General features: G+C 46.8%; 1 protein-coding gene across 2 annotated transcripts; it reads right to left on the reverse strand.

Moving 5' to 3' along the window:
- Window positions 1–7337: 7337 nt before the first annotated feature.
- On the reverse strand, window positions 7338–99806 carry LOC124233864 (tyrosine-protein kinase SYK). 2 transcript variants are annotated; one of them, XM_046651125.1, is made up of 14 exons: window positions 99751–99806; window positions 60982–61437; window positions 58626–58786; window positions 44664–44802; window positions 41006–41087; window positions 40585–40634; window positions 38871–38939; window positions 32441–32528; window positions 30894–31071; window positions 26982–27191; window positions 25837–26026; window positions 15800–15940; window positions 15047–15159; window positions 7338–9060 (listed from the first exon to the last, which is right to left on the reverse strand). In XM_046651125.1, the coding sequence occupies exons 2-14, from the start codon at window positions 61393–61395 to the stop codon at window positions 8988–8990; spliced, it is 1908 nt and encodes a 635-aa protein (XP_046507081.1). In that variant the 5' UTR covers window positions 61396–61437; window positions 99751–99806; the 3' UTR covers window positions 7338–8987. The 2 variants fall into 2 exon arrangements, with proteins under 2 accessions (XP_046507081.1, XP_046507082.1); XM_046651126.1 differs by lacking the exon at window positions 38871–38939.
- Window positions 99807–144179: the final 44373 nt, after the last annotated feature.

Here is a 144179-nt window from a genome sequence, read left to right on the forward strand (position 1 = left end):
CAGCAGAGGGCAAGGATTTGATGGAGAGGATGGCTGCCCACTCTGGCAAATCACCCTGGGGACGGCCCCAGCGCACGCAGGCAGACAGCCTCAGACCATGCGGTCTACGCTTCCAGATTCCCGCAGGGAGGCCCCGCCCCTGCGGGTTTCAGGAATAAGGCTCACCTGGGGATGGCGCTTCTGCCCGCCCCTAGTTCCTTAGGCGTGACAACAAGGTGCCTAGGGGCTCAGCACTTGGCCTGACCAAGTGCTCAATTGGAGGCTACAGAGGGGCCCACAGCCTGGGCCGGCGGGTGCCTCCCTAAGCGTGGCAATGCAGAGCGCGGCCCCGTGCCCGGACCGCCCAGCGCATGCCTGTGGGCCTTGCTGGGCAGCTTGAGAAGCAGGCTGACACACAGGCTCGTGGGCCCCAGAGTCGGGCGGGCTCTGGGGGCAGGAGCCGAGGGTCCCATGCCTGGTTCCCCGCCTGCTTCGTGCCCTGACCAGTCTTCCAGACAGCGTCTCTTCCCTCCCCCACCAGAGCCCCCACGAGCCCCCCAGAAGCCCCCGGGTGCAATGATGGTTACTGATTTAACAGGAGAGCAGGGCCAGGGAGGGGGCGTTCTTCCGGGGCCCACAGGACAGGCGGTGGGACCTGGTCCACCTCCACAAGCCGCATGCAGGCTGGGGGAAAGTCACCCCAGCTCTGGGCCCCTGCACCACCTCCGCCCTTCCCTAGGGGGCCGGAATTCACCTTCACTGGAAACAAATGCCACCTGGATGCTTCTTCAGCTGTTAGTTCTGGGCCTTCTCTGGGCAGCAGGAAACTCCCTGCTGGCTTTTTCTTCTCTCTTTTCTAGTTCTTTCTCTCTCTCACACACACACACACACACATACACACTTGGCTCAGTCCCAGAATTTGAAGATCCCCATGCATAACCCTGCCCTCCGAGGGCTGCCCTGTCCCACTGAGTGAGGATGAGGATGGCGGGCAGTGTGACCTTTGCCTGTGGCCTCCAAAGCCCTCCGCTGGTTCACTTGGGAGGGGCGGGACTGGAGAGCAGAGGGGGCTCCATCCCCGGGGCCTGCGTCGTGGGATTAGAACTGAGGACCTCGGGATTTCTGGGGCCCTGTGGGGTCAGAGGACAACGAGAACATGCCAGCTGGACCAAGCATAATTCCCCACAGATCTGGCTGGACACATCCACGTGGAGAGACCCTGATGACAACCAGGGAGCCGCAGCTTGTGGGGACACAGTCCTGGTGGAACTGTCCATCCATCCTGCCATTGTTCTGTTTGTCCAGGTGGGCAGGGACCTCGGGAAACACCTGCCAGTGCCTTTATCTGTCCACTCCCCACTTGGACGGCCTGGCTGGTATGGCAGCTAGACATCCATGCTGGGCGCCTTCTCTGGTTGGGCCCGGCCTCCTGCTCATGCTCTCAGTGGCTCCGTGTGGATGATGCCAGGCCTGCAGTGGGTCTTGTCCCTGAAAAGCCCATGGGCCAGACCCCAGGGGAGCAGGGGGAGGACTCCTGGATTCTAGCAGAGACCCCTCCCCGTCCAGGTGACACCAGCACCTGCCTCCACTCCGCCCACCATGCCCAGGGTCCCAGCTGGCCAGAGGGAGGTGTCCACCGGGACCAGAAAAAGGGCCATAGCTGTGAAGGGATAATCTAGGTTGTTAGATACAGACGTTGAGAGCTCAAAGCTGGTGCCTTAGACAGCCCCCAACTCTCTGGCTGATAGGGAGCACCTGGGGCCTGCTTAGACTTGGAAGCAGGGGGCCCGGGGGTGTCCTGGAGGGCAGACTGTTTGAGTTGAAAGTCAGCAACCGCCCACAGTAAAAAGCATTTGTTTACACAAATGTAGTCATGTCTGAGGTTGGCTGAATCACAGATTCTCTGAATTCAAGTACTCCTCAAAGATCAGGATTTCTGAGCCCATGGGCCACCGTGGAGGGTGAAAGACACAGAGGGACAGAACACACTGCCACACGGTGCTGGCCCTTTGACTTCTCCGGAGGATGCCACAGTGATGGTCCATGCACACTGCACTCCTGCATGGCTCACAGTGGCCAGGACCCAGGGCGCACGGTGGTTCCCTTCCACCCGTGACCCTGACCCTGAGCCCTGTGGGCTCGTGGGCTCTGTGGGGACAGAGTGACTTCTTCTCCTTCCTCAGGCCTCGAGAAGCACCAGAGGGCAGGGGGGGGGTGGGGGGGGGGGGGGGGGGACGGGCCAGGTGCCCTCACGGACCAACGGTGGAGTCCTGGGGACTGCTGGGCAGCACCCATCCGTATGCAACTGCACGTGTCCTCGACCCCACCATAGTGGACACTCACCACAACACACGACACACACGAGTGAAGTCTTGTGTGCGCTGGGTCTTTGGAAAGAAGCTCAGGCGGGAGAGGCAGTGTGGGGGCAGGTGTTCATCAGCAAGGCCGAGGGTCCATGTCTGTCGGGCGTGGACAGAAGACGGTGCAAGGTAGCCTCAGGTGGCCCCGGGGGACTCTGGGCTAGCTTGTCTGAGCAGAGCTGTCCCAGGGGCCCAAATGGCCACAACTGCACAGACCAACCCCATCTCGATAGAGCCCCCTCCCAGCGTCCATCAGAAGACCCGCTGTATGCCATAAAGCTGCCAGGCGCTTAAACTCCTCACTGGACGAATTCAGGGTCCTGAAAAGGCTTTGCAAGCTGTAAAATATTCTGCAAATGCAAGTTGTGTTCCAGAGTGCCCATGAACACCACTGCACGCATCTAGTCTACTGAAGTAAACTAAACCGTTTGTGTGCGTGAGCGACGCCCTGTTCATTCACATGCTGTTCTGGGGTTTGTTATAAAGCCCTTTGCTGGCTGGTCTGCCCAGGGGGCAGGGGTGCAGCCAGCGGGCTGCTGGGGGCATCGTTTCTCCCCTGGCTAGTTTCCAAAGGCTGAGAATGGGGACAGAGGAAGACTGTGACACCCGCGGATTCTGAAGTCATTCTTGGTGATGTGGATAAGTGGTCTACCTTTGCTTTCTCTCCTGTGGAGCCTCCAAGAATCACAGGTGGCCTGAGGCATTGGTTGAGACCCCACCCTGTGGAGTCTCAGGGACGATCTGGGCTGTGGCTGGCGCCCCTCCTCCAGGCCACTCACCCCTCAGGGGACCACGCGAAAGAGGTAAAGCCTGCTCCGCTGGTTAGGCTGGCTGCTCAGGGGGCAGGAGGACAGGTCCTCACGGCCAAAGTCCAAGTCCCACTGAGAAAGCACCTGCGGGGCTGCAGAGGCGGCCCTCTGCGCTGGCTCGGGAACCTGCCTCCCCCGTCCCTGTCCCTGTCCCTGTCCTTGTCTGTCCTGGCATCCACCCACCCTGGCCGCTCCCAGGGGGGCCAGCAGGGGTCAGGCTCTGAGCAGCGCAGGCAAAGAGACCTCTCCCTGTGAACTGGATCGCTCGGCTCTTACAAAGACCTGAGTGGAAGCGGGTCAGGGCCGGGGTCCAGACCCACGGGATGGGGGCCCCGGGGGAGGTCGGAGGCTGGAAAGAGGGGGGACGCCGCTTCTGCACACTGTGGACTGACCAGGGAGATTCCGAGATCAACTCGGTTCATAAGGGAAAGTCATGTTTGTGGCAAGAGGAGTATCAGACGTACAAGAAGATCTGAGAGAAAAGGCCAATGACACCTGTTTCACAGAGTCTCGCACACACACACACTCACACGTGGGCACACACAGAGTCCTGGGGCAACGTGACAAAAGAACCCAGGCCCCCCCCCCCAGCCGCTGCCTGTGGACCACGTGCTTGTGGATGATGATGTCCAGAAGCAGGGACTCCAAACAGAAAGCACTCTGGCCACGCAGCCCAGCCCTAGCCAGTGGGAAAGCCTGTGGGAGACATGCCTTCGTGCACAGGAACAAAGCTCTGGAGGGACACTGAGGAAAACCTCACGGCAGGACATTCTGGAATGGGGATCTTACTGACTCGAAGAACAGAGTGTCCTAGCGTGAGCAAGCGGCTGAATGTTTTGATTGCAGAAAAAGTCGATTAAAATGGCTCTTTGAGCCCTGCTCTGCTTTGACCCCACAATGCTTTTCTGTGGAGTAATCTCCTCTGTCCGTCCTGGGAGGTCGGCCTCACCCCTGAGTTGGGCGGGGCCTGCTCAGATCCTTGGATCCTTGTGTGCTTAGCTCTCTTCCTTCTGGCTGGATTTTCCTGCTGTTGACATGATCGCATGAGGATTAAAGAAGCAAGAAGAGGGAGGGGGGAGGTAGTGGGGAGGGGCTTTACTGGGCAGCTCGTGTCCCTAAATTCGGACAGATGCCCAGTGGGACAGCACACTGGCTGCTGTGTCAGTTTGCCCACCTGGGCGCCCTTGATGGGCAGAAATCTCACTGGCATCCCAGGGATGTGTCCAGAAGTCATGCTGCACCAGGTGCCATCAGGACGAGAGGAGACGCAGCTCTTGAGGGTCCCCAAGAATCTCTAGGTGCACGAAATGTGACCACCGCTCCCTGCGCCGTGGGTGCAGGTGATACGCCTCGTCCCATGGAAGTCACTTTCCTGCGGGCACAACCCACCGGGCCAGGACTCAAACTCAGCAGACGCTTTCTCGGTATCTGCTGGCTCCTGTGTTTTCCTTCCTGTTCACTCCCTGCGAGCCTGAGGCCTCTGCTCTGCCCGAGTCGGGGAGGCAGGGACGCAGCCGGGCTACTCACAAGCACTGAGCGCTCACAGCACTGGATTCCAAAGGGCTGTGTCACCCTCAAGGTTTAGAGAAATTCATGATGTCATTTGATTTGAGCGGTGCAGAAAAAAATACTGCCAAACACTGGCTCTTTATTTTTATGAATGAGGAAGAGTTGTTTATGCACAAGATACATTTTTCACTCATTGTTCCACTGTTTAATGACAGTCATGGAAAACTGAGTCATTCAGGGACCTGAAAGGCTGCACGGGCGTCAAGTCTTGTGACTCATGGCTTTGGTAAAGAACGCTTAGCTAAAAAAATAGCTCCTGGAAACGTCCCCAGCTGGGTGGCACGTGGGCTGAGAGCAGCACTTGGTCAGCCAGTGCCCCCCGGGGGGCAGTGGCCGCGGCCCCCAGCCGTGGGACGGTGAATTCAGACATGTGCAGGACGTGCTGAGCCTGAGCTCGGGATGCGCGGGGCCTCCAGCTGGATGCCGCCCGGGGTCTGTGGCCACAGCCCTGGAAAAGCGTTCTTTCTTCTTCTGGGTTAATTTTGTAAAACTACAAAATAATAAGCAAGTGGCCTTCAAAAGAGCGCTTTGTAATGAAACATCAAGTATGAGTCCTGGGCCCTCCTGCTGTATCCAAATGCCATCATTTTTTTTTTTTCTTTGAAGGGAAGATTGATTATATGCATCCTGGGGTGTGTGGGCAGATGAGAGGGAGAGAGCACATCATGTGTAAACAGCCAACAATTGAGAACACGGCAGGGCTGACTTCAGCTAATGAGAGCACGGAGAGCTGCTTCCTTGGCAGAGTTCCCTTCCCACCAGTGCCCAGTTTCCCCATGTGCGTGAGGAACACCAACACCAGTTCCATCTTGCTAAAGGCGTCCAGCACAAGAGTGCTTCTGTGGTCAAAGAAGTTGGAAAAATGTTGAGTTAGAAAAAAATGGGTTCAAAGGTCTTTGTTGCAATACCCCTCGAACTCCGAGTGGGCCGATGCACGCTGGGATCCTTCAGTGGGACACGCTCAGCCGTGTTTTCCAGAGTTGTTTCATCAGGGAAGCTGCTGGCTGCCCGGCGTAGCTCTGTCTCCCAGGCCTGCGTCGCTGGAAGACGCTGTCTCGGGCTTCTCTCTAGTGGACGGCAGGGTCTGGAGAAGGACTTGGCTGGGCTCACGACACCTGAGGAAACGCAGTGGTTCACGGGCACCTGCTTTCTCTGGAGCAGGGACGATGTCCATCCCGAGGCCGCAAGCCAGTTTCCAGGAGAAGGAAACTGCTCCTAACTGGGAAAGGGAAACACCAGCATTGCTTATCCCAAACGAACAGAGAATTTGGAAAAGCAGAATCTCACTCTGGCTCTCTTAAAATGCTTCCTTCCTTCCCAGAAAGGAGAACGTCATATCGACCGGTTTGAAGTCCCCTCCTGACCTTGGAAAGACGAGCGCGGGTCTGAGAATCTCGCTCTGCCCCCGCCTGCTTCAGCGATAACGCCATTGTACATCACTGCGTCCAAGGACCACCACATACCCATCACCCTGGTTTCTGCCCCCTCCTCCGGGTGGAAGGTTTGGGCCAAAGGTTGGCTCTCCTCCAAGCCATCACACAGTGCCATCTGCTGGCCCACAGTATCCCCACCACAAGGTAACCCCCAGCCGTCGTGGCACAGACCGTGGTTCCCACTGACGTTTTTAGAATGCGGCCCCAGGCCTCTGCGCGTGTCTGCATAGGCGGAGGGTAACCCTCATCCACAATTGTGCAAGTGGGGAGGTTCTATGACTCGCTCACCCAAGGTCAGAGCTGGAGACCCAGCTGTCTGGAGTGTTCTCCATTTCGACTTCATGCTCTCTCACTGCTTCCAGAACAAAACGCCAAGGGGCTCTTTGCCATCCTGTGTCGTTCCCATCTCGGAATGCCCCATCTCAGGGCTCACCAACGGAGTGTGGGGCTTCCTGACCCAGGAGCCCTCCAAGCCTCTGCATGCCATGAGAGGACCTCCAGGGAGCCGGGAGGGAGCTGGTGGCCAGCTGGACCCCAGGCCTGAGCGGGCAGAAGAAAAATGCATACAGGTACCAGCAGGCGTCCCTGGGCAGGACGACTGGCCCACACTGGCATGCAAGTGGTCATTTGGAACGGGGCCCAGTGTGTGGTATGTATATGTGTTCATGTGTGTGGTGTGTTTGGTGGATGTACGTATGTGACATATGTGTGTGATGTGTACATAGGTATGTGGTGTGCGTGTGTAACCCCCTTTAAAACAGGAGGAATGAGGGGCTCTGGAATTCTTTCCTCGGCCCCCAATGCTGTGTAAGCTGTCTTCACAGAGAAAGGCAGAGCTCACAACCCACGACCCTGCTGTGGCCCCTTTCGGGATTTCTGGGTCTGGTCAGCTCGCCTGCCATTAGGGGAGGCCGTGGGCTGCCAGGCTCTCGGTGGGCACACCCCTGCCCGTGAACAGAGGCCCGGGGCCAGCCGGGCCCTCACTGACAGCCTTTCCCTTCCGCCTACAGCAGGAGCTCACGGCCCTGCGCCAAGGGCCTGCACACATCAGCCTTTTTAGGGCATAGCTAGGGACTCAACATTTCTTTTAAAAACACATTGTGCATTTGACAGTGCTGTTGAACACCATTTATTTGACAGTGCAACTTATCAAATTCTAATAAAACCCATGAAAATCATCACAAAGCTAATTTTAAAATTTTATTAAAAATCACAGTTCTAAAAAAAAAGTACAGTGACCAAAGGTAGCTCCTCAGAGATGGATGGAGAACACTGCTTCACTGGTCCAGAGTGCTCTTTGTGGGGCTGGGGTCCTGAAAAACTGGCGTCACCCCTGCCTCTGAAGATCCAGGTGGGGTGCAGTCATTGGGCTGCTGTGAAGAAGAATTCACCGTCCAACAAATGAAAACAAGGCTGGTGACAGCAAGTGCGGCGGAAGGACATGCTCAAAGGAAAACACACCTAATTATTTTACGACTAAGGGGTTACGACTCTGCTACAGAAACCTTCGGGATCGCTGGGGGACACAGTGTTTGCGGCATCGGCCATCAGTTGGTGTTGGCCAGGGCTGTCTGTCTGTCCATGATGCCCTTTTGTTCCCGCTAAACAAGGAAAGAGGTGATGCCCATGGGGTGAGCCCAGGCCCAGGTGAAGACATGGGTAGAGCCATCAGAAGGGCTCATTATACTGACTTCCAAGGGCCACAGCAAAACTGGTATCCATGGGCCGATGGCTGCACAAGGTCAAACTTTACTCAGGGATTAACTCACGCTAGGGGTCTAGAAGAGAACCCTTGGGGCTTATGTCTTCAACCCAATGTCACACTCAGGGAGGCCCACTGGTGGCGAGAGTCAGGGTCTGTGGCTTTATTATGAATTCATACTTTCTTTAGAAACTCATCTTTAGATGGCCTTGGCCACCAGGCTGACCCCCTACTACGAATACAGAAAAAGTCGGGGAATTCTGGTCGCACTCTCCCTCTGGGGGAGACGCCACAGAGACGACAGCCCACAGCACCCTGCCTCTGTCCTCCTCAGCCCTGAGAGGACGGACGTCCTCCCCCGCTGGGTCTCCATTCAGGTGGAGTCTTCAGCGAGCCTGGGACAGAAGCTCCCAGTGGGAAAGTAAGCCCAACAACTCATCCCAGCAGGGCCCACTTTTCACGGGACGTGAGTCTTCAGTCTCAGAACACAGAGCAAAAGCAGAATCCAGCCCTTTTCCCCTTTACTGGCTACTACTTAGAAACCGCACTGGTCCAGCTTGATCTTTTCAAGCCTCGAGGCACTTGTACGGTCAGGAAAGCTTCTCAGCGGCAGGGCGCCGTGTACGTACGGCCTGTTGGAGCCTCTTCTGGGGCCGCCAAGCGCCTCCTCCTCTCCCAGCCTTCCCTCCACTGCAGGCTCCCATGCCAACTGTGCCCGCTGGCCGCTGAAGACCCCTGGAGGGACGAGAGCCCTGACACCACAGGGCACCGCCGCCAGGCTGCTGTGTATTCGAATGTAGCCCAAGAGCCAGAGGACCGGGAAGAAAGGGAACTTGGACACATCCTGAAAATAACCTGCCATGAAAACCACACAGACGAAAACACAAGGGAATGCACAGGTCCTTTGACCCTGCCGGCCGTCTGTCTGTCTTCCCAGGCTCTCCTGGGACCGTGTGCTCCGGGTGGAGCGCGTGTTCCCGGATGGGCTTTGGGGAACAACAGTCAGGGCACGTCCCACAGGAGGCTGGCCCTCCCGGCAGGCAGAGGGTGAGGGAGCCTCAGAGTCAACGCACTGGAGTGCGCTTCCCTGTGGCTGCTCCTCCGCTCCGAGGCAGCCTCCGACGGCGCGGGAGCCTCAGTTCACCACGTCGTAGTAGTAATTGCGCAGCCGCAGCTCCACCGCCACGAATCCCGGCCTGTTCTCCACCCTGAAAAGGGAAGATATGCATGACTGTTTGTCATGGGCCTCTGAAAAAGCGCGGCTCACACCGCGGCCTTTGCAGGTCGAGCGTGCAGGCTGCGCCCCCTGGTGGCCCCCTCCAGAGTTGGGGCTCACAGCGCGTCCCCAAGCCCTGCACCGGGTGACCAGAGGCCTGGGTGAGAACAGTGGCCGGCCTGCCCCAGACCTCCAGAACCCAGTCTACTCTCAACAGGCTCGCCAGGTGACTCAAGTCCCCCCTAAAGATGGAGACATCGTGCGCTCCACATCGGGATGCATCATCCCCAGGTTCAGAGACCGTCTCCTCGTGATTCAGCAAAACAGAACGTGTCCGAAAACACTTAGTTGGGCAACGTGCTGCAGACATATACTTAACGTTTGACTCATAACCTCAAGAAAAACAATACGGGCACAATTTAAACTTTCCCCTCCCACCCCCCCATCGGATGGCTCTGGATTTCCTGAACTCGTGCCATTGATATGGGTTCCTATGAAAACCCAGAACTTGCCAGGGCAGAAACAAGGATGCAGGTGCTGTCTCCTACAAATCTTAACACGGCCTCACTCCTGTGTCACTGTTGGCGGGTGAGGCAATGATGTAAGGAAATGATGGGTGCAGGTTTTCAACAATTTGCAATCTCTACACAAACTTTTACAGACATCTCTGCCTTCTCTAACACGGCATCCTGAATAGGATCAGATGGAAACAAGTATTTCTTAAAAACCCGAGAATCTGTCCTCACTTAGAAGTTATTTTTCCTATTTTGCAAGATTTGGGGCTCTAGTGCAAGTGGATAAAATTGCCCAATAAGTGAAATAGAACCTGAGGTTAAACTGGATGAACTGCCCACATTCGGCTTGGACCGACAGCAGCTGCAGTTTCTCGGATGGAGCAGCCAGGGAGCATGCTCGAGGACCGATCGCTCACCATTATAAGGGCAGAGAGGTTTCTACGGAACCAAAATGGATTGTTTTGTCAAGTGGCATCAGCATAATGGGGTACCTACAGCTTTCAAGAGCAAGCAAAACCATGATAAAACTGCTTGAAAATATGAGCCATCTGAGGTCACAGCTGGGGGTCCAGGCCTCCTTGGGCCTCACTGTAGAGGCCGTGTCTCTGGCCACCAGAGGGGCAGCCTCGTGCTGCTCCTAAACTTCTACAGCCAAAGAGAACACAACCTCATCATATTTGCCAAACAGGGCGTTCTGCTCCAAGGGTGGCATCCAAATGCACCAAGAGCCCCTTTGAGTCTTGCTGTGAGGGCTTCATCCAACCCACAGCCAAGCACCAAACAAACTAACAGAAAGAAACAGGAACATGGACGGGCCTCGGCAAAGTCCCCTGGTCAGGCTTCCCAGGGAACCCTCCACACTATGGGTGAGGTTGCCTCCAGGAAGCCAGGACGATGCTGAGCGTCGGCGGAGGAGCGTGCCCAAGCATCTAGGGCACACACTGGCTTCCGGTCCACCCCTGGCCTTCCTGTGCTGCCTCTCCAGCCCGGGGTGCTTTTCCGGCTCTTGCCCTCATGCCCAGAGGCCCCCTTCCTCTCCTCTCGTTTCCCGCACCCAGGCTCCTCATCGTGCAGTTCTCAGGTAGAACACTGCTTCCTAAAGAGGCTGGGATGAATCCTCTAACGGAAGTATGACCCCCCCAAAATCTCTACTCTTGTTCAAAACTCCCCACAGTTTGCTTTGTAGCACCCATCACAATAGGTACTCAGCTGTTTACATGGGGGTTAATTTGTCTCATGTCTTTGAGCAACACTCAGCCCCCAGCCCAGACCAGAACTGGAACCTCCATGAGGAAAGTGTCAACTAGTGCTATCACCATGCTCCATACGTGGAGGGCAGTCAACAGAGTGTCAGTGATAAATCTAAGTGTGTATGGTATGTCTGTCTGTCTAAATATCTATCCATCCATCAATCCATCCATCACGTATTGATTGTTCAATCTATGACCTATCAATCCAGCATCTATCTAGCCATTTATATATCCCTATCTATCTATCACCTTGCGGAAGGCGGCTGACTGTTGACAATGGAGAAAACGATGGGAAAAAAACTAGCCTCAAAACGGACGGAAAATATACAGGGATCATTTATAATCACTTCATTGAATCCGCCAGATTCTGGAGGCTCCATCTGCTCCCACGCCCCAGGCAAATGCTTCATTTCCTTCTGCGGAGAAACTACCCCAGCACGAGAGGCCTTCATGCACACGTGCGCCCGCCCCGCCTGGGCCCTCCTCGGCTCTCAGTGGCTGCTGGACTCGTCACTTCTGAGGACACGCTATGGAACACACTTATTTTCTTAGCTTGTTGTTTACTGCCTGCCCGCCCTCCCCTGGCCTGCAGGCTCTCACAGGGCAGGGCTGGGCCTTCCGTGAGCTTTCTGAACCCCCACCCCAGGCACTGGGGACAGTGGCCTGACACAGCAGGCTTGGGTGGTGAGTGCAGCCACGTGAAGGTCCTTAGAGGGTGGGGAAAGGACCAGGTGCTGGGGCCGGTGGGGAGCCTGGACCTCGCAATACCCTGCTGGGCCTTGGGCTTACTGATCTTCAAATAGCATTTGAGCTCCGTCCAGATCATTCCTGACCCAGAGAATCCCGAATGGCCCAGATTTTCCTCGGTTAGGCAGAAGCCTCGTTTTTCAGGAGGAAGAGTCCCAACTTTTCCCAATTTGCATGGGGTTTTCCCAGAGGCTTCTCTAATTATTGGGACAGGATGTGAATTGACTCTGGAACACACTTATGAATGAAGTCCCCTCCCGCCCCCGCTGCTGGTACCTGTTTTTCTCGGGGCCAGTGTTTCCTTCCTGTCTTTGGCGATGCACCCCCACCCCATTCAACCTCTACAGGTACTGCTCTGGGTGTCTTGTGTCCTCTTCAAAAAACGAGAGGGCCAGGGGTGACATCTGCCTCCTCAGGGTTCCGTCATGGGCACCAAAAGTCCCCCCAGGACATGTCTGGAGCCGATGAAAGGCGAGGTACGCGGAGACCCCGGCTGCCCTGGATGGGCGTCTTCCCTACAGTCTCGGGCAGGTGGCTCGTGCCGACCAGCTCCTGGCGCCCGTGAGTCCTCCTGGTTGGCACGCCCGGGGAAATGCTGCTGAGGCTGTTTTCACTCAGCGGCACATCATCTGACTACTGATGTTCAGACAAAGTCTCTGCACACCTCCCACCCCAATCCCCACTGCAGGTCACTACTAGGAAAACTTGAACCTTCAGAAATACAGCTGTGTTGGAAAAATATCAAAGTTTAATAAAGGGTCACCATTTCTAATTTTAGGCATGGGCTGCCGTCACTATTTCTACTCGACTGACACTTGACGCCTGTGGCTGATTCCTACATATTGACTTGGAACTCACCAGAAAGCATTCCTGGGGTTGGAAGCGATGGGAAAGACATCCCAGCCCGTACTCCTCACTCAGATCGTGACTTAAATCTCCAGGTGGGAGAATACCTTGGAAATAACGTTCCCTTACGGAAGAGTGCTCTCCTTAGCTACGACTCCAGTGAGTACCAAAAACTGTCTTCCCTTCACATCCTCCTCCCCTCGGGCACCATGCCGGCAACAACAGCACAGAGAGCTGTGCGTGTCCTCAAGGATGGAGGCGGCAGCAGACCCGGTCCTGGTTTCCTAAGGCACGAGGGCATTCAGCATGCCCACTGCGCCCCCCCGCCCAGCAGGGGTGTGCCCTGGCTGCATCACCCCGTCCACCACCGTTACCCCGCCAGGCACATCCCTTGAGCACCCATCCCCACCCAAAGCCCCTCCCCTGCCCACCCTCCCAGTCCTCACTGGTAAACACCCCCACAAAGAACAACCGACAGAAATAAATATGTCAGTATCAATGTTAAATGCAAACACACTAACTTTACCTCCCTGAGAGTTCACTGGAATTCCAGTTGTTTTCATTTGTTTCAGAATGATTTAAAGTTCTTTTTTCCCTGAGAAAGTGAAATCTTCCAAAGGAAGCCGCAGGCAGGATGGGAGGACATGTCTAGCAAATGCTCACAGACCCACCCCCCAGGGCTGCCCTGCTGTGGCTTCGCACTGCCACTAGGGTCACCTGACCCAGCGTCCCTCTAAAGAAGGAGAGGTCAGTTAGATGGGAGGCTGGCAATGAAGGGCACTGAGGAAGATGCCGTGAGCTCAGGCCTGGGGGCCTGTTCTGCCCCCCGTGACTCCCCACAGCCCACCAGTCTCCAAAACTGGCAGGGTGCAGGTGCACGGTGCCTATGAAAAGCCAGGAGAAGCCTGTGATGTTCCCAGCGGCTTTCTAGGTCCCTTGTGCTGCTTGGAAAAGCCCGCTGGGCTGCGCGCATTCACAGGATTCTTGGAAAGTGTCAGCAGGAGCTCCCTGCATCCCTCTCCATCCTCTGGGTGCCACGAAGTGAGGCAGCTGGGACTACACTCAGCACAGGTGCCCGGAGACCCAATAGTGAGGTCTATAACATCGCCCTGGGGGGATTCGTCTTCTGTTTCCTGTATATTCCGTGTCCCCCTTAATTTCTAGCCTAGACTTTCAATTCCAATTTCAAAAATGGCTGGGTACCTGTCAAAGGTTCTAACGATTCTAGTTTGGGCATGGGGAGAATTCAGTCAAGACTTCAAAGAATGGACAAAGATTGGCCCCCCAATCTATTCCTAGCATTCCTCTGTTGCGGACACTCTGACGTCCCTTTAGCACTAACGACTAGGGTTACAGAAGCTCCCCCATAGGGCTTTTCCCTGCTCAGTGTCAGCAGCAGCAGACAGGGAACCACCTGCCCTCTCCCTTTGGGGCTGACCGCTGGGTCACTTCTAGATAACGATGAGATTCTTTACTTCCACTCGCATTGTGGAGGTGGGGAACACTCCCGGGACGCTGGAGAATCCCAGGTGGCATCTGAAAGCACTTGGAACATCCCCCATCCTTCAGATGCTCCTGCAACCTCAGCCATCATATCTGAGAGTAAACTGGGTCCTCAAAGTAGAAAATCTGTGGCAAGTATAGGAGCTCCTCCCGGTCCCAGGCCCGCCTGGTCGCCGAGCTGCCAGGGCTCCATGAGCACGCTTCCATGCCAGAGGTACAGGCACTGGGGCTCAGGGTTTCCCCTTGAAGCCCTTACAGGCTGCTGAGCCCGGGCAAGGTCAGAGGCCACTTCATGAAATCTCAGGTGCGATGCCTCCTTGAGTCTCAGGTGTGACGCGTTTCCCTTGCCAGCTGAGCTGCCCTGAACATCCCCCGACTACAACGTCACGTGCGTTCCGCCAGGCAGGACACGCGACGGCACTCAGGGCCGACTCCGAGGGCCACTGTTCCAAGGTCCGAGTCGCCTCTCGGGAAGTGCTACCTTAGCCAATCCATCTGTGAGCTGGCCAACTTGGTGGCCACACTCACTATGAAAGGGGATCCAGAATTCGAAAAGCATAACATTCCTGTGCTGAGTACCATGGTCATCCTCTATCACCAAAAATGGCACACAGCACCAGACCAGACTCTTACCAACATCTTTTCACTGTGACCACCCCTCCACCCCCAAGCTGGTATTATCCACACTTAAATTTTGATATACTGGATTAGAGTAACTGTCTAAATTTCTTCTTCTTTTTTTTGGTGAGGAAGACTGGCCCTGAGCTAACATGCATGCCCATTTTCCTCTATTTTGCATGTGGGATGCCACCACAGCATGGCTTGACAAGCGTTGTGTAGGTCCACATCCAGGATCTGAACCTGTGAACCCCAGGCGACCAAAGTGGAGCGAGCAGACTTAACCACCACGCCATTGGGCCAGCCCCTAAACTTATTCTTTAGACTAAAGAATACAGGCACATGGTCCAGGAGGCACGATATCTCCCCCATTGTTTGCTTAGAAGGGAACACATCCCTGATTCATGAAAAGACAGAATTTATGCTTCTTCTTAGTGCCCAGCCACTCCATCTGCCTCCAGAGCGTTTGGATAAACCGCAGGAAGTGTTGGGTACTCACTCATAGGTCCAGCACAGCTTCATCAGCTCATACATCTCTCTGGGACACCCCGCGGGGCAGCCCATCCTCTCTCCTTTCTCCAGCATAGCAGAAACTTCACTCCCTTTCATTCCCTAAAACATGCAAAATACGCCCGAACCTTTAAACAGAGCGTTCAGCAAAACAAAACAACAAATAAATCTCCCCCCCAAAAAAACAAGAGTGCACACTGTATGATTTCAGTTATATAAAGTACAAAAAAAGGGCCACCTAATAGGATGCTAGAAGTCAGACGGGGTCACCCCTGGGGGAAGGTTGGTGCGTGCAGGGAGATGGGGGCTTCTGGGCTCCTGAAATTTCTTCCTGTGGGGGCTGGCTCCGTGGGCCTGTCCAGTTTGTGAAAAATCCATCAAGCTGTACCCTAGGGTTTGTGCACTTTTTCATATGTATATTTTGATTAAAAAAAATGTAACTGAGCTGCAAATTTGATACTGGAAACAGTCATTATTTCTATTTCAACTCTAATTAATATGATTGATTTGGGTATATATTTTATGCATATTTATATGTGTAACACACAATGAAAAAATACACATTGTTCAATTAGCATCAAACATTTCTTTTCCAGTTTAGAATAAACTGAGGTCACGTTAACTGCCTCAGAAAGACTCGGTGAGGGTGTCCGGATTTTATGATTTTCAGGGTCCTGTAAAGATCATCTGATGCTTATCTGTTCTGATGACCACGTTAGGAAAAGAAACAGTAGCCACTCACCCGGTACGGCTTCTGCCCATAGGAAAAGGCTTCCCACATCAACACGCCGAAGCTCCAGACGTCACTCTTGCTGGAGAACTTGTAGTAGTTGATGCATTCTGGAGCGTACCACTTCACGGGCCACTTCCCGTGGGTCTGGGCCTGAAAGCAAAGAGAATGGAGATGTTCCATTAAGAGTAAGACTGTGCACACCCATGCTCATAGCAGCACTATTCACAACAGCAGAAGGTGGAAGCAGCCCAAGTGCCCACGGGTGGATGAACGGAGACACAAAATGAGGTCTACACACACAGTGGAATGCAACCTGAAGGAGGAAAGGAATCCTGGCACTTGCTATCACACAGATGAACCAGGAGGTGACCTTTCATTATGCTGAATGAAACAAGCCAGCCAAGTCACTAAAGGACCAACAGTGTATGATTCCACGCATCTGAGACCCAATTCACAGAGGCAGAAAGGAGATGGCGGTTGCCAGGGGCCGCAGGAGGAACGCAGAATGGGGAGTAGTTGCTTAATGCTGATAGAGTTTTAGTTTGGGAGAGTCAAAGAATTCTGGAGATCAACTGGAAACAAGGTGAAGGTACTTAAGATTACTGAACTGCGCACTCACAAATGGTTAAGATGGTAAAACTGACGTGACGTGTGTTTTACCACAATTTTAAAAAAAAGAATAAAATCATGACTCACAAAATGCCGTGTGTGTGTGCATGTATGTATTCGGTCTGAATCTTTAAAATATGTATTTAAATCTTAACATTTTAAGATTTAATTGTATTTTAAAGATTCAGACCCAATTTCTTGTGTTTTTCAGTCTGTCTCTCTCACCTCTTCCTTTGGTTGCTCGAAACTGCACGGAGCTTGTCGCGACGAAGCAAGAGTCAAGCCTGGCTATTACTTCATGGTTACGCTCCAAGAAACATTGAGCTGTCCTAAGTATATTTAACCATTTCTGTGTATTTGTCTACACTTTCAAGCCAATGCTAATTGTTTTGACATACACTGTTTGCTAGTATCATTTGAAAAAGTGTTAAAACTTTGTAATTTAAAATAGCAGTGGTAGTATATTGACCAAATGGTGCCTAGCAAAACCCCTTCCTTTGGGCTTGGGGTTCGGCGCGGTGTGGGTATGTCTTGCCGCCTCCTGTGACTGTCACTCTAACCTAGGCGCAGGGAGCTGAGCGGTCCTATGCTGGGCAAGTGGGGGACAGCAATCTGAGACCAGAGATGCATGACACGTCCCTAAATGACACACTGATTATACTTAATTATCCTTCTGTCTCAGTCATGTGACACATTGTTTTTAGATTTTTATTTCAAAAGTTGTGAACAACACAATCATGTGTGCTATTTCAAATTTAATCTGAACTTTGAACTGATGAGAGAGAAACCTTTGACAAATCCTAAATACAATAAAAGGGTAGTCTTTCTCCAAACCCTCATCCACAGAGACAACCACATTTGATATTTTTTCTTGACTCTCTCCAGAAAAATCTATATATCAGTATAAATAAGTAATGTATAATTTTGGGGAGGGATAATAAAGCTAGGGACATATGTTTTTTGCACTTTATGTTTTATTTGTCCTACTTACCCATGTGTTGTAGATATATTTCTGAGTCAGCACACAAAAACAAAGTCACTTTTGGAAGAGTTAATAGCACGCTCTTCTCCTATGACTCACTTAACCAGCTGCCTGCTGAGAGGACACAGAGTAGCGCCCTGGGTTTTGCTATTACACAACACGGTAGAATGAACCTTCCTGCCAGTGCGTGTTTGCCCCATGTCCAGGGGACTCATAAGGAGGTGCTGGGTCAAAGGGCATTTGCGTGTACAGTCCTGGTGCTGCACAGATCCAGCTGCCGTGCACGGCTCTCCGAGAGCCCAGCACATTTGCTTTCATCGCGATCATTTCTCTATAATCTTATTTAACATTTTATTCTTTTCCATTTCACTTTATTTTCTTAAAGAAATTCTCCATGTCCCCATCTTGTCGGTAGTGTTCAGTCTCTTTTTGCTGCTCCTAACATGGCTTTTATTTTTTGTACAATATGATGATTTGATACACATATATATTGCAAAGTGTCTATAATGATAACGTTCATCAACACATCCTTCACCTGCCATAATTACCACTTTGTTGTTGTTGTTGTTATGGTGAGAACATTTAATATCTATTCTTTCAGCAACTTCCAAGTACACAATACAGTATCGTTAGCTAGACTCACCACGCTGTACATTAGGGCCCCAGAGCTGCTTCATCTTATAACTGGAAGTTTGTACCCTGTGAGCACCTTCACCCATCTCTCCCACCAGTCTCTCCCACTCTCTGTTGTGATGAATTCAGTTTTTCTGGACTGCACATATAAGTGAGATCATAGAGTGTCATTTTCTGTCTGACTGATTTCACTTAGCACAATGCCCTTAAGCTTCACATAGCTTATGCCCTCACAGCTTCATCCACGTTGTTGCAAATGGCAGGATTTCCTTCTTTTTTAATGGCTAAATTATATATATCATATTATATGCATATACCACATTTTCTCTATCCGTTCATCCATCAGTGGACACTTAGGTTGTTTCACACATCTATTATTCAGATTATTTCACACATCTATTATTCAGATTATTCACACATCTTGGTGTGAATAATGCTGCAATGAACATGGGGGTGCAGACATCTCTACTAGATAGTGATTTCCTTTCCTTCAGACAAATACCCAGAAGTGGATTGCTGGAGCATATTTTTCACTTTTTGAAGAATCTCCATACTGTTTTTCATAGTAGTTGCTCCGAATTACATTCCCACCAGAGGGCATGACCGTTCCCTTTTCTCCACACCCTCTCAAAAACTTGTTATCTTTTGTCTTTTTGTCGGCAGCCATTCTAGTGTGAGGTGATATCTCATTGTGGCTGTCATTTGCATTTCCCTGATAATCAGTGATGTCGAGTACTTTTACATGTACCTCTTGGCCATTTATGTGTCTTCTTTGGAAAAATGTCTATTCAGGTCCCTTAGCCATTTTTTAATCAGATTATTATTTTTTTAATATTGAGTTGTATGAGTTCCCTATATATTTTGGATATTTACTCCTTATCAGGTATGTGACATGTAAATATCTTCTCCCATTCCACAGGCTGCTTTTTCATTGTGTTGATTGTTGCTTTTACCGTGCAGATACTTATTAGTTGGATGTCATCCCACTTGTTGGTTTCTGCTTCAGTGCTTGTGTTTTTGGTGTTATACAAAAACTCATTGCCAAGACCCATGTCAAGGAGCTTTCTCCATATGTTTTGTTCTAAGAGTTTCATGGTTTCAGGTCTTACATTTAGTCTTTAAACCATTTTTAGTTAATTTTTGTGTGTTGTAAGAAAGGTGTCCAATTTCATTCTTTTGCATGTGGATATCCAGTTTTTCCAACACCATTTATTGAAGACTATCCTTTCCACACTGAGTATTGTTGGCTCCCTTTTCAAATATTAGTTGACCGTATTTGCACAAGTTTACTTCTGGACCCTTGATTCCATTTCATTGGTCTATGTGTCTCTTTTTTATGCCAGTACCATACTGTTTTGATTACTATAGTTTTATAATATAGCTTGAAACAGAAAGGATGATGCCTCCAGCTTTGTTCTTTCTCAAGATTGCTTTGGCTATTCTGGGTCTTTTGTGGTTCCATATGAATTTTAGGATTGCTTTTTCTATTTTGTAAAAAATGCCCTTGGAATTCTGATGCAGATTTGCATTAAATCTATAGATGGCTTTGCGTACTACGGACATTTTAACAATATTAACTCTTCCGATCCATGAACACAGGTTATCTTTCCATTTATTTGTGTCTTCCTCAATTTCTTTCATCAATGGCTTATAGTTTTCCAGTGTATAGATCTTTCACTTCCTTGGTTAGAGTTATTACTAAATATTTTACTGTTTTGACGCTATTGTAAATGGGATTGTTTTCTTTATTTCTTTTCAGATAATTCATTGTTACTGTATAGAAATACAACCGATATTTGTATGTTGATTTTGTACCTTGCTACTTTACTGAATTCGCTGATTAATTCTAACAGTTTTTTGATGGAGTCTTTAGGGTTTTCTATGTAGATCATGCCATCTGCAAATAGAGACAATTTTGCGTCTACATTTTAGGTACGGATGCCTTTTATTTCTTTTTCTTGCCTAACTGCTCTGGCTAGGACTTCCAGTACTTACGTCGAATAGGAGTAGTATCAGTCAGTCACCCTTTTCTTATTCCTGATCTTAGAGGAAAAGCTTTCAACCTTTCTCCACTGAGTTTAATGTTAGCTGTGGTCTTGTCATTATGGCCTTTATTGTGTTGAGGCATAGTCCTTCTATGCTTATTTTGTTAAGACTATCATGGAAGGACGTTGAATTTTGTCAAGTGCTTTTTCTGCATCTATTGAGATGATCATATGATTTTTATCTTTCATTCTATTAACGTGGTGTATCACATTTATTGATTTGTGTATGTTCAACCATCCTTGCACTTGATCATGGAGCATGATCCTTTTAACGTGTTGTTGAATTTGGTTTGCTAGTATTTTATTGAGGATTTTTGCATCAATGTTCATCAGGGATATTGGCCTGTAGTTTTTTTTTTTCCTGTATTATCCTTATCTTGCTTTGGTATCAGGGTAATACTTGCATTGTGAAATGAGTTTGAGAGTGTTCCCTCCTCTTCAATTTTTTGGAAGAGTTTGAAGAGGGCTGGTGTTGATTCTCTCTGTGTTTGGTAGAATTCCCCTGTGAATTCTGTTGTGTCTGTCCAGTCTAAAGTATACTTCAAGACCAATGTTTCCGTATTGATTTTCTGTCTGGATGCCCTATCCATTGTTAAAAGTGGGGTATGAAGAGCCCTGCTATTATGGTCTAATTTCTCCCTTCAGATCTGTTAGTATTTGCTTAATACATTTAGGCTCTCCAATGTTGAGTGCATATAAATTTATAATTGTTCTAGCCTCTTCATGAATTGACCTCTTTGTCATTATATGATGACCTTCTTTGTCTTTTGTTACAGTTTTTGACTGAAAGTCTGTTTTGTTTGATATAAATACACCTACTTCTGCTACCTTTTGGTTTCCATAATCATGGAATATCTTCTTCCATCCCTTCTTTGAGTTTATGTGTGTCCTTAAAGCTGAAGTGAGCCTCTTGTAGACAGCATATATAGTTGGGTCTTGTTTTTAAAACCCATTCAGCCACTCTATGCTTTCTGATGGACAACTTAATATATTTACAATCATAGCAATCACTGACGGCAAGGACTTACTAATGCCATCTTATTGTTTCCTGTCTGTTTTGTAGTTGCTTTGTTCCTCCTTCCTCTCTTGCTGTCTTCCTTTGTGATTTGATGATTTTCCATAGTGGGATACTTTCATTCTCTTCTCTTTGTCTTGTGTGTATCTGCTGGAGGCTTTTGCTCTGTGGTTACTCTGAGACTCACATACAACATTTTACAAATATAAGGCTCTATATTAAGGTGATAACAACTTAACTTCAATTGTATACAAACACTCTACCCTCTTACTCCTCTCCTAACATTTTATGTTTTTGACATCACAATTTACATCTTTTTATATTGTGTGTCCATTAACAAATTATTGTAGCTATAGGTATTTTTAGTACTTCTGTCCTTTAACCTTTAAGTGATTCACATACCACCATATGACAGTATTGGGGTGTTCCGAATTTGACTATAAACTTATCTTTGCCAATGTGTGGTATATTTTCATATCTTTTTATGTTACTCATTAGTGTCCTTTCATTTCAGCTTGAAGAACTCCTTCCAGAATTTCTTGTAAGGAAGGTCTAGTGGTGATGAATTCCACCAGCTTTTGTTTATCTGGGAAAGTCGTTATGTCATCTCACTTCTGAAGGACAGCCCTGCCACATAAAGTATTCTTGGTTGGCAATTTTTTCCTTTCAGCACTTTGAATATTTCATCCTACTATCTCCTGATCTGTGAGGTTTCTGCTGAGAAATCTGCCGATGGCCTTATGGGCCTTCCCTTGTAAGTGACAAGCTTCTTTTCTGTTGCTGCTTTTAAGATTGTCTCTTGGTCTGATTTTTGACAGTTTTATTATAACGTGTCTTGGAGAAGATCCACGGGAATTGAGTTTATTTGGGGACCTACGAGCTTCATGAACTTGGATGTCTGAATCTCTCCCCAGATTTGAAAAGCCTCAGCCATTATTTCTTTAAAGAACCTTCTGCCAATTTCTCCATCTCTTCTTCTGGGACTCAAATAATTTGTAGATGGTTTCTCTTATTGGTGTCCCAAAAGCCCTGTAAGTTTTCTTCATTCTTTTTCTTTTGGCTCCTCTGACTGGATAAATTTCAAATGATCTGTCTTCAAGTCCACTAATGCTTCCTTACGCTTGGTCCACTCTGCTGTTGAAGCTCTCTCGAATTCTTCCGTGCAATCATTGTATTCTCCAGCTCCAAAATTTCTGTTTGCTCCGTTCTTATGTTATCTATCCCTTCACTGAACTTCTCATTTTGTTCTGGTATTACTTTCCTGATTTTGTTAAATTGTTTACCTGTATTCATTGGTAACTCTGAGCATTTTTGGAACAATTATTTTGAATTTTTTGTGAGACAATTTGTGTACCTCCATTTCTTTGTGCGCAGTTACTGGAAGTTTACTGCATTCCTTTGATGGTGTCATGCTTCCATGATTTTTTGTGATTCCTTGTAGCCTTACATGGTCACCTGCACATTTGAAGAAGCAGTCACCTCTTCCAAGCTTGATGGACTGACTTTGGTAAAGAAAGACTTTCGCTGGTAGGTATGGACATGCTGGAGCATGCTCTGACCCTGGGTCTAGTGGTGCAGGGTGCCAAGTGTGGGGCTACGTGATGGCTCCAGGTCCAGGGGGGTGCATGATGTCTCATTGGCTTAGGTCTCTGGGGTCCAGAACAACGACAATTGCATGATCCTTGGTGATAGCTGTGGGGGGTCTGCAGTGGCTTCAATGGTTGTTGGAATCCTCAGCAGTGCCACCAGGGCCAGTAGTTAGGGACCAGGCAGGTGGTAGTTGTGGCCAGAGCCAGTGGTAGCTGTAGGGCCTGACTGCAGGTGTGCATGTAGTGACAGGGCCCAGCTGCAGACACACATGTAGTGGCAAGCGCCATGCCCAGCAGTAGGGGCCGGGGCCATCTGTGGTCACCCTAGCAGCTGCAGGGTCCCTGGCTGTTGACATCCACTCCCATTGCAGTGGAGGCTGGTGATGAGAGTCAGGTCAGCAGAATGTAGGTGCACAGCTGCTAGTGAGCCCAGTGGTGCAGACCAGTGACAAGGGACAAGGTCAGATACAAGCCCATATGAGCCATAGGGGACTTGGCTGTCAGCATGAACTCCTGCGGCTGTAGGGGCTCCTCCCAGGTACATGCACAGCAGTGGGGGCCAGAGGTGGGAGTTGGGCTGGAGGTATACAGGTGCACAGCTGCAGGAGACAGCCACAGGTGTGTGCACATAGTGGTGGGGGTCATCCATGGGGGTATGGACTGTCGTCTTGCATGCATGCATGCAGCCACAGTGGCAGAGGCTGGCTGCTGGTGTAGATCCTGCACTCTGGCGGGTGAGGGGGTGGAAGGGAGCAAAGAAGGACTTAGGCAGCTGGCATCTGTCAATGTGAAAACCTGAGGAGAGAAAACCTCAGCAGTGAAATCTGTGGGATTCTGCAGAGGCCGTGCTGGCATTGGTTTCTTCAGCAGGTCAAGCTGCTGGGGGCCTCTGCAGAGCAGTCTGCTGGGGTTCACAATGAAATCCTCAGTGATGAGAGCTGGGGGCTCTGCGGCACCTGCAAGGGCTGTTGAAGTCCTTAGCAGTGAAGGCTGCTGGGGTGGTCTGCAGAGCAGCTCACCAGAGACCACGGTCGTTCCTGCTATGTGGCTGATGGTGGCAGCCCCGTGCCCTTCTTCCTTGTTCCTAGCTGTCTCCAGACATCTCAGCTTTGCTGGTCTCTGGATAGGGTAAAACTGAAGTGGGTCCTTCATGCAGTGCCCTGAAAGGCTGGGGCAGCTGGTTGCTCACCACTCTCCCTTTCCTGGCACGGGGAGCTTTTTCTAGCTGGGTGGTTCTCGCCTGGTGCTGAGTAATGCTGGCCTGGGGATGGGATGATGCAGGCAAAATGAAGCCGTTTTCCTACCCTTTTTGTGCAGTTATTCTCCGTTTTTTTGTCCCACTGTGTTGCTGAAGCTTCTTAAGTGGACTCCAGAGCTCTCCCAGAGCTGTTTCCCTCATGGCTAGCTGTCTAATTGTTGATTTTTGTTGGGGGATGGAGGCTTGGGTCTCCTACCCGGACACCTTGGTCCAGATTCTATGGCTTTTATTTCTATAGTGTCTTCTATATTTTCTTCCTCTTCTTCACTGATTTTTAGAAATTCACTGGTTTACTTTTCAATGGCATGTTGTTTAACATCTGCGGCAGTTTTAAAAACTGGCCCTCGCATTCTTTGACACTTCTCTTCGCAAGGGTGGGGTCTGTCCTCCTCCTCTCTTGAATCTGGGTGGGCTGTGGCTGCTCTGACCAATAGACTGAGGTCGACGGGACTCTGAGCCAGTTTCTGGGCCCAGGTCTTAGAAGCCTGGCAGCCTCCACTTCCTGCCTCTTGGGTAACTTGCTGTCAGGACCCAGCTGCCAAGCTGTGAGGAAGCCCAGCGGCACATGCAGAGGCCACAAGCAGGTGTGTTATTGTTTAATGGGTCAGCCCAGTGGAGGTTCCAGATGAAGCCCATGTCAAATCAGTCACTAGTTCTGTGAGTGAGCAGAGTGGAAATGGATCCTCCCACCTCCTTGGACCACCCCCAAGACATTGTGTGGAGCAGCGATGCACCATCCCCCTGAGCCCCACCCACAGTGCAGAACTGTGCGTAAATAAACGTGTTGTGTTGTTTTAACCCCCTAAGTTTTGGGACAATTTGTTATTTCAAGCTCTCCATCTTCTCTCTGAGTGCTTGTTTTAGATAGTCTATATTTTCTGCTCTCTTCAGTTATCATGATAAAGTGCATCTTCCAAAGCATCTCTAACTTTAAAACCTACTTCTTTTTCTGGTGTCTACCTGTGGTTCATTCTAGGCTATTGTCTCCTTTGCTCCATTTCCCAGCGTCTCTGTAAAGGGCTCACCTGATGCTCTTCTAATGATGGCTCATCTCTGAAGGGGCTCTACTCCCAGGCCAGCTTCTCCATGAGGAATGGAGTGAAAAGGAGCTATGATGGAAGCTCTGCTCCTGTCATTTGTCCTTCATGCTGACCCTTAACTGACCAAGATCCACTGTCCCCTACCACCTGCCATATCCATGCCTGCCTCTCAGAGAAAGGGTGAGTGGGTGGGTGTGGTCACTTAGGTGTGCGTCTCCAGCCACTCCAGGGGGTGGAACTCAGGGCAATCCCACAGCCCCCACCTGCCATTCACAGGAGATCTGCAACGTATGTCATCTATTTCTGAGAACGCTGGATGTTCCCAGAGAACTGAAGAGTTCTTGGCACCCTGTTCTTGGCACCCTCTTCCGCTATCTGGGTCCCATTCTCATTACATTTTCCAACTGACCAACATAGACCCTACATACACACTGTGACTGAGTTCCCCTGAGGATGGGGCTTTCTTATTGTTTTGCCTTTTTTAGTTGCTGTGAATTCATTTGAGGGTTCAGAGAAGGGTTCTGAGACATCCTGCAAGAGTCAAGCTGTTGAATCCATATTTTCCAAAGTAGTTTAACGAAGGAACTCCTTTCTTTTATTGAAATAAATCATCAACGAAAGCCTTGATTCCTTATTGTTCCAAGGAACATAGCTTGAAAGGTACTATTCTGAGTAAATCCCAAGTTGAGATATATTAGAGTATTTCCATTTTTTTTAACAACAGAATCAAAGTTTAACAAGAACATTTTTACATAGTTATTTTTAAATAGGGAAATTCCTTCTTGAAACTCTACCATAATAAAATAAAGCAAACACACATTTGCATTTCAGGTTTTTACTACCTGCTGCTCTGGTATTGGTTAAAGTGTTCCTACCTTGTAGTAGCTTTCATCAGCACGAAGTGCTTTGGAAAGTCCAAAATCACTGATCTTGGCATAATGTTGAGTAACCAGCAATACATTTCTTGCAGCCAGATCTCTGTGCACAAAATTGGACTCCTCCAAATATTTCATTCCCATAGAAACCTGATGAACCAGCTCGATGATGTTCTTATCCTTGACATGCCTGAAAGTCGCAAATGTGTCATTAGTGACAGCGGACAACAGTCCATTTCAGAACAACCAAATGTTCTCCTCACACAGTCAGAAGATGATCCCTCTCATTTCCTATTCTTCTTAAGAAAGAGTCATGAGTGGTGACAAATAACCTCATTAACCAAAGTTGTTCAAAACTGAACACCATTCTCCTGGTGTTCAGCTGGTTTGATTTTCAAGGTGTGCTTTGAATTGCATAAAAGGCATTCTAACGGGGTGGTCAGACCCAGCTCATGGAGAGCCAGGCTTCAGCTGGAATCCTTGTTCCAATATGGACAGGCAAGAAAGCCACCCCCAAGTCTCAGTTTCTCACCTGTGAAGTGGGTCTACCAACAGCTCCCTTCTATGAAGGCTAAAGACACAACCTAAGTAAAGCACAAATGTAATGTAGAAAATGGGATGAGCCATCAGTGGCTACCGTGATGGCTTAGTCTACATGACTGCCCCCAGCTCGGCAATGGCTGTCAACGAGCACAGCATGATTACTCCATCGGTGGTTGTAATCAGTCAATAGCAATGGACATTTTCAGAATTAATCATGGGAATGTAGATATCAGCCAGACGTGGAAGACAGCACTGCTACCCCTTATAAAATGTTTATTTAAATATTTCTTTAAAAAGAGTGTGTGCTGCCTAGTGAGGGGAGATTACTTGCCAAGACATTCTAAGACTGATTCTCTCATCAAGCCAACACAGAGTGAGCGAAGGAGAACAAAGACCAAATTGTTAGATTACAGTTTTTCTTTGCACAATAAGAGCTAAACGAACACTTGATCTGAAGACTAACTACAGCTCCCTTCCCGCGTCTCTCAAGGTCCCTGAGTGTGAACAAACACTGCGAAGGCGTGGGAGGAGAGAAGGCTTCCCGGAGAAACCAAGTGGGCCCTGCCTCTCACAGCATAAGCTTCTGGGGCACCTAAAGATACCTGTTCTGCTGTAAATATTTATTGAGTGGACCCAGTTCCGCCATCTCCATGACCAGCATCCAGGACTCGGCTTCGCAGATCCCGATCATACGCACGATGTAAGGATTGTCGAGTTGCTGCATGACATTGGCTTCTGCTAATAACTCATCTTTAAGAGCAGGGTCATTGGCCTCATTTTTCAGGATTTTCACAGCCACTGTTTTCACGACTCTGCAAAAGAAATCATAACACATAAGAAACTTTTCAAAGTGGCTCATTCTAGATAATCACCTTCTTTGAAGCAGAAGTTCTATGCTAGAAGCGGTGTTATGGAAATACCAGCAACAGAATGGAAACACATCTGAAGAAGCCATGTTATAAATGACTAGTTTTCCAACCACATTCTTTCATTTTATAGGCAAAGAGAGTAACACCTTACTCGTTAAAAATAGTGGGGGAGTGCTAAATAATGTCCCCTCTAAACCAAAAGCCCACATATTGTAGAATATTTAAATAATTTCCAAATAAACCCTTAAAAACTATGACATACATGGATTCCTGTAACATCTTGAGATTTACCATCTTAGATTATGTGTAGTGTATATGAATATAAAAATTGCTTTAATATATGTTAAAAATGAATTTCTGGATGCAGAATTAAAAAGCAGACACTGTTAAAGCTCATAGTTTATAAAATACTTTTTAAAATTGAGCTTTGTTAATTTTAAGCAAGCCTCACAAGTTTACAAAAAATTAATTATTTTTCACTTTCTAATAAAAACATCCCACAGGTCATGCTTGAACTCTTGAAAATCTTCTAATATAGTGGGGCTTAAATAAATGAATGGAACTCAGCTCTACATGATTTGAAAAGCTGCATCTCTCTGTGATACAGGTCCCATGAATGCAGGAAGTCTGCCTCTTTTGTTGAACTCCAAAACAGGAGAATAAAAACAGAACTATCCAATAAAATAGGTAAGATAAGAGAATAACAGAGTAAGTCTACCATACATTCAGAAAAGCACAGACAACTTCAGTGTTGAACTCAACGAGTATTTACACGTTGGACGCACGTTGCAGTTCCTACACAGATGGAGGCACGGAACATCACCAGCACCCAAGGAGCCCCCTCATCCTCCTCCCAAGATCATGGAAAGTATCCTCCTGTGCTATCCATAGACAGTTCACTGTTTTCACATTTCAGTCTACCATCCATCTGAAACTGGTTTTGTGTATGGTAGGAGGTAGGGGTCAAAATTAACAAGCAAAAACCTCTTGATTCTTCCCAGTGTTCAAGGAAGAAATAATACCCACAAACTCTTCCAGAAAGGAAACTAGGAAGGAAAGTTCCCAACTGATTTTATGAGGCCAGCATTACCCTGATGCCACAACCAGACAAAGAAATCACAAGAAAATAATTTACTGATATCCCTCGGGAACACAGATGCAAACATTCTAAGAGAAGTATAAGCAAGTTAAATTCAGTGATTTATGAAAAAGATATAAAGATTATACAATTCATGAATGAGATGGATTTATTCCGGGAATTCAAGATGGGTTTAACCTTTGGAAATCAATCAGTGTCATTCACCACATAAACAGAACAAAGGAGAAAAACCACACAGTCATCTGAGCAAAGACAAAACGTATTCAATAAAATGTGATACACTTTCATGATTAAACACAAATCTCTCAGAAAAATAAGAATAGAAGGAAACTTCCTTAATCTGATAACGAGAAGCCAAAAACCCGATGGAGAAGTATTGCAAGTTTCCCCTGAAATCAAGAATGAGGGGCGAGGCTGCTGGCACTTTTATTCAACATCGAATGAGTTTCCAGCTAACACAGTAAGGTCCAGAAGAAGCATTAAAAGTATAAGGATTAGACAGGATGAAATAAAACATTATGTAAATGTGTTACTCACAATTGACACAGTTCCAGGTCAAGGAACACATAGATAAACTACTGGAAACAATCAGTGAGAAATAACAGGTGCATTCAGCAAGCTTGCTCGGATCAGATCAACAGACAAAGCCAGTTATATTTCTGCATTCAAGCCACACCAGGGATTAGCAAATAAAATTTAAAAATTATACCATATACATCAACATCAAAAGTACCAAATACCTACGAATGAATCTAACAAAAAGCGTTGTGCAAGACCTCTCACCGAAAACTAAACAACTCTGCTGGGAGAAAATAAAGGCGACCCAAGTAAATGGAGGATGGGTCGTGCTTACTGATTGGAAGACTCAGTATTGCAAAGACATCATTCTGCCCCAAATTGACCTATAGGACCTCTCCTCTCCCCAAATCCTCTAGATGAAATTATGCATCTAGAGTCATGCCTATATTACTTTACATATTTAATTAAGCAAGGAATTTAAGTATCAAACTAGTTGAGAAAATTTATGCCTTAATACAGGATAATTTATATAGATTTTACAAAATGACTATGATATACATGCATATATTTTAAAATAAGCATATCAGTCAATTATATACATATACATATATACACACACCCACCCACATATACACACCCACACATATGGAAGAGGCAGGATTGGAAGCAAGAGTTTCTGTGCATTTTTGTCTAAACTCTTGACCTTTGAATCAGGTAAACTGGCAATTCAAGGAAAAAAAATGTACAGAAATTCCTCAAATTTAAAATAACATCAAACAACTAAACCTAACTAACTACATTCACATCAGCAACATACTAATTCAAACATATATTCAAAGAAAGGGTTTGTTTCAAAGGACTTTCAAAACCAGCATTTTTACTAAACATTCTCTGTGGGATGCCTTCTAAAGACCAAATGAAGTACAAAGAGATTTTAGTAACTTAGCTATTCTAATTGTTGTATAATATGTATTGTTAGTCGAAATTATAGGATAAAGCAAATAAATAATTACACTTATTATATACAATGATATTTGTAATCAGGAATTTTCTGGGTAAGAGAAATAAGACACAAAAAAATCAAACAAAGTAAGTGAAAACATTGTGTTGTTATCATTGAATACTTGCATTTTAATTAAATAATTCATACGTGTATGTGTGTGCATATAAAGACCCAAAAATATATACACTCAGGTTAGTAACCGTAGACCGTAGTGGTATTTCAGTGGTACAAATATGAGGTTTTTATTTTCTTACATTTTGCTTGTTTCTATTTTTTAATTCTCTATAAGGCACACATACTACATGTAAACTTATATAATTATTATATACATAGTTAATATATATAATGGATGCTTTCATTGGAATTGTACCAGAAATGAAAAAAACTATACTGTTAATAAAAAAAGATTGAGTCACGCAAAGTTACATTTTATGTTTGAGATTAAATGAACACAGCATATGTACCACAGATCCCCCACGACTTACGATGGGGCGCGTCCCGATAAACTCATCATAAGTTGAAAATATCCTAAGTTGAAAATGCATGTAATACACCTCACCTACCCAACATCCTAGCTTAGCCTCACCTACCTTAAACATACTCAGAACACTTACATGAGCCTAGAGTTTGGCAAAATCATCTCGCACAAAGCCTGTTTTATAATAAAGTGTTGGATGTCTCATGCAATGTATTGAACACCGTGCGGAAAGTGAACAACAGGACGGTGCCCAGTGTATGGGTTGTTCTCCCTACTGATCGCGTGGCTGATGGACAGCGGCACCCACTGCCCTGCCCAGCATCACGAGAGAGGATCACACTGCATATCAGCAGCCCCGGAAAAGACAAAAATTCAAAATTCGAAGGATGGTATCTACTGAATGTGTATAACTTTTGCACCATCATAAAGTCAATAAATTGTAAGTTGAACCATCATGAGTTGGGGACCATCTCTACACACAGTAGTTTCTAGAATGTGAGCTCACATGAGAGCAGTGTGGTGTGACGGTGCAAAGCCTTGACTTACTTTTTCATCTGGTAGTAACCCTTCTTCACGGTCCCAAAGTTACCAGAGCCCAGCTCGTTGTCCTCCAGGGTCAGCAGGTTTCGATCCAGGTAGACCTCCTTGGGCCTGATCTCCTCCGGGTCTGCATAGGGGCTTTCGTACACTTCGGTGTCCATGGGCATGGCTTCTCTCTGGGCATCTGCAGTGCAGTCAAGGAACACACAACCCTGGGTTGGATCTCTTGTGAACATCCCATCATCTCCAGCTCCGACCTCCCGTGGTCACACCTCCCCTTTCAAGGCCGTGGCAGTTATGGTGCCAGCGAGTTCTCTGGGCACGGTCTGTCCCAGCTCGCAGGGGACAGCAAAAAGCCTCTCATCCCCGTTGTACTGGACCTGTTCTTGTGCTGATCTGCATTGAGGAAGGGTCTTTCACGCCAGAGGCGAAGGCGGATGGGGCCCTCCTAAGGGCTGTGACGGCTTTAAACTATGAAAATTCTGACACTCCTTCCATTGAGAGACAGTCTGTGTCACCTCCTCTCCGTGGCCTTTGTAACCACGTCAACTAATAGATATATCAGAAGCGACTTTGGGACATCCTCAGGCGAGGTTATAAAAGGCCAGGCACCTCCTGCCTCGTTGGCAGGAACCCCGGCTCTTGAAGCTCCAGACACCATGCAAGGTGTCCGACCGCCCTGACACCTGCCATGCTGTGAGAAAGCCCCAGCCAGCCTCCACAGACGTGAAGAGGCCAGAGGACCCGCAGACTAAGTGGAGACAGGAGCAGCTGGCCAGCCCCCGGTGCCCAGCCTCACCACGGCCTCCACCCCAGCTGGCCCAGCTCCAGCCCCAATCTGTTTACGAGAAGCCCCCAGCCACAACCACCCAGCAGAGCCTGGCTCAAACTCCTGACTTGCCAAGATAATTAAACGAGACAATTAAAGGATTGTTACTGGTGAAAGCCAATAAGTTTTGAAGTGGTTTTTGTAGCAACAAACAGACCAAGTTCACCAATGAAAAAATAACCTGGGGCCACAGAGAGAACCCGAGGTCATCCTGAGGCCCCATTTCTGAGAACCTTGAGGGGGCATCTTCCCATAGGAAATCCTCTCATGGCCTCGCAGAATCAGTACAATTCCCTAGACACGTCTAGATTCCAGCAACTCAGGCCTTCCTTCAGTTTTTACCAGCCATCCATGACTGCGCCTTCTGCTAAACTTATTAGTGGACACATTTTTCCAAGAACACGATCTTCCTAGAAATGGAAACCTTGAGTGGCATCAGCATGGTAAGAGCTGAGAAATCCTGCAGCAGCACTGGAGAGCATTCTCAGTGCAGCCAAACTACGCTGAGAGGGGCTGCACAGATCGCTTCACCCAACAGAACATCACTGTTCATGAACCTGTGACCCTGCCGCCCGCCACCAGACAATAGTGTCACGTATCGCCAGCATCGCTATGCCACAGCAGCCGACGTGGGTGACCTGGCAAGCCAACTCTACAGTTCCTGAGCACTGCGGGAAGCGTTTCCGCGCCACAAACTTCCAGTGACGAGAAGAGCATCTCTCACCTCTTTCGGTGGCCGAGGTCCCTCGGTCTAGCTCATAAGGGTTGGACGTTGCAGAACTCTCGGGGTGGTTCCCTTGGGAAGAGGAGCTCTGAAGCATACAAATGATAACAGGTCACTTTTCCTATTGTGGAATTGATCTGTGCAATTATTTTTATTCTCAAGTAATCACATTTAAACTTATGCACGGAAGACGAAGGAAAGAATTAGGAAGAGAGACAGAAAAAAACACATGGCTTATCTCATTCTTCGGGCAACTGCTTGGTTCCTGTGAGGGCTAAAGAAGGCTCAAGCTCTGGCAACTGGAGGGGCCTGCCAGGGTCTCAGAGGGGCTGCGAGAGAACGCACAGCATGTGTTCAGGTAGAACTACCTCCCTATCTACAGGCCCTTGCAAAGCATACCTCCACCCACCAAAGGATGCTCAGGATTTTCATTATCCCCTTAGGTTCAAGTTCCTCCCTTAACTCTTTCTCTTCCATTTTATCTTATATAAAAGCTATTTTAAAAGAAACATTAACTATCCACCAGCTGCCTCCACCTATTCCCCAATGCCAAAGCGTCTATGCTTTCCTGGTCTCTGCCTGTGTCTTTCTCTTCGCTGGACGTCCAGCAACATGTGAGCAGATGCCAGAGGGCAGCACTGGCCAGGGAGTGAGAGGTCCCTGGAGGAAGGCAGCTGCCACCAGCCCAGGCCCAGTGCTGCTGCCGCTGCTAATAACGACAATAATTGTCGTCATCGTCATGGGCCCCATGAGTTGGGGAGGATCTGTTTGCTAACTTTAAGGAAGGTTATTCTGCCTTGTATCCAGAGCAGGTAAGTGAAGTATGTCGAAACAAAGCTTCACCGGCCATCATTAACGGCTACCTTCCCTGTTAACTATTGGATATACATCAATTTGCATCATAAAATAATGGGGAGAATTCTACTCCTTATATTCTTAAAACCTTTCCTTTTTGAAAGTCGCTATCTTGAATATTCCTGACCCACCCTCACTCCCAACTTAAAACAGTCATTGCTACTAAATTTGGATCCTGGGAAAACCACAATTCAAACCATTCTTTCAGTGTGAGTTGAGTAGAAACGTTATATATCCATTTGCCTTCTCAGTGCCCAAACACTGGCCACGAAGAAATGAGATGCTGTCAGATTTTGGAGAAATATAGAGGAACAGAGACATTAAGCTTAATTTTACACAGCCGCTCATCTTCCAGCCCACACTGAATCCTCGGTGCCTTCCTGACCTCACAAGCCCGGGGACCACAAGCACAATCATGTAGTCACAGTGCGCCGCTTGACCACTCGTCTCCAAAACCTCAACTTCCTGCTTCAGGCTGTCTCCTGAGGCTGGAGAGCCACTGCGCACACTGGCAAAGGCCCATCGGACCAGGCCAAAGGACATCCTGCTTATGTGTCAATGGGATGTCGTCGGACCCATCCTCTCATGACAATCTCAGCATCCTTAGCGAACTGTTTAACAGAAGGAGCTATGGCACATCAAGCATGGAAACAGAATATACGTTCCAGGGCACAGTCCTTAATTCACCGCATTAGAGCTTTGCCAGGCCCACTGTTGGCACTCAATGAAAATGTGTCGAACAAACACATGATGAATGAAGGAAGGAAGGAAGGAAGGAATGGAGAACCTTCTTAAAACTGGGAGATGTGAAGTGTAAACTAGTGTGATTTAAAAATGAGTTCTCTCTCAAGTCTTTATACTAACAGAAGGAAACAGGTGTGGGCGATTCCCAGTGACACTGTACCTGTCTGAGCACCTTACGTCTGATGACAGGACTCCTGCCTGTGTGGTGAGTTCACTTCTCATTTGTCATGTAAGTACCCTGTCTCGACAGAAGTGTCCGAGGGGAAACTAGGCAACTCCCAGGGCTTTCCACCCTCCCCCTCTGCTCAGCACCCTTCTGCAATCGAACTCCAAGATGGAAAGAGTTTTTAAATTTAAAAAAAAGTCTCTCTTTTAGGTTCACATTTACTATCATTTCAACTTCTCTGACTTTTCCTGCAGGCAGGAAAGTCCCGCAATCCAAGGACAAAACTTGAAGACACGAGGACCAGCCATCCCAGACAAGGAGAGGGCACCAGCATGCCTCCTCTTGACCTCAAGACCTCCAGCCCTCTGCCCACTTCGGACCGTACCCCGGGGGCTGCAGCCTCTCCACGCTCTTGACTGTTCTCCAGAGCAGAGAGCTTCATAAAGGCTGTTATGGTGAAGCCTGAATGCAAGGCTCACATACGAATCCTGTGGGGAGGAATTTTAAAACAGGGGTGGGGTAAAAATTCTGGAAAGGACATTCGGGCATCAGGAGCAAGAATTAGTGGTGATGGACAGAGCGAAACTAAAGCCCCAGACAGATTAATGCCCACTCTGATTGGCAGGCGCTGTGCACCCCTAGTCAGTCTTGTGGATAAAGAAAGGGGTCAGGGGTCTTCTTTGAAAGGTTCGGGCCCCAAGTTTTTGGCCGTGTCAGCTCAGGGCTTCATTTCAATGCAGCCCATGCAGCCCACCATGCAGTGACGGCCAAGCCCCATGTTTCAATAACCACGTCAGCTCCCCACCCAGACACCTTGGCCTTCCGCCCTCACTGGGATGGAGGATGTCACTACATTCGGGAGAATGTTCTTTGGAAGAAATCAGAGGTTTTCTGTTGTGTCACTTAAAGCACAGTGCAAATTTATGATGAGGATGAAGACACAAAACACAACTTTCATCCTTCCCAAAGCACTTGGTGGATATGCTGTTTAGTAGAACAACAAAGGCAACAGAACCTTCTAGAATCAAGTGCTCAGTTGAAAAGAAGAATGTTAGCGCTTGTAAAGAATATGCTCTGAAGCATAACGATAAATTATGAAATAGTGATTAGCATTTAACATGTCATGAAATTTCAATTTAATGAAAAACATGCTGCTGGTCCACCACATCGTTTGTCAATATTTCTTCTGCTTTGCAGGTAAGGATGAATTCTGCCCTAACCCTCAGGATCGCCTTTTCTGCACAGAGAACAGGTGTAGTGAAAGGTGTGAATGAAAATGTGGACAGTTCTTTTTTCCCATTTTTGCTGACATTCAAAACAGAAGTCGTCAGACTGGCAGGCCACCACTAGATGGCACTAGCGACCTTAGCGTCCTACCTTCCGAGGAGCAATTTGTGATTTTTCAATTCAGGTAAAAACAGACCACTCCATAATAATGAAAAACAAACTACGTTGGGTTATAAATTATGATCCCTGATCTCTTATTGGCCAGGCTTAACTGCAAGTAGACAATGTATTTGACAAAGATTGTTTGAGTGCCTCTGTTTAAGAAGTGTAAAAGAATATGTATTGTCCTTGTGGGGCTGACGGGAAAGTTCCAGAGTTTCCTGACTTGAGAGTATTGCTGTGTGTCCTCGTGTCCATTTCTAGACCTTAAGTTTGAGACTTCTTGAAAGACATTTTCAAATCACGTAACAGCAGTATTAAAGATGACAACATACTTGTCACAATTGCAGTAACAAAAAGAGCCAGGAGGCTCCAGAATTATGGGCCGCCATAAACAGACAGCGTTCTGGTCTCTGGTGGAGTGACGGTGGTCTGATGGGGAACAAGGCTCCACGGCTGAGTGCAGACCCTCCTTGGCCAGGACGTGGGGTAATATCAGGTTTGCTTCAGATCCATGAAAATAGACACTCGACCTTCCCAATTGATCTTCCCTCACCTTAGAAGCAGAGATCTAAACTCTGGCCCTTTATAATGGTGTGGAAACACTTTCACAAGGGTCTGGCCCACTGCTTTGTCATTACCAAGTAAATGGGTAGGACTTGAGAACTTTTTCTTAGTTCTCTCTCCCAGCTGAACCCTAGTGAATTGTGTAGCTAAATATAAGTCTTGTAATATCCCAATCACCACGGTATGTGTTGGAATAAAACATGGAAAATGGGTTTTGATTTGAAATTTTGGAACACATTTCCACAACTAAGCTAAACTTACGATGTGATGCTGTGTCTCATCTCAGACAATGTGCCTTTATTGATTTATTTACTTGTTTATTCATTTTTTGAGGAAGATTGGCCCTGAGCTAATATCCACTGCCAATCCTCCTCTTTTTTTCCTGAGGAATACTGGCCCTGAGCTAAAGTCTGTGCCCATCTTCCGCTACTTGATACATGGGACGCCTACCTGCAGCACAGCTTGCTAAGTGGTGTCATGTCTGCACCTGGGATCCCAACTGGTGAACCCTGGGGCAAAGCGGAACATGAGAACTTAATCGCTGTGCCACCAGGTAGGCCCAGACAACGTGCCTTTAAAATGTGAAAAGGAAATGCTGCCTTTAAGGACGCTGTTGTTCAAACTCTGCCAATTTTCCTTAACAGAAGGACAGGTTTATGTACTTAAAGCAGCACAGAAAACTATTCTAGTACTGTTAATAGGAGGGATTTTAGTCATTTAAGGAACAACCAGTCCTTAAGGTAAGTATACGGCAGGGGGCAGGGAGAGACTGAACGACATCTGTATTCTTTAGTTAAATTCATTTATATTTTTAATTATTAAATGTTTCCAATCCCTAAAGAAAAGTTTAAAATACACCAGCCCTTAAGTTATCATGAAATTTCAAATTATCTGATTAATAATCTCCAAATCAAAACATACTTTTTATTAACTACCTACACGTTAGAGTTAATTCAAGTTCTAACGTGTACTTTTTGTGCCCCAATTATTAAAAACAACTATTTACATTGATCAAATTAACAAATTCAAGAAAGTTATTTACACCTTAGCTAAACAGATGGAATATGTGACCTAATTCCCACAAGCCTTTTCTCATGACAGGTTAAATAATGGAAGATTCCACTTCAATTTGTGAAAACATGAAGATGAGTTCTCCTAGAATATTTCTGATGAGCAATTAAAATATATTTGATCCATAACTTAAATTACCCTATCCTTCTCTTTTATCAATTTACTATTGATATTTTGGCATCTATGAAAATTCAATGCACGCTTCACAGTTGTTATAAATTTAAACTGACAGTAGCTTTTTTTTTGCCAGCAAAGTACTTTCACAGTATTAATCAGATTAATTACTTTCTAATACATAATTCTCTTTTAAAAATTGATTAAATAATTTTAATGGGTGTAAATAGAAAAAGGCACAACAGGGTTTACAATGAAAAGTGGGTCTTCCTTGAACCCCTGTTTCTGACCAAGGCAGCTAGTGTTATGGTACTTTCTGTATTCTTCAAGAATATTCTATACCATATGAGCACATATATATGTGCGTGACTGCTGTTTGCAATTAACATTGTATTTTGGAAACAATTCTGGACCTCAGCTGCCTGCCATGGTATGAATTTTATTGTACCTGATTTCATTTATTTTCCATTGATGAACTTTTAAATTATTTCCAGACTTTGTCAATTACACAATGTTGGAATAAACACTTTCATGTATACATGATTACACATAAATGCAAAAATATCTGTATGATAAATATCTAGAAATAAAACTGCAGTTAAGAAGTCATATGCACTTTTAATTTTGCTGGATGTTGTGAAATTGCCCTTCTTAGGGATGGTGTCATGTCACACTTCTCCAACAAGGTGTGAAAGTGTTTATTCCCTGCACCCCTGCTGCACCCTGTGTCACTGAGATTTTTTATTTGGATCAATTTCACAGGTGCATGGAACAGAGCACCATAGTTTTAACTTGCATTCCTCTTATTATAAAATGGAAAGAATTAATAACAAAAGAATCAATTTTATACCACCAATAATAAAAGTAGCAAGGAAAAAAGCAATCCATACACATGTTATATATATATTTTGCTATATATATATGCGTATAGTAAAATGTACAAGCGTGTCATATGTCAACGACTGCCTCAGAAAGAAAAAAGGCGTTTCTAAGCCTCAAAGTCCACCTCATCTTTAGACAAGTTCTATTTCAGGTTCTGTGTTGGAAATCTACAGCCACAAGGCAGTGACTGTGGCACTTGACAGCTATAAACTAAGCAGCCTTAAGCACTCACTGTGCGGTGCCACAAACCCTGGCGTTCCTTTCATCCACACATAAATTAAATAGTCAGTGACCATGACACTGCCACCTGTGATCCCGGCAACTCAAAAGTACCTTGGCTCCCCTAGAAAAGATTTTCTGATATGACCATTGGCTCCCACCTGTCACGCTGACCGAAATGACTTTGAAGCGCACATTTTAGCAGAGCGAGCCGGCTCACGGTGATGGACTTTGCAGCAAAGTGACTGGGACCCACATGGAAAGCACAGTGAGTACCGGCGTGGGCTGCCCGTGAGGGCCACCCCGCAGCCAGGAGGCACGAGACCAGAGCAGGGCACACGCAGGGCAGCCGGGCGGAGCGCGGTGCTGAGCGCGCGTCAGTCCTACCACTCAGTCAGGGACAGCAAGCAGGGGACGCGTTAGCACCTTTCTGTGGCCAGGCTTTGGGAAGGAGTATGATTTGATTCTTGAGATTATTCCACCCGCTGACCAAGTCTAGAAACCACAATGGCAAAGAGGAACAGTAAATGTTTCAGAAAACAAACACGGGCTCGCTTATGCAACACGCGATTGTGACTTGCCTTACAATCACATTGCCACCCTCCAGATGCTGCCCAGGCCCTTCACTACGGGCAGCACGCGATCATTAGGGATGCTTCAGAAAAGCCCGCCACCTGAGCAGAAGGATCTGGAGAAATATTTTACAATATTTTCCACAGAAGGCTATACAATTAGTGCTGTTATGTTAAATAGCCCACGTTTCATAGAGAATGACTAGATCACAGACTCAAGACAATAACTGGTCTAAAGAAACTGAAAGGAAATCTGATGTTCGATTTTCTTACTTCTTTGGCTGTTTGTGGGAATTCACTGAATTGGACACTTAGGGTATATGCATTTTTTTCTGCGTGTTATCTCACCAGTTGATAAGTTTTTCCAAAATATTTAAGTTCTTGAAGCCACTGGGCGATGCATGGCTAAATACAGGGCCTGATGTCCTTCTGAGCAGTCTTGGCCTTATACCCTCTCCGTCTCTTGGGAAAATGGACCTGTCTCCCAGAGTGCAAGACCTTCAAGGAGACTGGTCAGGCCCGTGAGCCACGTAAAAGGTAAAGTAAAATGATGGCTTCAAAAAGGTTCTATATTTTAAACGTTGATCCCAAAGTCCACTGGTATTTTAGCAAATTCCAGTTCCCCCAATCCAGTGACAAGTGCTGCCTGGGAGAGCATCGCTGTTTCAACGTAGGCGTGACTTCTGAGCATCAACAGTCCCTGCTAGGGGCAGCATGGACATTCCGCTTTCTGTGGATTTTGTTTTTAAGGGTTAACAGGCAAAAAGTGAGGCGCAGAGCGCACCACTCCTGATGGGGGAATTTCTACGCCGCACAGAGGGCGCTGAAGGGCGTCAGAGGTCCATAGCAAGGTCCCCAAAAGGGAGCCGGAAACCCGCTCCTGCTTTGAGTTTGAATGCGTGCATCAGCTCCTAACAGTCTGGAGTGGAAGGGAGGTGGATTTTCTGTCTTCAGGGCCATCAGGTATGTCGGGCAAACCCACATGGAGAGGTGTGGACAGGCCACGTTCTCATCTCGTGTTGACGTGAAGGGGGAGGTGGCACTTGGCCAAACCCGCGACTCCAAACTTCTCCAGAGGCTTCTCCGCTCAGCTGTTGTCAAACCAGCTCTCCCAGAGAGGTCGAGTCTTCTGAGAACAAGGTCTTGGTTGACTGAACCAAAAGAGTCGGGTGGACCACCTCAGGGAGATATCTGATAGACCAGGCTGGTGACACCGGGTCATGGTCACATGGATCGTGGGCAGAGGTCCACACAGGTGGTTCCAGACAGAGCCTGAACAACACATCACCATCTCCCAAATCTGCCAGGAGGCATACTTCTGATTTAACTCTGTGTTTCATGGTCACTTTGGATACTTTTAGAAAATGGAGTGAAGTTAAACTACCAAAGAAATTAGCTTGGCTGGCTTGGAACTGAAAGTAGGCTGATTCTGGCTGACACTCACCAGCAATCCCAGTTTATCAAGAGTGATAAAGACAGTCACCACTACTCCTCTTAGCTAAAGCCTGCTCCTCACTGTGCTAACACACGACCGCTTCCCCTTTAGTGCTGTGTCTAACGACACTTACCGCAGGATGGGAACTGGGGAGTTGTGGACGACCTCCAAAATTAATATTTCCTGGTTGGAAAGGGCATGGACAGTTACTGCTGAATCAGCAAAAACCACCTATTTACCCCTCCCCCACGCAGATCCATCATTGTGATTACAAAACATTATGACTTAAGAAACAGATAACGCATACATTGCTTTTTATCCTCTTTCACTCAACTGTCTCACATATGCAATTATAACTAGTTTTTTAAAGTTAAAATTGTCAGCCCTTTCTTGAGTAACGATATAAACAAAATTGGAGCGATCTGACATCATTTTTAATCAGTCAGTAAAAACAAGGCCTCACCCCACTTGAATTTGCAACAAACCAAATCTAAACTGAGGCTGATTATTATCAATATCTGAAAGACCAAGACGCGTAGGTCTTAGTGACTCACCTGTCTGTCCGCCAATTTTTTGACATGGAACTGTAAGAACTCTTAACAAACCATCTGCTTTATAGGAATAATGCTCCACGAGCTGGAAGAGAAGAATGTAAGAAAGTGTGATAAATAACGGAGGCAGGAAATGGAGAAATCTACCTGGAGCAGCTGACTCCTCTCTCAGCTCAAAAGTGATCCCAGAATAACTCTTAACAACAAACGCTCCCTCCCTGGCTGGTCCTCCTGATCCTCCCCACAGCTCTCTCCTTCTGCCTCAGGCTCTGGACAGAAGTCCATATGCCCCTTCCAGATCCTACTCCACTCTCGGCCCATCCCCTCCCTTCCTCCTTTCTTTTCCTCTCTCTCTCTGTTTCTTTCTTTTCTTCTTTTTGTAGCAAGTTGCATTTATTTGTTTATATTTTCCTACATCCACATGATGTTATAAAAGCAAATTCAGCATGCTAACATTCATTCATTCAGTCATTTAAGAACCATTCTGGGGGCCGGCCCTGCGGCCGAGGGATTAAGTTCGCGCTCCGCTTCGCCAGCCCAGGGTTTCGTCAGTTTGGATCCTGGGCGCGGACATGGCACCGCTCGTCAGGCCATGTTTAGGCGGCATCCCACATGCCACAACTCAAAGGACCCACAACTAAAATATACAACTATGTACTGGGGGGATTTGGGGAGAAAAAGCAGAAAGAAAAAAAGAAAAGATTGGCAACAGTTATTAGCTCAGGTGCCAATCTTTACAAAAAAAAAAAAAAGAACCATTCTGCTGTGTGCTAGGCCCTGAGACAGGACAAAGGAGAGCTAAAGTGAATGAGACACACTCCTACGCTTGAGATGTTTACGTTCTTGGTGGAGAGACAGACAAATGAATCACGATGTAGAGAGATCAAGGCTGTCATAGTGCTGTGGACAGAGCCTTTGGAGGGACCCAGTAATTCAGCCCAAAAGTTTCAGAGAGAAGATTCCACAGCACAGGTGACATAGGAGCTGGGAAGTGGGGAAAGGTGATCTTTTGGAGAATAGCCTCATGTTGACAGAACATGGGCATCCTTGGCTAATGGCTCCAAGAAAACTGAATCATGACATCCAGTTTCCACATTAAAAAAATAAGTTAATGGCTAGTAGATTTATTTATATCTAATCAAAATTATGCAATAGGAAGGTGGTCTTGGTATTTCTCATTTTCTTTTCTCACTTCCTCTTCAGACAACCTAAAATCTTCCTATCTGTATCTCTTCCTTATCTGTTTCTCAGTACTTTTTCCCAGTCAAGGACTCTTTGCTCCTGAGTCTTTCCTCTCAAAACTTACCTGCTTGGGTGAATGTCTGTTGAATGAATATATTTAACCCTTCCAGGTAGCACTCTTTTTTGGTTTTAATTTTATTTTACTGTGGTAAGAAGACTGAACCTGGGATCTACCCTCCTAACAAAGGTCTCAATCTGATCAGCCCTGACCCGCTACTGAAACGGACACTAAGTGCTCCCTGTTCCGTTAAACTCAACAGTGTGTTCTCAGGCCGACAGTAGTGATGTCCTACAGCAGTTGACACATCCTGTCCCCTTCTCCAACTGTCATTCAAATATCTCCTTAAATGCTTCCGCTTTCATACAATCTACCCCATGAGGGTGGCTGGGGAGGCGGGCAGACACACCCGGAAGGATTTCCCCTTTGGCAGGAGTCTGCAAACTTTCTGTAAAGGGCCAGATGGTGACATTTTAGGCTTTTTCAGGCCACATACCATTTCTGTCACATAATATTTTATTTTTTTAAACAACCTTGTATAGTGTAAAAACCGTTTTCTTCAAGGACTACACAAAAACAGGCCGGGGGCCAGATTTTGCCCATGGGTTTGCCGACCCCAGCTCTTCAGTAAGGAATCCGGAGTAGTCTAGTAATCACCAACTCTCAGAAAAAGAGCACCAGACTCCTGGTGGGGGTGGGCACAGAGCTACCCTACATCGCTGTCAAGAAAGACCAGTGAAAATGAAAGGCACTACTGGTATTTTTGATACTCTTTTTAAAGACAGTAGATAGAAAATAGACAATGGGAAAGATGTAAGGAGGGCTGAATGCTGTGAGACGCGGGAGGCATTGATGGCCACGGGAAAGAGCCGTGGGAAGGAACTTCCAACAGTTGGAGATGCTCGGCACTACAGAGAACGCACAGACTGACACTGCGATGGACTCACAGGAGGAAAGCGGTCACTGGGAGAAGCCCAGTGCCTGTGTACCAGTGATGGAGCTGGGCCTTCCAGCGTGGGACCACCACATGGATCTGGTGTCCTTAATCGTGCACTGTCAACGAGTCTTGTAGGAGATGAGAGACTTTGACGGGAAATGAATACAGGAAGGCAGCATTCCCGACTCATCTTTCTGATTTGCATTGGGCTCTAGTCCCCAATAGGCTAAATACTCTTTCAAAGCGATACTATTAAAATAAAGCAAAGCCTGTGGCTGATAATGAGTCATATGCTAATGAGCCACAAACCAAAAGGCGATGTTAGTGTTATGACTGACAAATAGAAATGACAAGCAATAGGATATATTTGAGTATATGAGGAAGATATTTGGTGTAAACCTAATTCGGCCTGACTTTGTTTTTTCCAAAAGGGGCTGACATGGCCATTGAGCATGCATTGTATATCTGCTGTAAACATTTCCTATGGCAAGAACAAATGCCCTTAAGATAAAGGTGCAACTTCCCCCCACATTGGCATTTCCTAAAGGATAAGCATCTTTCCTTAGGCTAGGAACTGATTGCTGTGCTCACCTTTGACCACCCAGCACACCTGTGACCACCCAGCTAGAGACAACAGACCTGCCACCCTGCTGTGTCCACCGAGACAGCAGACCTATCTGCTGTGTCCATCAATCGCTGTGCCGACAGAGCAGTCTCGCGACTATTGTAAAAGGGACATTTCAATCCTATGTGAAACATCTTCTTTGGGGGTATATAACCACTCTGTGCGCCCTATTTCTTCAGTGCCCTTTCTTCCTTTGGGAAGAAAGGCCCCGGGCCACAGTCCTCACATTTTAGCTCAGAATAAAGTCACCCAAATTTCCATTTATAGATTGGTTATGGATTATTTTCGTTGACATGACTAATCTAGATAAATGCTATAATACCCTGCGTTCAGACAAAAGTACTATTTTTTTCAACTACAGCACTAGGAACCAACATACATTAGGGGGTGGCTACCCTAAGTGCTTGAAAGGTAACAAGGATCCCTGGTCTCAACTTTTAAAGAGACAGGATTTTGAGGTGGTCCTTTCCCTCGATTTCCACATGTGGGGTTGCTGGCTGGCCGGATGCGGACACTGGAACACATCCCTGCTCTGGGTTCCAGGTAGAAGGTCTTAGAAAGAAAAGTTTTCTAGTCCCCCAGGCAGGGCCTCCCACTAAACTCTGGGCACAGCCCTGAGTGGCCACTGCCTCGTGGTACCCAGAGCCAAGTGGCCCTGGACAAGCTACAGAAGCTTCCGGAGCCCCGTTCACCTAACTTGATGACCCCTGGCCTGGCGATTCTCACACTTGGACACATGTAGAGCGCCCAGAGGCTGAAAAGCAGGCTGAGATTGGGTGGGTCCGAGGCAGGGACCCGGGTGGGCATTTCTAACAAGCCCCAGGGCCCAGTTCCTCTGGTTTCTGAGGACTACGTGTACCTGCCAGAGCGTGTCGAACTTCTTTCCGTCCGGGATAGACAGCTTCCCCGTTTTGTCCTTATCGATTCGGTAGTGCAGCACTTTCCCCTCGTGCAGCAGGCACAGGGCGTAAGACCCGTTGTTGTCTCTGGCCCTGATCCTGGAAGACAGGAAACGGTGCATCACCCCAGGCCCACTGTTCCCATGGGAAGACACGCCCTGGGCGGGCACCTGCAGCAGTATCCACACCTCGGGGTCAAGGACTCTGCCCCCCATGCCCAGGGAGGCCCGGCTCACGGCTCAGTGACGATGGCACATGTGCCACAGGAAACGCTGCAGGCTGGGCATGGGCTGCGGTCAAGGGCGAACAGGCCCGGGAGTCCTGAGTGGGCAGCAGGAGAGGCCTGGGCTCCACGGGTGAGTCTCGGTTCACCTGGAGCAGCAACACCATTCAGGGCACCAGCACATGGGACCCACAGGCCCCCGCAGCTGGGGGGCATCTGTGGAGCCTCTGTACTCACCTCCTCTCTTCACCGAGCTCTGCTTTGGGTCAGATTCCAACCAGTGTAGCTCCCCGGCCTGGCCCAGGGTACTGTTTTGGGGGTGTTTGGTGGGCATTTTAATTAGGACCTTCTGGACCACAGATGGAGCAGGGTGAAAGTTCCCACTCCCCAGGGTCCTCTTTGCCCCCTCACACTCTCCCCTTTGCAGAGAGGGGAGGACAGAACCAGGATTTAAATTGTGGTCCCATCAGGTACCATCAGATGATGTCACCGGGAGAAGAGAATGTCATCCACAGTGGGGTGAGTAACAGCAAGCAGAATTAGGGCTGTGCTGACGCCAAGGCTCTGCCTGCATGGTCCTTGGGGGTTCTCTGGGGTGTGGCCCCCTTTCCTTCATCCTGGGGAATGAGACTTGCCAGTCCCATAACAAGCAGAGAACACATCTTGTAGCTTCTGCCTAGGAGGAGAGAGGCTGCTGGGGAGGCCACCGTCCAGGCCGGGGCTGCAAAGGCATGAAGTGGACGCGAACCCCATCTCTCAGTTGAGCTTCTTAGTCACCCCATGCTCCGCCCATTTTCCCCTCTCAGACACTCAAGCCCTTTGGATCACAAGATCTGAGAGAGCGTGAGTCACGGCACTCCCAGAGACCTCACCAGGCCGGGCATTTTCTAAAATGAGGAAATGGAGGCCCTAAACTGTTAAGCAATGTGCCCAAATGCACCATACTTCGGGAAGAGTTCAACTGTGCCAAGTGGCTGGGGGACTTTGGTGTTTGGGAGAAATTTCTGATGTCTCCTCCCGGTTGCAGGAGGTCACCTCCAGGAGACCGGCTTTGGAAACGGATGTGGTCACACGTTCCTTGGCCTTGCAAATTGGTCTCAAACAGCTAACCCAAGACCTGAGTGCTGAGCTGCGTTGTGTAGGGTGAGAAGCTTGTTTTAAAAATACATTTCTTTTCAAGTCGTGCTTGGCTGTGCACGATGGACGGGTTCCCTCCACGCCCCACAGCTCAGGGCAGCTGGTGTGGTGGCGTGACACACCCAGACCCTCCTGGCCTCAGCAGGGGCGGCTTCTGAAACCCGCACCCTGAAAATAGCTCCTCCCTCCCAACTCAACCGAGTTGTCCACACCGAAGTGAGCACACGGCTCATTAAGGCCAGTTCGTTGCTGTCAAACTAAAAAATAACCACACAGAAAAGGTGAAATATATTTTCATATGGGGCAGAACTGAGTCTATTTTAGAGGAAGCTGTTCTATCACGCGGAATGCGGAACTAGTTATATTTTATTTATTTTATAAGCATTAGTGACAAGCAAATAAGATAGTATGGAGGAATAAAGAACTATACAAATTCTTAACTCCAAGCGTTAAGAATCTACACGTATGCATATAAAAAGTGGCCTGGGAGAACGACTCCGTAGGCCATCCAAAAATACCATTCTCTTTGACTTAGAGTCCTTACATCTCTGACCCCTGGGTCTTGGAAACAATAAACGGAGTCTGAACTCTGGTTTTCTGAACTCACATCCAGTCCCCAGCACTCCATCTTGCCTTATGACTTGATTGACTTTTTCTTGTTAAAGCCGAGACAGTGGATCGCGACTGCCCTGGGAGGTGGTGCAATCACCTCACTAGAAATCTGGGAGACGCAAATTAAGACCACAGTGGAAATACCATGACACACCCTTCAGACTGGCAAAAATGAAAATGTCTGGTAATGATAAGTGTTGCTGAGAATGGGGGCAGCAGGCACCCTCATATCCTGCTGGTGGGAGTGTGCATCCAAACATTTTGGAAAACAATATGGAATTCTCTTCTGAAATTGAACCTGTCCATCCTTTGTAAGTCAGCAATCGACTCCCCTTCCAGGTGTACAAAATTTGTGATCTCAGCGCTCAGAAAGTATGCCGGGACGTTTATAGCAGCGTTATCTGTTTACCAGAAACTGTGAACAACCTAAATGTCCACTGACGGCCGAGTGAGTAAATAAATCGTGGGGTATTCACACCATGGAATATCCTGGAACAATGAAATGAACGAATGGCAGTGATAGAAAGCAGACGACTATCATGAGCATAAAACACACAACGTGTGCACAAAGTTCTGAAACAGGCAAAGCAAACAGTTTTGTTTAGAGATGTGCACTTAGGTCCGAGGTAGTCAAACTGAAAAAAAAAAAAAAAAGACGAAGAAGAAAGCAAGGACATGGTGGACACAGAGTCCAGGAAATGGTGTCCTCAGTGGGGGGGGCGGGCTGCTGAGTGGGGGACCTTCTGCCATGCTAGTGTTGTATTTCTTGACTCTGGTGGCATTTGCTCTACAATTATTCACTGAGCTGGACATATAGAGTGATGTGCTTTTTTGTATATTTTATTGTTCATGATAAAAATAGTATAAAAAGAGCTGGTGCAAGGAGGAAATGGCATGTCTCTTGCTTTTGGACAAGCGATTTCTGCAAAGGCACACACTTCCTCGAGGCTTCCCCAGGCCCTGGAGGAGAGTCCCTCCCTCCCGGAGCTCCAGCCAGGCAGCCTGTGCCACCTCCAGCAGCAAGAGCTACCTGGTGAACACACACGAGGACCAGCAAGCCCAGGGACGGGCTGTGGACATGCAGCCTGAGCAGTCCCCCAGGCAGCTGGCAGGAAACAAGGGCAGAGAAGGGAAACCCACAGGCCCAGCATCTGTAGGTAGCAAAGACCAGAGGCTTGGTGACATTAACGGCCAGAAACTGAGAGGTGTCTGCTGACAGCAGGCAGGTCCTGGGCTGTGCTATTTTTATCTAATGTACTGGAAATCCAGGCTTGGAAGCTGCAAAAGCTCCTCCTCTTGCCCCCTCCTGTTCCTCAGAGAGCCCCCCTCTGTCAGGGAACACCCACCAGCTTTGTGGCACAGACGCCCAAGAGGGGAAGAGCAAAGGCTGGTCTCCGGCTCCTCTTGGGTCGCTGCCTTCCGCCCTGGGGTCAGCTGGCCTCAGGCACGTTCATGGAAGCCCTAGAATATTTCTTCCCAATGAGTCTCTTGGAGAATTCAGCTCACAACAGATTTGTGTTTTGCTACGAAAGAGCATAGGATATCAGCGCTTTGAACCGCCACTCAAGTGCGAAGTTGCTCTAACTGGCCTTAGACTGTCTTGATGTCCAACAGCAGGCGACTTTCCTTGGCGAGAGGGCAGGAGAGCCACCATCCTCGGAGGGCGAACAGGCTTAGGCTCTGTGACCCAGGCCTCGCACCTTGTGGACACCAAAGCACTTGGCAGAGGGGAAGTGGGGAGTGTTGGTTCTGCTAGGCACAGCCTGGAGGGTTCAACCCCTCTGCCCTCTTGGATCAGAGAGAATGTGAGGGGGTGATGCCCAGACACTGGAGGGGAAGTGAGGACCTGGGAGGTTGGGGGACCCTAAGGAGCTCCCCCATAAGGTCCCGGGATGTTGCATTATGTCTACCACAGACAGAATGGAGCAGCCAGGGCACAGCCTAGCCCACCAGGCACTCTCACTCTCCTGCGTGCTTTTGTCCAGGGCAGATGAGAGCATGGCTGGCTGGAGGGGAAGGAGGGCAACCTGGGGTGGGCTGTGTGCATATGATGGTCCCTCCCCGTGGCCGGGGTGGGCCATACAGATAGACAGGGAGGGGCTCCCAGAGCCAGCATGCACCCTCCTGTCCAGGGCTGATGCTGTATGGGCTGGTCAGATAAGTGCCATACGGGGCCTCAGTCTAGGCCTTACTCAGAAAGTCTACCCGACAGTGGCTTCTCAAGAGGGAGAGCTGGGGAACCGGGAAGGAGAAGTTATGGGAGTGACATGCTGAAGAGTGTGCAGGCCGACATAAGGCCCAGAGTTCCCCTACTGAGGAGAGGTGCCAGCCCTAACAATCCACAAAAGACAAAAGAAAATGCGACTCTACGTGCTTTGTCTCGTCTCACGGCAAAACTGAGGCACACGTGCGTTCCATACAAACAATGAAAGCAGGACCAGTACAGAGCACAGGCTCAAATCTGGGGCCACAGCAAGCTGCTCTTCCACACATCTGCCTTTCAGAAATTTTTATCACCAGTTCCCCCTCTCTCCCTCTGCTCTAGTTCATGAGATGGGACCAAGTCACGCTTCTTCTCTTCTAGCTTCACGGGGACCTTGATCGGAACAACGAACTGATACAGACATCAGTCTACAACCCCCTTTGAACTTTTACTTCAGACAAGCAGTGACCCTTTGTTGACCTGAGGTCACAGAACCACGCAAGTCAAATAAAAGAGCGCACTTTGATCAATGATGGCAGCACACGAGAGCTGGCAGGGCTTAGCTTTTATTGTGGCATCTGAAGCTCGTGACGGCCAAATGCAGTCTCCCTCATTAGTGAACATGGGTAAGGTTTTTTCTAAACCCACAATTTGCTTTTGATATTTAAGTATACAGCAAAAAGTGAGTTGAAATCTGAGCAGGGAAAAGTGAGCGGCAAATAAGAGCACAACAATATGAGTTTGTCCTCAGGGAAAATAGTAACATGAGTACTGTAGTGGATGGGGGGACACCCAGGGTCACCAGCAAGATGGGTGCAGGAACCTGAGACTCCCACATGAAAGCCCAGGCCATGGAGAAGAAATGCTGGAGGACGGCGTAGTGTCCCAACAGAGGACACTCAGGATTCCCACAGATGAATATCAATCAAATACAAGCTCAAGAAGATCACCCAAACATAAGAAAACAAGAGTTATGAGAAAGAGGGCAGGAAGGGAAAGAGAGCAGACAGACAGAGGTTACACCCCAAGTACTTTCTGTACTGGAATCATCAGACACAGACTATAGACTAAATGTGGATGAACTGTTCAAAGAAACAAAAGATGGAATCACAAAAATTAGCAAGCAAGAAGGCACTCTCAAAAATGCTCAGGAATATTTGAAAAATAATAACAAATAGAACTGCTAGAAATAATGAAAAATGCAGTTGGTGAGGAAAAAAATCAGTGAATGAGTTTAACAGCAGATTAGACACAGATGAAGTGAAAATTAGTGAACTGAAAGACAAATATAAAGATATTCCCACAATGCAACACACAGAGAAAGGTAATAGAAAATAAGAAAGAATATAGAGGATGAGTTGAGAAGGTCTAACATATGTTTAACAGGAGCCTCCAAAGGAAGAAATAGTAAGAAAGAAGGAGAGTGATATACGAAGAAAAATAGCTGAGTATCTTCCAGAACTGAAGAAAAAAAAGAACCCATGGTTGTATGAAGAACAGATACAGGATAACTACTCTTAGCTTTATACACATTACCTTGTTCATCTCCACAGCAACTCAGGTAAAACGTTAGTTTCCCCATTTTATCATTGAGTAAACTGAGGCTCAGAGAGATGATGAATTATGTTGTCTGATAACAGAGCTATTAAATAGCTGGGTGTGTCTGACTTGCTGGCCTGAGTTTCTGTACTATCTCACTTAAGTTCCTATACATAGAAGCCGTTTTAAGGTTAACTCTATCTCAACCAGTCAAATTACACACTACTTGAGATGTACTTCACAAACACTCCCTACTGTGTGGTTACAGACCCTCCAAAGAATTCAAGAGATCACTGTTCTTAATGCAGCCTAGGTGGGTATCTGGCATCTGGAACACGTTCAGATGTGGTCCCCAGACCAGCAGCCTCAGTATCACTTGGGAACTTCTTAGAAATGCAAATTCTTGAGCCATAACCCAGACCTAGTGAGTTTAAAAACTCAAAGGAGGGTACCCAGCAATCTGTGCCTTAACCAGCGTCCAGGTGGTGAGCACATGCCCAGAAGTTTGAGAACCACTGCTTACATCCTCTCCTCTGGACTTTGTATTGTCCTGTGGAACCCAACTGAAGGTACATTCATTCTTTATCCTTTCTCCTCATTTCATTCTTTATCCTTTCTCCTCATTTACATTTGTTCCTGGCTCATAGGGAATGCAAGTGTGTACTCTTACAAGCCGTTTCAAAGTCTCTGAGAAGTCTACCATATTGTGAACACTGTATTTTAAGCCACCTTACACTGAGTTGCATTTGCACTGAAAACCATTACTAATACCTATTTCCAAAGCAAGGCATCTGCCATCCAGTCCACCTGGAGAGGGAGAGTGTAGGGCGCTGGCAGAAGGTACTGTTATAATATTCAAGGGTGACAGGTATGCCATCTGGCGTCCCCAAACCAGGTCCACCTAGGCCTACTCCTGGACAGGGACCACACGGCTCCGATTTGCATACCCTGATTCTGAGCGGACACAACTCTTTTCCCTAGAGAGCCAGAGTCATTAACTCTTCCAGCCCCCAGTTGTGTACAGGATGGTGTGCACCCTCCAGGGACCACCTCTGCATGTTGCTCATTGCTTCACCTGCAATAAGAGGCATGAATGAGTGAGTGAAAGTCTGTGTGTGTGTGTGTGTGTGTGTGGGAGGAAAAGGGAGGGAGGGGTGTAGGGATATGATACGAAAGGATATAGTGTGAGAGAGGGGAAGGAGGAAATAATGAGAGCGTCATGCTCCACCTGGAAATGGCTAAGAAAGAAGGGTGACTCAAAGATTAAAGTGTTTGTTTCTCCTTGCAAGGGCCAGGGGAAGGAAGGGGTGGGGGGGACGACTTGAATTTCAGGTGTAGAGCTCGTACGAGCCTGCCACACAGGGAAATCGATGCTTCCACGGAGGCTGGGAAGGGGCTTGATTGCTGAGGGCCTGCCAGGCAAGCCACGCTCCTCCCTGGGACCTGCTCGGGGGCCTCTGCAGTCTTGTCTCTGCATGTGGGGAGCAGGGGGTCCCTGGGGATGACTTTAACCGACATATTAAAGAGTTGTCATGGGAAAGGAGTGTGTCGAGGGGTCCCAATCATCATGTGTGACAACCACAGGCCAGTGCAATGTGCTACAAGGGATAGAACGCTCTTGTGACCTCAGGACCAGCGAGGCCCACAGGCCACAACTCCCTCCCATCCTCCTCCCTCGCTCCCCAACACGTGTGCCTTTCAGATCATTGAACTTCAGACCTCCTGGGCTTCCCCTCTGCCTCGGTTTCTCACCTTCCCTGCCCTGCCCACATGACTCAGCTCTTGCATGGGCAACACTGTCTCTAGACTTCTGCAAACTGCTATGCCTGACCTAAGGCCTGCCCCAGCCGCCTCTCCCCCTGCAGAACCTTCAGCGTGGCCGCTCTTCCCCACATTCTCCACACTCTGGGGGGCCAGCCAAGAGGTCAGGGTCTTCCTCAGGACCTAACATATCTCACAGATGTGACTGCCCACTGGTTTGGCCCAAGATGCTGGGCGTGGAAGCACCTCCTCCCCATCCCGACAGTCTGCCACCACCCAGGAATCCCTGCTCTCCCGTGATCTCCTCCTTCAACTCCGTCACCTCCTATCCCTATGGCAACACTGGCCTGGCACTCACCAGGCATTCCCAAAATAATACATAACACCTGCTGTCAGCACCATGTGACCACCACCTCTTCCACCACTCTCACCTCAGGGCTCCAGCACACCTGCCCCCCGCATGCATCCCGCTCTGGCGTTCCCTCCCTCCTGAGGAGTCCAGGCCTGCCCTTCACCACCTCTTGCCACCTCCTCCATTCCCCTGCTCCACTCTTCTGTCCCAGCTGCCTGGAAAGACCTCAACTTCAGCTAAATCTAATTGGCCAGTTTACTCTAAGGAACCTTTGGCAAATCCTACAACGGGCGCATAAATAGGATGACCATCCGGCCTGAGACAGTCCTGTTGCCCCTTGCTGTTCCTCCTGCCATCCCACCAGCGGCCCCCTTTCACTCTCACAGTGTCCCTGCTGGACAATCCATGACATGGTCCACCGCTTAGGATTAGGAGGGACTTCCTGTCTGATCTGACTGCCTCCCCATCGAACAGCTTGTCACTCCAGCCCCCACTCCTGACCAGGCCATGCTCAGTTCATGGGGTTGGTCCCTAAGACTCTGCACCAACTTCCTGCTGCCCGGGAGACTTTCTGTCCCTTCTCTGCTCTCTTCCTCTCACTTCTCAGAGCACAGCTTAAATGTCCCTTTCCCAGAACGATCTCTCCCACTGAGACACTGTTCTGAGCACTGGGGTCCCACCAGTCAAGATGGCGGCTGATCCCTGCGCACACGGCACTCAGAACAAATGGGGACTGACGGATCATAAACAAAGGAACAGAAATAAAATAAAGATAACACTGGATAGTCAACAGGGTCATTAAGTTAGACGGCTGCCCATGATGGATGGAATGAGACCCATCATCGTATGGTACACACTGTGCAGTATGTCTTTCTGACCTGGACATCTTCCTCCCAGACTGTAACCACTGTGCGGGCAGGGACTAAGGCCTATGTGGTCACGGTCTCCATGGCTCCTCTCGCAATGCCCGGCATATATCTGGTGGAAGGCACTAATATTTTGTGGGATGAATGACTACTTTTGGAGCTTCTTTTTTTAAACAGCATACTTCTGAAGTCAGAAAGCAGAAACTGGGGTGAACACAGCATTGGTGACTTATTGGTTTGCTGACTCCGACAACTCTGAAATACCACCTTTTCTTTGCAACGTTAATTCAACTCTTTGGAGAGCCACCATCTGTGTATCTGAAAGGTCACCTTGAACTCGCTCTTGGCTCTGTAAGATTTGCAAGGACTTGTTAGCTAAAAACGATAAAATATTTACCTGGGTACTAACACAAAGCAAGCAACAATTCCACTTCCACTTCTTTTCTTTAACAGGACATACAACTCTTGGGCTATTTTCATTCTAAGATGCTTTATACGATGAAATGAAGGGCCCAGGCCCTTGCACCTCAGCCGACCTGACGTGCACTTGGGGAGGCATCGTGCACATGGCTTGAAGCCGCCCGCATGAACCACGGTGGGAGGTGTTCCAGCACGGGAGGCCTACAGCCTGTTGACCACAGCCTGTCCCCATGGCCTTGTCTGGCCCAAGCAGGGCCCAGCAACATGGCCACACGGGCTTAGAACGTTTTGTATGACTGGTAAGAGATATTTAATTACAATCAGAGAAGACTGCTCTTTCTTCCACTCTCACCCCCTTTCCCAAAGTTGACAATGCTCCTAAGACCGCAGGCATTACCAAGAACGAGTTGTGAACCTAGAGGAAGGACTGAGTTTTCATTTTTTTATATATAGAAAATAATATTACCAAATTACTGTCAAGTGAAGAGGTGATCAAACACCGTGCAGTCCAAAAATATAGCAAATAAGAGCTGCAATCGTCACGTGTCAGGCAGTTAAGTAAAAACTTATGTTATTCTAAAAAAATTGCCACATTTTTGGTATTTACCAGCTTTAAAAAATTGTAATTTATTGTGATTTTTCTTCTTATTCTAAAAAAAATATATTTTGTTCCTAATTTTGTATTTTTTTTAAAAGAGATTCTCCAAATTGTATCTGTCTTGGATCCCTCCAATCTTGGATCCTTCCTTTGGGGGAGGGGGTACATCATTTTTGGAAAATCAGCTTTGTTTCTCTTTTCTAACAGATTCATTTTCAGTCACACCTGAGCTATGACATTTCTCAGGATGGCAAATGGTGCTGTCACATGAGGCCTCAAATTGCTGATGGGATGTGCCCCCCGCCGAAGCCCATGCACTCTGCCTTGGTCCCTGGTGTTGCTCATGAGGCAGACCTCTGAGCCCTACTCCCAGGACCCGGGTGGGCGGCTCCCTGTCCACCCAGTGTTCCCATCTGGCTGGCCAGACCCCAGACACAGACAGGGGGGCCTCAACAACAGGCATTTCTTTCTGGCAGCCCTGGAGGCTGGGAGCCTGAGATCCAGATGCTGGCAGATTCAGTGTCTGGTGAGAGCCCGCTTCCATCTGGCTGTGTGCTCACACGCCTGGCCTCGGTCTGAGCACTCAGAGAGCTCTGGGCTCCTCCTCTTCTTATAAGGCCATAATCCCACCATGGGCCCCACCCTCATCAGCTCATCTAACCCTAGTCACCTACCAAAGACCCCACCTCCAAATACCGTTACACTGGGGGCTGGGGCTTCAACATATGAATCTGGTCGGCGGGGGGACGACACACAAACATCCAGCCAATAACACCAGGTGATGAACAGCCATCTCTAGAAACACCACAGATGACTGTGAGAGGGCAGACCCACACTGTCCGTGTCCTCCGTAAAGAGCCTTGGCGCCCACACGCTTTATTCTCCAAGCACAGTCCAGTCCCTGACGGCTGCCTCCACACAGCCACGCCCTGAACCGTCCTGGCTGAGCCATGCGGACCGGAGACAGGAGGGGGGAGCTGACGTCTCGCACGGAGGCACCTGGCATCACACTTTGCATGGGGAGTGCGGTGGGGCTGGTGGTGGTGGAGTCCCTGGGTCCCTGGATGTGGCCTAAGCCACCGCCTCCCCTCAGCCCAGACACGGCAGGGACCCTGGGCTGCATCCCTCATCTCCCACTTGCCTGACAGCCTTGGCCAAGCTCCCCTGTGGCTAAGTCCTTGTCTGAAAACAAAGGGATTTAGACCCACTAGCAGAAAGGCCCCTTCTGGTTCAGATGTTCTGGATTTCACACCATGCTTCATGAGGAGAGAAAACTGGAATCTGAGCTGGCCAGCGTCCCACAGACACAACCCGTCCTGGTGGCTAGGAGTCTCTGGGGTGTATCTTCTGCACTTTAAACTGCATTAGTAAGGATGCATCACCTCGTCTGGGTCTCAAACTTGTTGAAATACGCTGCCTTTTCATCAGTGTGTTCTGTGGGCAGCAAGAGAGTGTTTTCCCAAGACAGCGGCCTTCTACCCTGAACCAGAATGTAGACCAGACGTTCCAGAAGGAGCTCTGGTGTTTCCACACTTGACCTGCCCGCTGTTCCCTAGATGGGAGCCGCAGGCAGTCAACATCCCCTGTGGGCACCCTTGGCCTTCACTCCTGAGTTCGCTAACGACTCAAAATGCGCTTATATTTACTAAGCTTCTGCAAAGTGCTTGGCGTTGCGCACGGCAGGTGCACAGCCATTAACTGATTTTACATCAAGTTAATGAAGCCTGCTCGGCAGTGGGAATCACGGAGATTCCGTTCTGCTTCTGCCTCGGCCAGCATCTCAGCCTTTCCCGCCCCGGGGAGCTCCCGGCTCAGGCGGGAGACGCAGGCTCAGGGGAGCACCGGGCGCGGGGCATGCGGTGGGCGCCACACGCAGCCCAACCCCATCCAGGAAGGCTGAGAATGGCCTAGTCGGAAGCCGTGAGCAGCCAAGAGTGGGGCTGTCAGCACTGATGGGCGGAGTCAAGCAGTAAGATGAGGAATGGGAAACACAGGGACAAAAGGGGGTCAGGGAGGCTGTTCCCCGAGTACATGCCATGTGCCTGAATTCTGCTTTCCTCCTCGCTGCAGCGCGGGCTGGGGACAGCAAAGGACGCAGGTGGACCACCGCCACCAACGATAGGGGATGTCTGCGAAAGAGAGACACCGAGCCAGCCTCCAGGTCAGGGGCGGAGGCTGCAGGGAGCAGGGCCGCAAGCCAGCACCCCCACCCTCCCTCCAGCAAGCAGACCTGCAGTCCAGTGTCCGGCAGAGACAGGACCCCGAGGTCACCATAGCAGAATGGACACCACACGTCAGCTTACATACACGGAAGCGCACAGTGTGGCCTCCGCACTGGCGCACTGTTGAACCCCTGTCTCTTTCCTACACCCAGCCACCTGAACGTCACCCGACGGTGGATGGACCCACTCACCCAAAGCGAAGTGCCCCCAGTGCCAGACCCTCCGAGCACGGCACCCACACGTGCAGTTCCCTCGCCTGGATGGCTTCCTACTGCCTCGGGGCTCTGCTGCATCCATTCCTTCCTCATCCCCCCCACAAAACAGAAACCCGGCCCCAGCCACGCAGGCTTGTTCCTGCCTTACTTGCACCGACCTGCCGTGAGCTCTGCTCACTCGGGGGGTCTGCTGTCCACCCAGAGGTGGGCTTGGAGGGAGGTGCTGGGTGGCTCGGGCCTCCATCTCCAACGCCCAGAACGGTGTCAGCATTTGGTGCCTCACACAACCTTGGACATCAGGAAATGCTGGTCCGTGGATGGACAAGCCATTTCAATGACAGGGAAGCAGGCAGGGGACACACTCTTCGGGGAAACCTGCACGAAGCCTGAGAAGAGCAGTGGGGAAGGAACCCCAGCTCGCGGGCTCAGCTGCCCAGGCTGGGGTTCCCTGCCATAGCCCGGTCTGTCTCCACAGGGAGCGGGCGGCTGTGCTCGGAGCAGGAGGCCAAACCAGGGGACGGTGGGGCCTCGCTGCTGGGATCATCAATTTGGGGCTGACAACACAAGACGCCACATGCACCATCCCACAACCTCTGTGTTGGAAACTATTCCTAAGAAGATGGTAAAAGTCCAAACCTCAGGGGAAAATGAGCTGACAGGTGCCACACGGAGGAAAAAACGCACCCCCCTCCAACCCCCAAGGATTTCTATGGGCAGCTGCGACTGCCTGCTACACTGTTGCTCCAGTCACTGCTGTGCCAGCCCGGGCGGCTCTGTACTTGATTTCAGGACCACTTTTTAAAAAAGAGTATTGTGTTTAAGATTATTTCTTAAGTAACAAGTATTATGGTAAAGTCAGAGGAAAATTCTTTAAACACATGGATACTCAGAGAGCACTCTTCTATTTCCAGGAAGTTTGCAAAGTGAGCTGCATGTGACTCTGCATCCCTGAGGATGGGGCTGCATCGCTGTTCGTAGGCGTCCAAGGCAAGAATGGAGCGGTTGTCCTCTGAGGTACCCTGTCAGCATCTCTGGAGGGTCACTGAGCAGTGATGACAGGTGAGTGTGCCCCTCCTGAGCACCACTGCGGCCCCTTGGCCGCGGCACCTCAGGGGAGTAAGGTTGACACCTGCCCACAACGGTGCCCTACCTTCTCCTGACCGCTGACCCCGCCTGAGGTGGCCTGCATCTCTGGGACCTCTAGTCCTGGGGCCCAGTGACCACTAAGGATAACGATGAACAGTGCTCGGGACACAGACCTCATTTCTGAGACAGTGGGGCTGAAGTCTGCAAACCTGCTCATGCTCAAACGCCTGCCTGACCTTCCCGGTGAGCTCGCCTCAGCAAGTTTTCTCTAACATCCACTCCAATGGCACTTAGTTCCAAATGAAGACAGAAGTCAGGTCTGACACCTCAGGGCAACCGGGAGCGAGCATGCAGCGATGTCCTCAGTCCAGATGGATAGACACAGACACTGCCACACTTCCTGTATTTGCCATTAAAAGCAGAATATGTGGCTGAACAACATTTCCTTTAAATTACGTCCCTCAGTGCCCAAGAGGAGTGTTCACCTTGGGGTCAGACTGGGTAAAACAAATGCTGAATTACAGGTAACAGCTTCAATTAGAAATGTCTTTACGGCAGGCGAACACGCGCGTCAGATGACAGCGTGTGACCCCTTCCCGGGGTCTTGGGAGTCCAGTAATGGAAAGGCCCCATTACTCCAAATGGTCCAGCAGGAAGTAGGAGGTGAAGGGAAAGACACAATACTTACAGAAATTTCCCATTTATCTTGGATCCTATCAGGACGACTTGCTCAGATTCATCCCGAGAGATTTTTCCATGGAACCAGGGCATCTTTTCGTGGGCCGTGGTGGCGATCAGCTTCTCCAGCTGAGGTTTCTGGCTGATAATGGCCTGCTCCAGAGCTTCACCCTGCCAGCAGGAGAGCAGAGTGATACTCAGTAAAAATGAAAAAAAAGACACAGAAATCATTTCCAATCTGTGCTAAGTCCTGACATGGTAAAATACAATCTAATTTATTTGTTGGTTGGTTGGTTGGTTCATTCATTCATTCATCTTTCATTCAATAAATAAAGCCAATAAGATCTTATACATTATTTAAATACCTTCAAGTGTATAAATAACAAAATCTAATTTAGAATACAGAGAGTGGCCTTAAAGCCAGACAGGGCTTTAGAAACCATCTGGCATAATCCATGAGGTCTAGAGAGTCGGCCTCCTGCTCTTCAGATCAGCTGTCTGCTAGTACTGATTGGCCTGTATTTGAGCCCAATCATTTAACAACAATTAAGAAGCCTTAAGATGTGTGCAATCCAGGAGACACACATTTTCCGTCTGCCCCTACAAGGCTTCACACCAAGCGCTTGCACACGCTGCTGCCTGGAACTGCAGATGTGACCACAGAAGGTGGAGGAGGTGAACCCTGACAATGCAGAAATGACAATGCAGAAAACAAAATGGCGAGAGGGCTGGACAGCTGGGTGAATTCACACGCTCCTTGTTCTCAGTGGGAGAGAAATTGGTGTTTTCAACAGTAGTAAATGAAGACCCAGTGTCTGGTTATTTGAAGCTATAAAAAGAATCAGAAGAAGTAAAACTAAAGCTATAAGCAACCTAAAGCAGGCGGTGGGAGGGAGGGGGGCAGACGGCGGGGAAGGTGAGTATGGGAATGCTGTCATCTTCACAGATGGCGTGAAAACAAACGCAGACAGGCCACACACCAGAGAGGCATCCGAAATGAACTGAGCAGAGGTCAAAAGTGAACCAGTGTAGAATACTACTTGGTCATAACAAAGAATGGACCAGGGACAGTGCGGTGACACAGCTGAGTCAGAAACGCACAATGCCGAGTAAAGAAGCCAGTCCAGAAAGGCTACTGCTGTGTGAGTCTATTTGTCCACAACATTCTGGAAAATGCAAAGCTTCAGGGACAGCAGTCAGATGAGGGGCTGGCAGCGGCTGGGGGGTGGGTGTGCGGGTGCTTAAAGGGTGATGGGACACTGCATGTCTTGATTGGGGTGGGGGCCATATGATGCCACGTGCTCGTCAAAAATCACAGCACTGTACACCCAAGAAGGATGAATTTTATGGTGTGTAAATTCTGCCTCCATAAATCTGATTTATCTGACTTAGAGTAAAAGAATAGTCTAAGACATATCCAATAAAATGCTAATGAAAAACGCTCAACACCAAGTATTAATATCTGTCTGCAAGGTTGAATTTAGTGCAGAACGTGTTAAAGGAGTAAAAGAAGTCGCCGTATGCAATCCTCAGAAAGCCTGTACTGCCTTACACCTGTACGTGTCAGAGAAGGCAGAAAAACGCATGAAGCAAACATCCAGGAGACGCAGGAGAAATGGCTGAACACATAACTCCAAGCAGGAGACTGTCCACCAGCCTGTTGGCTCCTGACATCAAAAGCTGTTGAGAGTGTGGCAGGAATGTAAGTTGTCACAACCTCTGGGACCTTTCTGGATGACAACTTCTCGATGCATCCAAATTAAACACACACTTCCTTCACTGGGGCACACCCAACCTTTGAGGGTTATCCTACAGATATTGCATAAAAGCTTAGAAGGATCGGTAGAGAAGTATGTACTAGCAGCGTTATTTGTAAACAATGGAAGTGCCCCTCACTAGGTGCTTGTTGAATAAATTATGGTGCGTAGGAGGGAGTATCAGGTAACCAATAACAGGCTGGTGACGCTATGTGTGTGCTGACACGGAGAGTTCTGCAAGAGACGTTACGAAGCTATGAAACCCAGTGCCACTCAGTATACATTGCCTGACTCCCTAGGTAAATATAAAACAGGGGATGGCTGGATGCCTCTCTGAAAGGGCCCAGCAAGACTGGGGACAGTGGTTTCCTGGGGTGGAGAAACCCACATCACTGGCACAAAGCACCCCACCCTCTCAAGTGTGGCCACAGAGGAGGCAAGGCTGACTTCTTGGAGTGAGGCAGGTTTTAGGTAAGTTAGTGACTAGGGAGATGGCTGCTTATCCGAGGCACCACCTCGTGGCTGTGCATGGAACTGGGGTGCCTGTGGAATTCCAGGGCCCCAGAGCACACAAGACCGTGCATGGCAGTGGGACCAGCTGCAGCCCACCTGCAGGTTCCATGTCTGTTTCACGTATTCCCTAATGAGGTTCTCCTTCAGGTCCTCAAAGGGTCCCGTCTTGGGCTGCACCCCGGGCGGCCGGTTGAAGGGCTTCGTGAGGAGGCAGACGAGGCCATCCGACTCCTGGGAGTGGTAGTGGCAGAGCTCGGCGGGGCTGCTGTGCGTCCTGCCGCCCGCGATGGCGTACGTCCCATTCAGCTCCCGCTCGATGGTGTAGTGGTGCGCCTTCCTCCCGTGCGCCACCGACAGGGCGAAGCCGCCCAGGTAATTGCGGCTCTGGCGCAGCAGGTAGAGCCCATCGCTCATGCCCCCCTGGACCAGGTAGTCTTCTGCCTCCTCCCGGGTGATGTTGCCAAAGAAGAAGGGCAGGTTGTTGGCGCCGTCGGCCGTGCCTCCAGCCATGCCTGCGCCTTCCCCTCACGGGCGAGGGCACACGGTGTCCGCCTGGGCAAGACAAAGACGGGACATGGGTCAGGATCTGAGCAGCAAGAACAGGTGTCCAACCACCAACCCCCCAGAAGTGGAGACAAGTCCTCCCATCAGGGGGACGCTCTTCCCTCTTGGGACCTGGGTATAGATCCCTAACTTGCTGTCTTCCTTTCTAATCACACAATCATTAGATTTCCAAACACATCCTCTCAATATTGCACCCAAAAATGGAGTATTGGGTCAACATGACCAAATGAACCAATTTTTTTTTTGGTGGGGACAGAGAATTCCAAGAGACACACTAAAAAGAGAATCCCACTGCACACAGGGCTGAGGAGCCGGCCCCGATGGTCAGCAGGCACCCAGGGCGGGACCCAGACAAGCTGACGCGCAGCGTGCTCTTCCGGTGGAGACAGTTGTGAAGGATGCCTGCTGTAGTCAGAAGTACTTGCAGTGAAGACATTATTGAACGCTCTTCTGCCTGACGTTGGGGGTCTGCTGTGCCTAGTCCTACGCTGCAGTTAGAGCCAGAGAACCAATGGGGTAGCCACGCGTACACACCACGTAAAACCGTGATGATGGTCCCCATGGCCTCTCCACCCCTGGTTGGCAGACAGGACTGACAAGCCACTGCCCTGAGGCATGAAGAGTGACATCCTCCCAGAGCCCCTGGTCGGCCCACTGTCCCCTCCCTGCTTCCTCCAGACCACTTCCTGACACCCGCCAGGCACCATCCACGTGGCTGATGTTAAAGAAATACTGCAGGTTCCACATTTGGTGAGGATACTTCTAGCACTAAACACACACACACACTCAGAAGGGGAGAGTGAAGGCAGTGGACGCACTTTTAATAGGGAGAATGTTTTCCCTCTGTCGTGGCTGTAGATGAGAAGGATGTATACTACCAGTCCAAAAGTATCTAAAGAGGTGTGCATTTTGACCAAAAGGGGCTTGTCATCGATGGAAAATTATCTACATGACTCCATCAGTGCACCTCAGGAGAAAAGTGCATGTCCCGTTGTGTTACACACACACAGTCACACACGGAAACACACAGAGATACACACCACACACACAGAGACACAGATGTACATAGAAACACACAGAGACAGAGACAAAGACACACAGAGACACAGACACACAGAAACAAACACAGAGACACGGACACACACATAAACGCATAAACACAGACACACTTATAGTCACACGCAGACACACACACACAACCGTGTGAAACAGCCTCTTCTCAATATGAATTATCCTACAAGTGGCTGTAAAACATATGAATACATGTCTGACAGAGGCAACAGACTTTTCTCTCGGCAATACTGCCTAATAAGTTCTCCCAAGTGAGCCCCTAATAAGACGAGTTCTTTTATAATTTGATGGTACAAACAATTTTCTTGTTTACCCTACTTACCATCGACTACCAATGACTAATTTACCTTTGCTCAAATTTCTATAAATTCATATGTCAGCAAGGTGTTTTTTTCCTTTTTTAAGTGCAGTCTCCACATTTGCTCTTAAGTCTAAGAATGCTACTGACAAAAAGACACCTCTGGAAAGACAGTGGGCTGATGTGTCTTTGGGAAAGGATATTTCTCCTCTTTTTTCCTCTCGGGCTGACCCTTCCATGATGCTTGTGTTGCAGCTTCGGCCCCAGCCCAGCCCCCCACCCCCATACAGCCAGGGCGCTAACGCCCCTTCTCACACTCTGCTCTGTTCCTGCAACGGGCCTTCGAGGGCCTCAGTCATCAGCTGTGAGCCCCACCTGCGTCTCCAGCTTGTCTCCCCTGCAGCCTAGTGCTTGTCAAACCGCCCTGTGCATGCACATCACCCCGGGCGTGGTTAAAACGCAGGGACCTGCAGCCTGCAGAGCCGACAATCTCGGTGATGCTGATGGTACACCCCCGCATCGCACCAGAGGCGAAGATGTCCACGTGCTGCCTGATTGCCTTCCCCAGCCAGGAACCCGGGAGTCCTTCTGGGGCCCCTTCTCTCAGGCTTGTTTTCCTTTCTGTCCGTATCCATTACCAGTCTGCTGTAACGCATCGCCCCCAGCTGCAGGGCTGTAAGCACCGCTGGCCTGCTGCCTGCATCGCCTCCCTCCTAGTCATCCTCTGCCCACCCTGTCCTGTGGCCCCACAGTTCCCTGCAGCACGGCCCTGTCCCTCCCTGCCTGTCAGCCTCATTCATGGCAGGCCCGCTGGACCACACCCAGGGGTGCCCCAGCTCTCCCTCTCCAGTGTTCTTGCTCACACGCTCTCTGCTTTGGGGTGCACTGTCTTGCAGGCCTGCCTCAGACACACTTCACTGTCAGCTGTTCCTACACTCAGGACCCCTTACCTGGCTGCTGCCCACCTTTGGCCTCAATTAAAACCATAAGTCTTCAAGGACAATATTTTAAACGTTGAATATTTTTTAATATATAAATCTTAACAACACAACTATCATTTTTAAAAGTCATCAGTTTGCCACTAATATCTACATCGGTGCTGGCCCTCTGCTGTGAATCCCATATCGAAGGGGACGTGACACCAGACAGGGCGTGAGGAGGCAGCCTGTGAGGCCTGGTCCCCAGACACAGGCCAGGATGCTCCCGTACGGCTCTGACGGTCCATTCTGGCTCATCCACAAGCAGGTGGCACCTTTCGGCTTCCCCGGGAGGGCAAGGGCCTGGCTGTGCTCCATGTCAGCAGCGCCACGGCCATGGCCCTTTTCTGAGGGTGTGATTTCCTGCACTGAGGTGACACTGGGTGTGGGCCAGGGGAAGATGCTTTTGGCTGGTGGTGGCGGCGGTGATTCTAACAGTAGAAATGGTTTATTGCAAGGACAGCTTAGGGCACATTCTCAGGCTATTTAACTTGGGGATCAACTACGTCTGGGATGCCCTGTTGGTGCCTTCTCAGGACTGGCTCCCACTGGCACCCACCTAGGGCCTTCTCCAACTTACTAGACACAACACAGGCCATGGTGACAGACGGTCACCTCCGTTCCAGCTGCCGTCCACAGAGCCTTGTCACCACAGCGCTGCTCTCAGCCTTGTTTTTCAGATGCGAGCTGTCACTCACTAGGGCAAATCCTGAGTTCCGCCCTTGCACTCGGCCTTAGTCTGGGCCACAGCTGCCATCCCAAAACTCCTATCACCGTTGAGACAGGTGCAGACAGCGGCTCCCTGACTGTGCACTTTCCTCCACACCCATCAACTCGCCACCTACCCCCAGCCCCCGGCCCTCGCTTACAGGTGCTGCTTACATCTGCCTTTCCCTCGGAACCCAGGGGAAGTCTGCAGCTCAGACTCTTGTTTAACACCCACCGGGATAATTTTCTCCTCCACGGTGCCTAGAACTCGCTACCTTTTTTTTTCCATTTCAACATTCCCGGTTATTTTTCTCCATGTGTGAAACCTCCTTATTCAAAAGCTCAAAACTGAGAAACAAAAGAGGGCTTTGGTCACCAGAGACCAGGCCCCCCAGCTCCGCCCAAGCTCCACCAGCCCCTCAGCCTTGCACATCTGCACAGGTAGCTTTCCAGTAAGGTGAGGCCAGATGAGTTCCTCAAAACCCTGCACATCACTTGCTCTTGGGGGCCTTTGTACGACATAGATTAAATGTGCACCTCGTAATACGGGAGCGTTTTATGACATGAAGTAATGTCGTGTGATGCCGGGGGCAGGAGACCCCTGTTTCCGGTTAATTTTTCTGCACAGCTTATCTCCGTAGACAACGATCCCTTAACACACCGTAACTTACTGCTGAATTTGATTCTCATCCCGGTCCTCCTACCAGAGAGCCAGCTCTGGGAGGCGAGAATCGGTGCCTTTGTTCACTGCCCTATCTCGGCGCCCGGGACAGTTCCTGGCGCACGGCAGAAGGTCAAAAATATTTGTTGATTAATAGGTATTATTAAGTGAAAGCAGACTTCCAAATAATGCATACAGAGCAATCCAGTTTTGTTCACAAAGGTTATATGAATGTACATACGTAATAATATACACACGAGAGCGACAAAGAAGGAGGGAAAGTCTGAAGGAATGGCGGGTAGAACAGAAGGGCCTGGGGCGGTTTTACTGACTTCTTTTGTTTTTACTGTTGAAGCCTCTGCACTGCTCCTCTGCTCGTCCACCTACCGTCGTCCGCTCAGTCTTCACTCCTGCACTCCACATACCTGCTCTTGCCAATGTCACCAACCTCTGGCCCTCTTTTGCTTGACCTCCTGGCAGCCCCAGACGCAGCCCACGTCGGTTGGTCCATCTCCGCTCCTTGTTGTCCCCCTCTCCCCTCCCTGGCTCCTGCCTTCACTTAATCTCCAACCCAGCGCTGGGTCTTTCGCTGCATCTTCTCCCTCCACATGGACCCCCGCTACCAACGACCTGCCTGCCCACGGACCCCGGGTTCTCCTCTTTCCACTGAGCTCCTGATCCTATCGCTGCTTTCCTGACGTTTCCACCTGAGAGTCTAACAGGGAGCTCAACCTTCACATGCCCAAAACTGGGCTTCCGGAAGATTGTTCATGCTCACGCCTCCCGCAGCCCCTCCTAACCGAGCAAATGACATCGGCTCCAACCAGTGGCTCCAGACAAGACCTTAGAAACTTTCAGGATTCCTCCCTGTGACTCATCTGGCACATCTAATCCACTGGGTCAGAAAAGAAGGTGTTTCCTATCAGATGCGTCCATCCCACGATGGAACAAGTTCCCTTAGGAAGTGAGCTCCATGCAGGGACCGGCTCCACTGGGGGCTGCGGAATCTAGAAGGAGGTTGGGCCAGCTGGTCTCCAGGGATCTCGCATCAGTTTTCCTCTAAACATATGCCAAAGCCATGACTTCTCACAGTCTCCCCTGATGGTACCCTGGTGGAAGGCCCACCAACTCTCAGATGGGAGTCTTCTTCCTGTCCACCTGGCCCTACTTGTGGTCCACTGCCTACACAGCAGGCAGGCAGACATTGGTAAGCCATCTCCCCTTCCCTGTCACATCCCAAACTCTGTACCCCAGCCTCCGAGGTCTGCTTGGTTTGGCTGGAGCCCTCTGACCTCACCTTGCCCACTGACGCCAGCGCTCACCATCCCCAGCCACTCAGCCCTTCTTCCTGTCCTGATGTGTGAGGACTTTTCCTGTCCTGGCCATGGCACTTTCCCCTGGCTGGTTTCCTCCTTCTCAGGCCTGTGGTCTCAGCTCATGTCACCTCCTCAGACGGGTGTAGGCTGATGGCCGAGTCCAGGGTGACTTCAGGTCCCCCTTTATCTCACAAAAGGGGCTCATTTCCTTTACCGTGTTCACCACAAGCTGCCTCTCTGGCCCTAAATTGGAAGCTCTAAGGTCTGGAAGTGTTGACCTGCATCCCCGACACTTAGGGGCCTCCCAGGGGCTCGCAGAATCTCTGTTAAATAGCAACATGCTGATCGGTCCCTTTTGGAGTTTCCATAGTGAACACACACGGCTTTCGTAACAAACTCTCAATGCACAGCTGCTGTTCCGCCCGGGTGGAGAGCACAGTGCCGGAGGCAAAGAACCCAGGAGACCCCAACCTCCTTCTGGATTCCCCAGCCCCCCATAGAGCACAGCATCTGCATGGAGCTCACGGCTGCCTAAGAAGACCTGTTCCAGAGTGAGACGGACGCACCTGGGAGCAAAGGCTTTCTCGGTTGACTCCCTGCCTCTCCTCCCTCTGCCCACAGACACAGAATACTTGCAGTTCTGCTGCCCCAGAACAGCGAGCAAACACACACAGCTCTGCTCCAAGTTCGTGCATCCCCCCTCACTGGACATTATTTCTAGAGCGTACATTATCCTGGTCACTGGGCCCCACACAATTCTATTCTGCCCAGGACCCTCCTAAAGTGCAGCTGGCTTTGAGGCCGCCACTCCCGGGATCCAAACACCCTCATACACGGGCCCCTGCTGGGTGTGTGCTTGGTTGTTCATAAATGCCGCCATGGGTGGCCTCAGCTCTCCAGCATCCACGCTGGCTGGGCTTCTGGCTAATGAAAAACTTCCCTTTTCACCTGCAGTCAAATCCCCCACCCTTGATTTACATACCAAGACGGCTGCACTACCCCTCACACTGTTGCTGTTGGCTTCACCCATTTCCATCTGTCACCTCTCATTATGTTAGCTCCGGGTTTCTCAACCTCAGCACCCCTGACATTTGGGCTTGATCCTTCTCTGTGGCGGGGGCTGTCTTGTCCATTATAGGCTGGTTAACAGCATCCCTGGCCTCCACATTAATGCCAGTAGCACCTCCCATCCCCAGTTGTGACAAGCCCAAACCATCTCCAGATACTGCCAAATGTTCCCTGGGAGCAGTGTCCCCAGATGTGCCCTGATTGGAAACCAGTGTGTTAGCTGTCTTGGCCTGCCCATAAATCTGATGCATTCCTGCCCTTGCTCTAGCATCTTTGCCAACAAATTAGACATTCCAATATCTCTTATCTAATTTATTACAGTCATCACTCTGAGCAACAGACAGGAAGGGTGGAAGGGCGTGGAGCCCAGCGGAGGCAAGCAGGCACCAGCCCTGGAGGCAAGAGCTGGGGGTGCAGAGCAGAGACCGAGAGTCAGGAGGGCTGGCATCCTATCCCAGCTCGCGTGACCCACACATGAGTGCCGCAGTTCTACACCTGTGAAAGGCAGGACAGCACTACCAAAGTTGCTGTAACTTGTCACGGCCATAATGGAGAGTGTGGAGGGATGCCCATGGCAACTGGTACCTCGAGTGTGGGGGCTCTGAATCGAAAAGAGAAGGACTGGGTCATGGTGGGATGCTGAAGAGAGGCACTGGCAGCCTGCACTTGGAAGGAGAGAGCAAGCGCACGCATGCATGTGTGTGCACACCCCCCCCCCCAGCCCCAGATAGGTACACTCCCACGAGGATAATGGAGAACCAGAGACATGTTTTCTTACCTCAAAATCCTGCCTTGTGCCAGTCTGGCTTCATCCTGCATTCAGCGCACTCTGAGGGGTCACCTCTAGAAAAGAGCCTATTTCTTCTCTGGGTCTGATTCTCCCTGGTCCTCCCCCAGGAGCCCCTCCAGCGGCCCTCCCGGAGCCTGCAGAAATGATTCTTGTGACTGACGACGGGCCCCATCCTAGCCAACTAGCATCCTCATGCCTCCCGCAGCTTTTTCTTAAGCTGTACTGGGTCCTTTTGCACTTCCTAACGTGGTGCCATCCCCCCTTCCAACTAGACTCTCATGGTCCACATCCGTCATCCCAGACCTAAGGTTGCCTGCACAACCTTTGCCCTTTAAAATGCATTCAGCCTGGAAAATATCACTTATGTGGTTCTATCTTATCAAGTGGCAATTTCAAAGATTAAGAGGGATAGCTCATGCTTGCCATCATAAACACAAGGTTTTAAGATAACATTTGGCTAATTGAAAAAACAGTCGTGTTTCTGGGGGCAGGCTGAGTGGAAAATTAGGTACAGATGCTCACAGCAGACTAGTGGCTGAGAAAGCTGTCAGGACCCCACGCTCTGGGAGGAGGAAATTCGGTCCCCTGCAGAGGAACAGCCGGAGTGAAGTCAGCATGACGAAGGGAGCTGAGCTCTGCATGCCCACCTGGCGCCTGCCCACCCCACTCTTTGACCCGCCTCAGCTTTATAACCTTCTAGTTTTTCCTTTGCTCTGTCCCCAAAGCCATTAGTATAGACACCGCATTAGGGTAAGAATATTTGCCATTTTGTTCCCTGCTGTCTAGAGCACAGGCCACCCTAAGAACAGGTCTCACCCAGCAAAGTTTGGTGGAGGGTTAGCATGTTCATGTGACACGGCCCTTCTGATCTCACTTCCTGGTACCCACACCCTGTGCAGCCCCTCCCACCCTGATGGAGGGCCGGCTGCCCGCGACAGCGTGGGATGCCCGAGCCCAGCCCACAGAGGCCCTTACAGCTTCCCCAACCTCTGGTTTCTGGATAGCTCTCTCTGTAGGGAGCCAGATGCCATGTCACGAGGATGCTCAAGCATCTCTTTGGGAAGATGAGGCCTCTAGCCAACAGCCAGCATCAACTCGCCAGCCCAGAGGGAGCCACCGTGGAAGAGGGTCCTCCAGCCCTCATGGAGCCTTCCAATGATGCAGCCCATCTGACCGAAGCCTCGTGGGAGACCCTGAGCCAAGCTGAGCCACTTCAAATTCCTGACCCACAGACATGATGGGAGATAAGACATGATCATCGTTGTTTAAAGCCACTAAGTTCAGGTTAATCTGTTACATAGGAACAGATAACTACACAGCCTGCGGAACAGGGTCAAGGGAGAGACGCAGAGGTGATGAAAAAACATTTAAGTGACTAGCTGACAAACAAGGCCCCAAAATCTGGGGAGAGAGAAGGTAAGCAGAGGCTGTACTCTGGCAGCATCAGAATCAAACTTTCTGGTACGAGGAAGGAGGAGGAGGTCAACCTCGAGGGTCAGGAAGGAGGGAGCTGGGTTACACGTGCCCAGGGTGCACCTGGACACTGCTGCCTCACCGTCTTCCTTTATCTCCTCTTCCACCTGGGGAGATGCCCAGAGGCATGGCCCCCACGCCCAGCAAGGCTCACAACACCCGAGCCCAGGAAGCAGGATCAGGGACAGATCCCCAAGTTCAGACTAATTTACTGTCACTGACAACACTGCAGCTCAGCAGCCTTCACAGTCATTTCTTTCTCCTCCCTCCATTTCAGCAATACTACCACTCTTGGCTCTGTCCTCTTCACCTTATGCATGAGAAAAGGAGAATCAATTCTCATTATTCGCGGTAGTTATGTTCCATCAGGTTGCCATGAACCATGACTTTTCCAGTACTGAACCGTGGCTCCTGGGGAAAGACAGTTAGCTTCCGGTGAGCCTCTGGTCATGACATTTTTGTCAACTGATCAATATATAACCTTGTTGTATGTGTGTTTCTATTCACAGACACCTTATTTAACATGTATTGTTGATTCACGCACACTGAGCTCATGGCCAACAGCGCTATAACTCATCCTGGACGAAGCTCATCTAACACACATACTCTCTCCATGAGCCCAGCACAGCCTTCTCGCCCTTGGGAACAGTAGGCAGTGCTGGGCACTATGCTTGGAGCCATTCAGACAGCAAAATCACCCACAAAACCCACAAAAAATGCAAAGAACATGGCACTGAATAGACAACGGGATGGACCCTTCTTTGCAGTATGAGCTGAGACATGGGCAGAGCATGGTCTGTTTGACGTGGGCTGAGAACGGAGATGTTGGGTGACTCACAATTCTCACCACTTTGCCCACGTCCACAAACGAGTGCACAAGTGCACTGAGTATGGACGTGGGGGGCTGCAAAAACATTTTATCCAGAAGGGAGATTCACAAATGCGGAATCCGTGAACAATGAGGATCGACTGTATGTGATTTTCATCTACTCTCCACCGACCTCATTGATAAAGATACACAATTTTGCTCAGCATAAGACTACTCTTAAATGTATTATCCTTGTTCTCTAAATCTGTGTGCATTTCAGTGTTTTTAAAAGCTTTCTGTTTTTTAAAGATTGGCACCTGAGCTAACAACTGTTGCCAATCTTCCGTTTTTTCTCTCTCTCTGCTTTTTCTCTCCAAATCCCCCCAGTACATAGTTGTATATTTTCTTTTAGCTGTGGGTCCTTCTAGTTGTGGCGTGTGGGACGACCTAATGAGCGGTGCCATGTCTGCGCCCAGAACTCGAACCAGTGAAACCCCAGGGTGCCAAAGTGGAGTGCATGAACTTAACCACTCGGCCATGGGGCCGGCCCCCATTTCAGTGTTTTTAAACTTGGCGTGGAACCAGAAGAGGTAGCTTACGCCTTTGTACCTCTTTTTTTAAACTCTATCTGTCTTGGTTACTGGAGGCCCAGACATGTGATTCAAGGCTTCTGCTTTTCTTCAGACCCATCGACCCATGGCTCCTGCAGGTGCAGCCCGTTCAACCTTCTGTAGCGACCGTGCTTCCAACAGTGCGCGGCACGTTACGGTGGCTGATTTCGCATCACTGGGCCCCGGAGACCCCCATATAACATGGACTGAGGTGGCGGTGGCAGAAGTAAAGAGCACTCTGGGGAAACAACATGTGGGGACAACTTCTGCCATAGCCCTACCATGTAGGGGAACAAAATCAGGAAGATGCACAAAGGTATCCCGGCGTATCACGCTCAAAGCCGCACGGCCGCGCAAGCACCTCAATGCAAAGCAGCCCTGTTAAAACTGCCTGGGTATTTCCTCTGCAGCTTGAAGCTGAGAAAATTAAGTGTCAGAACTTGAGTAAAAGGAAAAAGTTCATCTGTGGGTTCGGTTAATTTTCATAAGAAAGCGGAAAGAGCCTGGCTTCGAGGGAGAATGGATCTTCATGGGCCGATCAGGGACTGGCTGAGTAGTTACAGAGAAGTGACCAGGCAGAGGGACACACAATGAGACCACCCCTAACAGCACCAGCCCGCCCTTGACGGGTCTGCAAAGGGCCATGGGGGCTGCCTTCTGTGGCAGGATGCCCTCGAGCCAAAGAAGACTCATGAACACAGACCTGTGGCCGAAACATGGAGAAACAGAGCGCATGGCGCCCGGCCGGGGTTGGCATTAGTGGGAAAGCACAGGGAGTCTCTTAGGATATAGAGACACACATTCCAGAACAAAAAGTAAATCTGAGGCTGGAGAACATGACTTTACTGACTCTGAGGCATAGAGGGGATGTTCGAATACTTGGAAACATCATTCAAACCTTCCCAACTGAGTTCTCGTGCTGCAGCTTCAGAACTCGAGTCTTGAAGATACATCCAGTAAAGACTGACGTGTCTCAGCCAATGCCAGGGCATTTTCAGGCTCCACAAGAAAGATTCAAGAATCTCTTTTCTATGTCCATCAAATAATTCTCCTTCAACAGAATTAGCACAATTCACGGACATTATGCCTTGATGTCAACATAAATGGTGACTCAATATATTTGGTTATGAATAATCAACCAACCCAACAAACGAATTTAACTTTGAAATACAAATTGTTTATTCATTCAGTACGTGTACTGAGCATCTACTATGAGCAAGTCGTTTTGTCGGGTGCCGTGTGGGACAGAAGGTGAACCCTGCCTCCCGACAGCACGCAGGCAGGAGTGGCTCGTGGGAGGAGGGGTCTGCCTCAGGGGCGCCCCTCTCATCCCCAGCACTGTCAGAATCCTGGGTCCCTCTGTCTACACCTCTCCTTGCCGCTCAGTGTGAATGGCCAAAGCCACTTGTAGTTCAGCTTGTTGGTGGGAGCTCTTGCTCACCAATGCCCGTTGCTTCCTGAGTGTGGCCCTCAGAGCCCCACCCCAGACTCAGCTCTGGAAATGGGGGTCCCATCCCAGCTCAGGGTTACAGCACAGAGATTCGAAATCTAGATTTTAAACAGCTTCCCTGGCGATTTTCAAGCACACTAACATTTGAGAACCTCTGCCCCAATCCAATATTTCACTCCCCAAGTGACACTGGCAGAGAGTAAAGCAAGTTGACCACATCCACTTCTAGGATCTAGGGGGGAAAGGAGTCAGGGGGTGGGTCGAAACCGGGCCCACAGGGGAGATGGCTACTCCTGTACCATTTCTCCACCCAGGCCCTGCATCCCTCACAAAGTGTGCTCACGATGAGCAAGAGGGATGCATGCACGAGGGCACACGAGGGACTGGCTATTAAAAAGAGAACTAGCTGCAGTGAAGAACCAGTGAACAGGGGGTCACACCCACGGTGTCACTGCATGATGTCCCTCTCGCTCTCTTGAGCAGAAGAGGAAGGGTGGGGTTGCAGCCAGTGGGCTGAGGCCTGGGATGACCCTGAGTGGGTCCCAGGACGTGGCTCCAGTGAATCTCACCCACTGTGTCCCAAAAGCCACCTCATCACTCACTCTCCTCTGGACAAGGTAACAGGCAGGAGAGCTCAGACTGAAAGCGGCTGATAGCTCTCACTGGCCTTCTCTTCACAGGGGCAGACCACACAGGGAGACGGACAGGCGGCAAAGTCACCGAGCTCCCCTGGTCCTGCTCCAGATGACCCTCCAAGGCCCTTTGCTCTCAGAGAACAGAGGCTCCAGGAAGGCCCGGGTCACCTCACAGAGACTTGCTTCTCCTTCTGCTCCGTGGGTGCCTTATTAGGGTCTGCAGCTTCCAGGCACTGCTGTATGGCCCCATCCCTCCACCGCAGCCACACAGCCTTTCCAGGGACCCTGCAGCTGCTGGAGGAACCAAAACACCTGATCTAAACAAAAAGGGAGTACTGAAGGGGGATTAAGAAATCTACAGAAAGTTATACTGAATACATATAAGGAAATCACCATCATTTTTTTCAAGTCAGTTAAAGAATAATCATGGGTGACTCATGACTGCAAAATACTACAGAAGCTTATGATAGTGTCCTTATATTTCACAGACCTGTGACACAAATATACCCAATGCGTGAAGTAGATGGCAGAAGGGGAAAGTTGGTTTGGCCACATGGTAATTACGGCAAGAACCAGGATGGCAAAAGCCTGACTCCCCAGCTCTTAGCCTGTGTTCAGCGGGATAGTGCCAGCTGCAGAGGAGAGAAGACACACAAACAGACACGAACTCATCCAAACTGAGTAGAGTGTCCTTTCTCTGGACACCCACAGCGGGTAGAGAGTTCTGAGGTCACGGTTTCTGAATGTACTTGATTCCTACACATTCACCTACCCTCCTTTCCTGGATTCAAACACTGGTCTGGGATCAGAAGCCCAGGACAACATGGAGTGTGGGACGGAAAAAAGCCCACAAAAATGGAGAGAAGTATTTTGAAAAGAGAATAGCGGAAATGGAGAGAAAGCAGCAGGCAAGCCCCTGCAAGCCGGAGCACTTCCTCTGCCGCATCTGTAATTAGGCAAGTGGCCTCTCCTCCAGTGCGAACGTGCAAAACCAGCAGAAAGCAGAAGCGCAGCTCCCCGAGGAAGCGGCGTCTTCTAACTGCACATTCAAATGAAGCAAAACCCCAAGGACACGGGTCCCACCAAAACAGGCTCGCGTCTAAGAGCGCCAGCCAGGAAACACACTTTCCCAGGAGATCTCCCTAAACAAACTGGGTCTTGAATCGCCAGGTAGGGCATACGAGAATTTTCTTCGTTATTTTACATTAAGGAAAAATCAACCTTAGGACACTATAAGCATCCAATTTTACCAGAAGATGGACTGAATAGGAAAGGAATCCTAGAAAAGGCTCCACCAGAGACCTCAAGATGCAAACTCAGGGCCAGGGGCTGGCGAGGCTGAGCAGCCATGGCCTTGACGGCACAAAGGCTGAGGTGCAGGGTCAGAGCAGGTGTGCCCCCTCTCCCTGACCCTGATCCCACATCTCCTGGCAAACAGCCACTTGTGGTCCCAGCAGGAGACACAACTTAGAGACGGGCTCTGGTGAGGTCCCTCCAGTTGAGACTGGAGATGCCCCTTCATCATCTCCCATTACTCATCTAGCATCTACCACTACTCTATGAAGTAAGCAGACTTTTGAATTCCTCATTCCAGGCTGACATCTCCCACATTTGGAAAAGGAGCAGGGGGAACCCCAGCCGGGCTTCACTCAGAGACACCACTGGAGATTCAAGATGGAGAGGCATGATCTCCAGTACCTGAAGGTGGAATGAGCCTGGTGGATAGGTTTACTGGGGTGAGGCTAGGAGACGCACAAGGATGTGTTCAGAAAGGTAACAACAGCCAATCTGCACCAAAAACCTGCAAAAATGACAGCTCTATGCAAAAAGCATGACCATTTTACAGATGATAAACTTGAGTCACAAACAGTTTAGGTACACATCGTTATTGCAGGCCAGGATGTCCCTGAGAACGATGATGACAAAGATGACAAGGATGGAAGCAAGCAGCAGCTACTCCATGAGCACTCATTCACAGGGCATCGGCTGACCTGCACAGCATCCCCACAGGTAGTGGCTGCCGTTACCCACAGTTCACAGAGCTGGACATCGGGCTCAGGAAGGTCAGTTACTTCCAGAAGAACACACAAGGAGTAGGTGGTGGAGCCATCTACTTAATTTTAATTCACCTTTGTTTAGATGTGTGTGATAATTTGATGCATGGCTGGTTCCCCAACGAGGGGAGAGATTGTGTCTACTTCTCTCTTTTACTTTTTACTTTTTAAATAACTTTTAATTTAGAATGTGTTTAGATTTACAGAAAAATTGCAAAGCTAGTGGAGAGTTTCCATATACCCCACACCCAGTTTCCCCTGTTGTTAACATCTTACATGACTATGGTATATTTCTCACCATTAGTGAGCTGAGAGTGACCCATTATTATTAACTAAAGCCCATACTTTATTACTTTCTTTGGATTTCCTTAGTTTTTACCTAATGTCTTTGTTTCTCTTCCAGGACCCCCATCCCCCAAGATACCACATTGTATTTGGCACCTGTTGGTTCTCACAGGTTCTCAGACTTTCCTTGTTTTCGATGACCTTGACGGCTTTGAGGAATACTGGTCAGAAATGTTATAGAATGTTCCTCAACTGGGGTTTGTCTGATGTTTTTCTCACAGTTATTAGACTGGGGTTATGTGTTTTTTAGGGAGGAAGCGCACGGGGTGAAGTGCCATTCTCTTCACATTTGACCAAGGGTGCATGCTAGCGACACGACCTGTTGCTGTTGATGTGAATTTTGACACCCGCCCAAGGTGGTGTTTCTGAGGTCAGGTTTCTCCACTGCCAAGTTGCTCCCCTGCCCCATCTGCTTTCCACCCCATCCTCATCGGAAGGCAGAAACCCCGCGTGGCCCGCACTTCAAGAGAGGGGGTATGTTCCACCTCCGGGAGGGTGGGGTCGCTACAGCAACTGTTTGGAATTCTTCTGCAGAGTAGACTTGTCTCCCCTCCCCGTTATTTATATGTTCAACCATTTATTTATGTAAGAAGGATTCGAGGACATTTGTTTTATACATTGGGTTATAAATCCAATACGACTTAATTTTGTTGCTCAAATTGTCCCAGCTTGGCCATTGTGACCACTTTCAGCTGGCTTCTGTGTCCTTTTGACACACCTCTATCATTGTGTTTGTTTTTGTTTTTTGTGCACTTCTTTACTTCTGGCACCACGAGATACTCCAGACTTATCCTATATATTTCTTGCTCCGGTCCTGGAATCCATCACATCTCTATTCTTTTTATTGGAAAATGGTCATAGAAACCAAGATCTGAGACGAGGTGTGTTCATTGCTACTATGGTGTCATTGTTTCCAGTCCTTTTCCAATGACAGAGCAAGGAGATACATGTGTGTACACTTAACCTGTGTATGTGCACACAGCTAAGGTATTTCTATACGTATCCATCTGTAGCTATATTAATGTAAACATGAGCTCACACTGATGTCTCCATGCCTCTGCTTCTATTTTCCGGAAGAGAAAATTGTTGAAAATTGGTATAATTTCTTCCTTAACTGTAGGGCATAATTCACCAATGAAACCATCTGAGCATGGTGCTATTTAGGGGGAAGGCTATTAATTATCAAATTAAGTTGAAAAGACATAGAGCTATTCAGGTATTTTTCCTTCTGTGAGTTTCTGTAGTTTGTGTCTTTCAAGTATTTGTCTATCTCACCTAAGTTATCACATTTCTGAGTATAGAGTTGTTCACAGGGTTCCATTATCGTCCTTTGATGTCCACAGCCTCAGTAGTGATGACCTCTCTTCTATTTCTATCATTGGTAATTTGTGTTTTCTCTTTTTTTCCTATTTACCTTGGCTAAACGTTTATTGATTTTATCGATCTTTTCAAAGCACAAGCTTTGGGTTTTGTTGATCTTCTCTATGGTTTCCTGTTTTCAGTTTCAAGGATTTCTGCTCTAATCTTAATTATTTATTTTCTTCTTCCTGCTTTAGGCTTAATTTGCTCTTCGTTCTGCAGTTTTCTAAGATGGAAGCCCAGGCTATTGATTTTATATCTTCCTGTATCTAAGATACGCACTTAATGCTGTAAATATCCTTTTAAGCACTGCTTTTGCTGCATCCCACAAATTGGTAAGTTGTATTTTCATTTTTATTCAGTTCAAAATATTTTAAAATTTCAGACTTTTTTGATCAGAGGTTATTTAGAAGTCTGTTTAATTTCCAAATATTTGGGGATGTTACAGCTTTCTTTCTGTTACTGATTTCTAGTTCAGTTCCACTGTGCTCAGAGAACATAATTTGTACGATCTTTTATTGTTTTAAGTTTGTTAACATATATTTTCCAAGAATGCACTCCGTCTTGGTGAATGTTCCATCTGGGCTTGAGAAGAACGTGTGTTTTTCTGTTGTTGGATTGAATACTTTATGAAGGTCAACAGATCAAGTTATTGACAGTGCTGCTCAGGTTATTTATAACCTTATTGATCTTCTATCTCCTTACTCTAACAAATACTGACAGAGGGTGATGGCAATCTCCAATTTTAATAGTAGACGTCTATTTTTCCTTTTGATTCTATCATGTTTGCCTTGTGTGTTTCGATGCTCTTTGCTATGCGCATACATGTTTAAGATGGTTATATCTCCTTGGAGAGTTGATCTCTTTATCATTGTGTAACATCCCTCTATATCCCTGGTAATCTTCTATTCTCTTAGTCTGCTTTGTCTAAAATTAATATAGCTACTCTAGCTTTCTTTTAATTAATGTTAGCATCTTTCTCCATCCCGTTACTTTTAATCTACGTGTCTTTATATTTCAAGTAAGTTTCTTGTAGACAACATATAGTTGGGCCTTATTTTTTTATCTATTTTGACAAACTCTGTGTTTTAATTGATGTATTTTGACCATTTACATTTAAAGTGATTATTTGGTTAGATTAATACCTACCATGTTTTTAACTGTTTTTTTAATTCATTTCATTTGTTCTTTAGGTTTTTTCCTCCTCTTTTTTGGCTTTCTCTGGTTTTAATCAAGCATTTTATATGATTCCATTTTATATCCCCCCAGCATATTTTTAAAAACGTTTTAGAGATTGCCCTGGAGTTTAGAATATACATTTTAAAATCTAAATTCCATTTTCAAATAACACCATCATGATTCACATATAACACAGGCACCTGCTAACAGAGTATTCCCAGTTCCTCCCTCTCACCCTTTATGACAACGCTGCCATTCATTTCACTTATTGATGCACTCTAATCATCCAATATACTGCTATTCCTATTGTTTTAAACAAATAGCTACCTTTTAGATCAACTAAGAATAAGAAACACTTTAGCTTGTCCTTTTCCTTCTCCAATGCTCTCCCTTTCTTCAGAAAATCCAAGTTTCAGATGTATATCATTTCTTTCAGCCTGAAGAACTTCATTTAGTGTTTTTGTAGGGTCAGTCAGCTAGTGGTGAATTTTCTGTTTTTGTTTATCTAAGAAAGTTATCTTTCTTTCACTTTTATTTTTTCTGGTGAAGAAGATTGGCCCTGAGCTAACATCTGTGCCAATCTTCCTCTATTTTGTATGTGGGACGCTGCCACAGTGTGGCTTGATGAGCAATGCAGAGGTGTGCATGCAGGACCCAAACCCCTGAACCCTGGGCCACCAAAGCTGAGTGGGTGAACTTAACCACAACGCCACCAGGTGGCCCCCTCCGTCACTTTTGAGGGATGATTTTGCTGGATATAAGATTCTAAGTTGGTGCTTTTTTTCCCCCTTCCTTCAACACTTTCAACATTTCACTGCTGCAATTCTGGTTTGCACTGTTTGTGGTGAGAAGGCTGCTATAATCCGTCTCCTTCTTCCTCTGTACATAAGGGGTTTTTATTTTTGCATCTGGCTCTTCTCAAGATTTTCTCTTTGTCTCTGGTTTTCTTTCTGTGAGCTTCTTGGATCTATGTTGTGTGACTGTAATTTTTCTTCCCTTCTGGACCGATCCTGCACTTTTTTGGTTGACAGTTGGACAGGTTGCATCAGGTAACACGCACTGGGGTAAGCAGGCCTCCAGTGGGAGGATTTACCTCAATCTGTGTAGGGGTTCGCAGCTTCTGCAGCTGCAGGTGCCAGACTTCACATTCCTGTGACTTGTTTTGTCTCCTCTGTTGACTTTGGTCTTCCCCCAAATACTCTTTCTCAGAAAGTGTGTACGTCCTGCAGCTCTTTCAACCATAATTCCCTGTTAGTGGTGGGAAGGTATGTGGGAAGGGGAGCCTTCCATAACATTCTGGGTAATTCTCCATCTTTTCAGGAGCCTGGCCTATGGGGCTGTGACCTTCACAAGTGCATCTGCAGTGGTATAGCTTTGTTTTCTCCAAGCCCCATCACCCCTTCCCCACCTGCCACGTTCCAATCAATTTACTTGAAGCCGAACCCCTGCTGATGATGGGTCTGTTGTGGGGGTTTTGTCCTTTAAGTGACACAGGATGTCAGGAGGGTACTGGAGCAGAGGACTTCCCTTGCTCCAGCTGGGATATCATTGGGATACGGCTCCTTCCCTGGAGAGGAGCCTGTTGTTACAGAGAAGCCTCTGGGTGTGTTTCACAATAATTACTCTTCCCCTCGCCCTGCCAGTCACGGGGGCTCTTTCTCAGATTTTTACCATGAGAACCTGCTGAGGTTTCTATGATTCATGCCTTTTAATTTTCTGTATTTCTGACATTTTGACATCTGGGCCTTGCTGACCCTGGAAAGACTGCCCCTCCCAGGGCCAGCCAATTTCTGCAGAGAGTAAAGGACTCTCCTACCAGCGTGTCTTTCATATCCAAACCAACCCATCCCCCACCCACCCCTTCTATTGCTCTCACACTCCAGGCCACTATCTCCCTGCCCAAGACCCCCAGAGCCAGGTACCAGACAACCAAGGACAGTGCCTGTGCTCCAGAGCTGGCTGAAATCATTCCAACTAGCCAATCCCAAGCCTGTTCCCCCTGTCTTGCCTGTTCCTTCCTTTTTATTGTGGCAGAAGCTACAATAAAGGCTCTTGTCCACATTTCCTCCTCTCCGTCTGCCCCCTGACCGGCCCTGGTGCTGCCCCCTGTGGCCCTGCGTGGCCCGCCTCCTGCTTCTAGGGAGCTGTGAGTATAAAACTTCTTCCTTCATGGCAGTCATTTCTGTCTGCATGTCTTACCACACCTGATAGAACAGATCCTAGGTACCCTCAAAAGAAGGTTTCCAGAGTAAAGCCCAAGAAAGTGGAGACCCTCCTGGGACTGATCCATTGAAGCTTCTCTTTAAAACACTCAGCCTCAGGGCCGGCTCCGTGGCCAAGTGGTTAAGTTCATGCACTCCACTGTGGTGGCCCACGGTTCGGATCCTGGGCGCGGACATGGCACCACTCGTCAGGCCACGTTGAGGCAGCATCCCACATCCCACAACTAGAATGACCTGCAACTAAGATATACAACTGTGTACAGGGGGAGTTTGGGGAGATAAAGCAGAAAAAAAAAAAAAAAGATTGGCCACAGTTGTTAGCCCAGGTGCCAATCTTAAAAAAAATAAAAAATAAAAAAAAAAAAACCACTCAGCCTCCAGAACTTCACCAACCTGACCCTTGAAGAGTGCCCGTCGGTTTCTGGAGCCAGCAGCTTCTGCTCACCTAAGCAGGTTTTGGTGTCTCTGGATGTGCCGATCTCTCCAGATTTCCAGGTGGCAATCTGCCTTGAGCCCTCGGTTCTCTGATGGTCTAGGAAAGTCACTGAGTCTCCATTAGCCCAGCTTTTTCTTTTTCATTCTTATAAGAATGGAATTGACAACTTCTAAGCTCTTCACCTGTTGGAGCTGAAACTGGAAGGCTGTGTCTCTCTTCACTCACCCTCACCTGGTGCTTATTCTATAACAGATGGTCCATAAACATTTGTCAGATGAATGAACAAGTAATTAGACGTGTTTACTCTATAATAGATGGTCCATAACCATGTCAAATGAATGAAGGAAGGAAGGAAGGAATGATTCAGATGTCATTATCTGGTCCATAAACACTTGTCAAATGAATAATAAATGAGTGAGTCAGTGGCTGAGATGTGACAGCAGTTTTATCCAGACAGGAGCCCCAGTTGCTCGACTCAACCCCACAGTAAAGACCCCCCCGAAGGAAGATGCCTGCTTCACCCTGCTGGGCAGGAGGGCCTTCTGGCTGACAGCCTGCTCAGTCAGCCTGCGCTCGACGCGGCCCGTGATGACCTGGGGTCTGAACACCGTGAGCCATGGCGACCTCTTGGGGGGTGGGCGTTACACCACATCATCGCCAGTCTCCAGCTTGTGCAGCTAGAAGGAAACCTGCCATAAAATCAGTCTCTGGTTATGAGAGAGACATTTATTTAGAAGTATTAGCTATAAAAAATTATTCTTTCATAAGAAAAACCCTTGTGTGAGCAGTAGAAAATTTGTGTTTTGAGAACTCACGGGACTTGCTGCCAAGTTTAAACAGAAATATCAAGTTGACGATGCTGGTGTTAATCCTGACGGTTGTGGTCTGCCCTCTGGACCTGCTCACTGAGGTCCTCCCGGGACCCAAACAGTGCCAGGCCCACAGGAAGAGCCCGAGACAAATCGGCCGATTTAACTAACACGAAATGCAAAGCTGAGAGGTGTCTACCGTATTATAAAATAGTGCATCTGTTTCAAAATCATGTCTCTTATAAAAACAATCAACTTTAACTGGGTTTTAAAAATTATTTCTCTGCTTTGTACAAGAAAGAAACAAAATACAGTCAATTCTTGTTATTTGTGGTAATCATGTTCTATAAAGTTGCCCTGAACACTGAACTAGTGAATTTTGAGCCATCACTCCTGGGGAAGGACAGCTTAGATTCCCGAGAGGCTGTGGTCACAGCATTTTCATCAGACGATCCGCGCATGACCTTGTTTCACGTGTTTCTGTTCACAGACACCTTATTTAACGTGCATTGTTGATTCACACACATTGAGCTCACAGCCAACAGCGCTGTGACTCACCCTGGATGAAGCTCATCTAACACACGTGTTCTCTCCATCAGGCACCTCGCAGCCTTCGTGCCCTCAGGAACACCAGACAGCCCTTCGGACTATACTCGATGGCCATTTTAAACAGCAAAATCACCAACAAAAAGCACAAAAATTCAAAAAACGTGGCACTCAGGTGACCCACAAAGGACGCTTTGGCAGAGTACACCTGTCCACCCTCCGCTGGGAACACCTCGCCGGGTCACTCAGATGCTTGGCTGCTGTGTGTGTGTCCACAAAGGACCACGAAGCACCACGAGCGTTGATTTTGTGGTCTCTACTAAGTTCTAGGGAGTAGGTGAATTCATAAACACAGAACCTGCGAGTAAGGAGGGTCAACAGGACAGTATCTTACACGAGAATGCTAAGTGTAAGTCTCAGATTCACTCTTTATCCATTTTGAGTGACTTCTGGAATATTCACAAGGGGCCTTGATGGTCACCAACGAGATGGGAAAGTACAGGTTATTGGAAACAATCAATACAAGGGTGAATAGATACTAATATTGGGAAAACTCATATCTCAGTTAGCCTCAGTCCCTGATCACCGCATCTCCCTGTTTGTCTTTCTAACAAACGCGTCCTGGCACCCTCAAAAAGGTACATGTTATTTACATACACCAAAAGTCAGCCCATGGTATGAGAAGATCTGTCTGGTTTCCTGATACAAGTCTTGCATTTGCTGTAGACAAGCCACGCAGCTACCGCACATAATCACTGAGTGCACACAGAGCAACACAGCAAAGGGCATGAGAGAAGAAACAGCCTTCGCACCCAGAGGAGCCTGAGCTCGAACCTCAGCCCTGCCGCTCACCAGCTCTGTGGCCCCGGGCAAATCACTCTGCACCAAAAGGGTACAGCTTCCACCTTATTTGGAATGTTCCTCCTTTAGGAGTAAAAAAAGCAAAAACAGTAAAATTGCAATCTTTGTTAATTATAAGTGCTGTTGCACTTTTCTGTATTTTTAAATGTCCCCCCTAAAAAAGTGGTTGCTGTGAAGAATAAATGAGGTTACATCTGATCAAGGCCTGGTGCTGGGCTCCACTCTTTCTTTCAATCTGATCACAAATAACTCGAGTGCTACTGCAATGGCCCCAGCAGCCAGCAGTGTTACTAGCTGTTAGGAGGTGGCCAATAAATCAACATAACAAACAGATCAAAGAACCAGCTAACACAACAGCCCTGGTTGGCCACGTAGATCAGAGAGGCTGGCAGAAGTGCAGAGTGCCACATGAACTTTCCTGGTCATTCTGAAGTTGTTTTCTGTTTATTTGTTTGTTCTTAACTGTTCCTGCAGAAACTGAGTTGTTCAATGAAAATGCCAAATGCTAACTTGTTCTGTAAGATAAATATCAAAATATCAGATAGCTTGGGTGTTGACAGAGTGAAGATGTCACGACCCCATTCTCTCTGAAATCACCCCAACAACAAGAACGAGAAACGCCACAGAGCTAGTAGACACTGTCACCCTGAACAAGCTGAGGGCAGCAGAGCCAGATGCAGCGAAGGCTCACTCTGGGAGCAGGAAGCCCCTTAGGGAAGTGGTCAAGGACGAGGGGCAGCGGCAGACCTCAGACGGCCTGCAGAGCTCAGGGTTCTGCCATTGCTTGGTAGAACCAAGTGGGGAAGCCAACCACTTCTTGAGGGTGGAGCGGAGACTCTGAATGGCTAGCAGCCTCCCCAGGAAGAAAAAATTTTAAACCAACTCTTTCTCTCTACCCCTCATAAACACATACACATGCACACAGCATTGCTGAAGACGTGACAAATGCTCTGTTAGGCTGGAACACGTCCTGGGCCACTCCCGAAAATGATTCATTTCCAAGAGGAGGAACCCACTCCAGGTCCACACAACTACACTAAAATAATAAGACAGAAGCAATAGAAGAAACAAATGGCACATAAAGAGCAGTCACCAGAAAGCTGTCCCAAGGAGCAGATGAAATCAGGGCCACGCATACAGCCATGGAAGCAAAGAACTTACAGACTAGTCACTTCATTCAACAGTAGCTCACACCAGAGATAGGCAAGTTAGCCCAGGAGATGGGGAGGCAAGAAGAGTCATCAGAAAAAAGCAGGAGATCAGGGGAAAAGCAGGAGAGAAATCATGGCTGCTGTTTCAAACAGCAAAAAGAGAACAGGCATTAACATTGTAGGGAACATGATGGATGGGCTGGGGAAGCTTGAGAAGAATGAAATGGAAATTAACAAAGAGTGAAAAAATTCAACAGAAATGTACTAGAAGGGCAAAAGAGATCCAAAACATGCAAGACCGGTGTCCTAAAGTAAAGAATTTAAATAAAGGAGTAGAAAAGATATTTAGAGTTATAATTAAACTAATTTCCAGAAATAAACGAGGACTTTCTCTTGGATCCTTTCATCCAGGGGCCTATAAAGGAAAGGAAATTACTGGACCTCAGACTTATCCTCGGCCTCACTCCAAGCCAGCAGACAGGAAGCACCGTCCCCAGAGGGGGCAAGCGTGTGCAACCCGGAGACAAATGGTCCAGCTGGGCTACGGGCTGGTGGCGAGCAGTGCAATTTCAGCACGTGGACTGAAATGACTGTGTGGGGAGGCTCAGATGCCTCGACCAGGAATCAGAAGGCCAGACCAGGGCCAGCTCACCTTCTAGATACCTGCTTCCAAATCACTCAGGATGCCTCTTAAACATGCAGACGCCTGCCCACCCCAGCCTGCGAGTCAGAGCCTCGGGGCCTGCACGGTGCCCCAGGTGTTTCTCACGCACGTTAAACCCAAGAGGACTGCTCTCATTAGCAAGCTCAGTGAACAGCAAAACAACGGAAAGTTCTAGACCAGAGCAGTGGTTCTCCACCACCGCTGCAGGTGAGAGTGACCTGGGGACGTTTTGTTTTTAAAGTACAGTCCGGTGCTGGCGTCCTACCCCAAACTCACTCAGCGCCCTGGGGTGGGCCCGGACATCAGCACTTTCACCACCTCTCCCAGGGATTCTCCCGCGTAGCCAGGACAGAGCTCACGGCTCTAGAATCACTGCCTCCATGGAAGGTTCCGGGGCTCTAACCCAAACAGAGCTGACGACTGAAGTGACGGCCACCAGGCTGTGGAACTGAGGGCAAAATGCAGAGTGGAGTGAAGAATTCGAAGTTTTACCTAGGATTCCAGAGAAGTATTACTGAAGGCATCACTCAGGACACACTCGTAGTTAAATAAATCCCCCCACACAGACTCTATTTTCAGGCCTATGGATTGTGCCAACTCAGTAATTCAGGTGACAGAATCTTTCCCGTGTCCCTTCTTGTCAATCGCGAGGCCATGCTGCTGGGGTGCGAGAGCGCCTTTAGGAAGAGTGCGTGTTGCTACACTTCCTGATGTCGGGCTGAATCATGAAAGGAAGTTCTATAATTCGCAAACCCTTCCAAACGGCTTCTCCTGTGGTATTTTATCTCTAGTCAAATTAGGCAGCACAGGAATTCCAGAGACAGCACGCTGCACAGCCCTCACCCACCGCCCAGAACAGGGATGAGGCAGAGCTGGGGCCTAGGGGACAGTGCAGGCGCCCGGCTGGGGCGGGCCCACGCGCGTGCCCTCCACCCGTCACAGGCCCCGGGGGCTGCCTCCACAGGATGCACCTGCCTCTCAGCCAGGCCCGGGGTTCTTCCACTGCCCTCAGAGTCCCCAGATGAGCCCAGGGTGCACATTCCCAGAAATAAAAGTCTTGCTTTCTTGTATTTGAAAAGACAGAGCAAGGGCATGCGATCAGCATTACACTGCCTTCATTTTGCCTTAATAAGGACCATATTCCCTCTTCAAATGGACAGAACCTTGGGTTCCAAATATTCTGAGAAAACAATACTGTTTTTTTTAACTGCAGAGAAACGGACAAGTACTAATGTTTTCTGCTTTACCTCAAAGTCCTCTTGAACAAAAAAACTAGTTTATTCTTACAGAAACTATACTGCAGCAAGTGTGCTTAATCCAAGGACACATCAATCAGTAACTTTCTCCAAGGCTGGGTTCCCATTAGACAGCTCCAAGGCCACAAATGGGAACCATTCCAGTCCCTATGTGACTCATGACTAACCTGTCACTAAGCTAGACGGTCGTGGAGCGTGTGCAAGTGTGTGTGTTCTGTGTGTGCATGCTTCGTGCATGTGGATGGTATGTGTGCATGCATGCATGTGTGCTTGTGCGTGTGTGGTATGCGCACATGTGGGTGCATGCCTGTGTGTATGCACATATGTGTGGTGTGTACATCTGTGTGTGTGTGTGTCTATGTGTTGGGGGAGGCTGCTGTGTTGAGTAGGAGACTGTCAGTGTGTTGGGGATGAAAGGGCCAGGTCAGATCTGTGAACAAGACTCGAGGTCTCATCTGAAGGGCGAGGGGGTCCTAGTGCCACCATCATTTGCCGAGGTCAGAGCCCCTTAAAGAACCAGGAGGCACCTGGGGTCCACATATGGACAAGTGGCGAATGTTACCATGCACTCTCCTCACACAGCAGCGTCAGAGGTAGGAGAGGTGGGAGGGGGCGGAAGCTGGTGCCACCTCTGCCTCCTAGGAAGGATGGCTTGGGGCTCAGGAATAACACAACATTCTAGACCTGCCCCACAGATGGTGCTGTGATGATAGAGATGCTTGTTTTGCTCTGCCCCACACAGAACCATGAGCCATGTGTGGCTACTCCCCTTGAAATGTGGCTACTGAGATGTGAATTTTAAATTTTACTTAATTTTAGGTATTTGAAATGTAACTGGCCACATGCAGCTGGTGACGACCTATGCAACAGCTCAGTTCTAGATCCTTGGTGGGAAGCTGGGGAGAGGCCTTGTGTCCTCACTTGGGCCAGGTGTCAGAGGTGGAGCAGCACGCAGCAACCCCCTGGGACCGACATAATGGGGCTGCAGGTCGACAAAGGGAATCTTATAAATTCACCCCAAGGAGCAGGCTGTGTGGTCCAGATACGTCTCCCTTCCAGATGTCTCCCTTACCTGGCCCAAACATAGGGCTCTAGTTTTCTTTTTAGTTAGGGGAGACACATTTTCCTCCCAATATCCAGTTGACTGTACCCAAGTCATATCTGATAGGCTGAAATGTAAGGAAGGAACTTTAAGAGTGCCTACAGACGCAGAAAGGGTGCCACGCTGGGAGCACAGAGCACGCGGCATGGTCTCCAGCCAGACACTTTATTTTTATTTTATTATTTTTTGAGGAAGATCAGCCCTGAGCTAATTACTGCCAATCCTCCTTTTTTTGCTGAGGAAGACTGGCCCTGAGCTCACATCCGTGCCCATCCTCCTCTACTTTATATGTGGGGTGACTGCCACAGCACGGCTTGCCAAGCGGTGCCATATCCTCACCCAGGATCCGAACCAGGGAACCCCGGGCCGCAGAAGCGGAACGTGCGCACTTAACCACTGAGCCACCGGGCTGGCCCCTAGCACAGCCTAGACACTTTAAAAGAGTATGACAAGGACCAAAATAACATCACAAAGTGTTTTAGCACTTCAGGGTAAGAGTGATGCCGTGATCCCCTGAGAGGGTGTCCTTGTCCAGTGACAGGGGACAGCAGACGGCTGAGGAAAACACTCTCCCTAAGTGTTGCTTGTTAAAACCCAGCAGGGCTCCCAAACGCATCATCAGGAAACAGACAGTTTGCTTCCATCAAGCGACACTGTTGTTTCTGTCACTCTCCCATAAAGTCTTCTAAAACCGTCTTGCCCCTAAAAGACCCCTTTTTCAATGCCCAGGTGCACCCACCCACCTTCACTTTGCAGGGGCCTCATCTGTGCAAGCCAGTCTGCCTGGAGCTCTGCATGGAGAATTTCGGAGCCCCACAACCACCCTGGGGCGGGGATGGTCGGCCTCCTGTTGTGGATGAGGTAGCGAGAACCTAAGCAGTTTCAAGGAGTGACAGCAGCCAGACCTGATGCCTGGTCTGCTTCCGCCAACCATGCCGCCCCTCTGCCGCCCCAGACAGGGGCTCTGGAGCCACTTCTTGGAACTGGACCATTAGAGATCAATGCCATGTCCTAGAAGTTTGATGATAAATATACACACGGATGCACAGAATGAGCCCTTGGGGCTCCCCTGTGAGTGTGGCACAGCGCTCCCACGTGTGTGCATGGACGGACAGTCAGGCAGGGGCAGGCACAGCTGCAGACCATCCCCAAATGGCCCACAGAGAGCGCAGCCCCCACGTTCCCATCTGCTGTGGCCTGTGAGGCCCAGAAGCCAAGCCACAGACACCAAGAAACTGTGGGCCCAGTGGTCAAGCCAGAGCGAAACTATTCACATCCTTCTCACAAGAAAAACCATCTCACTGAAACAGGCAGATGGCAAGTTGTCCGACAGAAAATAAGTCAGTGGAACAATGTTGGACATGGATCTGAAAGATGGAAACCATCCCAACTTCCGCATCTGCGTAGGAAACGTTACGGTGGGTTTTCTATCACACCAGCGCACACGTTCTTTCTCTGAGGACCATTTCACGTGCATTCTTCTCCCCCGAGTCTCACAGGGTGTGCACACCTTGAGCTTTCTCACTCGACGCCTCCTCCTAAACTCCCACAGACCTCAGACCTTAGGAACCAGGCTCCCGAGGATCGGGGTGTTTGCAACTCAAAGGCAGGCACGTGAGTTCTCCCTCTCTCTCTCTCTCTCTCTCTCACACACACACACACACACACAAGTGGGGATGCACCATTCTAACATCTAACATGCTCAGAGTCTCTACAATCAAAGGCACACAGCTGCCACCACACCCAGCAAACCAATAAATTCAAATTTGGTGGAAGCTTTGTCAGGCTGCAAAGATGTGCTCGTGTGCTATAAACTCCTACAAACTTGTTCTAACCCAGTGGTTCTCAGCCTGGCCGCTGCCCGCGGTGGGGGAAGGGTGGGAGGCCTGAATAACCAATGTCCAAAGGCAGGCCACATGCCAGACACATCAGAATCTTTCCAGGCGGTCCGAGCATCAGTGGGTGAGCCAAGCCTCAGGGGACGGCCGTGTGCAGGCCCATTTGAGAACCTCGGCTGCACAGCTTCTGGCAAGCCACGCGACTTCTCAAGGCCCAGCTCCTCGTAGGAGACAGAATGGGCCCAACAGCCATGATGGATGCTTTGTTTCTGAATTAGTTCTCTTCCTGGTCTCATCCTACTTACTCCCCTGCTCAAGCAAAGCTTTTTATTGTGTTAGGATCACTGCAAGCTTCTGTATGCAGAGTGAAAATGCACATTTCACTTTTTTCTCCAAATGGATTCTACTGCCCTCCCCAGATAAATGTTGTTCAGTCTGCAACTTTGCTTCCAGACTGCTCTGCATATTTACACATATGCGTGCACACACAAACATTTGTACAGGCCGACCTGCTTCTATACGTAGTGAATAACGCAAGTAGCCCAGATCGTTATGTGTACGTACCTGTTTCTAAAAAATATAGAGTAACGTATCTTGCCTTTTCACTGAATATAACTTGGACATCTTTATATCTTGGTCCACAAAGATTCCACATGTTTAAAAAGACCACACGGGATTCCACTGCCCAGATACACCGTAGTTTATTTGACCAGTCCCTTTCCTGATATGCATTTCTCTTTTCCTTTCTTCTTTTTGCTATTACAAAATAAAATGTTGCAACGAATTACTGTATGCATATATATTTCCCCATGTTTGTCAATTTATGTGTGTAATAAGTTCCCATAAGTGAAATTGTTGAGTCAAAGCACATACGTGTTTAAATGTCAGCAGCTCTTGCCCTACAGCCCTGCCAGGGCCCTCCTGGGGGAGTGTCCCGCTTCCCCACCCTCGGCCCACAGCAAACCCTTAAATCAACGCTCAATTACAGAGAGGCAGAGCCTATTCCTGCCCTTTGGGTTCACTGGCATTTTTAGCTGCCTGTTTGTGTCTTTGACTGATTTCTCTATTGGACTGTGTTTATTTTTCTCATTGATTTCAAAGAACTCACTGCATATTAAGGCTATTGGTCCTTTTCCACAGGCATTGAAAATAATATATCTTATGGGTTTTTTCCTCACTTATTTACATATATTTTTTATTTGCATAGGGATTTAAAATTTTAGGAAATCATACTCATCGGGCTTTTTCTATTACGGTTTCATATTTTCTATCATATTTAGCAAGGTCTTCTTCACCCCTCAATTATTTAAAAACTCGCCTGAGTTCTCTTTCAGTACTTGTAGAATTTCACTGTTATATTTTTATTCTTTGTTCAACCTGGAACTTGTTTTTGTATAAAGAGAAAAGTTTTATTTTTTCCAAATTATCAGCCAGTTTTACCAAGACCATTAATTAAGAACCCACGTTCCCTCCCCTGACTGTGGGGAGATGCCATCCTTGCCTTGCACTAATTTTCCACGTGTAATTTGGGAAAGACTTGCTCTGCTATCCATTGTAGCTTTGCCTAAAGATCCTGTGGAATTTGCCTTTGCTTATCACCTTTATTTTTCATTTGTTCTCTGGCCCTTCTCATAAGTTTCCTTTAAAATTTTTTTACCATCTAAGGTAGACGAAAAATTGCATCTTAAGCATTTTAATTGCTGAGTTTGGTTTGGTGCTTATACACACAATGTTCCATAAGCATCTGTGCACAGTGCTCCCTTCAGCTTAGACATCTCTCCATCATGATGCCCAGAGAGCTCCCTCATGCTCCTGCTGGCAGCACAGCACAGCCACTGTGAGGAGAGGTCAGACTTCACTTAACCACCTGTTATGGGCTGAGTTTTCACATTCCCCAAATTCATACATTGGAGTCCTGACCCCCAGGACTACAGAATGGGACTTTGTTTGGAAATGGAGTCTTTACAGAGGTGACTAAGTTAAAATGAGGTCATTAGGGTGGGTCCTAATCCCATATAACTGATGTCCTTATAAAAAGGGGAAATTAGGACACAGAAACACACAGAAGGAAGACGATATGGGAACACAGGGAGAAGATGCCAGCACAAGCCAAAGAGAGAGTCCTCAGAAAAAAAAGAACCCTGCCAAATCTTGATCTTGAATTTCCAGCCTCCAGAACTGTGAGATGATATAAATGTCTGCTGTTTAAGCCCCTCAGTCTGTGGTACTTTGTTCCAGAGACCCTTACAAACTACTATAGCATTCCTCTATTAATGGATACTGACACAGTTTCCAGAGTTTTCTTAGAGGAGATAAGCTAGAAGAAATATCTCGCAGACACTGGTAGCTCCTTTGGGGAAATCATACATGACTTTTCTGTTTTCTTTCTAGAATGCCTCCTTTCTCCACACTTGTCAAGCTGCCTTTCTTCGACTGAACCACTGAAATCCCACCTGCGTCACAACTGGTTCCTCAAAGGAATGGAACTGAGTTTGAAATTCTCCTTCTCCGCCTGCTCTATTCCAACCCTTCAGGACACCCTGCACCTTCCCTCCCAGCCCTCGGACAGTAACGCATGCAGAGAGCAGCAATTCTGCCCCGCGTGGGGACAGTCTCTGAGATGAAGGCCTGATGTGTGAACGACGGCCTGGAGCATCCTTCCATCCAAACGGGACTCTAGTTCACTTTGGGTGGTGAATTTGGACGTAAGCTCCATCTGGGTTGAAAGGAGACATACACAACAGCATCCGATGTTCTCTTATTAACCTCCCAGTGATGAAGGATTTTTCATCCAATTCCTATGGAATCAGCTTAATTTCTCAACACAAAGCTATTAAAGATAGTAAGTTTTCTCTAACAACTGATAAAAGAGGGAAACTGACAAGTCAAATTCAGATCATGCCTCCGCCTTCTCTGGCGTCCTGGTGCCCACTGATAGGACTCGAAACCCTCTCGTCAGTAGGATGACAGCAGAGCCTTTTCACACTCCTCATCAGAGTCGCGGGTGAGAATTCTGTTCCGGACTAGAAACACCTATGTCTGAGGCTTTGAATCCCAGCACCACCCCTTCGTGGCTGGACAAGTCACTTCAGCTTTGTGGGTGTCACTGCCTCTCAGCAGGCTGAATCAGGTGGTCCTAAGACCCCTTCCGCCTCTCACACCCTACGCGTCCTTAAAATGCTTCCAAGAATTTCATGCTTTTGGACTGGCCATTTCCTAACAATCAGTATGAACTTGACACTGCAGCCCTCTCCTTAGACACACTTCCTTCCTGAGCTACAGGATGGCCAGCCCAGCACCCAGGGCCCCAGCAAAGACCAAAGAAGCCCCAAGCCTGTGACCCAGCCCAGCTCTAGCGAGCTCCCCTCCCTCCTTCTCACTGTCACTTGCTTCACAGCTATGACCATCAGCTGATTGGTGTTGCTCAAAAAAAAAAAAGAAAGGAAGTGGTGGACTTCCGCTCCAAGCATATGCGGCTGCTATAAATGCAGAGAAAGGAAAGAAAGAGCATTAAAAACAATAACACACAATATACATCCATGAGCACGCTGGAAGCAAAGGAAGCATACCGCCAGCGGACTGGGGACCATCGCTCTCCCTGAAAGCCGCAAAGCAGGATGGGCTCAAACTGAAGAGGGAAACCGCAGCCCGAGTGCAGGCGGCAGGGGCCGGCTGGGAAGGGGGGAGAAGTCCCAAGGGTGTGATGCCTTGGAAGCGACAGAGCCTGGGTGGCGTGGTGGAGGAGCAGCCAGGCAGCCAAGCCTCTCCAACTCCGCAGCTGCCTGAACCACTAAGAGAACAGAAAGCCTCTGCAGAGAAGACACACATTCAGAGAGGCAGGGCAGGCCGCATGTGCACCCCACATGCTGGGCCCCGGCTCATCCTGCCCCATGCCTCTCACCTTCCTCCTGGCTCCTGGGGGACAGGACCACACAACAAATGCAGCCCTGAAAGACTAACTCCCAGGGCACTTAAAAAAAAAAAGACCAGCACTCCTCCTGGAAATATCAGCACATCAGGAAAGCCACCCCATGAAGGAAGGTACCAGATGAGCAACAGATGAGCCAATGCAAGGGAGACAGAGGTCACAGAGCAAGAAGAGAATGTCTGCAGGGGGACCAGCAACCAAAATGCAGGGGCCTAATGTAGAATTAAAAAACAAACAATTAACCACATTCCTTGGAAATCAACCATGCGCTTGCTAAAATATCAAAGACTCAAGAGATGGACTGACTGACAGGACAGAGAGGATCAAAGATCTTTCCTGAGATAAAGATTAACCTGATGGCTGCATGAAACACAATGCAAAGGGCAAAAGAGGGAAAAGAAGGACAGGAAAGGTGCATTCACCGCAGCTGTGTTTATAATATCAAAGATGGGGGAAATCCCAAATGTCTATCAATAAACGATCATATTTTCTACTCTGTGGAGTAAAATGCAATGATCACTGACAAGAAGAGCTCCCCCATCACCGGCATGCTGTCAATTAAACAAAGAAAGTTGCAGAATGTTATTAGTATTAAGAAGACACCCATCCCCCAACATTGTACCTACTGAAACACACACATACACATGTGTGAATGCAGAGGATGAAAAATACACCAAACTGCCCTCCCATGGCGGGGAGTGAGGGGGGTGGTTAAGGAGGGTTTCAGTGTTGCCTGTCCCATCTGAATTCTTCACTAATGGATCTGTACTTGTGCATCAGTTATGCACTTGAACACTTTCTTTTTGGTTTTTTTTTTTTTGAGGAAGATTAGCCCTGAGCTAATTACTGCCAATCCTCCTCTTTTTGCTGAGGAAGACTGGCCCTGAGCTAACATCCATGCCCATCTTCCTCTACTTTATATGTGGGATGCCTACCACAGCATGGCTTTTGCCAAGTGGTGCCATGTCTACACCCAGGATCTGAACCGGTGAACCCCAGGCCGCCAAGAATCAAAATGTGTGAACTTAACTGCTGCGCCACCGGGCCCGCCCCTACACTTGAACACTTTCAAAAAGAAAATGAGAGGAGGTGAGAGAAACTCACTTTAGAAATGGTATTTACTTATCCCTGACCCCTTTGGGAATGCTGTCATGAGCCCCCACTCAAGACTGCGGTGGCAGATTCCCAGGGCCACCCACCTGGGAGAGGCCGTGGCAGTGACGTCAGTTTTTCCCACAGGCCAGGTATGGCACTGCACGCATGGTCTCCAGTGTGCGTCACAGTGAACCCCCCTGCGATCGCTCCAGTGACAAAGACTCAAAGAGTAGCTTAAAAACACAGAGTGGGATTTGAGCCCGAGGGCACCTCAGCCCCTGCTCTCAACCACTGTCAATAAAAATATTCAGTAAATGCGGCTTTGAGGCATTATAGCAATCAAATGCTTCAAACATTCTTAGCATTTAAGATGAAAACAACTGGGGCCTGCGCCCTGGCCGAGAGGCTGGGTTCGTGCGCTCCGTCCGATTCAGCAGCCCAGGGTTTCGCTAGTTCACGGGTTTAGATCCTGAGTGTGGACCTAGCGCTGCGCAGCAAGCCATGCTGAGGCGGCGTCCCACACAGCACAACTAGAAGGACATACAACCAGAATGCACAACTGTGCACTGGGGGGTTTTGGGGAGAAGAGGAAAATAAAAAAAGGTTGGCGACAGATGTTAGCTCAGGGCCATTATTAAATAAATTAATAAATAAATAAAAATAATAAAATATATGTTAAAAAGAAAAAGACGAAAATAACCACAGCATTCTGCCTCCACCCAAGCAAAGCCTGAAGGTCTTGTAAGGGGGCAGCAGGAGGTCACCCAGCAGACTTCAAAAGCTCTGGTCCCCAAGGTGCTCCAAGAACAAACTCATCCTGTGGCATCACGGAGGTGTGAGAGGGCGCTGACACGCCCTCCCTGTGAACATCACCTGCACAGCGGCCCTGGAGAGGCCCGCAACAGCCATCCCGCTTACTCACTTTATCCCGTCTGTCCAGCATTTCTCAAGTCCTTGAGCAAGGAAGGCTTCCCTGGGAATACCATTAAAAATCGCACAGTGCCTGCTTCAGGAATCAAGGGCATCCAGGCCAGCTGTCCAATGAAAGGCCTGTGGACTCCTCATCCCCGGGAAAATACACATTCCCATCAATCAGATAACAAAACCTGAGTGTCCAGCACATACAGAGGTGACACTGAGGCTGATTTGAAATGTAGATGCCCACTGCTAAATGGGAGTTAAAAATAGTCTCTCACTAAGCATGATATAGAATGGGTCCCGATGGAAGAAATTATAAAAGTCCTATGCTACGAAAATGATAAATGTATAAATAAATAAATAATGTAGAAATATAGAGCTTGGGGGGGAATATTTCAACAATCATGATGACGGATTCACAATGGATTTAAAAGGTATCTGAGTGCTGAGAAGAGGTACGTTAAGACCCCAGAAGATGCATTTAGTCAACTAATTCCCCAAAGCACACTTCAGCTGTTAACACGTGTGTAGCGAGACTGAAGAGAAACTGCCAGACCGCAGCAAGAAGATGGAGGGTTCCAGGAAAAAAAGAGAGAAGAATGAAACTGATAGATGGCTTGGTATCTTGACTCAGTGGGGTTTGAGTCAAGGGGGGTTTCAGCTTAATATCAGACGGTCAGTAGACAATCATAGTAATAGGTACAAGGCCAAGTGAGCAAACACAGCATCAAGAGTTTACTCTGGGAAAAAACAACGGGGTACGAGGAAGAAGGTGGAGCTGGAGTACGCGCCTTGCTTCCACAGCAAACATGATCACAGTAGACACCAAATGGCGTCTTAACCCCCATTATAGAAGGATCATCCCGGGTGTGGGAGTGCTCCTCTCTCGGAGTAGGAAGTCAGCAGACACTGTTTAAAACTGATACATAAAAAAAAAAAAAGCAAAGGAGCATATTTTCAGAAAATAAGGAGGAGAATTCTAGAAGAAATAGCTAAAAAAAATTTTAAACATTACTTTTGGGGAGCAGTACTAGAGGATGGGAAGGTATTGTTATAAATTCAAAGTAAATAAAAAGAAAAATTAACTTTGGTTGCACCAAAACATTTCCGTGACAACTTAACCACAATGGATAGATTTAATAAATTGTCAGAATGACCTGGACAGAATGCAGATTTATCGACGAAGACAAACAGATGGAGAGAAAAAGGACAAGGTCACATGTTGGACATTCCAATGCTCTTTGTAGCCATGTGGAATATAACTAACCAACCAATATTTAAATGCGGCTTTTCCTACAATGCCGCGCTAGGTCCTCCTCCACCCTGCTACACTCCCCCATTGATGCATCAGCCTCCGCTCAGATCAAGGCATCTTGCACTCAGCGTGCCAATCTGGAAGTCCAGCACCCTCCCACGTCCGTGCTCCCCTCCAGTGCTCCAGCACAGCGCTGAGGGGTGTTGCCACCAGCTTCAGGAGCCAGGACCCCAGTGTCAGAGCTAGGTACCTCCAGGACAGAGGATGCTGCCTACCAAGTACTAGCCATCATAAGAGCTTTCAGTACACCCTCCTCAGCAATCAAGGTATCACCAATATTCTAAGTCATCCTCACCCCCCCTCCTGCCACCATCAGCCTTTGGAAGGTTCCGAGAATAAACACTTGGTTTCCCAGAAATAAAAGAACCAAGAGATAGTCATTTTTGAGTCATTAAACCAACTGTCACGTAAACTAAATATTCTTCTTTCTGCTGGCATCTTTGGCCTTGGCCAAATTCAACTGCACTCAAGATTCCAATTCAACCACCTTTCAAGACTCATCGGGCAAGCCTTCCATAATTCTTAAAGGCAAAAAGAAATTTCAAATTGATGCAAGCTAACGTTTTGTCAGACCCAATTATAAGCTAATAGAAAACTTCCCTTCTAACATAATATCAAAATGAAGGAATGAACTTTTCCTTTAAAATCCAATCAGCCTAGTTTTTTCTTATCTTCCCACAATTCCTCGGTTAAAACAGAAAACAACAACAAAAAACCACCTCTTTTTCCAAGTGAAAAAGAACCAACTTGTTTAAATCGAAGGCAGAAGAGGAAGACGACAAGACGTAAATAAGTCAGGCCATTCAACTCCAATCTCTCTTTAAGACTCTACCTTTTGGTTTCAATTGCTTTAAAAGAAAAAAAAAGTTCAGTAGGTGGACATTTTTAAAAAATTCTCCCCCAAAGGCCTAAATTCATAATTTTTTCTCCATTCATTTACAGCTAATCTAATCTAGAAGTGGAAGAAAATGTTAAAACTTACAAACCGGCAGAGAAGAGGTGAGTTCAGAGATAACTGAAAAAAATCTCTACAGTGAAAGCAGAGAACGTCAAATGAGCTCAGACTGTGAAGGAGCCCGCCACGCCGTGGGCACAGATGACGGACAGGACAGAGCCACACAACGGGAACAGGAACTATTTCTCCCAGGACACACTGCAGCTGCGGGCGGGGACAAGACCCCTTCTGTGAGGAACTTTGCGGTTTGAAAGAATCTCAGGAAGGACGGGACGAAACATCCTATTCCCGCTCGGAGGATCTGCATTTGGGTCATTATCACTGAAAAGTCAGTGAGGTCCTGCCATTTCAGGGCCCCTGAGAAGGGGCAACTGCCCATCTAGTCTGCGACAGTGTGAGTTACTGGCAAGAGAAACGCAATTTGGTTTCAAAAGCAAATGGTAGCTCAACGGGATCTAACACAGGCTGAGTCCCTAAGTCCCAACTCTGAAAGGCTCTGAAAAACAAGCCTTTTTGCTAAGTTTTAGGGAACTTCATTTAGTGACAACATCTGCCCGAAGCTGACACACAGCTATTTATAGTCTCTCTCTACTCCACTTAGCGAGACTATTCACACTGTCAGTGCAGAAGCAGAACAGGATGCTGCTGAGATCGTCCTGAAGGGCTATGGCACAAGCCGCGTCAGCATGCATGCACACCCCTCCACACGCAATGCTGAAATTCAGATTCTAAATTTGAATTCCAAATCTGAAAAATCCTGAATTCCAAAACATATCTTGGCACAGGGTTTTGGATAATGATCATGGACATGCTATGTGCTCCATACGTGATATCCTACTAAGAGGTCTTTGGTTTAAAAACAGAGAAATCAGACCTGAGCTTAGATTATTAAACATGAGCCTGAAAAAGGCTATGGCGAATTACTCCTGAAATGGAAATCTAGCAAAATGATCTTTCTGCCAATTTCACCCCTCAGGAATGGTAGAGACCTAAAGTATCCACCTTATTTTTATCCTAGCTTAAAACATTAAAAATATTCCAGTTATTAAGACTATTTACAAAATCCTACATATGGAAGCACTCCAAATACAGAGAATAATACAAATCAATTTCTATTTTACTGCCAAATTTCTCTAAATACATCAAATGTATGATGTAGATAGAATAAAGTGATTTGATAAGATAATTCAGCAGACAAGATTTCTCACTTAAAACATCTAATACTTTACAAGTATTAAAACCTTGTTTTGGGCGGGGGGAGGTGTAGGGGACCAGAGGGACACACATCAATGAATTTAATTACATTTAATGAAAACGCCGCCTTCGTAAGAACAATGAATTTGTTGTTTCTAAAACAAAGAAGTCAGATACTAGAATAAATTTCATTTCTTCCAGAAATTCTCAGGCACCACGTGATTTTTTTTTTTTAACATGAAGAGTCAGATGTGAGGCATCTCCAACTGTTTAAATACAGGCTGAAATTCTTCAGGGTTTAAGAAAAAGAGCAACTCCCCCAGTCAACAGTTTTACTTGGGTACAATGCAATCTAGGGGAGTCAAGCAAACATTAAAAGAACCTGCGACACTGTTTCCAGCATAAAAAGATTCAAACTCTAACTTCTCCAACGCTTATCTTTCTCGTTCTTGAACATTCAAACAAACAGAAAAATGAAAAGCATTTGTACAGTTATGTAAGTGGGTCTGAGGTTTTGGAGCACATTCCTAAAAAAATATTTAACTCAAATTTACATTTTACTACACGAAACTTCCCTGCTCTCCAAGTCACTCACCGGCTAATCGAGTTACTTTACTGTAAAAATGTGTCAAACAAAGAGGAATCATGCTAAATTTTAGCAGTGGTTCAGAGAGTTTCGTGTTTTTACGTAACTGCTTGCTTTCTGTAGGAAAAGAAATGTATACAAAAACCTTTGCAGGCATGCAACACTTCTCCATCGAGTCACTTCGCTGAACACAGTGGAATTTTCCAATGGATTTATGTAAGACTCAGCCAAACGAAAACGCCTTCTTTCCGAGATCTAGCTTCCTGTGCCCGCGGACGCCCCTCGCGTTTCCCGGGACCCGCCGCTTCCGCACTTGGCGCGCTCGGGGGCCCCTGGAGTGCCCGGCGGGCCCGGCCCTCGCGCCCCGTCCGGGAGCCGAACCCTGGGGGCACTAGGCTTAGGAGGAAAGCTGGCACAACCCATCTTTTTATCCGAATGAGCTCATCACATTTTCCCTCTGACTTCAGAGGACCAAGGCCCTGGGGTCCCTGCTCCGGGGTGCTGGGCGCACACAAACGGGCCCAGCAGGAGTACGGCCGCCTCCTCCCCTGGCCGCCAGCCCACAGGTCCTCCGTCCCCGCGGCCCGCCGGCCAGGCGGAGGCAGCGCGCGGCCACTCCTACCTGTGCCAGGTGAGGCGAGGGCGGGGCGCTGGGCTCCGGGGCCGCCGGGCGGCCGGGCTGGCGTCCGCGGGCAGCTCCGGGCGCAGCTCGGGGCCGCGGGCTCCTCCTCGCTCTTCCCGCCGCCGGAGTCGCCTCAGCCGCCCAGCGCGCGGCGCTTCCTCATTTTGGGCAACTTCCTTAACGCGCCCGGGCAGGCCCCGCACTTCCTCCCGGCCGCCGCGCCCCGCCGCCCCGGGCCCGCCCCGCCGCCGTGCGCCCCAGTGCCCCAGCGCCCCGTGCGCCCCCAGCGTCCCGATGGCCCCAGCGGCCCCAGCCCCGTGCACCCCCAGCACCCCGATGGCCCCAGCGGCCCCAGCGCCGCGTGCGCCCTGGGCGGAGCAGCGGTGGCCGGAGCGCGCGGGGACCAGGCCGGTGTGGGTTGCCTGGGAAGCGGGAGGCGTGAGGGCAGAGGGGAGTGCAGTTGGGGTCGCTCTGATCTCCTCGCAGGCGCAGAAGGGCGGCCATATGCAAGGAGGGGGCACTGCCAACAGCAGGAACCTCTCGCCGCCTCGCCTGCAGCCGGATCCTTCTAAGGCCCGACAGGCGCCCAGGGGGGCGCGCCCGTTTCGTTGTGCATTTGCTCAGGAAGAGGTTCGTGTTCACTGTGCAGTGTATTCCCAGCCGCCACCCCAAGACGCCCCTGTTGACCGGTGACCAGGAGGCCCTAGGAATCCGCCAGGTGGCCTCTGCCTTAGGTGGATGGCAGACTTCTTGGCGCACCTCTGGGTGGGCCCAGCCTGTCCCAGGCGGCCGTGTTCTGAGGGCTTTCATCATTACGAGGCTCTTGACAGCGAGTTTAACTCGCTTCCTTGTACCTGCAACCAGTTCTGACGTCTGGATCTGAATAGAAGAAGTTTACTCCTTATCTGTAGTCCTTAAAATGGTTTAAAAATACCTACCTGGTTCCCCTCCCGCCTTTTTTTCTTGAAAGGTTCTCTTTAAAAATGTTCCTGTAGGGGCCGGCAGGGTGGCCCAGTGGTCAAGTTCCCACGTCTGCTTCAGCCCTGGGTGCCCGGTTCGGATCCCGGTGCGGACCTGTGCACGGCTTATCGGGCCATGCTGTGGCAGGCGTCCTACATATAATGTAGAGGAAGATGGGCACGGATGTTAGCTCAGGGCCAGTCTTCCTCAGCAAAAAGAGGGGGATTGGCGGCAGATGTTAGCTCAGGGCTGATCTTCCTCAAAAAAAAAAAAATGTTCCTGTAAAACAGCTTCTGGACCCTCACATTCTCAGAACACTGGCTGGCGGTGCCTGTTTTAAAAACCTGTACTGCGAGCCAAAATACAAGAACCAAAATAAAATATAAGTGTGTTAGACTATAATTGTCACAGAGACAAATACAGTCATCGGGATTGTGGACCCTCTGCCAGGCCCCTCCGTGTTTCCCACTTGGACATTCTCTTCCATTCATTTTTGCCTTCAAATTTTTAAGCCTAGTGAAGGATTTTTATTATGGTTATATTTGTTAACCACTGGACTTAACTTTGCTTCAAACAGCCAGCGAAATCGCCATTGTTCTCTGTAGGAGGCCGCAGGTGTCTGTACACACAGGGCTTTCTGAGCTGGCTGGGTTGAGGGCAGCGGGCACCTGTGGACCTGTCCTGTGTTTGCTAGGGTGACACGTTTCCTCAGCTGAGGCTAATGGAGAGGAGGAGAAGTTCTAGATCCCTCTCCAAGCCCCCCCTAGCACTGCTGTGGTCTTTCCCACCTTAGAGTCATCAATAGTGAATTAGGATGCTTGCAATGATTTTTCTTTAATGTTAAAAAATCATAACACAAACACAAATACCTAGAAACAAATCTTCCTAAAAGTCGACCCGTTTCTCCCAGTCTTTCTTCGTGGGCCCGTGTGCCGCTTCCCTTTGCCGTGGGGTTTTTTGTTTCTCATTGTGATGAATCTCAGCCGTAACCCTGCCGAGTCCTGGAAGGCCTCCCAGCACGCTGCACCCGGAGCGTCTCGGGGACGCTCGACGGTCCCTGAGAGTCTCCTGTTCTCCATAGATTTGCTATTTTTTTATTTCTTAAAAAATAGTAAATAGATTTATATTCTGGGTTCGCTGTCTTAATCGCACCCTGCGAAGTCTCCGGTGTCTGCTTATGTTGTCGAGGGTTCCGCTGGTGCTCGTTCCTGGTGCTGGTTCCTGAGGTTCTTGGTCACATTTGACTGTGCATCACTCATCATCCTTGAAAAATTATTTGTGGAGCTTTGTTGAGGCCTAGGAAGAGGGTATTTTCTTTCAGAGCAGATTTGCCTTTGCTTCTAGCAGGAGCCTAAGGTGCAACTAGTGGTTGGACAATTTAAGTTCTCAGCTTATGGTTTTTTTTGGACCCCCAAGGTGATATGAATTTGAGCTGGAAATTTGGGCACAATTTTGGTCAACCTGTGATTACAGTTTCTTGAGGATTCATTTCTTCTGCTTCTGCTCTGGGATTTCTTTCACTTTTCTTGTATCTTGGAGTCTGTGTTTCTTGTATTCCATGCTTTTCTCTTCCTCAGTCTGCTCTATCATTTTGGTGGAACACAATCTTCAGGAGTTTCCTGAGAAAGGCAAGTAGCTCTTTTAAAGACCTTCCATATTCCTGGCCGGCCCCGTGGCCGAGTGGTTAAGTTCTCGCGCTCCACTTCGGTGGCCCGAGTTTTCTCCAGTTCCGATCCTAGGCACGGACATGGCACCACTCCTCAGGCCACACTGAGGCGGCATCCCACATAGCAAAGCCAGAGGCACTCACAAGTAGGATATACAAGTATGTACTGGGGAGTTTTGGGAAGAAGAAGCAGGAAAAAAATAAAAAGAAAGAAAGAAAAATGACCTTCCATATCCCAAAAGAGTGTAACCTCCAGTTTGATTGATGGTTTGGGTTGTATAGAATTCTAGCTCAGAAATTCCTTTTCTTCACAATTTTTAAGTCGTTATTCTATTGTTTCCTTGCTGCGAGTGTTGCTATTGAGAAATCCAAACCCTTCTGAATCCTTATCCCCTATGTTTGTGTCCTGACGTCTCATCCCTTTCAGCATAGCTCCAGGTCCTTGTTTGACCTTGCCCACGCTTGGGCAGCTCTCTCCACACCTTTTTGCTCTGCTCCTCTGTGGGAGACAGCTCCTGGATCCTTATATCAGAGCCGTTTTCTTTCCCTCTTTGGGTTACAGTTTAGGCTCAGGACTCGCTTTAGCCTGATTTTCTGCAGGCGGGGCCCAGCGGAGTGGTGCTGTGCTCACTGGCCTCCTGCCTCCACAGGACGCTGGGCTGAAGCTGGGAGGGCTCACTCCTCCTGGCAGAGGGAGAGCGGAGAGCCTACCACACTCTTTGGGGGGCCCCTTTGCTCATCAGCTCAGTCCCCCAGTTACTGTGGGTCCCTCGAGTCCTCATGCTCCCAACAGTATCGCCAGGTTGCGGCCATTCTTTTCTTCCCTCATCTCCACCGCAGCCATTTTTATGACCCCATCAGCAAAAACGGGAAAAGCTAAGGATTAACAATTACTCCTTTCTCTTCTCTTGAGATTTGAGTGAGAATTGTCAGGAATTTGTAGACTCATAAGATATGGTTTCTGGGAGGTGGGAGCGTGACCCCATCAGGATGCTCTCAAGCTTCCGTTTTTTATATGAGCCAGCACTTCTCAAAGCTTACCTCATTAAAGTGCTTCTCCTTTTGGTTGCAATTGGTAACTTGGACATTTTTGTTTTCTCGCCCTTCCCTTTTTTCTTGGGGAGGTGGGGAGGGAGGGTTCTTTTTTTGTAGATAGTCCTTGAATATTTCACCACTTTATCCAGAATTTAATGCCTCACCAATTTTTTCCTATAGAATGTACATTGTACATTTTAGTATGTGGAATGCAAGCTCCTCATTTTTCATCTCTTTCAAATTAAAGATACCCAAGTTTCACATGATATATGATAGGATGCTTCAGGCTGCAAGTAAAAGAATATTTGACTGCAGCTATTGAGATCGTAATTTCATTGGCACACGAAGAAGAAAGCCCCAGAGCTGGGACAGCATCAGGGGTACTTTTGTACAAATTATTCTGAGATAAAAGTCACACAACACAAAGTCCATCATTTTAAAGCACAGATGTACCTTTTACAAAATGTGACAACTCAACCATATCTTGTCTTATGAAGGCAAGTTGATCTTGATAGAGCAGCATCGCTGACAGAATCGTGAGAGGAATTGCTTTATCTTAGTGGTTCCCACTGCCTGGTCACATCTATCTATCTGCCAAAAGGCCACAGAATGTGGCAGGACGAACAGCCTCCTTGGGCTGCTGGGTTCCCTCGCCTATGCAACTGGGATTTGAAAGTGACTTTTTACCTACTTCCGTCTTTTTCTGCTGTCAGCGAGGTTTTGAGCAGTAAAAGAGAAAAGTTACTTAAGGACAAAGGATAGCATTTGAACTTAGACCACATGCATCTAAAGCCAGTGGTTAAGAACATGGGCCAGGGGTTGGAAAGCGTGGGCTCTTGTCCCAGTGCTGCTCCTTTCCTGGGTGCGTGGCTCCGAGCAAGTCAGGTCTCCTGTCTGCTCCTCTGATTTCTTATTTTTCATGAAATTCAAGTCAGCAAATTGTTATTGTGTATTTTATTGCCAGACATGATCCTGAGCACTGGAGATTGATTAAAAAGGATGGGAAAATCTATGCTCAAAAATGTCTCCCCCTTCTTATCTTTCAACGGGGGACCATGCATTTGCCCAGCTGACCCCTCTTTAAAAATATAATTACTTAATTGGAAGATAGTTCAAGCTGTTATTTTTGTCTTAATGAAAATCACTCCAAGAAAATGGCTTTTCTCATACCAAGATCTTTTAATTCTTTTTTTTGAAGTGCATTTCAATTTTTAACATCTTTTTTGATATGATTTGCATATTATACAATTTATCTGTTTAAAGTGTGCCATTCAATTATTTTAAGAATGTTCACAAAGTCATGCAACCATCACCACAATCAATACTAGAACTTTTTTTTACTACAAAAAGAAACCCTGTACCCATTAGTAGTCACTCCTCATTCTCCCCTCTTTCCAAGAGTTCCCCCAACATACACATTTCCCTCAGAAATCACTCATCTACTTTCTGTCTTGATAGATAGGCCTGTTCTGGACATTTCATATAAATAGAATCATAGAATATTTGCCCTTTGTGACCGACTTCTTTCATTTATTATGTTTTCAAGTTTCATTCGTGTGGTATATATCAGTATTTCATTTCCTTTTCTTGTGAAATAAAGACCGTTTCTAGGGACGTACTCCCTTTTATTTATCCACTCATCGATGTCTACTCTTAGCTACTATGAATAATCCTGCCCTGAACATTTGTGTACAAGTTTTTATGTGGGTGTATGTTTCATTATTCTTGGATATAGAAGTAGGAGTGGAAGTGCTCAGTTCTGTGATAACTCTATGCTTAACATTTTGAGGAATTGCTGGATTGTTTTCCTCAGTGGCTGCATCAATTTCAGATTCCCACTGGCAGTGTGGGTGGATTCCAATTCTCTACATCCTTGCCAACTCATGCTATTGTCACTTTGAGTATAGCTATTCTCATGCGTGTGAACTGCTATCTCATTGTGATTTTGATTGGCGTTTCCTTTATGACATAATGCTGAGAATCTTTTGATGTCTTATTAGCTAATTGTATATCTTTTTTAGAGAAATGTCTATTCAGATCCTTCGCCTACTTTTCAGTAGACTCACTTATCTTTTTATTATTGAGTTGTGAGAGTTCTTTATCTTTACATATTTTGGATACAAGTCCCTTATTAGATATAGGTTTTGCAGATTTTCTCCCATTTTAAGGGCTATCTTTTCACTTTTTTTTTTGGCTGAGGAAGGTTAGCCCTGAGATAACATCTTTTGCCAATCTTCCTTTATTTTTTCTCTTGAGGAAGATTAGCCCTGAGCTAACGTCTGTGTTAGTCTTCCTCCACTTTATATGTGGGTCACCACCACAGCATGGCTGACAAGCGGTGTAAGTCTGTGCCCAAGATCTGAACCTGCAAACCCAGGGTGCCGAAGCAGAGCATGCCGAACTCAGCCACTAGGCCACAGGGCCAGCCCCCTGTCTTTTTGCTTTCTTGATGGTCTCATTTGCAGAACAAAAGTTTTTAATTTTGATGAAGTTCAATTCATCCAGTCTTTCTTCTGTTGCTTGTGCTCTTGGTGTTCTAAGAAACCACTGCCTAACCCAAGTCATGAATATGTACTACCACGTCTCTCTCTAGGAGTTTTAGAGTTTTAGCCCTTACGTTTATCTTTCAGACCTGTTTTGGGTTAATTTTTGTCTATAGTTTGGGGCGGAGGTCCAACTTCAGTTTTTTGCATGCACGTATCCAGTTGTCCCAGCACAGCAATAGTTGTTGACACAACTATTCTGTCCACACTTAGTTATCTTGACACCTTTGTTGAACATCAATATAAAGGCTTATTTCTGGACTCTCAATTCCATCTCACTGATCCGTGTATCTATTCTTACACAGGAACTGTTGAGTCTTGATTATTGTAGGTTTGTAGTAACCTTGGATATTGGGAAGTTTGAGTCTTCCAACTTTATTATTTTTTTTCAAGATTGTTTTGGCTGTTATAGTTCCCTTGCATTGTTATAAGAATTTGGGGATCAGCTTGCCAATTTATGCAAAAACAGAAGTTGGGATTTTCATAGGGATTGTGTTGACTCTGGAGATCGGTTTCAGAGTATTGACATCTTAATATTAAATCTTCTCACCCATGAACATGGTCCATCCTTTTTAGATCTTTAATTTCTTTAGCATGGTTCCTTTACTTCTTTGAACATATTTACAGTAACCCCTGTGAAGTCTTTGTCCACTAGATCCACCATCTGGGTCTCTCCAAAGACCGTTTCTATTGCCTGCTTTCTATTCCTGTGCACACTGACACTTTCCCTTTTTGGTTGAAAACTGGACATTTTAGGTAACATATAGCAAGTTTGGAGACTGAGCCTCTCCCCAAGGGCTTTCTGATGCTCACTTGTTTGCTTGTGCATCTTTCTAGTGTTTTGGCTGGACCATTTCCCTGCTCTGGGCAGCCTCTGATGTTTCCCCTCCAAGGATGCAACTTTGGGTGAGGGACAGTATCTCTGACGCCGGGAATGACTGAGGTCTGAGTGGGGCTCTCTTTCACACTCTCTCTCTCTCTCTCTCTCTCTCTGTTCTCCCTGGGGAGCTTCTCTGTTTGCTCTTGGTAGTGCACTAAGTTTTTAGCCTCTTTTGATTTCCTGCTGACTTCTCTGTTGCTTTCAACAATGCCTGGGGTATAAGTTGCTCCACTGTCTGATCCAATCAAAGTTGGTCTTCTGCAGGACAGGTGTTGCTGGTCTTTGAGGCTGTTTCCTACCCAGGAGCGCACCTCTTAGCCAGCACTTGTCCTGGCTCTCTCTGTTAATCTTACAACTGGCCTATGTTTTGCTTGTTGCCACTAGTACTATCAAGTTGCCAGCCTCATTGCAGTTGCTCACCTCCAGGACCTCCGTTTTTAACAGCATTCTGAAGTGCAAACATCCTTATGTTCTATTCTGATAACACTAACATAAGCCCCCTTAGGGAGAGCTGGGGAGCTCCCTGTTCTTACAACCTACCTCTCCTGGGAGGAACCTGTGTTCCTGCACTGTGGCTGGGGTTGGGGACTGTGGCCTGCTTCTCCGAGAGTGACACTTTCTCTTAGCAGAGCATTGGGTGGGGACGGTAGCCTTGGTCTTCTCCGTGAGGAACTTCTGCCCTACAAGTGGGGCTGGGTGGGGGGAGGAAGCCCTAGTTCTCTTGAATGCACTTTCCTGGAGGGGAACTTCTGCAACAGGGATCTGGCAGTGGGAGGGGTGAGATGCCAGTGGCCTGTCCCTTCTGGGTGAAACCATAGCTGTAGACTGGGAGCTGGCCAGAGGGATTCCCCCTTCTTGGCTGCAACCACACAGAGTAGGGCTTCTGTCCTGCTGAGCTTTGGGGCGGAGATGGAAGCGGGTCGTGGCTCAGATGACACACACTCTCCTGTTCTTACGGAGATTTCACGGTTTTCTTGAATAAATATTTTTCTATTTGCTGTTATGTCTTTAGAACAAGTTCCAGAGATTTGAAATTGTTAGGTTTTGTGTATATATATATATATTAATTCTCATCACTTAAACAATAGTTTCACTGGAGAAAGTTTCTACCGATCTCCTCCTCCTCCTCATTCTAGAATCTGACTCTTCTTTTTCGTCCTGAGGCACCTAAGGCAGAGGGTTTTATTGGAGGGGGTAGGGGTGCAGGGAGCAGCCTGTGCCTCTCTGTGGAAGGGCGGACAGGCAGGAGGGTGTGGGGGAAGAGAGCCTTGGCTAGTCAGATTTCAAGGACTCCAGGGAAAAGGGAGCCAGGCGGGAAGAGGGCCAAGGACACAGGCCGCCTGACTTTGATATTTTTGGGGCTGAAGTCTCAGTAGCAGTCTGCTCATGTCCAACCAGACAGGTAGTCTTTGTGCCTCCTCGGCACGTGCACTAGAGATTGTAAATGCCCATCCTCGATGTGGAAATCAGACTTACAGGGTTGATGACGTCTGACAGAGCACCTGTACTTTTCTTTTAACTGTACCCACGTGGGTTTTGCTTCTTTAAGTCTATTTGTAATCTTAGGGGGATAGTGAATGATTCATGGGGGAAACTAAGTTAAATAGAAAGTAACTAACGATGAGCAATATGACATTATTTTAGGAGAATCTTCTAATGTGTAACATTAAGTGTGTTGGTGTGAAATCCTATTACATATTACTACCCTGGGAATCATAATCTATTTTAAGTGCACCTAGAAAAGAATATGCCTAGAAACAAAGAACAGAAATTATATTTTCTGACTCAAAATGTGTTTCAGTTCCATTAATGGACACTTCCTGCTTACCTATACATCTGTTCCACTGATAATGTTTGAAACCTTGACTGACTTGAATTTTCAGATTTGATCTGGGGCTGGTGTCACCACCTTGAAACTCAGTTAAGAATCAAAAATTTTCATTCATAAAGATGACCACCAGGTACACGAGACATACAGATGGCCAACAAGCATATGAAAAGGTGTTCTACATCACTAATCATCAGGGAAATGCAAGTCAAAACTACAAAGAGATATCACCTCACATCTGTTAGAATGGGTATTATCAAAAAGACTAGAAATAACAAGTGTTGGTGAGAATATGGAGAAAAGGGAACCCCTGTGCACCACTGCATCCCCACTGTGGTGGGAATGTAGATTGATGCAGCAATTATGGAAAACAGTATGGAAGGTACTCAAAAAATCAAAATGGGACTACCATATGATGTAGCAATTCCACTTCTGGGTATTTATCCAAAGAACACAAAAGCACTAACTTGAAAAGACATCTGCACACCCATGTTCCCAACAGCATTATTCACAATATCCAAGACATGGAAGCAACCTAAGTGTCCATCTATGGATGAATAGATAAGGAACTTCTGGTATACAATATAGTGGAATATTATTCAGCCATAAAAAAGAATGAAATCTTGCCATTTGCAAAAACATAGATGGACCTCAAGGGCATTATGCTAAGTGAAATAAGACAGACAGAGAAAGACAAATACCATATGAACTCTCTTATATTTGGGATCTAAAATATATATATACCAATCTCGTAGATAACAGAGAACAGGTTGGTGGTTGCCAGATGTGGGGAGTAGGAGGTGAGAATGGGTGAACTGTTTTTGTGTTTTTTTTACTTTAAATAAATTGTATTTATTTTTAAAATTAAATCAAATTAATGTATTTTTTGTGCATCAAATTAATGTATCTTCAAATTAATGTACCTTTTGTCATTATTAATGCAGCTTGCTGTAAAATTTGATGCCAAATAGAAATTGAAGAAAGGAGTAATTAACCAAAGCGATTTACACACTTTGACCTTGGAGCTTGTGGGCCCTCAAGGCTCCTCTCTGAACGGGAGCTCTTTAATTTGAGTCAAAACAGTCAAAGAGAAAATAGATTGCAAGGAAAGTCTGGGGCCCCTAGACGGATGGGGATAATGAGGACAGAATTTATAAGTAGAACTGGCTCAATGAAGAACTCCGGTTTTCCAAAGATGATACATATCCAATAGAAACTTTAATAAAGAGGGTAAAATATAGAAGTCCCCCCAAATCGCACCCCTAGAGCCAATTACTCTTAAACTTCTCTTCCTGTGGTTTTAGTCACCTGTCTGCACACAGAGACATAGAAACACAAGTGTTGTTATATTTGTTGTTGTGTCACCTAATTATTGGGTTAAATAGCAAGCAGTGGAAATACTTTTATACCATCTTCTTATCGGCTGCATAGTATTTTCTTGAATGCGAACCATGGGTTATAACCAATCCCTGACTGATACACAGTTGTTTCCAGGGTTTTGCTCTTATGGCCAACCTAGCTACAAACACCCCTATTTATACATTTTTGATGCTTGATGGATCTTTCTGGGCTGAGTTCCTAGAAGGTGATAGAGGATAAGAGAGGATGCAGCTTAATCTGTGGTGCTTGTGGCTGAATTGCGCCCTGGAAAGATGGGGCTCAGATTCATCCTTGCACCTTGCCCGGGTGGCGCCCGGCATGGGTCAGGTGGCACAGAAGTTAGACCACACTCTGCAGTGTGTGGAGCTGCATCTGCCCAGAGGAAGGGCGCCCGAGCCTTCCTGGTACACAGGTGCCACATGGGCAAGCAAGGGCCTGGTGCCAGCCAGCAGTCTGCGAGGGTGTCCTGTCCTGCTCCCGAGAGAGAGTAATTAACTCCAAGTACTGTCGATGCTCGTATCCCATGTAGTCCAAGAGGAGAAAGAAATCTCCTTTTTGTTTCTAATTTGTATCATTTTATCCAGGGTGATTGAATGTCATTTTACATGCTTGTTGACTATTCATATTTACTTCTTTTGTGAAACGCCTTTCATTACATTTCTCAATATTGTCACCAGATTCTGATTTTTCTTTGTTGATTTATAAAAAGTTTTAGTGGATCATAAACTTTATTCCTGTCTATGTTTAATTATGTTGTAAACCTTTTGTCCAGTTCTTCGTCTCTCAAGTTTCTATATTTCATTTGTTTATTTACGCCAAAAGTATTTCACTTTTTTATATAGAAAAATCACTTAGGACATCTAGCTTTAATGACTTTGTTATCTTCAAATCTATAAAAATGTTCCCACCTTTCTACATTTAAATCTGTATAATCCATTCGGAATTTTATTTGGTCCTGAGGAGTGAGATAGACAGTCAGTCTCTTTTCCAAATGGTTAGTCAGTTTATTCAACAATCTGTCGTCTTCCTGGTCTGTAATTAAACTTCATCAAATGCTGAGTTGCATGAGCACGTGGGTCTGTTCCTGGCCTTTCTCTTTTGTCTCACTCATCGGTCTAATTTGCTGGGACATTACTACTTTAATTGCTATAGCTTTGTAACTTTGCTTCATTGTATTTCTTTTTCAAGATTTGAAAAACTCTTCTTTGGTGGGAAAGGCCCCTCCCCAACATCATAGGATTTTTACTGTTATTATCAGCAGACTGAGAAAACACTTGTGTATGACCACAGATTCTCTGATTCTGTTTTGAGGGGATAAAGGAGGAAAGCGGAGGGACATGGTCCTCCAGGTCATGGCCGCTGAGTAGAGAAGTGAGTCTGATATGGTGACACACCACAATTCTCTGACAGTGACCCATTTTTAAAAAATTTTATTTCTTCCCTTTTTCTCCCCAAAGCCCCCAGGTACATAGTTGCATATTCTTAGTTGTGGGTCCTTCTAGTTGTGGCATGTGGGATGCCGCCTCAGCGTGACTTGATGAGTGGTACCATGTCCGTACCGACGAAACACTGGGCCGCCTGCAGCGGAGCGCGGGAACTTAACCACTCGGCCACGGGGCCGGCCCCAACAGTGACCCATTTTGAGTGTTAAATTTTCCTGATGTTCCTGGTGACCCGTAGCAGGGTTAGAAGCTGAAAAGCAATCACAGATCAGTCTACACCCTGTTGTCTTTTCCCAGATGCCGCTGGACACATATATATTCATGATGAATTCTTTAAACTATGGTGTCGAATGTGTTTATGTTAGCTCACGTTCTAATTCAGAGGCTGATCTGTCGTCCACATCTTTTTGAGTAACCGATTTAACTCGCTTTCCCCCCTTTCGTTTGACAACATGAAGACACTTCTTAATAGCAAGTATACATCAGAGTGACACTTCTGTTAAATAAAACAGATACACAGACTACATGACACCTAAGTACTCGCTGGCTCCTGCTATTTGTTTCTCCCACAGTTAAGAGGACTATAGCTTGTAAGGCAGTGTGTAGACACATTCCCTACTCTACCTTTCTGTGTTAGAGAAGGTTAATTTTAGGATGTGGCTGGGACCCTTGAGCTGCAATGTCTGTGGTCACCATCAGAGGATGGGCAGCCTGAAGCAGCAGGAACAGGGGATGTGTCCGTGTCCTAAGTTCTTGCCGGGTGACTAGGAGCTACCCAGAGCTCTCAGTGGTGAAGGGCATGAACCTCAGTAACCTGGAAGGTGTGTTTGGGGCGTTCCAAAACACGTCCCTCATTCTGTATCCTTCCCCTTGTCAGAGGCTGCACTGGGTGCTGAAAGCATCCTGAGCCTGAGCGAGCAAAGCATTCAGGGAACTCATGATCGCTGAGAAGCCGATGGTGGTCCGTCAGGACTGGATAGCCCTCCACAGTCTGCCTGGTCTCAGGTCCTCATGGTCCAGGTGGTCTCAGAGAGAAGCAGGGATTAGAGCTGGAAGGCCCTTCCTGGATGTGCTGTCCAAGCAGATTGGTGAGGGGAGGGGCATAAAGGCAGGGGAGGGGACACTGGGGAGGTGGCTGGCCACTGAGCTCAGGGGAGCAAGCGTCAGGCGACCACCTCCAGATTCAGTCGTGCCTGAGATAGAAGGCCACCAGTCTTCCAGGCTCCGGGTACTGGAGCCTCAGAGCCTGGCGAGCTCTCGGACCCTCTGTGCCCATGAGGAAGATCCTCTGCTGGCGCTCTGTGGCCCTCTGGCTCTCTGCACAGACCCCCGCAAACCCACAGCCCTCCGGCTGGGACCCCACAGAGGTCCGCTGTCTGACTGAGCCCTGGCCCGTGAAATAGCCCTGCAAATCTGCAAACATTTTGTCATCTCGGGGAAAGGTTTTGAACAGGGACTTTCAATTCTTTTCTTCCTTGGAGATATTTTTATAAAAAATAAAAATTAAGATATTGTCAAAGAGATCAGGTATAGGCGAACCACAGCCGCTGGCCAAGTCTGGCCAGTGGCCTCTTTTACATGCCCTCCCACACCAAGAAGGGTGTTTACATTTTTAAAGGGTTGCTAAAACACACATACAGATTAAACAAAGTAGACTCTGCCCCAGAGAGTGGTCTGTATGGTCTGTAAAACCTAACGCTTTTACTGTCTGGCTCCCTACCGCACAAGTGTGCCAACCTCTGACATAGATAATCTAAATTATTCAAGGAGCTTATTGAGCAAGAGAATTATGATCCTTCTGTACAGTGCATGTACCCCTTACCCGAAGTCAGAGCCCCAAAGTCAGGACTGAGCTCGGTTACCCCGGACACCGTCAGGAAAAAAGCCTCACAGGCGTCTTCGCCCTCAGAGCCCACCGAGGCTGCCTCTGGTCACAAGCCTGCCATCTCCAGCCTTCTGCTATGTGACCCTTGCAGGAACCCGGTCCCCCTGCCTGCCACCCCCCAGAAGCCAGAGGTTATTTCTTGGGTTACACTAAATCTTATACTAAATACAAAATATTTGTTGCAGGCTTGCCAACTCTTGCTCCTTCACATACAATAAGGAAAGGAAGGAAACACACAAGTATCAAAGGCAAGCAGACAGTTCTGTTTCCTTTTCATTGGAGGTTTTGCTACTACGTAAACTTTTGAAAAGCATGCTGCTGTTCAAAAAATTATGGCGCGTGCTTCTTACAAACGTCATTTTTTATATGGATGTGTCATGCTCTCTTTACATCCTTTTAAACTTATATAAAGGTTCTAATTGCTTTAAAATATTTCACTTTATGTAATGGATGACAACGAGAAAGACGTTTGCTGATTTGTTTAGTCTTTGGAAATCTTGAATGGAGATCCTGACTTAAACACATATTAAAGGATCAAAAATGTATTATTATTCAATATAGAAAACACATTTGACTCAGAGAAATATATTAATACGTGGAAATCAGTCCTTTATTTTTTAATAAACTTCTAATTTTGGAATAATTTTAGATTTACAGGAAAGTTGCAAAGATGGCACAAATAGCGCCATGTATCCTTCTCCCAGCTTCCCCGATGTTAAGATCTTAGATAACCACGGTACGTCCAACAAAACGAAACAGTCATCACCGGTATATACTGTTGCCTAAATCGCAGACTCCGTTCAGACGTCACTAGCTTTTCCACTGGTGTCCTTTTTCTGTCTCCAGATCCGGTGCAGGATCCCACACCGCCACCCTCAGTGTCCTTTCACGTTTAACCCTCACTGCCGACAACACGGCATCCACACTCAGTCTTCCACAGTGAGAAGACTGGACCTCCTGCTTCTGAAGCTTCCTCTCGGATCTGATGTTCTTTGATTCTGTAACATAGAAACCACACGAGAGAAGGAGATGAAAAAATTCCCTGGCTTATGTTTAAGCGGTTTTAGATAACCAAGGGTCTTTGGATAGACACCCAGCCCCAATTGGCAGAAGGAAACTCTTAATAATTTTTCTCAGAGACTCAAAACTCTCATAATTAGAAAGTTCTTTTTAAATTCCAGATTAACTCCCTTCTGTGGCAGTCTAATTCAGCAGGAAAAACAAAGAGTCTATCATTGTAATGGTTTAAAATATAATCACTGGTGGCTTGGTTTAACTTGTCCTGAGAACCAGGGACCTGGCGGGGGCTTGGTGGCCATCAGAGAAGAGAGACAAAGTCAAGAGCCGTGAGCAGGCTGTGGTGGGAGAGACAGGTGAGCACCCATGGGTGGGGCTGCTGGCTTTGCCAGGACATCCCCTCCTTTCACCTTGGGAGCATCAGTGACCCTGGAGGCCGCTGGCCCCACTGCTTTGCTGACCCCGTCGTCATAGCTGGTGGTGTTTCCCCTTCAGAACAGTCTCAGGAGGGCCAGTAAATCTTCAGCATTTGTTTAATTGCAGAAGCCTGGAAATTGAAGTCAGGAGCCAAAAACCTAAACACTTGCCCCAAATCCCCCCGAAAACCTCTCAGAAGAAGTGGCAGTTACACCACAGGGAGCGTCTCAGCTTCCTCGTGCCAGCTGAGCCTTCACATCGAGCGTATGCTTTTGCATTTAAAGTCGTTTCCCGTTTTAAGACAGTGGGGGAAACCGGGTTTGAAGAAACCACATGTTCTAATGTTTCCAGACGACATCATTCTGTCAATGACCATGGGGAGAGACAGTTGAATCCACTCACGCTCCCTCAGGACGATGGTTCTGCTTAGGACGATGGTTCTGCTTCCAGGAAACGTGGTGTGCGGGTCAGGGGAGCAAAACGCAGCCTTCACTCTGCCTCCAAACCACTCCCCTTGGCCAGCCCGGGCTTCATGGGAGGCACCACCTCCCCGGGGAACTCCCACAGCCCAGCCTCCCAGGAGCTGGCTCCTGTTGGAATTTGTGCTTCTCTTAGAGAGCAGAGCAGGGTCGCCTCCGAGCTCTGTGAGGCAGCAGGCACTCTGCGTGCAGTGTTTGTGCCCACATGGTGCATGTGGGGTCCCCTTGGAAACCCAGCTCTGCTCTGGGCCTGTTTGCTCCATCCACGGAGCCAGAGGTGCATCTGGTGATTTTGTTCCTAGGGGGCTACACGTAAGATCTGAGGAGTCCTAGAATCTCCGTTCCATCTTTTGAGAACTCCAATTTTTATAAAGTTCTTTCTCATAATGATTAACAATTTCACTTCCCAAGACCTTTCTCCTGGAGGTTGAGGCTGCCTTCTGGAGCTAAGCCTTAACCCTCTATTCTCACAACAGTCTAGTTTAGAGACTGATGTCACCAGCGTAGTGGCATAGTCAAGGGCATAGACTCTGGATTTCCGGCTGGGACTTCCAGTATTTGTGGAATAGAAGTGGGGAGAGTGGGCACCCTTGTCTTGTTCCTGATTTTGGAGGAAAAGCTTTCAGTTTTTCACTGTTGACTGAGTATGATGTTAGCTGTGGGCTTTTCATATAAGGACTTTATTAAGTTGAGATCATTTCCTTCCATTTCAACTTGGTTGAGTGGTTTTATCATGAAAGGAAGTTAAATTTTGTCAGTGCTTTTTCTGCATTTGTTAAGATGATCATGTGACTTTTGTTCTCATTTTGCTCATGTGGTGTATCCCATTGATTGATTTGTGTATGTTGAACCCTCCTTGCATCCCAGGGATAAACCCCATTTGATCACGGTGTCTGATCCTTTTAATGCACTGTTGAATTCAGCCTGCTAGTATTTTGTTGAGGATTTTTGCATCTATAGTCGTCAGGGATATCAGTCTGTAGTTTTCTTTTCTTGTCGTGTCCTTATCTGGCTTTGGTATCAGAGGCCATGCTTATGTTGTCAGAGTTGGAGAGTGTTCCCTCCTCTTCAATTTTTTGGAAGCGTTTGAGAAAGATTGTCATTAGTCCTTCTTTAGATGTTTGCTAGAATTCACCACTGAAGCCATCTGATCCTGGGCTTTTCTTTTTAGAGAGGCTTTTGATTACTGATCCAACCACTTTACTCATTATTGGTCTGTTCAGATTTCCTCTCTCTTTATGATTCAATCTTGGTAGGTTGTATTTTTCTAGGAATTTATCCATTTCTCCTAGGTTATCTAATTTGTTGGCATGTAATTCTTTATAGTAATTTCTTACAATCCTTTTTTTTTTCCTGTGGCGTCAGTTGTAATGTCTCCTCTTTCATTTATGATTTTATCTATTTGAGTTTTCTCTCTTTTTCCTTATTCTAGCTAAAGGTTTGTCAATTTTGTTGATTTTTTTCAAAAAATCAGCCCTTAGTTTTGTTGATTTTTTTCTATTCTTTATTTTGTTTGTTTCTGCTCTAGTTTTTATTATTTCCTCCCTTCTGCTAACTTTGGGTTTGGCTCGTTCTTCTTTTTCTAGTGCCAATAGGGCACCCCATGCCCTTGAGCCCAATGACTGGGCAAATGATGGGTATGGGACTCAATTAGGGTCACTTAGATGCTTCCTTGAGATTTGACATAGGAATCATGGAAAAGGAAGTTCTCTCCTCCTGTTGGATTCTGAGCTGTGAAGATATAGCCCTGGGGCTTCCAGAGCCATATTTCTTGGTTTACAGAGAAAGCCTGTCTGAAGTAGGAGGGAATGAGACCAACAAATAAGGAAGAGAGGAGAATGTATCTGGGAGAATAAAGCAGGAAAGAGAGAGAAAACCATCACCTAGCCTGTGGGTCTTCTGGCTGCGTCTAACCCCCGCCTCCACCTTGTGTTCCGGTTGTGGAAGCCAACACTTCCTTTCCCTCTGCCTGTCTCTGTCTCTCACTTTCCCGCTCCGTTCCTCAGCCTCTCTCCTTTTTGTTTTGAGCCATTCTGAATTAGGTTTACTTCCCCAGTAGTTGAGAGTGTCCTGAACAGTATGCCACTATATTTTGCTGTTGTGAAAACTAAGAGGGGTAACTTGTGTGACATCCCTGATGTCAATGAGTATTACTTTATTCTATTTATACCTCCCTAGATGCCACTTCCCTTTTTTTTATAGCCTACATAGCAACTTCTACAGCTTTTTTTACTCAAGACAGGGAACTTCCTTCTTTTCATTGTTCTTGGAGCACCTAACGTAGCCCTGTGCTTATAAGAGATATTAAATAAATATTTACAGAAGCTCTGGGCACTTTGCTGAATCCTTGATATGTATTATCTAATTTTTCTCCAACATAGCCTGTACAGTGGGTACCATTATTGTGTCCATTTTATAGATGAAGACACTGAGGGAGAAGAGGTGAAGCAACGTGCCCAAGGTCACACAGGCAGGAAGTCGTAGAACTGAGATTTGAACCCGGGTCTCCCAATTTTGTTCTTAAACGTTCCGGGGACCCGAGAGTGTGTACGTGACAACCCAGAGAAGAGTTTCCAGGAGTAAGCGTACAACTGCTTCAGAACATCTGTCATGTATTTTCACAGTTCAAAGCACAGACTAATCACTTTGGATTAGTTCAACAAATAATAAGGATGTTATTGTGGAGGTGTGTCACCGTGGTGCTCATCACCCTCGTGGGCTGCGGCTCTCACCGGGGGAGACCCCTGGGCCCAAGCACACCACACACCAGGAGTCTACTTCCTCCAGCGGGATGCAGGAGCCATAAAGGGTTCTTGAGGTCCAGGGTGCGTGTTGGGGGCTATAAGAGGAGCTGGGGGAAGAGAGCTCATTATCATTCTTCTTGTGAGATCAGAGAAACACCCAGATCAGAATGATGGCCACCTTTGTAGCTCACCTTCCACAGCTATTTTCCCATCTCTCTGGAAATGTGCCTGGAAACTAGATTTTCTTATATTCCTATCAAGCCTTGGGAGTGTTATTTCAAAGCATGCTGTTTCTTTGTGAAATCCAATAACTTTTGCCTTGGAAAATATCCTGGGTATTGCTGACAAGGGACATTATTACTAACGTAGGGTTGATAAGATTTGCTGGTTGAACTCTGGATCAGCTAGTCAGCAGGCCAATTACAATGACCTGCAGCTTCTTTACAACTTACCACCTAACTTTCCTAGATGAATGCCTTTTTTTTCTTCTTCTTCCTCTCCCCAAAGCCCCCCAGTGCATAGTTGTATATTCCAGTTGTGAGTGCCTCTGGTTGTGCTCTGTGGAACTCCACCTCAGCATGGCTTGATGGACAGTGCTGGGTCCATGCCCAGGATCCGAACCAGTGAAACCCTGGGCTGCCAAGGCAGAGCGCACAAACTCAACCGCTCGGCAACAGGGTCGGCCTCTCCTAGATGAATTCTTACAAATTAAACCATCCTTTTTTCCCTTTTATTTACTTATTTATTTTTCAGATGAGATATAATTGAAACAATCTTTTTATTTTTCAAGAAAAATGACCCAAGTCAGATACTTCTTAGCCAACAAATGTTTTTATTCCCTGTCGAGGTTAAGAGCAGCTGAACTTTGATATGAACTTGGCACATTTCTTTATCTTCAAAACACTGTGTAATCTAGTCTGTAGTACATTTCTGTGACATGAAAAGTGGAAGCCCCTTATGGAGAAACAGAGAACAGAGGTGCACCTGCGGGGACGTATACATACGTATTTGTACAACATCTCAGCTTTCCAGTAGAAAACATAAGTACTTTACATTAACAAACCAATGGGGAGTTATCATTACATCACTCTGCCATGCTCCTTATTTGACGTGTGTGTATGTATGCCATGTCTACCCTGTACCAGGCACGTCTAGCCCTGGGGTTACGAGACAAGCAAGGTCTCTGTCTCCAGAAGCTAACAGTTGAGCAGGCAGCTAGACCATCGACAAGTAAGCTGATAAATATGCAGTTTAATTTCAGGTAGAATTAGTTGTTATGAGGCATTATGTACAGTGGAAGAGAAGAGAGAGTGTCGGGGAAGGCATCTGTGAAGCACAGACAACTGGGGTGGGAATGAACGTAGAGACTCATGAGCTAATCATCCACGGGAAGATGGGGAGCAAGAGTGTCCTAAACAGAGGGAAAGGGAAGTGCTAAGGACGGGGAATGTCCAAGCCAGGGTGCATGGGATGGAGCCAGCTTGAGGGGGAGTAATGGAGATGAGCGTGGAGAGAAGGAGAGAGACCTGACTAGGCCCACCTTGTAAACCACAGTAAATACTTTGATTTTATTACAAAGCCAAAGAGAAGCCAAAGGAAGATTTTGATGAAGGGAGGGACTTCATCTGATTACTAGTTTCCAAATTATTAGGCATAGAAAACTATGGCATTGTAAAATTTTAATTTCACTGGGTTGACCCTGATCTATTTATAAAATTCAAGCATCATGCAGATACAGTAAATGCACCAACCTCATGTGAGTGTTTTCATTAGCTTTGACAAGAGTATACCAACGTATGTACTTGGTTAACCACCACCACTATGGAGATATAGAGAATTTCCACCGCCAAGAAATTGCCCCATTGCAGCAAATCTCCACCCACCCGGAGTCAATTGCAGTGTTGATTTCTATCACCTTAAATTAGTTTTTTCTGTTCTTGAACTTTATTTAAATGAAACCATCCACTCATGTACTCTTGTGTGTCAGGCTTTATTTCCTCAACCTCATGCTCTTAAGATTCATCCATGTTTTTTATTTATTTTTATCGGATGTGTATTCATTTGTCCATTTTCCTATTGATGGAAATTGGAGCTGCTTCCAGTTTCTGGCTGTTCTGAATAGAGCAGCTATGAACATTCTTATGAGTCTCCTCTGTGTATTTATGTTTTTATTCATCTTTAGTAAATTCCTGGGATCTAGAGTAGAATTGCCAAATTATGGATTCTGTTTAACTTTAAGGGAAACTGCCAAAAAAGTTCAAAGTGGTCGGGCCATTTTACATACAACGTTGTGCAGAGTCCGGTTGGTTCACGTCCCTGCCGTCACATGATGTTTCCCGACTATCTTTCGACTATTCTGTAGGGATGTAGTGATATCTCACTGTGATTTTAGTGGCTCTGATAGCCAATGATTTTTGAACATATTTTTATGTGCTTATTGACTCTTCCGTTATTTTTTTTATAAAGTGCTTGTCCAATATTTTTTCCATTAAAAAATATTAGACTGTTCATCTTTTGATTCTTGACTTGTGGGACTTTTAAAAATACATTCTGGATTCAACTCCTTTGTAAGATATACATGTGGCAAATATTTTCTCCCTTTTCATTTTCTTACTGTTGTCTCTTAATAAGCAGAAGTTGTTAATTTCTTTTTAAAGATCAGCACCTGCGCTAACAACTGTTGCCAATCTTCTTTTTTTTCTTCTTCTTTTTCTCCCCAAAGGTCTCCAGTACATAGTTGTGTATTCTAGTTGTGAGTGCCTCTGGTTGTGGCATGTGGGACACCGCCTCAGCATGGCCTGATGAGCAGTGCCGTGTCTACACCCAGGATCCGAACCAGCGAAACCCTGGGCCACTGAAGCGGAGCGCAGGAACTTAACCACTCGGCCGCAGGGCCGGCCCCCAGAAGTTGTTAATTTTGACTGAGTCACTTTGATGAATTTTCTTATTCTAAGATGAGTGCTATTTTTCACCAGTCTAAGAACTTTTTGCCTCCCCATGAGATATTCTTTTATATTTTTAAGAAACTTTATAACTTTTAGCTTTAATAAAACTCCGACTTGTCTTGAATTAACTTTTGTCTATGTTGTAAGATAGGAGTTGAAGTGTTCTTTGTTTCTGTACAAATATCCAGTTGTTTCAGCATCATTTCTTGAAAGGATTTTCTTTTGCTTTTTTGAATTGCTTCGAGGACTTTGTCAAAAATTGCTTAACTGTATATATCTGGGCTTTCTATTCATTTTTAATGATCTACTTATCTTTACACAAATATCATGCTGCATGCTCAGTGTACTATAGTAAGACAAATCACGCATTGTAATTCCTTCATTTTGTTTTTCTTTTTTTGAGACTGTTGGGCTGTTCTAAGTCCTTTTCATGTCCATAAAAGAATTTAGCTTATTATTTCCTACAAAAAATCCCCTTTGGATTTTGCCTAGTATTGAACTGATGCAGTAGATCAAATTGGACAGAAATGACACCTTCACAATATTAACTCTCCCAATCCATGAACATAGTCTATCCCCAGTAATTTAGGTCCTCTTTAATTTCTCTCAGCAGTGTTTTGTAGTTTTCAGTGTACAGGTCTTGCACAACTTTCTTTATATATTTCTAAGCATTCTATACTATTGTAAAATGGTGTACATTTTTGTAAATTTTGTTTCCCAATTTTTGTTGATAGTGCCTAGGTACACAGTTGAAATCTGTAGATTTACTTTGTGTCCTGAGACCTTACTGCATTCACTTGGGTGTTATAGTAGTTTCTTGGTAGACGCCTTAGGATTTTTGATGTAAACAATTATGTCAAGTACAAATAAAGGCAGTTTTCCTTTTTGCCCAATGGCAGCCCAATTTTTGCCTGATCTATTCCTTTCCTACCTTTATAGGTTTTTTTAAAAATTTTTTTCTTGCCTTCTTGCAGTGCTTAGGACTCTCATGCAGCGGTGAATAGAACTTGTGAGAGTGGACTCTCCTGTCTCCTTCCCAGGGTTAGGGAAAAGCATTTACTATTTCACCATCAAATAGGACACTAGCTATAGGTTTTCCATAGACGCTCTTGATTGGGAAAGTTTCCTTATCATTGTCGAGTAAGACTTCTCCAAGAGGCCTTGGGGTCTGTTTTGAGTTGAAGGGCCTTTAAAATACCAATAAAGTCAAAAGCGTTACTTCAGCAGCAGTGCTAACTACACGCTATTCTCTAAGTATTAACTGCTTTAATCCTGAAATAAGGTTGAGGTGCTATTATCTCCATTTTACAGGACAGGGAACCGAGGCACAGGTTGGTGGAGAACTTTCCCAGGGTCAGACAGCTAGGGAGTGGTAGAACCTTACAGTCTGGCTCCTGAGATGGTAGGCTGGATTCCCTGGTAACCTCACGCCTGGGATTGCTGTCATTCTAACTCCCATCTGCCTTCACTCCCCATCTGAAAGTCGCAGATGCTACTGAATGATACCTCCATTTGGGGGTGTGGAGGCCATGGCTGCTAAGTGTGTTAGTAGCAGTGTTTCTCTACAGCATGGTTCTCACTTCCCGCATTGAAGAAATGTAAGCAAGTCGAGCTAAAATACATACTCACAGATGTGATTTCTCTCTTATTTCCTCAGGATACTTAAGAAAACAATTGAGGAGAAACACTGATTTCATCCCTCAGAACAAGTTTAAATCTTATTTTTATTTAATGCCTATCTTCACAGCTTTCCACAAAATATATTTCTCTTGTCTCAAGAGATGAGACAGCAGCTGTCTTCATGACCCAAAGGAGTATCTTTTTTATTTTTCATTTGGCTAAGTAAACTTATTTACCCCTTGCAATCCATTCTCTCCCCTCCTCTAGTATTAGACTAAATATTTGACACCTCAGAAACAGAAATCGGCATGCACATATTTCTAGGCATGAATGTGTGTATGTAGACTCGTCTATATGCAGCCCATATGTGTATTTTGTTGAGCTGTGAAATAATGACACTGGCTGTCACTTACTTACTGCCCTTTCTATGTAGGCAACCAAGGGCTTGACACTTACTGTTTCTAATTCTTACAACAATCTTCAAGATAAATATCATCATTCCCATAATCCATGAGCAGTTGGAGACAGGAGAGATTAAACAGTCTACTGAAGGTGGCCCAGCTGGAGATATTTCTGGAATTCCAACCCAAACCCATTGGTGGTGGTGATTTAGATCCGTACTTGTACAATGACCCCCAGGTGCTGTGAGGGCCCAGTGCTCGGTGGTGGCTACGCCTGTGGGATCTATTGAAAGGATGGCCATGATGTTGAGACAACGCCTGGGTGGCCCCTGCTAGCTCATGTGTTATTTTGGTGGCATAAAGTTTTAAGTCAAGATGAACCCTCACCTGCTCAACCTTGTTTGCTGGTCATCGGGAGGATCTTATGGGAATGCCCCAGTAGGGGTTTCAGTCACAGTCCTGGGGGAGCGAAAAACCACACAAAAGGGGAACCGGTCCACCCACCAGGTGTTCGAGGGCGTTGCAGGGCCCATCTGGAGCCTCGTGGTCACACTCTGTTCTTTTCTTCAATGAGAGTGCCGAGAAGACTTACTTGGCAAGTGGTGTTCGTAAATACTTGTGAATAAATGAATACGAAATGAACGAATGAACTTTCCTATGGTTCAGTAAGTTCAGGAAGTTGATGGTCCCTGCTCCCGGACCCCACTGCCTCAACCCCATTGCTCATGACATACGGAATTTTCTCCCCACTTGGAGAAGTGCACTAGGCTCACATTGCCCTCTGCAGAACAGGCCCTGTAGGACCTCCTGGTGAACTGCCCTGCTGGGGAGGAGGCAACATCCCCTTGTGTGGGGCAATGGGGCTAGTCAGGCAAGAGGTCAAGACCAGGTGTCCACTGAGCCAGCAACAAGGTGGGGGGCGGGGGGTGCAAGCTCACTGGAGCCCAGGACGCTTGGGGGAAGGGGGCGGCTCTGGCCTGGGATTACCCCCTCCTCCATCCCTAAGCAGACATATGACATTGGGACCCTCGATCAAGTTTTTGGAATTTCTGCTTCTTTAAGGAGGAGGTTGAGGTAAGAATGATAACCAATGATAATTGATACATGAAGCGTCACACTCTGCCAAGAACGACTTTGCATATATTTTCTTCTGTAACCTTTGGGTAGCCTTATGGATTATCCTATTTCACAGTTGAGAATACTGAGGCTTAGAGCACTGACCAACTTGCCTCAGATGGCACAGCCGGGACGGCCGTGCTGGGACCCAGCGATCCTTGCAACCCCTATGGTCCCTCCAGCTCCAAATGTACCACTGGCCTCCTATATTTACCTCTGAAGAGCGAGCGACTGTGCAGCTGTATCAGCCTCACTTCGCTTGCCCTGCAGCTCTCCGGTCTACTTTTCACAAACTTTATTAAAAATCAAGACTAGATCTTGGGAGCATTTCCCTGCCTGACTTGGCCTCAGGCGTCCAGCAGAGGGCAGTGTGGGCTCAGGCCGGGCCGAAATCTAACACTTCTAGTGAAAACCAGTCTCAGCCGGAAACGGCCGAATCAACCTGGACAGGACTCTGAAGAGTGCACAGCCACAGATTCAGATCAAATCCCATGTTGTTAGGAGGCACAGTTTGAACATTGCTCCTTGGAAGGTGTTAGAAAGACGTTAAAAAAATAGAGTTCTCGTTTTATTCCATGCATGAGAAAACGTGATAAAAGCTTTGTGCTTTTTCTCACCTCTTTTTATGGAAGTTATTACCATGCCTGGAATAGAAGCCAGTTCAGCTTTGCTGGAACTGACGGTGATGCTAATGACAGAGCACAGGGATGCCCTATTGATGTGGGGTCGGTGAGCCAAGGAGTTGAAAGAAAGATTTCTTAGACTCTTAAGATCTGGCAGTAGTGCTCTTTTATTTAGAGAATAGTGTGGAATAGCATGGGGACAGGACCCATGGGCAGTCAGAGCTTCTGCTGCCGCCGCTTCTGCTGTCCCCGCTGGCATGGGGACAGGGCCCATGGTCAGGCAGAGCTCCTGCTGCTGCCCCGAGTTGAGGGTTAGGGCTAAATTTAAGGCATAGGTATGTGAGTCATCTCTTTACGAAGACAAAGGAAAGAACATGAAAAAAAAGTTAAAATGGTACCAGTGCAGGTGGGGTCTGGTCGTTGGGTGATCCCATGACTTTTAGACAAGAATCAAATCGGATTAAGCAAAGGTTAGAAAGGTCAGAAGCCACCACCCTAAATCAGTTACATGAGATTGCCAGACAGCAACCAACTTAAGTTCTTGCCTTCCCCATTAAGAGTTTCTAGGGACAAGGTCATCTCTCTTCTTCTTCCTGGTACAGAGAGGGAGGCACCTTTTACAGATAGAGATTTACCTTACAAATGTAAATGTGTCCCAACAAGGGCAAGTTCCATTCCCCAGAGCTGCCCTCCCTGTACCAGTTTATGAAAAGCAATCAGCCCAAAACAATCCCGATGCCAAAGAGTCATATCCTGGGGTGGCCAATTTCAGGTCCCTACAAGGTCATCCCCCCTTCCTTCACAAACGCAAATGTCTCAAAAGGGCAAGCAAAATTCCAGTCCTCGGAGCCTGCTTCTCATCTGTAGTTTTAAAAGTAACCAGCCTAAAATCCTCCTCACTATTGCCAGCATGCATATGGTCAACTGTGTGGAAAACTACGTATTTAAAGACTTCGCACGCATTGTTTTTAAAACCTTATTTTTTCTAGATTATTTTCTTTTATATCTACAAGCTAGCAAACTGAATATCAGATTCCCATAATAAGCTCGTCGCAGGCTCTTTGGGTGACAAATCTACTCTACAGGTGACCTCCCCGGACTGCTCATGGGCCACACGCCTTCCCCGGGTTCTCTGGAGACCAGCTCACGATACCATGGGCACCTTGTTTTCATTTTCACAGCAACGCCTCCACCAATTCTGGGTTAGTTATAGTGAGGAAATTATTGTTAAAACCTTTGAGCACCCACCATATCAGAGTGTGTATAAACAAAGGCAATTCACAAAAGATATGGAGTAAAAAAATGTCTGAGCGCTTATTATGGCGTGAACTTTTTAAGAGCTTTATCTGTATGAATACATTAAATCCTCCCAACCACCCTCCCAGAGAAGTCTTGTCATCGCCTCCCCTTTACAGAGGGGAAAATGAGGCGGAGAGAGGCTAAGAGACGCTCAAGGTCACGGAACTGGCAGGTGGGCGGCAGAGCAGGATTCAGCCTCAGACAGTCGCCTGCAGAGCTCTGCTCCTCCTCCTACTCCTCCCGCCCTGGAGGTGAGCACCAGCATGGCTTGTGAGGCTGATATCCAAGCCCCCTTCTGGAAGGGGTGGTCTTTACCTGGATCTGTCTGTGGTGGGTTCCGGAATGTTCTCTCTAGACGTAAGTGTTGCAGAAGCAGTTGGTGGGTCACCAACACTCTGGCCTGTGGGCTCCACCCCAGTTCTAGCTGCATCTCCTCTTTGCCTGACAGCCTTCTGCTAGACCGCAGGAGGCCTCACTGTCCACATCCACGCGTGCCGGGACTTGATGGCCCCAGCAGTGTCTGCAGCGGGACTGAAGGCTGGTGTGGAACGCCCAGCCCCCTCGCCCCTCGAAGGTGCGGGTTCCAGTTTCCTGGAGGGCTGGAGCTCCAGCGTCCCGCAGTGATCTGGCCTCCTCACACCCCTCCACTGCCGCCTCCTAGTCCCCTCCTTCGCTGTCTCACGTCCCTGCTTCCCCTGGGGGGCCTTGCACTTGGCTGATAAACGCCTTCCTCTGGGGGCTCAGCTCTGCTTCTTGGAGAAAGAGGATGTCAGGGCTGTGAGTGTCCACATCCAACAGTAACTTGGGACTTTCTGAAGACATCAAAGGATTTGTTGGGGATGACTAAATTCACATTCTGGAATAAGAGCTGGCATCAGTTAAATAAACACTAATAAAAATGACAATCTGAAGAAGGTTATCAGGGTCTCTGCATCCTCTAGCAGGAAGCTTTCCCCTGTCCCAGTGGTTAGGGGGTGGGGTCCAGGTCACATCACTCCAGACCCTCTTCCTCATGTCCCAAGGGCCTTGGTGGTCATTTAGTGGCCTCGCCTTCCTCCACCGTCCGCGCCTGATTCTGGATCCTGGAGCCACCTTCGTCTGTGCTGTTGGCCCAGGGAATGGCTGCTGGCTGCGGCAGCCATGGCCCTGCTCCGCACACGTGGTCCCCGTTCTCGCCTGCGTGGCCCACCTTCTTGGACCGGGACGCAGTTGCCCGAACATCTCTGGAGGGAGGGAAGACTCTTCTGCTTGCATTCAGAACTCAAACGCCTGCTGCCTTTGATGACCACTTTGCTGCTGGTGGGGGGGGGGCGGGGAACACATTATTTATGGTCATAGTTACTCCACTGATTTTTCTGGACCGTGTCTCTCTAACAGCATTGACTGATGGTTTACTCCATGCCAGGCATCATCGTAAGTGTGTTGCTTCCATTAAGGATGGTGCAGGTGGTGCCTGATGGGCCTCAAACCCAGGCTGCCTGTGGCAGGTCCCAGGTCTGTAACCACTTTTCTGCCACTTTGTTTCAGTTTCCAGTGGGAGAAATGTAACAAGAGGCAGAAGTTCCCTAGTTCCTCTTTTTCTTGTTCATGCTCAACCCCTTTCCAGTAATGCCCCCAATGATGTCTTTTACATAGTTCTTTCTCCAGTAAAACATCTGTGCTCGTAGTTTTTAAAAATCAAACCAGTGCATACAAATAGGAAAATTTTTTTAAAGTACAGCCTCAAGAGCTGCTTCCCGTAGCTGGAGGTGTCCCCGCAGAGCACAGGGCATGAAGGTGCGGAGCAGTGACACACAGCTGCTGTCTGCAAGGGGCACGCCGGCACAGCTGCACGTCCAGAATGTTTGGTTCAGTGCGGTGGGCTGAGCAGGTGTGCTTAACTCTCTTCACCAAAGGGCCCACCAACGAGGACTTGAAAGGAGGGAGCCAAACGTGATGGCAGAGGCCCCTGGAAGAGCATCCCCAATAGACTTGTGCTCCTTCCATTTCCAGAAGATGCAGTCTTGCTCTGGGAGAGCCAGAGGGGAAATGTCAATAAGCCAGAACCCCAGAAGACGCTTCCTCCCTCTGGAGGTTTGACTCCAGCAAAAGGGAAGTGCAAACAAGCAAACAAAAAAACGAGAGAGAGAGAGAGAGAGAGAGAGAGAGAGAGAGAGAGAGAGAGAGGGAGGGAGAGAGGGGATCTTGTGACACAAGGAGGGGGATGTGTAGTTTTGCCCTGTTTCTTGACTTCTTCCTTTTGTTCCCTGATACTTTGGCATTGATCTCACACTCTTAATGATGACGTGTTAGCTCACTTTTTTACCTGCTGTTTACCTGTCCTCGCCTCCTTCCAATTGTGGCATGAATTATTTCAGTTTTTCTATTGGTTTTCTAGCAACTTTTCCAGCCTCTATGTCTCGTTTGGTCCATTTAAATGTACGTCCAGACACACTTTGCACACCCCCTCCCAGCTGAGTGGGGCCAGCACTCTTAGAATTCCCGCTCGGTTCCTTCCAACCATGTCTTTGCACCTACTTTATCCAGCCTCATCACATTCGCATTTTGTTTTCTTACCTGCTGTAGGCAGAATAATGGTCCCCAAAAAGATCGGCATCAATGCTCACAACTTGTGAGCACGTCACCCTCCATGGCAAGGGCACTTGGCAGATGCGGCTCTTGAGTCGGGGAGACTGTGCTGGGTTACCCCAGTAGCCCAGTGTCAGCACAGGGGGGCTTTGGGGAGAAGGAAAAATAAAAGGAGGAAGATTGGCAACAGATGTTAACTTAGGGCCAATCTTTTAAAAGAAAACAGACCCTCTCTTGCTGACTGAGGCCTAAATTCTTTTCAGTTGACCCCAGGTCAGTTTCTCAGGAGAAACGGAAACTTGAGCAATGTCTATGTAACCATTGATCCCTAACTTGTGACATTTCATTTTACAACTGACCTTTTTACCAATGTTCCTGGCATGTTGATTAAAATAAAGCCGAAGATAGAGTGACACCAGTGGTCACACCGCCGGACCAGGCCTGCAGACCCCATTTTTCGTCAATGGTCACTATGGAATTTGAACCAATGCCGTGGTTTCAGAGTACGTAATCCATTCCCTCCCCATCCCCTTCAGAACTCGCACTCAGGACCCCCTGGGTGGGTGGGGTCCCCTTCCCCAGCCTACAGACTAACTGGACGAAATAAACTTCCACTGTCCTTGAAGCTCTGACAGTGTTTCCTTCCAGGTTAACACCTCCCAAAGGAGGGGCCCCTGGCCCTGCTCCCATCATGTCAAGGCTGTTCCTAGCATCTTTCAGTCCCCACCTCAATCTGGGCAGTGAAACAGCAGGACAGCAAACTTTGCTGGACAGGAGGCCGGGCTGGGAGACGGGGCCACCACCCTAGTCGGGGTCTGCAGCTTAGAGATGAGATGGCTGCCAGGCTCCTTGCTTCCTGCATCTCACCTTCTCCTCCTCTCTCTTTCCATTTCTTCCTCCTTTGCTCAGACTCAACATTGAGTCTCCTTACCCTTTCTCTCTGAGATTAAATGCCTCGGAAGATTTCCCTCTGAAATAACCCTCCCACAGCTCCCTCCTTCCCTAATTCTGCCTCTTTCCATGTCTCCTCTGAAATGATTCGGTGGAGCATGCTCTCATAAAGAAGCTCTGAGACTCTCCAGACTTTATGTCTCAACACTCTTTATGTTACCGGCTCTTAGTTAATATCAGCCCTGATATGGGTTCCCCTACATTGAACCCAGCATATATGGGATTAAAATCAAAAGCACTCATCCCCTTTCTCTGCTTCTTTAGTTACACTCATATGTAAATATTTGTCTCTTTAACTTTTGCCTCCCTGAGCTTTACAACCAAATAGAAGCTACAAATTGTTAAAACTCAGCTGATCTGGCACTGGGCTCACATTACAATTTTAGCTAATCATGCATCCTTGCAGTCTACCACAGGGAAAGTGTTGCCTAGAGAATGTCAGAAAGCTGAGGCTTCCCAGATCTCAACTCCTCGGCTCTCTGACGCCAGAATCCACCATCCATCATGAAGGCAAGATGGCCAAGGATGCCCACCTGCAATCCTCCTGTCTTACCATTCCCCTCTCCCTGCCGGCAGCCTCTTAAGGCCAAATGCAGGCTGGTGGGAAAACTCTGGCCAGCAAGGCTATAGCCTCTCTCCCTTACCTGAAACTCCAAATAAAAATCCCTACCTGTTTCTTAATGGGGAGCTAGCAAATTTTTGTGGCACTAGCTATTGCTTTCTCCCTTTGCCAGGCAAAGTAAAGCCCTTCCTTTCCACTCAAGACTCTGTTCTCATTATTTGGATTGGCATCAGGTTCAGAGACCGATCTTTTGGTTACCTTTACTCAACTTAGGCTCATTTACAAGTAGCTCCTAATTATTCCAATAAAAAACAAAAACTGAGAACTTCTAGTGGTGCTTGCAGCCACGAGTTTTTTCCTAATATTTCTTACATTTTGCATTCTAACCCAGGTAGAGTTTCATCACTGTCAATTATGTTGTTGTATTCAAAACTTTTGAAAAAAAAAGTCCCTTAATTTCTCTGGTAAGCTACATTTCTCGTAAGAAGGAACTTCTCGGTTTTTCCCTAAGGTCCCACAAAGTTCTAGATTCACAGCTCCACTTATATTTGCAGAACAATTCTACATTATGATGTTAATAACAAGGCTTCCATCCTTTTACCATGCAAATGTTTTGCCTTTTAGAGGAGTAAATACTTCCTTTCTGCCCACTTGAATAATCTGAATAACAAAGATGCAAAGAGGCAGGATGGTGAGGACGGGCTGCTTTTGTGTGTTCAGCTGAAGATGCTCACAAAGAAGTTTTCAGAACAAAATGATAACCCGTCCTAAGTGGTTGAGCAGCCGTCACAGTGGAAGGAGGGCCAGCGGAATCACAGGTTCCCTTGAAGCAAAATTCCATTTTGGTGTTCGGCAGCAAGTTGAAACTTGGGAATTCTGGACTTCAACTCTCAAGGTTTTCTTTTCTTCTTTTCAAGGCTTAGTCAAAAAAGAGGCTGCACCACCCTGACATAAGCATGTACGCACATGTAGGGAAACCAGAAGCTGTGCACACCGGTGAAAATAATCACTTTACTTCCAAATTTAAACAAAGGGGCCCCTTCACAGTCTAAATTATCTGCCAGGTGCCTCTCCATAGGCAGGGCTGGAGAGGCACCTTGGGAACTCTGTTCTGTGAGGAGGCAGTCTGTAGCCTCTCAGTTATGCAAAGATAAGGTGTGTGAGTTTTCTATTGCTGCTGCAATAAATTCCCACAAACTTAGTGACTTAAAAGAGAACAGATTTATTGCCTTACAGTTCAGAACTTGGACAAGATCTTACTACATTAAAAACCAGGTGTGGGCAGGACCAATTCCTTTCTAGAATCTCTAGGGTGAGAATGTGTTTCTTTCCTTCCCCAGCTTCCAGAGGCTGCCTGCATCCCTTGGCCCCTTTCCCGCATCTTCAGAGTCAGCGATGGCTGATGGAATCCTTCTCATATCGCATCACTCTGACTCTGAACTCTTCTGCTTCCTTTTTCCACCTTAAGGACAATAGTGATGAGATTAATCTTACCTGGGTAACCCAGGATCCTCTCCCTATCATAAGTTCAACTGATTAGCAAACTTAGCAATCCTCTGCCATTTAACATAACACTGAAGCCTGGTACCTGAGGGTTACTGTAAATAGTCAATAAGATTACATTTTGACCTTGTTCCCAGCACAGACACAGATGAAAAGAAGTTAATCTTGTCAATTTGCTCTATTCTTGTTGACCTGAGGGGTGACTCAAGGGTCGCAAGGATTTATAAGTTTGTTTTACAGAAGAAAAGAATATTTTCAAGGAAGTTACATCACCAGATAACCAGCTCCCAGCTGCCATTGATGCCCAGAAGTCAGATTGCCCAGGAGCTTATCTGGAGTTAAAGAAACATGGATTACCCCTTTGTTTCTCCAAAACTCTTCCTACCAAGCCTCTTAGCTCTAAAAAACCCCCTGCTCTCTTCTCTTATTAAGGTGGATTTGAGAGAACATATCCTTCTACCTTCTCATTTTGGCCAATTCGAATAAAACTTTCTCCACCTGCAAGCATCGATGTCTCAGTGATTGGCTTACTGTACATCGGACACACAAATTTGAGATTAAGAGGTGCGATATCAACATATTCAGACTCCAGGGCATAAGACATGCCCATCTTTGAGGGGGGCCATTATTCTGCCTACCACACAGTCTGCCTGCTGGCCCCTTTAGATGCACGTCAATCCTACATGCAAAGTATATTCACCCCATCTCAAGTTCCCCCACATTTTCAGACCATTACAGTATCAACTCAGTGTCTAAAATCTCATCTAAGCCTCATTAGCTCAAAAGTCCCCAATTTCATCATCTAAATCATCTAAATTAGGTATGGGTGAGACTCTGCTTATTGGTCATCCTGGGGGGGGAAACTCCTCTCCTACTGTGGACTTGTGAAACTAAAGGAAAAAAAATTATCTGCTCCCAAAATATGGTGATGGGATAGCCATAGGATAGCAGTTATATACATGCTCATTCAAAAAGGGAGAAATGGAAGGAAACGTGAGTAACTGTTCTTAAGCAATTTTGAAACCCAGCCTGGCAAACTCCATTCCATCTCAAGACCTGGGAAGAGTCATATGTAGTTCTCGGCTCTTCCTTCTGGGGTCACAGGTCCACCCTCTGGGCTTGTCCATCTGCCCTCTGAGTCATTCTTTCTTCGTCATGAAGAGTAGCACATGTTTGCAGCTGAACAAGTTTATTAGCATGTTTTCTGGTTGTAGAATTTTAAGAGTCCATCAACCCTTTATTTTGCTTTCTCTCTGTACTTTTGGGTCCAAGATGGCTGTGTTTCTACTGATATAAAATTCTCAAGAACCTCATGGGTCTCTCATGTATGCCATGGTGATTCACTCTCTTAAACAGAGGCTCCTCCCCAGATAATTCCTAGGTAATCTCATCTCTACTTTTGGCTTCCACTGAGATGACTAAGGGGCTCTATCAGTCATACTCTCAATCTCTTCAAAAAGTCTTTTGTGTGATTCAATATTCTGACCTTTAGATCTTTCTTGGCTACCAGAAAAAGGATGTCCAGCCACACCTCTGACTTTTTCTCTAGCACTTTATAGTTATTTCCCAAGTTATTTCCCAAGAGTGAATCACTTAATTTAGCATGATTTGCAATTTTGAAAAGCTGAGAATTTCACAAGCCATCATGCTCTGGATCCTTTTTTTTTTTAACAGTTCTGCCCTCAATTTATTTCCTTCCTCTTATATTTTACTGTAAGTCAAAGAAACCAGGATGCATCTTCAACACGTTGCTTGGAAGTTTCAGCTAACTATCCAAGTTTATTGCTTACAAGTTTTGCTTTCCACATAACTACAGGACACATTTAGCTGACCTTTCTGACGCTATACAATAAGAACTCCTTTTCCTCCAGTTTCCAATAACATGTTCCTCATTTTCTTCTGAGCCCTCTCCAGCAGTCCTTTTAACATCTACATTTCTACTAAGAATCTATTTAAGGTGATTAAGTATTCTCCATGATGATATATGTTTTCTCTACCATACTTCTCACTTCCTTTTGTCTCCTCACCAGCAGAGTCATTAACATCTGTATTTCTACAAGTCTGTTCAAAGCAATCTAAGTTTTTTCTATCTTGTCCCTCAAAATTCTTCCAGTCTCTGCTCAGTGCCCAATTCCAAAGCTACTTCCACATTTTTAGGTATTTGTTACAGCAGCTCCCTATATCCAGGTACCAACATTTATATTAGTTTTTTTTTAAATTTTATTGCTGATGCAACAAATTATCACAAACTTGGTGGCTTAAAAGCACAAATTTATTTTCTTACCTTTGTGTAGGTCAGGAGTCTGACATGAGTCTCACAAGGCTGAAATCAAGGTATTGGCAGGGTAACACTCCTTTCTGAAGTCTCTACGGGGCAGAATCCATTTCCTCGCTTTCTTCAGCTTCTAGAGGCTACCTACATTCCTTGGCTCATGGCCCTTCCCTCCATCGTCAAACCCAGAAATAGCTGGATGAATCTTCCTCACATCAAATCACTCTGACACTGACCCTGCTGCCTCTCTCTTCCACTCTTTCACATATCTTAGTGACAGCTGATTAGCAAACTTAATTCTCCTTTGCCATGTAATGTAACATATTCACAGGCTCCAAGGGTTAGGATGTGGCCATCTTTGGGTGGCCACTATTCTGCCTACCACATCTTGTTACCAGATCCAAACACAGGTTCATTTACTTGCTGCACAGTAGGACCAATAAAGAAGAAAAACAGAAACACCAGGCTTGTGGCAAGGAAAGAGTTTTACTATTGAAAGGCAGCCAGATGAGGAGATGGGAGTTGGAACTCAGATCCACCTCCTCAAAGGGAAAAAGGTAGGGGTTTTTATCTGGGGTTTCAGTAGGGGAGGGAGAACACGTTGCTGGGGTTTTAGGTAGGGAGGGGGAGCACGTCGCCATGCTGGTTGGTACCTTCCCACCAGCCTGCGTTTGGCCTTGAAAACCGAATTTCTTTTCCCTTGACTGTCTGGACTTTTCTGGGTAGCTTTCCTCTTCAGCCTGCTTTTGGCCTTGTGAGGCTGAATCTTGATGTCTAGACTTTGACTTCCCGAGAAACACAGCTCACTCATATACTAAGGAGGGGCGGAAGACCTGGTTAGTTTTCAACAACAGTTGATTGAGCTGACCATGCACAGCTGCAGTTAGCAAAGCTCGTCTCAAAGGGCTTTGCTCTGGGGAAGACTTCTTAACTTGTTCATGCTTGGTTTCAATATAATACGTAACAAGCCCAACACTAACCCACACTCCTGGGAGACATGAAGTTTAAAACACCTCCTTGGGAGTGGAGTGAAATGCCCCACATGGAAATCTAAGAAGGAAAGAAGTTTCTGGAATGATATCAGCCACTGGACTCTGAGAGGCAGGCTACTGACCACTCTGTGTGAACTTTTAGTACCACCCAGCATGCAGTGCCATCAAGCTTCAGTAGAATGCCAAGCACACAAGTGGGACTGAGAATTATAACCCTGAAGTCTAAGCAGGGGACCCCTCAGGAATCTGGAACAAGGACCCTGCAGCATGAGCAAGTGCCATGGTCTCTGCAAGGAAAGTCACCTGCAGTGGCAGAAGCAGCAGTGCTGATGGCTGATTGGACTCTTAGTTCTCCCTCTAAACGTGGAACTTGAGGTAGGTCCCTTTCCTTTTTGAACTGAGTAGGTCCAAATCCAACCCAGCCTTGGGGTTTTTTGACTCGTAGGGAGAGCGCAGGAGAAAAGCCTGAAAGGGAGCTACTGAATTTCTTGCTAATAGCAACATAGGGGCCTTAAGAAAATAATTGCATAAATAAATGAGAAATGTTTATATTTGTATCCCAATCTGGTGAAGTGGGCCATGCCAATTATACACATTTACTTATTATTATTATTTTTTAAATTATTTTTGAGGGGGCCGGCCCAGTGGAGCGGTGGTTAAGTTCACACGTTCCTCCTCTCAGCGGCCCAGGGTTCGCCGGTTTGGATCCCGGGTGCGGACATGGCACCGCTTGGCACGCCATGCTGTGGTAGGCATCCCACATAGAAAGTAGAGGAAGATGGGCATGAAGTTAGCTGAGGGCCAGTCTTCCTCAGCAAAAAGAGGAGGACTGGCAGTAGTTAGCTCAGGGTTAATCTTCCTCAAAAAAAAAAAATTATTTTTGAGGGGAGTAAGCTTGATTCTTTTTTTAAAGATTGGCACCTGAGCTTACATCTTTGCCAATCTTCTTCTTTTTTTCCTTTCTTCTTCTCCCCAAAGCCCCCCAGTACATAGTTGTATATTCTAGTTGTAGGTCCTTCTGGTTGTGCTATGTGGGACACCACCTTAGCATGGCCTGATGACAAGTGCTAGGTCCACACCCAGGATCCAAACTGGTAAAACCCTGCGTCTCTGAAGCAGAGTGCTCAAACCTAACCACTCGGCCATGGGGCCAGCCCCTATACACGTTTATTAGACCCATCTTTAAGGAATCTGTTACCCCACAAAGTGTGGCTTAGCTCGGTTTCCAAGAATTAGAGTTTATCTATTTACTGATAGCACTCTTTGGATATCACTGACCATTTTCTATGAAAAAAATCATCCTTGGTTTCCATGATCCTTCTCTACAATAACCTTTCTCCTAAAGCTGCTATTGCAACACTAAAAGTGAGGGTGATTCAAAATTCAGACCTCATCCTTCGCACGCTCTTCTTGGCAGAACTCATCACCCTTGTGACTTCTACTGGCACATTTACGATGTTGACTTCCGATGTACCCTTCAGTCCTTACCTCTCTCCTGAGTATCACTTCACCCATGCTTGAAATTTCCATCTAGATATCCCATGACTTTTAAACACAAGAACTCTGAAAGACACAACTCCACAAAGAAAAGCTGAACTAGTAATCAAAAGAATCTAGTCCTGGTCAGAGCTCTAAGGTATGGCTCACTGGGGGACTTTGAGAGAGAAATTCATCACTGGAGAATGAGGAGACTGGAGTAGATTTATGGATCTCAGATTTCTAGATAGAATCACCAGTGTTCTATGACAGACCATTGGGGCTGTTGGTGGAGAAAAGATAGTGGGCCTCAAAGGATAATGTTCCAATGCTGCCACAGCCACTTATACTAGAGCAACTCTGGGTTCATCACACACATTTATTTGACTTCCTTCTAAGATTTATGTGAACAAATGCAAGTGTTTTTGAAATGCAGTGTGTGTGTAATGCTCACGACTTTGAAATGCAAATTTTCTTGAAATGTTCTGCCTTTAAAATATGTACGTTCCTCTCAAGAGCACATATCTCTGACATCAAGACATGTATTTGAAATACAGTTTATAAATTGTAAAGTATTGAAATAATTTCTTTTTAAAGTTGCTTGTCTGTTAAGTACACCTATCTTGAAATACACCATTGTGTCTTTGAAATGCATCTGTCTCAGAAACACAAAATGCAATTTTTTGAAAGCCTGATTCTTAAAACTGCGTTTGTGTTTAAAATATTCCCTCTTGAAGTGCACAAATGTTAGAACTTTAAGCGACACTGATATGCAAGTATCTTTGAAAAGTGCATTTATTTTTGAAATACTCCTATGTAATAAAATCTTCCCCTTTTGTTTTAACTTCTAGCCCCAGACAATTCATGTTAGAACTGTTAAATGACTACTTGTGATCGCCTTGTCTTCCTTCACTCCTTCTTAATAAGTTCTATATACTTGAATCATGTTCACTCTCCTGGTCATCACATTCACGATCTGACTCCATTTTGAAAAAACTCATCAGTGATTTCCATACCTGTACCTACTGGGTAGAGTTCAAATTTCTTCACCAGGTGTTGAAATGTCTCTACATTTTGGCGTTTATCGATATCTTGAAACTTATTTTATCTGCCTGCATATATTTTATCTGGAGCTACAATTGGACCAATTACAAACCAATTATAATTACAATTGGCCCTAATGATTTTCTCCACTCCTTTCATGCCCTGACTTTCACAGAGTTTGCAGTTCTTGAGAACTATCACTACCCTACCACAAATATGTCCAGCTTAAGTTTCTCCTATGTTCGCAATAAAAGGGTAATGACTTCCCCCTCACATTCAGCTGTAACACACCACTTTTTGAGTTCTATTCCAACATTATTTTGCATCCACTTCAATGGATTTCAGTATTTCCTTAACCAGAGAGTAGATACATTCCACCTCTTAAGAATAAGCCATACAAAGTGGTATACTGATTTTCTTGACAGATCATTTATAATGTTTAGATAAGAAGCTTTGGAATCAAATTTGGTTCCTTATGACCTTTAGGTTGCAAATAAAAGAAACCAACTTTGACTACTTTAAATGAAAAAGAAAAGTTGATTATAAAAGCAGAAGGAGTTGTTGAGACCTCTGAAAGCTCTGAGATTTTACCCTACTTGCAAGCTAACAAGTCAGATTGCCATAATTTCATGGATGCTAGCAGAAACTGTGAGACTCTGAATCAGAGACAAAAGATAGTTTATTACTTCCTCAATAGCAGTAGCCAGAGTATCAGCATTTGTGCCCATTCTCTGAGTTCCCAATCCACAGGGTGACATGAAGAGGTTCAGATGACACCTGGCCACATAGTGGGTTGCATTATAGGTGAGGAACTCTGAGCTTAGGAAGCTCAAATCTTTTATAACAGGCAATAAGCATGCATGCTCATTGCTCTGGAAGAGACATGATCTCTAATTCTAAGATGGTTTTGCTACACAAACATCCTTGAAAAGATAGTCTGGAACAAAGGGCAATTACTACCTCATCTGCAGAAAGGTGAGCGACACATGGAAGAGTGTCTCCCAGGAATATCCACCTTATTTCTATGCTATGTTGACTTTTGGAGAATTTTTCCATTAGTACTCTACTTCTTTAGCCACTCTGATTTATCTGATTGGTAGAGGCTGGAACCCAATCCCCTCATTTTCTTTCTCATACAGCATTTAGTCAAGGCTACCATTAACAGGACTCTAAATAGGAGGATGATGTCAAACTGCAGTATTGACATCAACCATGCCCACAGGATCTCAGACTCAACCAACTGAATAAAACTTAGACAGCATCAGGGTCTATCCTAGACAGCTGGGTGGCTTTCCCCTAATTTCTGCATTGATCTTCTCATTGGCAGAAGGTCCCTTTACTTTCCTCCATTTATAATATAACGAGGTTAAATATTTCCTCTATATATTTTGAGAACTTCATCAGACAGTGTTTTAATTTTTGCTTCAAACTACTAAACATAATTTAGAAAATTCAAGAGGGGAAGGAGAGGCTATTGCATTCAACTATATTTTTACTTTTTCTGTTGTCTTTCTTTCCTTCCTGATGTTCCAAGTTTCCTAATTCTATCATTTCCTTTATCTTTAAAGAACTTCTTTTATCCATTTTTAAAGCGTAGGTCTAGTGGAGATAAATCTTCTCAGTCTTTCGTCATCTGAGAATGTCTTGATTTCCCCTTCATTTTGGAAGATATTTTGCTGGATATAGAATCGTGGGTTGACAGTTCTTTTCTTTCAACACTTGAAAAATGTGTGACACTTCCTTCAGACCTCTTTGTTTTCTGCTTTCATTGGAATTGTTTTACCCTATAGGTCAGGTGGTTTCAAAATTTCTTCTTTTTCTTTAGTTTCAAAAGTTTAATTGTGATGGTTCTTGGTGTGAATTTCTTTAGGTTTATCATGTTTGGGATTTGAGCAGTTTCTCGAATCTGTAGGTTTGTGTCTTTTTGTCAAACTGGGAAAATTTTAAGCCACTATTTCTTTGAATACTTTTACAGCCCCACCCTTTCTCTCCTCTCCTTCTAGAACTCCAATGACATTATTGTTAGACCTTTGAAAAATGTTACACACGTCTCTGAGGCTCTGGTTTTTGTTTTTTGTGTTTTACATTTTCAGTTTATTTTCTTTCTTTTGTCCTCTCCATTCTGCTGTTGAGTCCATCCATTGAGTTTTTTATTTAGATTACTGCATTTTTCAGTTCTAAAATATCTACTTCATTCATCTTTATATCCTTTATCTCTTTCAAGGCTTTCCATCTTTTTTTTTCCATTTATTTCAAGAACAGTCATAATTGCCTGTTGAAACATTTTTATGAGGTCTGCCTTAAAATCCTTGTCAGAGAATTCTATCATTTGTATCGTCTTAGTATTGGTGTCTGTTGATTATCTTTTCTCATTCAAGTTGAGATATTCCTGGTTCTTGGTAGGATGAATGATTTCTTAGTTAAATCATGAACATTTAGGGCACTATGGTACAAGATTCTGAATCTTATTTACGTCTTCTCTATCGGCTGGTCTTCTCCAACCCTGTACCAGCAGTAGAAGAGGGACACTGCCTTGTTCAGCCAGATGGAAGCAAAAGTCCAAGCTCTCTGTTGATACCTGATGGGCATGGGGTGCTTCATTGCTGTGGACAGAGGTGGGAATTAGGTCTCTGATGATGTCACTCTGCCCGAGGGGACTTTGTCACCTTGTTGCTGCTGCAGATGGATCCTCCACTGACTGCAGAGAGAGATGCCTCCTTACCACTGGGTAGGGGCAGAAGTCTAGGCTCTGCACTTGGCCTCCTCTGACAGCAGTCTGGTGGGAAGGGTGGGCATAAGAGAGACTTTTCCTTACAGCGGGTGAGAGTGGACATCTAGGCTTCTCAGTAGACTTTGCTGATAACTTTGGGCGTGGGAGAGCATGTTTGTCTGTGGTGCTTGGCTAGAGTAGAGTGGTTATTTTCTGAGAGTTTTCTGTATTGCTAAGCTTCCCCTTTTCTGGACATTTAGCTAGAAATGGCAAACTTTTTGGTGGGATTTTGTTTTCACTGTTATTATTTCTGACTGCTGGCTTCTTTGGCATTAATCTGAGACAAGTGAGGCCAAAGAGAAAACCTGTGGAACTCACTGTTGGGTTGTTCCTTGGGTCCTGATGTCCCTAGCCAGCCTCTATCTTTTAAGGGTGTTTGCTATACAAGCGTTTTTGGAAGAGTAGTTCAAAACAAGGGGTAGTCACTGCCTTGCTCACAAGATAAGCATAAATGTGAGAGAACCAGAGAGAATTGTCTCCCAATACTTATTTAGATAAAGAACTAAAACCAAAAAGGTGTGAAGAAAATGCTTATAGAGAAAATGTCTTAAACATTTGACAGTGTGAACAAAATCCAGAAGGTAGGGAGGAAGAATATCATCTAAGTAGCAATGCATTATTTTACTCATCTGTTAACAGACAGTACATTGGAAGAAGATTAAGTATCTTATTCAGTATTCTAAAAGTAAGCACTAAAGCTAAAAATGATTGTATTTATAACGGAATTGCAAAGTAAAAGAGAGAAGAAAATGTATAGTTGTGCTAATTTTTTCATCTTTCCTAGAGAGTCAGTAGCTTCAAATCTCACTAAATTCGCAGAAGTTTATGTATATTATATAAAGTTGTAAAGATAATTAATAGGAAAAAGAATAAACGAGGCTATAAACCTTTAAATTCACAGAAGCCACACACACCACACTATTTATAGGTGTACACACCCAAACATATCCACCTGCATCACAACAAAAGGAGACAAATACACATCAAAAACAAAGATGCAGTTACAGTATAAAGTAAAATAAGGGAGGGAACTAAGGTCATATCAAAATAATATAATTGGAGTAAACCATAATTAAAGAAAATATCTCTGGGTTTAAAAATAAAAGCCCTACTATTTCTTTTATAGGAAAAAAAAAAAGAAACAGGGGTATATGATACTGTTGACCATTAAGAAAGTCAAAAACAGCACTCCAGAGAAATGCTAAAATAAGAGAAACAGAGAAAAATAAAAGGATGAAGAAGAAAAGGAGGAAGAAAGAAAAGGAGAAGAAGACCTGAGATCTTAATAATCTTGTTTGATAAGTTTGAATTCAAGTAAAAAATTGTTAAAGAAGATAAAAAGTAATGTTTCAGAGTGAGAGACTTTTAGGGTCCCGGTGTTATAAATCATTTTGCACCAAACAATATGGCATCAAAATAAATAAAGCAAAAATATCAGGACATACAAGGAGAAACCTTTTTAAACATAATATTAACAAGTGGGATCAAGTCTTCATTATCAGTTGACCACTGACATACTAAAGTAAGGAAAGGCAACGGCAATACAAATAATGCAACTAACAAGGGAGATGAAAAATAAATACGTTTAACTCTACACTTCATAAAAGAGAATGCACTTTATTTTCAAATGTCCATGGACATTTTATACAATTTTTTCTATTTTTGGACAAAGAAACACCTTAATAAGTTGTAAAAAAAACACCCACAAACCATAATCTCTGACCACAATCCAGTAAACTAGAATTAATAATAACAGAAGCAAAATAACTATAATTACATGGAGATTTAAAACGTGTCAAATAATTGTGGTCTCAGAGAAGAAACAGAAACCTAAATCATAGAACATTTAGAAGACAATGATGACAAAATTCTACATATTAAAAATTCTGAGCTAAAAGTTAAGAAAAATAATGAAAATAAATAAATAACTTCTAATTTAGGAAGTAAGAAAAGGGAAAAAATCCCCTAAAGAAGGAAATACTAAAAAAATTAAAAACAGAAAATTAATAATATAGAAACTAGAAGAATGGAATGATAATTAATTCTAAGACTTGGCTCTCTGGGGGAAAAAGCAAAGCCAGTGACTAATATACTCAAAAGAAAAGATGTGGGGTGATAAAAATCTCAAAATTTGAAATTAAAGAGAGAAGAGAAAAAAATCATCCTAGATACAAATAATAATGTGAAAATTCAGGAGACAGAATTTTTAAATTAAACTTTTTATTTCAAAATAATTGTATATTCACATGCAATTGTAAGAAATGATACAGAGAGATCTTGAGTACCCTTTACCTGGTTTCCTCAATGGTGACATCTTGCCAAACTATAGTACAATATAGTACAACCAAGATGTTGACATCAGTAGAGTCAAATACAGAATATTTGCATCAACGCAAGCATTCTTTGTGTTGAACTTTCATAGCCACATCCACTCCTCTCTTGTTCCCAGTCCCTCCTTAACACCTGGCAACCACTAACCTGTGCTCTATTTCTGTAATTTTGTCATTTCAAGAATATTTAACGGAAACATATATAACTGTTAAAACTTTGGGGATTGGCTTTTTTTTTTAAGACTTCAATTTTCCAGGCTGTTTTAGGTTCACAGCAAAATTGAGCAGAAGGTAGAGAGCTTTCTCATAGACAGCGTGCCCCGATACATGCACTGCCTCCTCCATTGCCATCATCCCTCACAGAGTGCCTGGTTTGTTACAGTGGAGAAACCTACACTGAATACGCTGTATTCACCTGACGTCCATGGTTTATCTTTGTGTTCACTGTGGGTGTTGTACATTGCACGATCTTGAACAAATTTCTGCCATGTATCCATCATCACAGTGTCATGCAGAGGGTTCTCACCGGCCTATTACTCCTTTGTGCTCCACCTGTTCTCCCCTCCCACCTCCCCCCAAGCCCTGGCAGCCACTGAACTTTCTACTGTCTCCAGAGTTTTGTCTTTTCCAGAATACCAGGTAGTTGGAATTGCTGCAGTGAACATGGGGGAAAGAACACATCTTTTAGAGTTAACATTTTTTACTTCTTCACGTAAATACCCAGAAATAGTATTCCTAGATCATATGGAAGTTCTATTTTTAATTTTCTGAGGAACCGCTATACTATTTTACATAGCGGCTGCACCAGTTTACATTCTCATGAGCAAGAGTGCACTAGGGTCCCCTTTACTCCACATCCTCGCCAACACTTGTTATTTCTAGTCTTCTTGATAATAGCCATTCTAACAGGTGTGAAGTGATGTCTCACTGTGGTTTTGACATTCATTTCCCTGATGGTTAGTGATGTTGAGCATCTTTTCATGCACCTATTGGCCACTCGTACATCTTCTTTGGAAAAATGTCTATTCAGATCCTCTGCCCATCTTTTAATCTGCTTTTTTGTTGCTCTTTTTTTTGTTTTTGTTTTTTCTTGCTATTGAGTTGTATGAGTTCTTTATACATTTGGGATACTAACCCCTTATCAGACATATGATTTGCAAATATTTTCTCCCATCCAGTAGGTTGCCTTTTCATTTTGTTGATGTCTTCCTTTGTTGTGTAGAGCTTTTTAGTTAATGTAGTCTCATTTGTTTATTTTTACTTTTCTTGCCTTTGCTTTTGGTGTCAAATCCAAAAAAATCGTCATCAAGATTGATGTCATGGAACTTACCGCCTACGTCTTCTTCCATGAGTTTTGTGGTTTCAAGTCTTACATTGAGGCCTTTACTCCATTTTGTGTAGATTTTTGTGTGTGGTGTAAGATAGTGGTACAGTTTCATTCTTTTGAATGTGGCTGTCCAGTTTTCCAAACACCATTTATTGAAGAGACTGTCCTTTCCCCACTGTATATTCTAGGCTCCTTTCTCATAAATTAATTGCACAGATATGCATGGGTTTATTTCTGGGCTCTCTATTCTGTTCCATTGATCTGTGTGTTTGTTTTTATGCCAATACCATACTGTTTTGATTACTATAGCTTTGTAATATCTTTTGAAATCAGGTAGTGAGATGCTTCCAGCTT

This window comes from Equus quagga, unplaced genomic scaffold (assembly GCF_021613505.1).
Source record: "Equus quagga isolate Etosha38 unplaced genomic scaffold, UCLA_HA_Equagga_1.0 268.1_RagTag, whole genome shotgun sequence".
Lineage (NCBI taxonomy): Eukaryota > Metazoa > Chordata > Mammalia > Perissodactyla > Equidae > Equus > Equus quagga.

What these genes read in the sequence shown, in the direction of transcription:
- LOC124233864 (XM_046651125.1), bottom strand. Translation starts at nt 61,395, where the DNA reads ATGGCTGGAGGCACGGCCGACGGCGCCAACAACCTGCCCTTCTTCTTT. An exon ending in AGTTCGACACGCTCTGGCAG is followed by an intron (nt 41,088 to 44,663) that starts GTACACGTAGTC and finishes CTTCTCTTCCAG; the next exon opens with CTCGTGGAGCATTATTCCTA. An exon ending in AAAAATTGGCGGACAGACAG is followed by an intron (nt 40,635 to 41,005) that starts GTGAGTCACTAA and finishes CTTTCCAACCAG; the next exon opens with GAAATATTAATTTTGGAGGT.